At 39.7% G+C, this 144,179-nt stretch overlaps 4 protein-coding genes across 8 annotated transcripts; all 4 read right to left on the bottom strand.

Moving 5' to 3' along the window:
* Window positions 1-12,381: 12,381 nt before the first annotated feature.
* On the bottom strand, window positions 12,382-21,818 carry LOC137269789 (E3 ubiquitin-protein ligase TRIM45-like). Of its 2 annotated transcripts, none has more exons than XM_067803627.1 (6): window positions 21,750-21,818; window positions 19,002-20,044; window positions 18,445-18,503; window positions 18,195-18,243; window positions 17,057-17,116; window positions 12,382-13,087 (listed from the first exon to the last, which is right to left on the bottom strand). In XM_067803627.1, the coding sequence occupies exons 2-6, from the start codon at window positions 20,041-20,043 to the stop codon at window positions 12,411-12,413; spliced, it is 1,887 nt and encodes a 628-aa protein (XP_067659728.1). In that variant the 5' UTR covers window position 20,044; window positions 21,750-21,818; the 3' UTR covers window positions 12,382-12,410. The 2 variants fall into 2 exon arrangements, with proteins under 2 accessions (XP_067659728.1, XP_067659729.1); XM_067803628.1 differs by lacking the exon at window positions 21,750-21,818 and adding an exon at window positions 20,506-20,619.
* Window positions 21,819-36,931: 15,113 nt separating this feature from the next.
* Window positions 36,932-80,658, bottom strand: LOC137269786 (E3 ubiquitin-protein ligase TRIM33-like). 4 transcript variants are annotated; one of them, XM_067803622.1, is made up of 6 exons: window positions 80,617-80,638; window positions 72,880-73,922; window positions 72,468-72,526; window positions 72,212-72,260; window positions 70,718-70,777; window positions 36,932-37,643 (listed from the first exon to the last, which is right to left on the bottom strand). In XM_067803622.1, exons 2-6 carry the CDS (start codon window positions 73,919-73,921, stop codon window positions 36,961-36,963), a joined length of 1,893 nt encoding a protein of 630 aa, XP_067659723.1. In that variant the 5' UTR covers window position 73,922; window positions 80,617-80,638; the 3' UTR covers window positions 36,932-36,960. The 4 variants fall into 4 exon arrangements, with proteins under 4 accessions (XP_067659723.1, XP_067659725.1, XP_067659724.1 ...); XM_067803624.1 differs by having other exon boundaries at window positions 73,123-73,922; window positions 80,617-80,627; XM_067803623.1 differs by lacking the exon at window positions 80,617-80,638 and adding an exon at window positions 80,234-80,255.
* A 10,465-nt stretch (window positions 80,659-91,123) lies between these two features.
* Window positions 91,124-102,913, bottom strand: LOC137269792 (E3 ubiquitin-protein ligase TRIM33-like). The gene is made up of 6 exons (XM_067803631.1): window positions 102,872-102,913; window positions 98,889-99,928; window positions 98,293-98,351; window positions 98,052-98,100; window positions 96,333-96,392; window positions 91,124-91,947 (listed from the first exon to the last, which is right to left on the bottom strand). The coding sequence occupies exons 2-6, from the start codon at window positions 99,925-99,927 to the stop codon at window positions 91,508-91,510; spliced, it is 1,647 nt and encodes a 548-aa protein (XP_067659732.1). The 5' UTR covers window position 99,928; window positions 102,872-102,913; the 3' UTR covers window positions 91,124-91,507.
* Window positions 102,914-108,073: 5,160 nt separating this feature from the next.
* LOC137269794 (E3 ubiquitin-protein ligase TRIM33-like) lies at window positions 108,074-115,135 on the bottom strand. The gene is made up of 4 exons (XM_067803632.1): window positions 115,101-115,135; window positions 112,998-114,046; window positions 112,818-112,882; window positions 108,074-108,735 (listed from the first exon to the last, which is right to left on the bottom strand). Exons 2-4 carry the CDS (start codon window positions 114,043-114,045, stop codon window positions 108,682-108,684), a joined length of 1,167 nt encoding a protein of 388 aa, XP_067659733.1. The 5' UTR covers window position 114,046; window positions 115,101-115,135; the 3' UTR covers window positions 108,074-108,681.
* Between the last annotated feature and the right edge of the window lie 29,044 nt (window positions 115,136-144,179).

Here is a 144,179-nt window from a genome sequence, read left to right as displayed (position 1 = left end):
CACATCAGAAGTGTTGTGAGTGCAGGAATGACAAAGGGTATAAAATCTGTGTCCTGTCATTGTCGACAGCAAATCGTAGAAATACAATGTGTGGGCCTGAGTAAGTCATTGCCCATCAAATTTATTCGAAATACATAAGATTTTCTACCCAGTACCTTCAGTGTGATATTCGTGGCAGGTTTAAAACAACACCTTGGCCAGATCGGGTTTATTTTACTTTAGTTTCACAACTTAACAGACGAGAACTTATTCCTGGCAATAGTGAGTTCATACGTACATTTGCAGGAAAAAACTTCTTTTGGCAGACCTCCAGAATGCAAGACCGCCTGTGAAGGGTGTGGTCCTAATGACTTAAATACCATAGGCACACTTTGGGGTGGGTCAGGAAAGGACAGGGATGGGCGTGCTGTATATCAAGTGAGATGGCATACTGGCACTGAGTTGTGTGGACCCAAGTAGACGAGAGCGTGTGGCACGGCACGTCCCACGCATGCCCAGATTGGCAGCAATAGCCAGTATAAGTAAACGTAGCCTCAGTGTATTTCGTTACACTCCACCACTGAATCTAACAAAACCTAGTAGAAGGTCGCGTCAGGTAACCTTTGAGCGACCCATGACCATCCAATCAAAAGCAAAAGAGAGAGGGTTAAATGGACTGAACCAATCAGACAACGGCTACTGTTTAGGAATCGGAGGTACTTTCAAAATATTTAGGTCACCGACACAGATCTCTCCAAAAACAAAGATCCGCATATAACAGAGTTATTTGACCTGCAGGATATACGCTTTGGAGTTTCTGTTGACATGGTTAACATTGGCTAATATTTCCGCAAGATGACATCCTTGAATATTGTCAAAAACAGTATTTTAGCGACTGTTTAGTCACCCTTGTCATAGTTGTGACTAACACAGTGTGCCATTCGTAACTACTCGCCTCTTTCCGTAACCTGCTTTCCGGAATGACCCGAGTAGTTACGATTGACAGTGTGCATCACCAAGAAGCGAGCGTACGCTATTCGGAATCGTTCGGGTCCGAAACTTTCCGAGATAAAAAGTTTAAAATGTATGTGCGAATGTCCCCTTTTGCCATTTGGTAAGCTGTGGTCTGATTTGTCAATCTCAAAGGTTTCCTGACGCGACCTCCCATAAGGTTTTGTTAGACTCAGTAGAGGAGTGTAACGAAATGTACTGAGGGCAAATTTACTTGCAATATCAAGGTCAACACTTCATGTATATCTCCCGCTGGACTCACATATACATCATAATTTTGTATTCAGATACCGAAACAGTTGTATGCATACGCTTCAGTACATTCATCGCGCAAACCATTTAAGTGCCTGGTGATGCCATACCGTGACAAGAGCGATATACACATGAATAGGGAATTCATTAAAAGCTATTACAGTGACACACATTTGCAGACATTAACTCAGTAAGGACATGTTGTCATAAAACGATGCAACTCTAAACAACGAAACCATATAAGTTTTTTGAAAACTATTACATCGGTTCATTTTGATATATATTGCCAGCAATGGACATAAAAACAATTTGTATGTTTGAATCGCTTATCCTGGGTTCCATGAATCATATCGCGGTTGTGTATTGCGCGCAAACACATGCCACAATAAGTCGTTCACAGTGGTCACTCGTATGCTTCCAAAACAGATACACACTAGCAACACAGCAGGTATACAGGTCATGAGGCTAGGAAACATATATGAAGTAATCAGTTAATTCAAGTTCATCACTATCTGCTTATCGCGTTTGTCTACGTATGCAAGCAGATAATCAGGAAACATATATGAAGTCATCAGTTAATTCAAGTTCATCACTATCTGCTTATCGCGTTTGTCTACGTATCAAGCAGATAATCAGGAAATATATATGAAGTCATCAGTTAATTCAAGTTCATCACTATGTGCTTATCGCGTTTGTCTACGTATGCAAGCAGATAATCAGGAAACATATATGAAGTAATCAGTTAATTCAAGTTCATCACTATGTGCTTATCGCGTTTGTCTACGTATGCAAGCAGATAATCAGGAAACATATATGAAGTCATCAGTTAATTCAAGTTCATCACTATCTGCTTATCGCGTTTGTCTACGTATGCAAGCAGATAATCAGGACAGTACGTGTACTGTTGAGACAGACTTGAGTTGTTTATGCACTGGACATCCAATAAAGAGACACAGCACGACCATCTCTATGCGCGACCATCTCTTAGTGCGTTCTTTGTTAACTGGCCCCACGCCTATAACAGTATCCTCCCAAAACGCAGACCCGTTATAAACCAACACTTGTTCTGGATGGTAGGCTGTACCCTTGATTAAGAAGGCATGTTGACCGATGCACCTCGGGAACCATGAGTGTACCTTACAGGAATTAGGAATTGGGATTTTTGTTCTCATAAATAAGACAAAAAATGATATAAAGAACACACATAAATTTTGAACATTTTGATAGATAGAATGTGCCATTATAGCTTATATGTATATGAACATAATGTAGACGTGCAAAGAAAACGGGTAATTTAATTTTCGTCAAACAAGACAATCTTTTATCAAGGATAATAGTCAGAATTCATAAAGAAAATAAATTTATCAAGATGGGGATTATTGCAAAAATAAATATGGGATACGTTTTCTTAATCATTTAGTGCTCTGCATGATAAAATAATATGAAATTCGTCACATATAGCATTGAGTTTACAGATTGTACATAGTCTTTATTCTGTGTTTATTTTACACCATCTGCCGGTTTCGATCGGTAATCTGTGTCTGCATGTTCGCAGTTGTGGTATCCAGACACGTTGTTTCAATGGGAGGCGGATTACATAAGTTTGGAGTATTCTAATATAAGGAGTAATATTTAACTATTGATGAATTTTGAAGGTCAGCATTCCATGACTGCGTAATCTGGAAGTGTGCATTTGATAGAGTCTTTCAGCCAGAATGCGGATGGAAAGCTTTGAGACTCTCATATATAAGATCACGTAACATTTTGAGGTATACTTTTCACTACATTTAAAAGATCAAATTGAATTGTACAAAATCTACTCTCAGATCTCTCTATCACCTAGTAGATATCTTCTGATCTCCCAAGGAAGACATTATAGGATGATAAATACATGACAGGTTAAAGTTGTTGTGTTTAATGCTCGACATGCAGCCATACGCCTTGTCAAAACTATTTGAGTAAGTCATGCTGAACTTTAAATCGTTAAATTTGCAGAATCTGTTCTTCTCCGAGTCGACATTTTAGGTACGGTCGAGAGAGCGAGATATTGGCTACTCACCTTAGAAGTTGTTATGCAAGATGTTTATGGTTTATAAGATGTAAATCCGTTTCAGTGACGAAAACCCCGGTTTTTTAATATTTAGTGGTGTCTGTGTTAATACGGTCACTTATGCTGAAAGCGTGCACATACATGTTCATTTGCGGGTCATTTGATACGGAATGAATGAGTTGGATATAACGCCTTGTTTAGCTTTGGCAATTTTCTCTCAATATCAAGGCGACTGGTGGCACTTAAAATGAATGTGCCTAAGTAGGGAGTCGAACCTGGTTCTTCAGGGTGACGAGTGAACGACAAAACCACAAGGCTATCCCAACCCCCCATTTCGTGTGGAACTGCTAATGGTGTGTTGGGCTTCCTCTGCTCAGGAATAAACCCAACTGTTACTCTTGCATAAACATGTGTTTATCAAAGTCAGACTGTAGAGACAGGTGCATGCACAAATTGTTGACATTATATTTGTGTGTTTGTAGACAATAGAATTTTCCACAGAATTCTGCCGCACAACTTTCGGTTTTGTCATAACACGAGGGTTCCGGTGGAGAAAACGATCGTAGCACTAAGATCATCGTAATGGTAACAGAGGCTTAAAGGTCACATGCAACGTAAAACATAACTTTGTAGATTCTGGTACCTTTCGGTATGCACTTACCGAAATAAATCATAAAAAATGTCAATTCAACCAATAAAGTTGAAAAAAAACGCGATGAAAAAAAGCCCGCGAAATCGGAGTTCAAACGTTTCACTAAATTACCCCCAGCGCTGGGTGAAAAACTGGTTTCAACAGCTGTGCTGCGCTGCGTCCATAACGCATGCGCAGTGAATGGGTTCGCGGAGCTTGAAACCGTATGCATGCCCAGAGTCTGAGGTCGTGAGCAGTAGTCTAATCTTGGTTGTGTTCACAAACAAGTAAATAATCTACTTAAGTAAAAAAGCTTGTTGATTGTGGTAAGCAGTCTCTGTCACAGAGAAAGCTCAGTGTCTGGTTTCTTGACACCTGTATGTCTGCCTGCCTGTCTGCTACAGAAAACATGCAGTACACAGCTTCAATCATTGACCACGTGCAATTTGAACTGAACTCCTATCAGACTATACAACATAAAGAAAATAAATTGATTTATGACTCGTGCACCCGAGTCCCGTCTCTGACACATTATGTAATTAGGCAGGTGTGATACACATGGCATGTTCTTATGTCCGTGGGTTGCAAACATTCATTTTTTTTCGGATGAGTGGATCTAACGGAGACTGGTGCAAACTCTGGTCAGTTTCAAGTCATGCTTTGTACTTGGGCGAATGACACATTCCAGCCACGCAGTAGTTTACCATCTCTACTGACATGATTTTTGTTTGGATGGAACGCAGATTCAGAGAGCATGCATTTTCGAAACCTAACATCTCTATATACATTCTTCCTGGAAAACAACTTCTTTAATGTATATGATTTTGTTCGACAACAGTATATGAATCCATACTGAAATGACGCATCAAGTACACAAAAAGAAGTTGTTATCCATAAAGAATCTTACTTTCTTGTGAATCGCCATATTTCTAAAATGCCCATCAGACAGATCATCTTTCTGTACACACAATGAAACCTAGCATATCAGCAAATGAACCAGCCAATCGGAAGAAGGCGTTACACTTGAGTGCAGATCCACCCGCTACGACTGGGTTCGGTCTCCCGCGGGCTTCGTTTCGGGGGAAGTAAGCCGAAGTACAAAATATTGCACTTTTGAATCGCGATTGTACGCTTATAATTTTGTTTATTTGTTTTTTAAAAGCAGCAATGTATATTATATGTCATGAATGAGTGATAAAAGTGTTTTAATTATGTTTGGTGTTTTGGTTGCGTGTGACCGTTAAGCTTACGGTAGCCTCAGTACTATGGTCGTTTCATCCAACACGGTCCAGATCTCCCAGTACAGACCAGTTTTCTGATTCCAGAATCATGATATCACAATTACAGTTATGGTGGTCAATCTGGAAACTAATTGTGGAGACCAGCCTCGCTCATATTATGCATGCTCCCCTCAACTTACTGCATCCATAATGGTTAATCGACTTCTCAGTATAGATCAAAGGTGGAGATCTTCACAGATGATAACAAACATACTGTCGGTGTCGCAAGGATTTCCTGGTTTGGCTAAGGCGTTGTTTACGGTGTTCAACATCCACGGCGAAACGAAGGCAGCATGTATGACGCCCGAGAACTGATTGATGGATAAACATTCCTCTACTACACTCGTTAACCAGTGTTTTGCATTTGAACCCTACATAAGAGAAAGACGCAGGCATGCACTCAGACATCACACACACGCATGGTGTACCTTGTGACTCAGCACTCGGTACCGCGGTCTGCCCACGCTTCCAAATGTTGGTAAACACCACGAATTCGGCCAATGACCATGCTGGCTTTAGGAATCAAAGACAGAAGACGTGAATGAGAAGATGCCTTTACCACCTAGAAAAAGGTAAGTTACATCCGCCATACCTTGAAGGTCCGTCCACACTGACTGACATGCAGCCTTTCAGTGTGTATTGTTTATGGTATGTTGAAATTGGTCTTCGTACCAGAAAAAGGTTGGCAGTTGATGAATTTTCGTGTGGAATTGCATAATACATGCAATGTGTATTGATAGGAGCATAAATCTGCAGCAAACCGAATATTTCAACGACAGGGTTTTGCTTGTATAACATAATGCATTTACTTATAGCAGAGTAGAAAGAATGAAGTTCTCTGATTCAGTTACTTAGGGAAGAAATCGCACAGAAACAATTAATTGCCTCCCCATCGACTTCTGCACGGTCATAATATGTGAGTGCTCCCCGAAGACTTCAGAAAGGGTGAGGTAACTAGGTGGAGAAGGGAGCTTCGTAATCTAAAAGGGCATGCTGTTGTTTACTATTTTTTATATGTATAGAAGTGATTACAGATTACAGTTAAACAGATGATATATATATAATATATATATATGTGTGTGTTGTTAACAGTGTATTTTGTCATCAAATGTATATATATGTATACATGCTTCCATTTTGTTACAAATGTTGTTCCAGATTCGTCTTTTACCTATTTCTTATTTTACTTCAAATTCTAATTTTAGAATATTATTTCAAGACATTGATCTCTTTTGCCTTCAGTTTCACAAAAAAGGAACAATAATTATACGTGTATTTCAGGTTTAGCATAAATGGTACAACATCAGCAACACCTTTTGCTGCCACAACTGGTTCCTCTTCCTTGTCCTGTTCCTGGTTCTGGACTCTGAACACATTATGGCTGATTTTGGGGTTCTATCTTTACATTATATTTATTGCCCATCGTTAGTTGACAGTATATTTTGTCATTAAATAATGGTGTTATAGCATTACAATATTTCGTTTAAGGTTCAGTTAAGTTCATAATAGTATATGTCCATAATAAGTGGTTGTCAGAAATGTCATATCTAATACAAGCAAAATTGAGGGAACTGCAATGTGTGAATGTTTTATAGGTCAGGTGTACTCTGAAAACTTCTAGAACAAAAGTACGTTTTACCAAGTGTGATACAGAACTGACACCGAGGCAGTAAGTCGGACATGGAGGGTGGTGGACTATATCTTTTATCACGTATCACAGCACTCTTTTCCAGAACATGGAACAACGTACAGCGGTGAATTTCCTTTCTTAAATTTCAAGACTTGTTTTCAGCCACGAGATCACGTTGCAGTCCCTTTAAACAGGACAGACACCCTTTAAACCGGACATAGACGATCGATGAGTTAGATTTTACACCATATCAGCCATATCAAAGAGGAGAATGCTCTGAATAGACTTTAGAGGCAATGGAATATGAAGTTAACAGGCTTAACAGGTTGATACTTTTATCACTGTCAGCCATATCAAAGAGGAGAATGCTCTGAATAGACTTTAGAGACAATGGAATATGAAGTTAACAGGCTTAACAGGTTGATACTTTTATCACTGTCAGCCATATCAAAGAGGAGAATGCTCTGAATAGCCTTTAGAGACAATGGAATATGAAGTTAACAGGCTTAACAGGTTGATACTTTTATCACTGTCAGCCATATCAAAGAGGAGAATGCTCTGAATAGACTTTAGAGGCAATGGAATATGAAGTTAACAGGCTTAACAGGTTGATACTTTTATCACCGTCAGCCATATCAAAGAGGAGAATGCTCTGAATAGACTTTAGAGACAATGGAATATGAGGTTAACAGGCTTAACAGGTTGATACTTTTATCACTGTCAGCCATATCAAAGAGGAGAATGCTCTGAATAGACTTTAGAGGCAATGGAATATGAAGTTAACAGGCTTAACAGGTTGATACTTTTAAAAGAGGAAAATGCTCTGAATAGACTTTAGAGACAATGGAATATGAAGTTAACAGGCTTAACAGGTTGATACTTTTATCACTGTCAGCCATATCAAAGAGGAGAATGCTCTGAATAGACTTTAGAGACAATGGAATATGAAGTTAACAGGCTTAACAGGTTGATACTTTTTTACACTTATGTTTATGTGACTGAGTGAGTATGGTTTTATGCCGAATTTGTTTCAGCAACGCAATGGCGGGTGACACCAGAACTAAACTTCACACATTGTTTACTCCCCGCTCATTATGTTTATGTAACAGTTGTAAAGGGAAACTATTCAAGGGGTCGGTCCCCATTTCCTATCAACAACCACCCGTGAAGTTCCGTGTAGAATAAGCCTTCAGCAACCCATGCTTGCCAGAAACGGCGACTCTGCCTGTCATAAGAAGCGACTAACGGTATCGGATGGTCAGGCTCGCTGACTTGGTTGACACATATCATCGGTTCCCATTTGCGCAGATCGATGTTCATGTTGTTGATCACTGGATTGTCTGGTCCAGACTCGGTTATTTACATGCCACCGCCGTATAGCTGGAATACTGCTGAGTGCGGCGTAAAATTAAACTCACTCACTTATTCTTAACTACAACAGAAATTAGAGATTGTGAGTCAAGGTTAGCTAGTGTCTCAGTGTGTTTTGTCACTTGTCAAGCCAAAACGTAATTTCCAGACAGTTACGCAACATGGGCACTTCCGTTACGTGAACTTACAGAATGAAAGTATGCAAGCCTGGAGATTTCACAGTTATTGAGGAAGGGTTCAAGAGTTGTCTCCCTTGACATACTTAATGGTTACAAAAGTAGTCTCGGGAAACCGAACTTGGGTTGTCGTGGCAATCCTGACCTGGAATTGCATATGAAGTGTTTATTAAGTGGATATGCCGTGGGAGAACAACTGATATTCAGTGCCGAAGTATTATTGAAATATTGCTGACAATGTATGTAACAATCGCATCCCATATGACAAAGCATCCTTGAGTTTTCAACACAACTGCGGTACAGGTACCACAAGTACACATTGCACTGCATGTTAGACAACTAACACGTGTTATTGGTATATACAACATTACTAGTTCGCATTACGGTGTATGCAACAACATGGACTGCACTGTCATATTGTGAAATTACGGGTGAATTTCGGGTCATTTTGTGTGACAACAATCAATATACTTATATCACTTCATGAAATTTCACCGATATGTGGTGGACAGGGGTTCGTGAGGTGTGGCTGTTCTGGACACACAAGTATCAAACAATCACGTGTAAATACTTCTAATCCAATCTGATGTGTAACGGTCGCGACCACAATACCAATAACTGTCACTGGCAATAAGTGATGTTGAAATTGGGATCCACTTTTGCAGATTGAGTTATTCAGTGAAATTTCATGAAATGACTGAAGTATATTGATCGTTGGTTGAAGAAATGAAACGAAATGGGTGACCCTCTTAGCTATTTCACAAAACATCTGAAACTTGTGTCATTCGAAATGTGCTGTCATAAAGCATACACAATCAGTCAAAACAATAACTTTATCCAGAGTTCACATGTTTGCATAACATAGATTAATTAACTGCCAAAAAACGACTTGATCAGTATTGCCAATTTACATAGAGGTCTCCCTGTTACGGAGGTTGCAATTTGACATGCAGTTCACAAATTAAGCATAAACATGAAATAATACCATTAATGTCAATGGAATAATTCAGAAAAAGGCGATATAGCGATGTAATTCTGCAACAACATCATTTTTTCACAATTTCAATAACAGCTTTGCACCACAAAATAACATATAAATTTACTGGTCCCTTTTAGAGTCTTATACTTATTAAACTTGTTTCTGACACTCATAGCAAAGAGTAGTGAAACAAACAGTTTGGTTTGGTTTTCTAGTCAGCCTTGCCTAAACAAAAATTAAAGCTCCCCAAAACAGCTTCTCGTTTATTTTTAAATGCCCATTTCCGTGTATATCCTGAAAACATGTTTAAACATCAATTGCCTGCATTTTTGTAATCACGGTAATGATATTTGTACATATTAAAATGAACTAATTGAATATGGCGTCTTGTATAAAGAGTACAATATACTTGTGTGTGTACCTACATAAGTAACCTGGGATAAAGATTGATAGAATTCAACTTCAGTAACCCATATATGTCGTAAGAGGCGACTAACGATATCGGATGGTCAGGGTCCCGGACACAGTTGTAGCATGTTATGGTATTGCAGTTGTGTAATCGATGCTCATGCTGTTGATCACTGGATTGTCTGGTCCAGATTTGATCATTTACGGACTACAGCTTTTTATCTGAAATACTGCTGAGTGCGGCATGAAAGATCAAGCCAAACAATTAATCTACATGACAGGAGACGTGTGGAAACAGGTTCGGCCACAGCTTCCCGCACAGTTATTTCCCCTTGACCGCAGTGATAGTTTCGTTATCTACCAAATACCAGGGCTACATTTCAAAACATCTCTTACAACATTTTTCTTACGGAGACTAAAAGCATGCTGCATGATGACTGTAATTGTTACCTGATTCGAGTATGCTTGCACTTTAGGCTTGTATTTGTATGTTCAGAAGCACAATAAACACGTTGGGACGTCTAGATGATTGACAGTTAGTGCAATTAACATTTGAAAACAAATATTTGAAACCCGATTGAAATAGGACTCGCATTACTTTAGTTTCTCCACCGACATGAAACCGACGTCCAATAATAAATTAGTGTCGGAATCAATGTTATATTAAATTCAATCGTGATCACATCACTATTAACAGGGAGAATGTATACAGCTTGTAGATTATTCCTGCTAATAGTAAATTGATAAATTGCACGTGATTACATACAGGGTGTTTTCATCAAGATAGGCCACGTTCACGAGTCGACTGTTTCATGAGTGACTGATCAGATGTATGGTAATGTGATGTAATTTCGTTTTTTTCAACCAAACTTTTTCCAACTCGTCAATCAATCCATAACAATGGAGCTGAAACACAGTAATGTGTTCACTGGTGAATGTCACCTCATTCAGATTCATGCTCGACAAAGTTTGTACAGCCTGCTTCAAATACATCTCTCATATACAAAACAATATTTGAGAGGTGCTGGTATTGTTCACGCATAGCTAGTACATGATGATACTTTACTTTGTTCGAACCTGTAAATATGTCTGTGATACTCTGATGTTAGTAATGATGCTATAATGAGTGAGTGAATATGGTTTAAGCCGCTTTTAGAATTATTCCAGCAATATCACGGCGGGGGATACCAGAAAAGGGCTTCACATATTGTACCCACGAGGTTGATCGAAACAGTATCCTCGACGTGACGGGCGACCGCCTTCTCCACTAAGCTACCTGACCGCCCTTAACACACAACTTACGACTGGATCTAGTTATGGCTGTATGTGTACATACGGACAGAAAAATAACGAGTGCTACAATTATAACCCAAAGTAAAACAACTTTGAGTTATATCATGAATACATCCGTTAATGTTCTTTCTTCAGATATACACAGTTTTTTTATGACGGAATATTTCCATTGAAGAGATATGATATACTGTTTAAATGCATCCCTAAATCACAAAGAGATATCAAATCAGATTCAGTAAGCAAATTGGCTGTTTGGCTCATGAGTGATAACGGTTAGACACTGTTTGGAGATAGAAAGTGTAAAGAGAATGGGGTTTAGCCAAAATGAGTTTAGCTTTTACGCTTCACTCAACAATGTATTCCATCTAGATGGCGGTGGTCTGTAAATAATAGAATCCAGACAACCCAGACATCAACAACATGAGCATCGAGAGAGGAGACGTGCGAAAACAGGTTCGGTCACAGCATACTGCACAGAGTTACTTCCCTTTGACCGCCACCCGTGCAACTCTCCCACAACCAAGTCGGAGAAATATGATGATTTTTAACCACTGGTGTCGCTGATATAACTCTTTATACTTGTACTTGTTTTAAGTAGTTAGTGCATATGTTCGTCACTGCAGAATAAATAATACCCTTAAACACGCAGAAACTGCTGTCATTTTGTCTTTAGTCATTACCGTGTCTGTGTAGTGTTACAGCATACATTTAAAATATGCCATTTCCTCTTCACTAAACTAAAAATTGTTCAAGTGTAGATGTCAAACACTTCTTACTGACAATAAAACCCAGCTAATTAGAGAAACAAAAGAAGTTGATTGTGTTTCGGAATATGCGTCTCACCACATACACGAGGATATTCTATGTCCGCTTCAATCACTTTCACAACATCTCTTCACTGACATCAAATGTGACGTGTGTGAATTCACAACTACAATAATTTCATCACAACTGTTCATGTGGGGATTTAAAACATTTACATTACAGAGTAGAAACCAAATATGGTTATAAATTCATGATCTGAAACAACTTTTGATGAACTTGTGCATTCAGTTACTTGTTGTGCTAATTCCCAGACATGTATGAAATGTGTGATAAACTGGTCAACTACTGCAGAATAATAATCATAACAATAGTCATGTGTGGATGCAAAATGTTTGTAATATCCCACAGAATCCACTCAAGTAGAAAAACAGCACATTTAGCTGACTTCGTTACATTCTTGTTCACAACAAACAACACATAGACAGACAACTAATACGTCCGCCTCAATCACTACAATTACATTTGACAGTTTAAATAAATAAGTCACACTTACATGTTTACACAATGTCATGTTTATTGTATTGTCTAATTCAAGGCGTCATAGATAAGTGACCTCTTGGTGTCAGTCATGGTGATATCTACCCCACTTATCACCTTCATGTTGACTGTGTAGTATTCTGTCCACCCAGCACCAAACATGGGAAGAAGAGACTCCCTCCACTCAACATCCACCTTGGCTAAAACAACCTCTCTGTCCAGGTCGATGAAGGCGAGTCTCCCCCTCCCCACATCCAGCACAACGCCATAGTGGAGGGTGGCCTGTGTGCCGGGTGTGTTAGACATTGTGTTACTGTAACACTTCCCCCTCTCCCCATCCTGCCACACACTGGTACAGAGACTCCCCCGGTGTGTGTCACATCTCCATACACGGACACACCAGGAGCGGCGCTGTTGACAAACATACCTCTCACTGTCCACCTGACTCTCCTCCACCACACCCACCTCCAGGACAGGCCACCCTCTACGCACCACACCCACCCTAGAGTGTGTCTCCCAGTACTGTGGGGTGTGTGGGGCAGGGGTGACAGTAGAGGGGGATGGAGGAAGGAGGATGGAGGTGCAGGCACATGTACCCCAATATTTCCGTAACCTGCCGCTGTGTCTGTGTTGTGTGGCGGGCAGCGAGTTGACCAGCTCACCGTCTGTAGTTACGTGGCACATGTCTGTGTTGGCTCGAGCAGCGTCCAGTTGTAGTTGAGGACCTGGAAATATACATTTTGTTTACAGTTTAACAAATTTCCCGACTTCAGACAACAAATGAGACATTTTATTGTCAACCTCGTTTCCATGTTTACAAAAGAGCGCACTGAATATCGGCTGCCATTTTCGTCAGTGTGTGAATTGTGTCATAACTGTGATATAAATAGATATTATAACGCTGTGAAAATATGTGTATGGGTATTCTAAATGTTTTTCATACAATTTCACACTGACTGACAATGAAATAAACACTCCATAAAACATTTTGTACGGAATTGTTAGTTGAGCTGGTTTCCTGTCTGAAGTCAGAAATAGACATTTGCCGCCTGAAAACACATTTGTATAAACTTCATATCAGGATAAAACTATCATTGTTTGTATTCTAAACTCTTCTTATACGATTTAGTAAACAATGAGACTGACAAAGTAGTTGTTTGATGATATTTTTACATCTGAGTGTTCAACAGACCCAGTATTAACAGGTAACTTCTACGTCCGCTTCAATCACTGACCACAGTCTGAACACACTCGCTGGGCGGGACACAGGTTGTCGCGTTATGTGTATTGACTGTGACAGGTATTCTCTCATATTTGTTTTTACAACACTGTTCTCAAACTTGTCATTTTCATGTATAATTAACTGTTACAGATTCACCAAGAACTAAAACATGAACACGTGCTTTGTAAACAAATTATGACTTTGGTAATTTGTGAATATTCATCTTTAACGATGTCGCATGAATCATCTTTCCTTCACAGGAAGTATCTGAAATCAGGGATCGTCTACAGTCTTCTATTCTCCGTGCTGAAAAGCATTCAAACAATCTTAATATGTGTTTACCAATTTGAATGAATGTGCAGTTAAACATGTAAAACCTGTAATTTTCGAACAACGATCAAACACTTCCAGTACTGTTACGCACATCATTTTCGCATCTTAGTGTCAAAACTTGAGGCTTTCATGTTCCACATTTCATTAACATTAACCAAAATACCACTGAAATTTGACAAGAGTATGATGAACAATTATGATTAGAAGCTAAGAATTTGTTCAAATTGTTAAAGAAAAGTTAGCCAATTTTCTGTGTCTCGTCGATGGGAAAAAAGCGCTTTAAACTAAAGAGTGCCAGTTAAGTTAGCAATCGTGTAGAGAATAGTTATGGAGTATCAAGGGTCAGATAGACCCTCCGTTTCCTTGTGACATGGTCCTCCAATCGTCGGTGAGCAAAAATCACGGCTTGTGTTTCTGTTTATTGTAGTTCTCTTTTACTACCAGTTGATGTAATATCTCTGTTTATGTTTATTCTTCTTGATTAAACTCAACAAACCGAGGACCAGTTTCAACTGAATATATGTTTGACCAGTTCATTGTTGTTGCTTCATTGCCCCACTCAGCAATCTTCCAGCAACATGGCGGCGGTCTGTACATAATTGAATCTGGGCCAGACAATCCGGTGATCAACATCATGAGCACCATCCAAGTCTGCGAACCTTACCAACCTAAACCATTACTGTCGCCTTTTGTGACAAGCGTGTGCTACTAAAGGTCGATTTTAACAATGATCATATTTAGGCTTTTCGAGCCTACAAACGTTTATACGTCCTCAACCGTTTTGAACGTGAAGTGAGGGCGCCATGTAAGCCGACTTTTATCAACCTGTAGACGGTGAAATCATTAATTATTACTTCAGATATTGTCATCGACCACAACGCTAACTTTCAAACCCACTTTAGAACATGAGGAGAAACCTTTTATATTTTGAAAATGCAATACAGTGGTTATTGACTATCTTACACCTGCAGAATTCACCACCAAAGACATCTCTCATCTCTCACAGCACCTGACAATAAGGAACCCCATTTCTTATACAACATGTGCTTATGCGATTAGCAGAAGAGCTGCTATGTCTCGGTACAAAGGTTATTTTATAGAAATCCACCTTTAAGGAGGGTTGTTCTCAAATAAACAAAGTATGTGACATGCCTTGAATTCATGTTCACTCGGTCTGCGAAAAGAGAAACAGTCTAAGTTAATCCTGTCTGGTAAATAAGATATTTGAATAATGATAAACATCTCTTTGAATAATTTGATATTAATAATCGATGTTATGGGCAACTCTCATTTCAAATGCCAAATGCCTACTGATTACAAGCTATGCAAGTATAGCATTATATTTTTTTGGTAATTGTTTAAAAACGACAGCCGACAAGTAATGACGTATACGATTTATGGCACATGGTGTAGCTTTCAGCCCTTACAATATCTCCTTTAAACACGTCATTCGATCTCAGATACACCATAATTGATGAAAACACACAAGATCTTCTTTACTTAGTTGGGTGGTGGGGTAGTGTATAGGTTAAAGGTTTGGCTCGTTACGCTGAAGACCAGTGTTTGATTCCCCACATGGGTACAATGTGTGAAGCCCAATTCTGGTGTTCCCCGCTGTTATGTTGCTTGAATATTGCTACAAGCTGTGTAAAAACATACTAACCCACTCGCTCTCTACACAGTATATTGAAGTCGAAATAGATCGACAGTTGTGAATGTAAACATGCGTCTGTGTTTCTGTCATCTGAATCAATATGCACTGACGATATGTTGGATTTTGGGGGGAAGGCCACTTTACGTGTAAACGAGAAATCCAGTTAAGCTTCTCAAGTATAACGTTGTAGAAATTTTTGTACTTACCACATATTCAACTTCAACATTTATCCATGATCAAACCACCCAATAGTGATTGCTCGCTCCTATGTTATATAAATGACCTCAGGAAATATGAAGTGTGATCAACGATTTATAAGTGTCATTGTTGAAAAATCGAAAGTAGATGCCAAGGTTTTCAGTGTCAAAAGCGTTCCTATATTTGATGTCTAATAATCAGTGAAAACAGAGTATAGCTAGTACCATGTTCGAGAAATGAAGATAGATCGACAAACCCAAGCACAGCGTCGTTTCCTTAAATCATGGTGTGTATGTCTGTAAACCCAGTACCATTTCAGTGTTTATAAAGCTAAGAACACCACAACACACCGTGCCTTGTGTTCACGCAGCGATATTATTGCAAGATTGCTAGAGGCAGCCTTATTATACAATACAATTCCCTTTCTTAATCGCCTGTTGAAAGGAATGACCTTCACACTAAAGTAGGGCATGTATGCATTCAGGATATTCAGTAGCAACGAGTACATCATCGTGTGCAGCGGCCCAGTATAGCCTCCCTTGTAGACCGCGCCCACTACAGCATCCCGTGTAGAGCATCCCGTGTAAAGCACCCCGTGTACAGCATCCCGGGTGTAGAATCCTGTGTACAGCATGCTGTCTATAGCATTTGGTGTACAGCCAGCTCTGGGCAGGACGACCACTACAGCACCCCGTGTACATCGTCCTGCGTACACTATCCCATGTACACGATCCTGCGTACAACATCCTGTGTACAGCACGCCGACTGCAGCATCCTATGCACAGCATCTAGGGTAGTGCAATCTGTATACAGCATCCTGTGTACAGTACTACCACTACAGTTGGTGTTTAAACAGCAGTCAGTGACCAATCATTTTCATGAATAATTATTGTCCGTTGGTTTGGTGTGTAAGGGTGCAGTCAGAAATGCGTTCCTTTTGCTCTTCAGTATATACGTGTTTAGTAGCAAAGGAACGAGTGATTGAGTTTAGTTTTACGTCGTAATCAGTAACATGTCAGCTTTATGGCTGTGGTTATAATTACTCTAGGCAGGACCAGACAATTCAGTTATCAACACCATGAGCATCGACCTGTGCAACTAGAGTACGATGACATGTGTCAATGTGAACATTTATGAAGTCGAGGAACTTAAACACCCGATCGCTTCTAACGACAAACATAGGTTACTGAAGACCATTTCTAACCCAGATCTTCACTCATGTCTGTGAAGTGGAGACAACGGCGCTTCATCAGTTTTTTTAGACAGATAGCATCTGATTGTACTTACACCGCAAAGTCACCGGCGTCATCGTCCCTGTTTCACGTCTGTAGGTTTCACACCCAGCATCTGCAACATACATCCTCAATACATTTTGAAAAATGACAGAAAGAAGACGTGTTCAAACTAAATTTGATTTTAAGAATGAAAGTTGGTTAAAAGATCTGGTTACGGCTCTTTTGAACACACCACAACTTCTGCCATCACAAATCTCAATCTATTTGTATTCCGAAATGGCTTTTACTCGCCAAATGCAATACCATTGGCTATTCATTTTAGCTGCCGTCCATTTCTAAATGGTGCCGATGGTATGTAAGATTATAAAATGCATTCTTATCAAAATATCGTGTGGAAGCTATCCATATCATGTTATATTACTGAGTCCTTTTGGTTTGTTCTTTTGAAATATTCACGAACACTACTCCTGTCTCAACATGGCTTCATCAACGGCGAGTGGAATCTTTGTCTGATACAGGGCCTCTTCAAACATGGTACTTGAACACATCCAAATGAGTAAGTGAGTTGCGTCGAGTTTTACCCCGCACTCAGCAATATTTCAGCTATACGGTGGCGGTCTGTAAATACTAAAGACCAGACAATTCAGTGATCAGCGACATGAACATCGATCTGCCCAAGTGGGAACCGATGACACATGTCAACTGGGAACCGATGCCATAACTCATATAGTGGTAGCAGTTAGAGCCTTTGCTGGAGATTAGAGGATTATGGAAACAACTGAGGCCTGAACCCCAAAACATGAGAGGGTCGACCATACCTGGCGAAGTACCTAGCCATCCTCGGCCATGTTTAGGCTGAAGATAATCCATGCTTTACAGTCGGTGATTACAGAGTTTATGTCGTCGAGTAACACGATGATCGAAATGACGAGGATCGTCTCAAGTAGACGACCCCGATCTTCTCGAATCTGTCAAGTACCATTAGACTCGTTTCTCGAAAATCACGGAAACTTTTACTTCCACAAGTGATCTCTGTCTAGAAATGGGAGTCAAATCTTGGGTAACAACAACATTTGTAAGGCGACATCTGGGATGTGTCCAGATGATGCGTTTCTTTTAGCTCTGGTACAGGCCAGACAGATCCCATAACGTTATTTCCTGTTTAAGTGTTTTAAAAAAAATCATCTTACCAAACCGTGGCAGTGATGTTGGAGCGTTGGGAACCTCCAGGAACTCCAGCTTGTAATAAAAAAAGATATACATTAATGTCACAGTTCAAGATTCAAACAATATTTGGTTTGTTTAAAATCTAACATTCGAACATCAATTGTGTGTACAGACAATAATGGCATATTTCGCTGTTGATCGTAAATTGTTAATAATGAACACTAAGGAAGGAACAAGACATATAGGCATGTTCACTCGTTATGAAGTACTCACATGTTGGTATTTGCTGTCAGCAGCAGTTAGATGACTGTCAACTGTCTGTGTTCCATTGTCTGTAAAATATCCAACAAAACTTGCAAATCGAATCGTCAAACTGACTTGTTGTGAACAATCTTCTGGTCGAACATCATCATACCCTCATAAAGTGACACTCGAGTGAAAAATTCATAAAGGGGCCATCAAATATTTCCTCTTGATATATACTATAAACCAAAAACGTATGTGAACACACAAAACTTTAATATTCTTTCGTCTGTCTCCCAAAGCACGAGACTTCTGTTTAGAAGTCTTACTCAAACATGGTGCTGGTGTGTTTCAGCACCCATGAGTTTTATTTCACTTAAAGTCAAGGAATGCTGAATCAGTTGCTTTGCTACATGTTCTAACATGTTGCTTCAAGTGTTAAATGAAGCGATGATAGATAGATAGATAAATAGATAGATAGGTGGGTAGATGCCTACCTACCTGTGTGTGTGCGTGAGAGAGAGAGAGAGAGAGAGAGAGAGAGAGAGAGAGAAAGTGAGAGAGAGAAGGAGTGAGCAAGTAATTACCTGTTTGGTCTGAGCCAGATGCACTGATAGACCCGAATTTCGAAATTTCGGATTTCAATTTATCCAGTCCTCTCGTGTTAAAGGCGGTTGCAATTGTCCTGTGCCTGTGTGGAGGTAGTGATGTAAGGTGCGTCTTCGTTATGTCTTGTATTGAACTCTCCAGTGTTAGATAGTCTGAGTTTGAAGCATATCTGAGTGCTGTCTTGATGTAGTCTGAGGTCCACTTGCATCGTTCACTCTCACCTTCAGAGGTGATTTGCTTGGTACGTAGACTTAACAGTTCCCGCTTCGTCTGATTCTCAAGCTCGATGATCAGTTCCTTCTCTCTTTGATCGAGTTGTGTCCTCAAAGAATGGAAAGAGTGATGGATGACCTCCTTCAGATCACTGCTTGTCTTTTTTGTGTCATTTATGGCTTTGCTGATGCTCTTCAGATATGCTTGGTGGGAAATACGATATGCAGACACGTTCCTCTCGTGTTGTTCTAACCGTCCTTTAGCAGCATCAGCTGCCACGTTTAAATCTGTAACGTTGTGATCAGCATGCTCGCCAAGTAAGCATTTGGAACAGATTAAACTTTTGCAGTTTTCGTCAAAATACTCAAGAGGATGACGAGTGTGTAGTTTACAGACTAATTCAACATACATACTTCCCAAGGATGTATCGGTAAAGGTTTCCACAACATGTCGTCTAGTAGCTTTAAAACTGTTGTGCATATTCTGGCAGTATTCGCAGAGGAACTCTTCACACTCCTGACACCAACACACAGCCTGGTTGCCGTCATCTTCATGTGTACAGAGAAGCTCTGTTGGTCGATGTTTGGCTGTCAGATGGAATATTTCTTTCTGTCTCACCGCATCCTTCTGGAGGGTTGTGTCTGTGAGGCTGACCTCCCTCTGACATGTAGAGCATGATATGACACCACCAGCTGCAGATGTCAGACATATCTCACACACAGCGTGTAGACAGGGCAGTAGGTAGGGGACGGAACCTTTCAATTTAAACCGCTGCTGGCAGACAGAACACTTGGGGAAGGCGTCCATTCTGAAACCAGCTAGAATAGTTGTCCCTATTCCGTCAATTACAGTTCACAAGAATGGCACACACTATCCACTCCCACCCACCACTATATGTACACCATTTGCTACACCCTACCTCCTACACTGTGTGATATCCACTAGCATACACTATCCACCCACCAACCCCTGTTAATCTAAACATATCCTGTCCTACCTGTCACGTGACTTCGTTTACGCCCCCTAAATGCGCGCATAGCGACCATACTGAATACTGCAAATCCATGTCACAGCTACAGATTTCGGGCTATTCCTTGTAAACTACGCTCCAATCTACACCATGTTTAACTGCCACCAGATCTGTTCTTGCGTTTTAAAAATTAAATTACACAGATCGTGCTTAACGTAATACGAGGAATGGTGTCTCATATATATATATAGATAATGATATGATGACCTGTTTGATTGACGACATGACGACACACCTACCTGGAGGTTCGACTTCCTTGTTGTAAATGTCATTTCTGGGGCAGATCTTAATGCGCGAGTTTTATCGTTGTCTAATTGTAGCAGTGTTTGTGGACTTTTATCTTAGAGAGAAGTGCATCAGTCGAGATAACCCAAACAGAGTTGTGATTACACAATGCGTAACAGAGTTACCTTCCTTCAACCGAAATCCTTCTCCACAACTGGTGTGAATTCTGAATGAGTTGCGAAAGAGCATGTTTAATCGACTGTTAGGACATGAGTATAAAACCAACTGACAGAAGCCATATAATTTGGGTGAGATCAGCTATATTTCCTAAGAGGCATCCCAACAATGAAACTGGATCGCAAAACTTTGAAGAGGATGAGCCCAGTCATTACTGATTAAATCCACTTTGTGATATCTACTAGCATACACTATCCACCCTAACCCTAACCCTAAACCGAACCCTACATTATCCACCCCACCTACCCCTGTATGTGCACCATTTATGCTACATCTTAACTCCAATGTCCACTCTGTGAGATTACTAACATATACTATCCACCCTTATCCAAAAATCCAGTGCTACCCACTGGTACACATAATTTTCAGCACCTTTACGCCCATTTTATTAAACCCTAACAATTTTTCATAAACCTTCTGCTATCAATGATTTAAAGTGTTTAAGTCCATCCGTGTCTTTCATGCGTTCCATCTACCACTAAACACTTAAAGTATCGAACGAATCTTCTAATATATATTTGTACTCCACCCATATATACCACACACTGTTACCCCAGTAGCAACTCTCACCTACATATCCTACTGCACAATCACTGGGTGTTTAGGTCATCTTGACACATCTCCAGCTTTGTTAATCTGAAAATACCCTGTCCTACCTGTCGCGTTATTTCGTTTACACCACCTTGAAAGGGACAATACTTCAAATTCTTGCTTCAGGTTATTTCTTGTAAAATACGTTCTAATCAAAACCCTGTTTAATTGTCACAGTCAAAAGATCTGCTTTTGCTGTTTTAGAGTTAATTTACACGGATCGTGCAAAACGCATGAGAAGGAATGACATCTGAGGTAAGAGTGGCAATGATGGGATAACCTGTTTGATTTGACGCTCGGCTGTATAAACTTAAAGTGTGACATAAGTAGATGATGTATCATCTACCATCTATTCTGATTTTGACTGGAACTATATCTATATCAAGACAGTTTTACTGGGATATACTGACACAGGTCAGGACATACCTACCTTGAGGTTCGGCTTCCTTGTTGTACCTGTCACTTCAGTGTCAGATCTTTATGACCGAGTTTCATCGTTATTGAATTGCTGCAATGTTTGCGGACTCTTATCTCAGGGTAAAGTGCATCAGTTACGCAATGCATTGATATGACCCTACAAACTGGGTTATCTAACGGCACAGAAAATCATATTGAGATAGATGTCTACCAGTTTTACTACAGTCTGTTAGCGGGTCCATGTGATTTGGTAAGAAGATCATGTATAATATTTATTCTAACCAAACATACACCATCTCCAAAGAGGTATGAATTTTGTATATATACGTCAATAGAATGCATTCGTTTGATTACTGAATAAATTCGAAACTGTGAGATGAATGTTTTTACTAAAATTTCATATTTAGATACAATGCAGGCAAATATAACTTCAGAAGCTGTGTACATTTGCAGCAACTTTTGACTATAACAGTTTTAAGTTTTCCCCGTTTATAGTAACCATTCTTGTTGTTTGATGATAAATAAAATATGTTTATGAATAAGATACATGAGTATATATCCCTGTGTTGATGTTCCCAGTAAAAATACTACACACACTTTCTCCCATTTTTGAACTTTGGCAAATTTGTCAGTGTGTCAGCTCCTCTCAAGTACGGCCATGTTTCGAATCCTTTACAAATGGCACGACCTGTGGAGTATGTTGCATCTCTCCCTCGCACTGATCGGGCTAGAAAGATAACAGACAGACAGAAATATTTTATTAAAGTGTCACAAGATATATTACAGGTACAACAGGGTGTCAGTTGCTTAAGTGAAACATATCATCCATCCATAACATTGGTTTATGAGACACTGCTGAACAGACCTAAAAGTAGCGTGCAATGCACAATCTGGACGGATTGTGTTAATAGCATACATTTAAAGTACATAGGTAAAATATACATGTCTTAAGAATGCAACTGCCTCCTGAGCGGAACAAGTTGTCAATATTCCCCGAAAAAATTACTGTGATCAGACTAGAAACAAAACTACGACCACCAAGGAAGCTGTCTTTAACTCACTCAGTCTCTGAACCAGCTACGTATAACGCCTCTGTTCGTATATGAATTGTAAATATACACTGACTCAATTTGATTGGATAATGTTGTAACAAGGAGTGCATTGTGTGTCTGAGACAGTGTCTCTTATCTCAGAGAGAAGGGCATCAGTCGAGATAACCCTAACAGAGTTACTTCCCTTCAACCGAAATCTTTCTCCACAACTGGTGATGAATTCTGAGTGAGTTGCGACAGTACATGTTTAAAAGACTGTTAGGGCATGAGTATAAAACCAACTGACAGGAGACATACAGTTTGGATGTGCAGCTATATTTTCTGAGCGACATGAAACCAATACAGCTATATTTTCTGAGCGACATCAGACAAATGTTCTGAATCCAAAATCGCAAAAACAGTTATGGCGGCCAATCTGGCACCTAATCCTGAAGACCAACCTCGCTCATATTATGTGTGCTCCCCTCAACTTACTGCATCCATAATTGTTAATTGACATAACTTTAATTGCTTCGCTTCTTAGTGTAGAGCAAAGGTGGAAACCGACACAGATGATAACAAACATATCGTCGGTGTCGCCAAGATTTCCTGGTTGCCTACGGCGTTGTTTACGGTGTTCAACATCCACGGCGAAAAGAAGGCAGCATGACGTCAGAGAACTGGCTGATGGATAAACATTCCGATACTGCCCTCGTTGGCCAGCGTTTAATCACGTCGGCAACAACATAAGCTATACAAGAGAATGACGTAGGTATGCACTCAGACACCACACACACGTATGGTGCAGCTCGTGAATCAACACTTGGTACCGCGGTCCGCCCATGTTTCCAAATGTTGGTAAACACCACGCATTCGGCCAATGACCATGCTGGCTTTAGGAACAAAAGACAGAAGAAATGAAAAAGAATATGCCTGTTTTCTGCTTGAATAACCTAATGCATTTACTTATACTAGAAAGAGGAGGCTAGCCGATTCAGTTACTTAGGTAACATCCTTGAGTTTTCGAAACAACTGAGGTACAGATACCATTAGTACACATTGCGCTCCAGTATTGGTATTTGTATACACAACATTACTAGTTCGCATTATAGTGTATGCAACAACATTGACTACATTGTCATTTCGTGAAATTAAGGGTGAATTTCGCGTCATTTTGTGTTACAACAATCAATATACTTAAATCACTTCACGAAATTTCATCAATATGTGGTGGACAGGGGTTCGTGAGGTGTGCCTGTTCTGGAACACAAGTATCAAACAAACACGTGTAAATACTTCTAATCCAAACTGATGTTTAACAGTCGCGGCCACATTGCCAATAACTGTCATTGGCAATAAGTGATGTTGAAATTGGGATCCACTTTTTCAGATTGAGTTATTCAGTGAAATTTTTTCATGAAATGACTGAAGTATTTCGAGATACGAGATGGGTGACCCTCTCAGTTATTTCACAAAACATCTGAAATTTATGTCATTCGAAATGTGATTGTATAAAGCGTACACCGTAATCAGTCAAAACAATAACTTTATCCAGATTTCACATGTTTGCATAACACAGATTAATTAACTGCCAAAAATTGACTTGATCAATTTACAGTTTGGTTTTGTTTTCTACTCAGTATTCGTAAACAAAAGTTAGAGCTCCCCCAAAACAGCTTCTTGTTTATTTTTAAATGTCCATTTCCGTGCATACGCTGAAGACATGGTATAGCATCAATTGTCTGCATTTATTTAATCACGGTAATGATATTTGTACATATTAAAATGAACTAATTGAACATGGCTTCTTGTATAAAAAGTACAATATACTTGTGTGTGTACCTACATAGGGAACCTGTGATGAAGAGGGATAGAATTGAACTTCAGTAACCCATACTTGTCGTAAGAGGCGACTAACGATATCGGATGGTCAGGGTCCCAGACACGGTTGAAGCATGGTATCGTATGGCAGTTGTGTAATCGATGCTCATGCTGTTGATCGCTTGATTGTCTGGTCCAGATTTGATTATTTACGGACTACAGCTTTATATCTGAACTACTGCTGAGTGCGGCATGAAAGATCAAGCCAAACAATTAATCTACATGACAGGAGACGTGTGGAAACAGGTTCGGCCACAGCTTCCCGCACAGAGTTATTTCCCCTTGACCGCAGTGATAGTTTCGTTATCTACCAAATACCAGGGCTACATTTCAAAACATCCCTTACAACATTTTTCTTACGGAGACTAAAAGCATGCTGCATGATGACAGTATTTGTTACCTGATTCGAGTATGCCTGCACTTTAGGCTTGTATTTGTATGTTCAGAAGCACAATAAACACATTGAGACGTCTAGATGATTGACAGTTAGTGGAATTAACATTTGAAAAAAAATATTTGAATCCCGATTGAAATATGACTTGTATTACTTTAGTTTCTCTACCGACATGCAACCAACGTCCAATAATAAATTAGTGTCGGAATCAATTTTATATTAAATCCAGTCGTGATCACATCACTATTAACAGGGAGAATGTATACAGCTTGTAGATTATTCCTGCTAATAGTAAATTGCACGTGATTACATACAGGGTGTTTTCATCAACGTAGGCCACGTTCACGAGTCGACTGTTTCATGAGTGACTGGTCACAGATTTATGGTAATGTGTTTAAAGGTCTGTTCATTTCAACAAACTTTTTCCAACTCGTCAATCAATCCACAACGAAGGAGCTGAAACACAGTAATGTGTTCACCGTTCACCTCATTCAGATTTATGCTCGACAAATTTTGTACAGCCTGCTTCAAATACATCTCTCTTTTACAAAACAGTATTTGAGAGGTACTGGTATTGTTCACGCACAGCTAGTACATGATGACACTTTACTTTGTTCTCCCCTGTAAATATTACAAAGAGATATTAAATCAGATTCCGTAAACAAATTGGCTGTTTCGCTCATGATTGATAACGGTTAGACACTGTTTGGCGATAGAAAGTCTAAAGAGAATGGGGTTTAGCCAAAAATGAGTTCAGTTTTTACGCTTCACTCAACAATATATTCCATCTATATGGCGGCGGTCTGTAAGTGATAGAATCCAGACAATCCAGACATCAACAGCATGAGCATCGAGAGAGGAGAAAAGTGCGAAAACACGTTCGGTCACAGGTAGGTAGGTAGGTAAGGTTTTAGGGCGACCTTGGGCCTTAAAAGACCTATATGCGCCCAACACTTAACAAACAGTTACATTCTTGTCCAGTTAAATTACGTCGTACTTATCCGTTTTGACGAGGAAGTCTAATACAGCTCTTTGTATGCAACCATGCATTAAATTATCGCCAAGTATTGCGTTCAGCGTAAAAATAGTTTTGGTTTTATTAAGCACAATGTCTCTAAGAGCCTTGCGTGGGTTTTCATGAGCTGGACATTCAATGAGGTAGTGCTGAACTGTTTCTGGGCAGTGTAGGTTACAGCTTTCACACATAGGAGATGTCTTTATCTAAAATGCTTTTATATGCCTTTAATCCACAGTGTCCTAGCCTGAGGCGAGTTAAAACAACTTCATCTCTGCGGCAACGCCTACGGATTTTAAAATGTTTGTTTACTGCAGGACAAATCGAGTACATGTGTCTACCTGTAGTTTCACTGCCCCATGTATTTTGCCAAGAGGCATTTATTGACGATGAAATGACAAACCAGTAATCTCTTGGAATGGGCTTAATTGATTGAATATCTGGCTGTGGTCTGTTGCAAGCCATCTTAGCAAGTGTGTCGACTACTTCGTTCCCAGCTACACCAACATGTGCAGGGATCCAAACAATATCACAGCTGATGTACATGGAGTTTAGAACAGTATCAAGATACAAGATGTCATATATAATGTCACTGCGTGGACCTTGGATACCTGATTGAATTGCTTGTATAGCTGATAACGAATCAGTAAGAATTATTGCTTCGTGCTCGTTATCTTTTACCCATTTTAAAGCTTGAAGTATAGCTGTCAATTCTGCTGCAAACACAGACAGATGATCAGTCAATCTAAATCTTTTAGATAAACCAAGATCAGGAATATAAAAGGCCCCACCAACATGACCGGTTCTGGGATCTTTTGAAGCATCAGTGTAAATATGAGTAAAATTACTATATTTGTTGTGAATGTAGTCTTGGGTTAGGATTTTAACAACACATGGTGACATTTGTTTGTTTACAAGCTCCGATAAATCATAAGAAATCGAAGGTTGTGTTAAAGTCCATGGAACCGTTTTAGGTAGAGATTGCGCAGCATTCAGCTGAAGATTGTTCAACTCGTACTGTGATGCAAATTGTTGAACGAGTAATCCAAATGGTGGTTTTCCATGATTCCAATCACACATGGCATATTCCACACAAAATATCAGTTGCTGGTTGATACCTAGATGAAGCTTTTAAAGATAAATAGTACTTAAGGGCCACTTTAAGACGATGGTATTGCAAAGGAGGTTCTGAGCATTCCACCTGCAAGGCAGAAACTGGTGTAGTAGGAAAGGCACCAGTGCATATCCGAAGAGCTTTAGCTTGAACACGATCAAGTTTAACCAAATGACATTTTGCAGCATTCATGAAAACTTGACAACCGTATTCTAATCTAGACAAAATGAGTGCTTTGTACAAAAGAAGCAAGGACGATTTATCAGCACCCCACTTTGTGGAAGACACGCTCTTCAGTAAATTGAGAGCTTTAGTGCATTTTGATGAAATGTAATCGATGTGGCTGGACCATGTGAGTTTTTGATCAAAGATTACACCCAAGAATTTAAATTCTGAAACAAATTTTATGTCCCGACCACCAATGTGTAGCTTCAGATTTGGGGGAAGTTTACGTCTTGTGAAGAACATAGCAACTGATTTAGAAGTGGATACCTTGAACCCCCACTTTGAACACCAAAGATCGATAGAATTTAGAGCCAATTGAATAGATTTGTGAACAAACTCAATGTTTCCAAAACGTCTCCAACAAGCACCATCATCTGCAAATTGTGATGCGTCAATATTTAACGGAAGTTCAGAAAAGAAATCATTGATCATGATATTAAAGAGCAAAGGGCTTATAACACTGCCCTGCGGAGTGCCATTTACAATAATTCGCACGTCAGACACGTGTTGCCCAATACGAACTTGTATGGTTCGATCAGTTAGGAAGGACTTTATCCACTGTAGCATACGTCCCTTTACCCCTAACCTTTGCAGTTTAAATAAAAGGCCATTTCTCCATAACATATCATATGCCTTTTCAATGTCTAAAAATACACACAGCATATACTCTTGGTTTCCTAATGCTTTCTGCGCTTCATTTTGTAGTCGAACTAGGTGATCTGTGCATGATCGAGTTTTCCTAAACCCACACTGTAGCCTCGCTAATAATTCATTTGATTCTAAGTAGAAACTCAGACGATTTGTGACCATCCTTTCCATGATTTTACACAAATTAGACGTTAAGGCTATTGGTCTGTATGAAACAGGGCGAGATGGATCTTTACCAGGTTTAGGAACAGGGATAACAACAGCATGTCTCCAGCTCCTGGGTAACTTTCCAGATATCCAGCTTTGATTTATGATATTTAGTATGACTTCTAAAGATGAATCGGGCATATGTTTAAAGTGTTCGTAGCACAATTCATCCGCATCAGGAGATGTATTCTTACCTTTTGATATTGCAGATTTTAATTCTCCCAGGTGAAAGGATAAATCATATTCAGGAAAAGGTTGTAATAAAGAATCTGAAATTTTAGGGATAATCTCATTCTCTAAATATGTGACTTCCTTTTTAAATTGAGTAGAAAAGTTTTCATAGCTGCTAACAGCCTCAAACTGATCTGCTAAAAGATTGGCTTTCTCTTCACGGGAAATAGCACTTTGATCCAAAACAGGAATAGGGGATCTATTGTGGTTCCCACTAATCCTTTTTACTTTGGTCCAAATAGAAGACAAGGAAGTATGCCTGTTTATTGTAGATATATAAGAACGCCAACTGTTGCGTTTTAAAGAGCGTACAAGACGCTGGAATTCAGCCCGTTTTTTGCGAAAGTCTTCTAAATCAACCGGTAAGGATGTCCTGCGAAGTCGGTTATAGGCCTTTTGTCGAGCTTTATCAGCTTTGTCACAATCCTTATTCCACCAATACTGAGTATTTCGAGTATTTGGCTTTCCAGAAGTTTTCCCAATAGCTCTTTCTGAGATTTTAGTCAAAAGAGAAAGTTAGATTGTAATTTGACCTTTCAATGTCATCTGTAAGCAAATCACACGTTATTTCATTTGAACAATGTTCAACAAATTTATGCCAATCTGCAGATTTAAATCTCCATCTAGAAATTCCTAGTCCAAGTGTTCGAAGAGGTTTAAATGATATTTCAGTGAAAACTGGAAAGTGATCACTCCCCAGACTGTCATTTTGATAAACACCCCACTGACATTTGTGTGATAATATAGGCGAGACAAGGGTAAGATCCAATGCTGAGAAAGTAAAGTTACTAGTATTTATACGGGTCATTTCGCCAGAGTTTAGCACTATCAAACCTGTGTCATCCAAAAGATTTTCTACAACTTGACCAGCATGATTTGTATGCCTGCTTCCCCACAGTACATTGTGACTATTAAAATCACCACATATCAAAACTGGTGTAGCTATAGAATTTGTCAGCATTTTATAATCATCTAAAGATGGCGTACCATTGCTGTATATATTAACAATGGTTAGGAATTGCTTCTCTTCTGAGACAATTTCCACAGCATTTGCCTCAAAATTAAGTTAGGCAAGGTATGGCTATTATATGTTAAATCCGATTTAACAAAAATAGCACAACCGCCACGTTTGGGATTTCTAGTCTTAGGGTCATATTCAATGCGGTCTTTTCGCATGCAAACATAGCCATTAATTTTGAACTGACACTCAGGCCAGAGAAAGGTTTCTTGAATGCATAGTACATCCGGTTTGAATTCCAGTTTTCCAAGAAACGCTTTAAGATGAGGACCGTGTGCCACTAAACTCTGTGCATTCCACTGCAGAATAGTTAATAGTAAGATGGCGCTATCCATCATGATTTATCAGTGGAAAAAGAACGGAAGATATCTTGAGATATATCAATGTGGAGATGAGACTTTGCAGCGGACATAATTCGATATATTTGGTCATCACGGTTTGTAGCACCAAAGCTGACTGTGATAACCTCTAGCAGGAATGCAACAAGATTTTCAGTTGAATATTCAACTTGGGATGTGTTGCGATCGCCAGATAGATGTGTAGACTGCGAGTGATCCAACGACCTATCACCATTGATAGAACACTGACAAGAGCATTTATTTGCTCTGTTCGAACCCTGAGTGACCTTCACTGAAGGCAGACTTGTTGCAACTTGCTGAGAAGATGAAACAACTGGCTGTTTATTAGGACGACGTTTGACAACATTTGCAAATGACACAGGCATAGTAGTGTTGTTCTCTTTGACCATTTGTATGGCTTCTTTATAAGAAACTTTGTTCTCAACTTTTACACGTTGGATTTCAACCGCTTCCTTGTATTTACTACAACCTCTATAGGCAGCGCTGTGTTTTCCTCCGCAATTTGAACATTTTAAGGTATCTTTAGATGGGCAGGCATCATAGGCATGATCCCCACTGCAGCGAGCACAAACCTGAACTGTACTTTTACAATTGGTTGATGTATGGCCGAAACGCTGGCATTTATAACACCTGAGGGCTGGTGGGACATATGCTCTTACCTTGAAGGACTGATAGTACATGTATACATGCTCAGGGAGTGTAGTACTTGCAAAAGTTAACAGAAATGATAATGTCTGCTCTTTTTCCTTACCTCTGGTCAAACGTTTAGCATCAGTAACTTTAAAGGATTTCAGCTGCTCAACTATTTCATCTTCAGAAATATCCAGATCGATATTGTAAATGACACCTTTTGTTTCTCGCAGACTTTTGGGGACATAAGCTTTGATCTGTTTACCACAAATTCTCGTTAAAGAGAGAGCCATTTTGGACTGATCAGCCGATCTGCAGTGTAACACAATGTCACCCTTATCCAACCTCTTCAGGCTATGGATATCACCAACATGTTTTTGAATGTCCTTAGCTAGTGCAACGGGACTGACGGATTTCAAACTGACACTAGGGTCGACCGAGGAAAAAATAACAATGGGTTTCAAATTATGTTCATTAAAACTACATTTTGTCTGAACATCGTCATCATGTTTTCGTTTCGGACGTTTAGCCAACATAGCATTATATTTCTCAGCGAATTCAGCATGAGTGGAAGTTTCCTCAAAATCATCAGGAGCCGACCAGTCGGCTGTAAATTCCCCATCAGAATCTGAATTCATTGCTATCACTGTTGTCGACAAGCCTAATCCGCGAAGTAGGGTCTGCACGAGCCAAACGTGCCACACGCACGCACAAAGCCGAGCGTGCTCAGCCAACCGAAACACGAAAGTGAGGTTCACGAGCACAAACTTACAACTAAAGGCAGTTACAAAATATAATTACTAAATTAATTACCAAAGCAAGTTTCACCAACTATGCTTATGGTATAGTACAAAGAACACCCCCAACTAACCACTGTAAATCTCAGCGAGAACAATCTATACAGGACCACTGACTCAGAGAGCGAGATAAACACGTCTGTCCTCGTCAGCAGACCAAGCCAAACTCGTTCGGTCACAGCATACTGCACAGAGTTACTTCCCTTTGACCGCCACCCGTGCAACTGCCCCATAACCAAGTCAGAGAAATATAATCATTTTTAACCTCTGGAGTCGTTTATATAACTCTTTGTACTTGTACTTGTTTTAAGTAGTTAGTGCATGTGTTGCTCACTGCCGAAGAAATAATACCCTGAAACAGGCAGAAACTGCTCTCATTTTTTTTTTAGTCATGACCGTGTCTGTGTAGTGTTACATCATACATTTAAAATATGCCATTTCTGCTTCACTAAACTAAAAATTGTTCAAGTGTAGATTTCAAACACTTCTTACTGGCAACAAAACCCAGCTAATTTGAGAAACAAAAGAAGTTGATTGTGTTTCGGAATATGCGTCTCACCACGTACACGAGGACATTCTATGTCCGCTTCAATCACTTTCACCACATCTCTTCACTGACATCAAATGTGACGTGTGTGGATTCTATGGTGGCTGATTCGGGCCATCGCTTTATCGCCCTGTAAAATCAAGGCGACATTGCGACAAAGCGATAGCACGACACGACATTGCGATACGCCGACACGATATAGCGATATTGCGATACGGCCAGAAAACGAAATAGCGAAAACCTGACACGATATAGCGATAACACGACACGAAATAGCGATATCACGACACGAAATGGCGATATCACGACACAAAATGGCGATAACAAGACACGAAATGGCGATAACTAGACACGAAATGGCGATATCACGACACGAAATGGCGATAAAACTGGGCGACATTGCGATATGGCGATAACGCGAAAAGGCGACATTGCGATATAGAGACACGATATGGCGATACAGCGACATTGCGATAACGCGAAAGGGGACATTGCGATATAGAGACACGATATGGCGATACAGCGATATTGCGATAAAGCGATACAGCGACATTGCGATATAGCGACACAGCGATATAGCGATACAGCGACAATGCGATTTGGCGATACAGCGACATTGCGATATGACGATATTGCTCCCTTTCCATTTGTGAAATGTGGAAAAGTGGATAAATTTATTCACTTTTAGAATCTAATATGTGGAGTATGGGATTAAACATCTGGTTAATAAAAAATAATTTACATGATTAATGTTCATGGGTTTCAGTCTATCTCTACAGACATTTATAGATTAAGAAAGTCTGGGTCTTGTAGTTGTTATTGCATGATGCCTCTGGAAGACGATTTGGAAACAAACAGTTAAAATTATGTGTGGCCATGGTAATGTGCACAAAAGGATGAAGCTGATTTCCCGTTTTCCGAAAGTCTACGTCTTGCCGTGTCAAGTTAATGTTTAGTACAAATGTCATGATTTTTATTAGTTCATAATGCACAAAGTGCAATTTTGAAATATACTAGTATACCTCAATGTGCTAGGCTCGTTCACAGCACATCATCCTGCCGCCGACTGGTACATACTGGATGAAGAACGTGCTTTACGTGTGCATTCTAGTAATATCTCATGTTTATTTATTTATTTATTTATTTATTTATTTATTTATTTATTTATTTATTTATTTATTTATTTATTTATTTATTTATTTATTTATTTATTTATTTAAAATCAGAACCTTATCTTTTACTTGTTAAAGTTAACACTTTCTCGATTTGGTTGTAGCTCAGAAGTTCGTTTTAAAGTACGACAATGATTAATTTGTGGACGTGGCCGATAATACCGCTATATTGCCATACGAGCTTCACAGTACTATATATTGCGGTACACTTTTCGCGAACCGGTTCACCCGATACGATCTGCCATTTTTGTGATGTAGCCAAACTTCTAATAATATTCGTATTTCCTTTATATCATTATACATTAATACACTCCGTATTAGGTCCTCTTATGTTCCTTGTTTAGATAAATGAATCACTTATTGGTATCAAGCAACATACTTTTATTTGCTGATGATACCTCCCTTTACACAATCATACGTAACCCCACCGATTCACCAAGAATATTGAACAGTGATCTTGCTAATCTGTCTGAATGAAGAAATGAATTGCAGGTGTCGTTTAGTCCCCCTAAACCAGTGACTACGTTATTCACTGAAAGGCAATACCTAGAGCGAAAACAGATCTAATGATGGATGACTATCATAAACATTTAGGGCTACGATTTCAAAGCAATGGTATATAGAATATGCAAATCGAATATCAAGTAAAGAAACTAGTCCTACAATATATTGCTTTTGGAGGCTTAAATATGAACTAATAAACTAAACAGAAAGACTTTATATATCATTCCTCCTTCCTGTCTTTGAATACTGTGACTTCATTTGGGACAACTGATCCCAAGACCAAGGATCAGTACTAGAAAGATTACACCTTGATGCTCATCGTACCTTAAGTGAGGCCATCATGGGTATCAGTCATTAAACAAATGACGAAGAAACATGTATGCCATCTCTCTTTCAAAGGAGAAAGAATCATAAATTGTTTATTTTTTATAAGATGGTACATGTTTAACGCCAGAGTACTTAACAAGATAAGCTCCACAAGAAGTGGGCAAAAATACTCACTATTTCCTTCATAATGCCAAAGATACTCAAGACAGCCAGAACAAAAACAACTGGACGAGTTTAACACTATAACACTCACTTCTTCCATTAGTCATACAAGGCTACAATAATCTGGACGAATATGTAAATCGGCAAAGTTATTGTCTAAATTTAAATTATATCTTACTTATTACACTCTCATTTTCAGAGCTATAAATACTTTAATTATTGCCAAATTATCCAACTTTTTCCAAATTATCATGTCCAAACTGAGACTGGGTGTAGTGTTTTAAACTTACACCATTTCGAAAGACATATAAAACAAAACAGTTCATACCAATGTGGCTTTTTAACAGAAGATACCCCGTACTTCATTTTTTGCCCTGTATTTCGTCACATCAGACATAATATAACCAGTACTTCTACCGCAATAGATTCTCTGTTGAAGAAATAATCTGTGGCAAAGATAACGTATCCAATATTCATGCAGAATTACTTCTTACATCCATTTATCATTTCATAATTCAACTCCAAACGTATGGCTAAATAACACATAAACTCCTTTTCTTGGTTTTGAAAATTGCCTCATTGAATTATACATCCTTTTACAGTCTCTTAATCGTGTTTAATTCGTTTAAGCTGTTGTCTCCTGGGAGAGGCATCAATACAGGCCTTGTTCGATCTGTTTGCCATTCCTTTTTGTGGGTTCTCTGTTGTCTTTCTGATGTCTTTTCTTTTTTTTGAATAAATACTGTTTAAACCGCATATTTTTAGTTTCGAAAATGTTTATTGGTCATGTGATTGTACTAGCATGAATTTTAAACCATGTGAATTAAAGAAAATAGATTGTTGGGGCACTTGTTGTGGGGATAAACAAACCGAAATGGTGGACCCTGCTGCAGACGCTTTTTCTCGAGTTCCAAACATTAGAGCAAAGCATTCAGAAACATGTTCATTTGATCTCTCCTACAATCACACCTGATTCCTAACTGGCTAGTGGCATTGTTTCAAAAGAAATGAAACAGTAATTTCATGACCTTAAACCATGTGTTCCACTTTCACAATGTATTGCAATACATATTGCAGTACGCCAAAGTATATCACAAAACATCGGTATACGATCATTTTGGTAACACCCAACCCTGCTAATGTCTATTAGGGAAAATCGGTAAATATCTCAAACATTTCTACATTTAGTGTAATATTTTTTGTCCTTATGTATGGAACAATGAGTCGACGTTGTTCCATTATTCTTTAGTTAGTGGTAATATGACGCCGCAGTTACACAGATGGTAAGACATAAGAGGTACGTTTTAAATAGTAATAACCACCCCACCATTCAAATACATGGTCAGAAAGCAAGCAAACAAACAAACAAACATGTTTTTATCTGTTTGTTTCCAAATCGTTTACCAGAGGGATCATGCTATAACAACTACAAGACCTACACTTTCTTAATCTATAAATATCTGTAGAGATAGATTGAAACCCATGTGCATTAATCATATACATTGTATTTTGTTAACTAGATGTTTCACCCCAAAAACATTTACATCCCTGTACATGTACCTTTCCAGTAAAATTCTATTGCTCTAGCCTCAACAAACCTAAACTAAAGTCAATTCCATCCAATTTTGTATCAAATTGTTTAATCTAATCATGTGTAATATTGTATCTCGGACTGTTCAATTGGGCTGTCTCCTCAAACGCTGAAGGTCATCAGTGGGTCCACAATACTGTATTCGGCGTCAAATATATTTTGCTTTAAATTCTTTAAATTCTGAGAGTGACTTACTATACTTACTGAAATTAATTCAGTGTACAATGTAATATTTTCTTATTTATAGATACAAGAATAAAAAGTCTTCTACAACTTTTCTTTATGATCATTTCGTAAAGAAGAAAAAAAAGGCATGGTATGATGCCAAGTCCGTTCTGGTGAAATCCTATAGAGTACAAAATTAGCATGACCATGGCCTGCACAAGTATCACAGTTTGAAATATGTCATCACTCATCGTGCTTTTGGATGAGCTATAGCTATTTCTGTAAACTGGATGGTTTTACAAATGCGTTTATCTCACATACTACACCTATCAGATTCTGAAACTGAATCATTGGAAAGGAAGCAATATCGCAATATCGCAATGTCGCTGTATCGCTATGTCGCAATGTCGCTGTATCGCCATATCGTGTCTCTATATCGCAATTTCGCCTTTTCGCGTTATCGTCATATCGCAATGTCGCCCAGTTTTATCGCCATTTCGTGTCGTGATATCGCCATTTCGTGTCGTGATATCGCCATTTCGTGTCGTGATATCGCCATTTCGTGTCTTGTTATCGCCATTTCGTGTCGTGATATCGCCATTTCGTGTCGTGTTATCGCTATATCGTGTCGGGGCTTCGCTATTTCGTTTTCTGGCCGTATCGCAATATCGCTATATCGTGTCGGCGTATCGCAATGTCGTGTCGTGCTATCGCTTTGTCGCAATGTCGCCTTGATTTTACAGGGCGATAAAGCGATGGCCCGAATCAGCCACCATAGGATTCACAACTACAATAATTTTATCACAACTGTTCATGTGGGGATTTAAAACATTTACATTACAGAGTAGAAACCAAATATGGTCATAAATTCATGATTTGAAACAACTTTTGATGAATTTGTGCATTCAGTTATTTGTTGTGCTAAGTCCCAGACATGTATGAAATGTGAGATAAACTGGTCAACTACTGCAGAATAATAATCATAACAATAGTCATGTGGGGATGCAAAATGTTTGTAACATCCCATAGATTCGAGTCAAGTAGAAAAACCACACATTTAGCCGACCTCGTTACATTCTTGTACACAACAAACAACACATAGACAGACAACTTATACGTCCGCCTCAATCACTACAATTACATTTGACAGTTGAAATACATAAGTCACACTTACATGTTTACACAATGTCATGTTTATTTTATTGTCTAATTCAAGGCGTCATAGATAAGTGACTTCTTGGTGTCAGTCATAGTGATATCTGCTCCACTTATCACCTTCATGTTGACTGTGTTGCGACCTGGCCGCCCAACACCAAACACGGGAAGAAGAGACTCCCTCCACTCAACATCCACCTTGGCTAAAACAACCTCTCTGTCCAGTTCAATGAAGGCGAGTCTCCCCCTCCCCACATCCAGCACAACGCCATAGTGGAGGGTGGCCTGTGTACCGGGTGTGTCAGACATTGTGTTACTGTAACACTTCCCCTTCTCCCTCTGCTGACACACCCTGGTACAGAGACTCTCCAGGTGTGTGTCACAGCTCCATACACTGACACACCAGGAGCGGCGCTGTCGACAAACAAACACCTCACTGTCCACCTGACTCTCCTCCACCACACCCACCTCCAGGACAAGACATCTCCACCCTTCGTTCACCACACCCACCCTAGACTGTGTCTCCCAGTACTGTGGGTTGTGTGGGGCAGGGGTGACAGTAGAGGGGGATGGAGGAAGGAGGATGGGGGTGGAGGCACATGTACCCCGATATTCCCGTAACCTGCCGCTGTGTCTGTGTTGTGAGGCGGGCGGCGAGTTGACCAGCTCACCGTCTGTAGTTACGTGGCACCAGTCTGTGTTGGCTCGAGCAGCGTCCAGTTGTAGTTGAGGACCTGGAAATATACATTTTGTTTTACAGTTTAACAAACTTTTAGAGTTCAGACAACAAATTAGACATTTATTGTCAACCTCGTTTCAATGTTTACAAAACAGTGCACTGAATATCGGCTGCCATTTTCTTCTATGTGTGAATTGGGTCATAACTGTGATATAAATAGATATTATAACGGTGTGAAAATATATGTATGGGTATTCTAAATGTTTTTCATACAATTTTACACTGACTGACAATGAAATAAACTCTCCGTAAAACATTTTCTCAGAAATTGTTAGTTCAACTGGTTTGCTGTCTGCAGTCAGAAATAGACATTTGCCGTCTGAAAACACATTTGTATAAACTTCATATCATGATAAAACTATCATTGTTTGTATTCTAAACTCTTCTTATACGATTTAGTAAACAATAAGAATGACAAAGTAGTTGTTTGGCGATATTTGTACATCCGAGTGTTCAACAGACCCAGTATTAACAGGTAAGTTCTACGTCCGCTTCAATCACTGACCACAGTCTGAACACACTCGCTGGGCGGGACACAGGTTGTCACGTTATATGTATCGACTGTAACATGTATTCTCTCATGTTTGTTTTTATAACACTGTTCTCAGACTTGTCATTTTCAGATATGATTAACTCTTTAGTTACAGTTTCACCATGAAATAAAACATGAACGTGTACTTTGATACAAGTTTTGACTTTGGTAGTGAGTAAACATTCATCTTTAACGGTGTCACATGAATCGTCTTTCCTTCACAGAAAGTATCTGAAATCATTAATCGTAAACAGTCTTCTATTCTCTGAAAAGCAGACAAACACGTTTACTCATTTCAGTGAATATTCAATTCAACATGTAAAACCTATAATTTTCGAATAACAATCAAGCACTTCCAAGTACTGTCACCTTTCAGTAATCTGTATTATCTGCCTCCTTGCTGAGCTACATATTTTCGCATCTTATTATTATAATTGTAGGCTTTCATCTTACACATTTCACTGATATTAAACCAAATGATACAGTTGGAATTTGATAAGTTTATGATGAACAGTTAACATTATAGCTGAGAATTTAATCCTATTGTTAAAAATAATTTGGCAAATTTTTGTGTCGGGTCGTTGGTAAAAGTGGAACCTTGAACTAAACAGAGCCAGTTAAGTTAGGAATCGTGTAGAGAATAGACAGTGAGTATCGACGGTCAGATAGACCCTCCGTTTGCTTGTGACTTGATCCTCCAGTTGTCTGTGAGCAAAATCCCGGCTTGTGTTTCTGTTTATTGTAGTTCTCTTTTACTACCAGTTGATGTAATATCTCCGTTTATTGTTTTTGATTAAACTCAACAAGAAGAGGATTAGTTTCAACTGAATATATGTTTGACTGGTTCCTTGTTGTTTAATGCCGCAATCATCAATTTTTCAGTAACATGGCGGCGGTCTGTACATAAGCAAGACTGGACCAGACTATCCGGTGATCAACATCATGAGCACAATCTAAGTCAGGGAACCTGACCACCCTGTAGAATTAGTCAGTCGCCTTGTTACGACAAACGTGTGCTGCTAAAGATCGATTTTATCCCGGATCGTCATGGGCATAGTAACATATGACATATTTGGCTTTTCTACCCTACGAACGTTTATACGTCCTCAAACGTGTTTGGACGTGAAGTGATGGCGCCGTGTGAGCCGATTTCTATCAGTAGACGGGGACACCATTAAGCATTACTCCACATGTTGACATCGATAACAACAATGACGTTCAATTCCACTTTGAAACACGTGGAGAAACCTTTTATGTCTTGAAAATACAATACCGTGGTAATTAACTACATTACACCACAGACAAAGAATTCAACACCAAAAACGTCATCTCTCATAGCACCAAACAATAGGGTATAAAAGAGTAAGGTATTTGATACCACTGATCGATGTTATAAGCAGCTCTCATTGTAAATGATAAATGCCATCTGATTACAAGCTGAGAGGATAGCTTTGGATTTTTTCGGTAATTGTTTAAAAAACGACAGCCGACAACTAATAACGTATATGATAAATAGGACGGCTCGTAAGTCATATGAAATATGGTTTAGCTTTCAACCCTCCTTTAACCACGCCACTCGATCTGAGATACACCTTTATTCATGAAAGCACACAATATCTTTTCTACTTAGTGGTGCGGTTGGGTAGCCTAGAGATTACAATGTTGATGCGTTATGGTGAAGACCAGTGTTTGATTCCACACATGGGTACAAGGTGTGAAACCCAATTCTGGTGTTCCCCGTTGTTATGTTGCTTGAATAGTGCTACAAGCTGTGTCAAAGATAACTAACTCACTCACTCTCTACACAGCAAATTAAAGTTGAAATAGATCGGCAGTTGTGAATGTAAATAAGCTTCTGTGTATATGTTGGATTGTTGGGGGAAGGCCATTTTGCTTAGGGGTGTAAGTGAGATATGCAGCTAAGCTTCTCAGGTATGAAGATATAGATCCTTTTGCACTTACCATATATTCAACTCCAACATTTATCAATGATCAAACCATCCATCGTGAGTACTCGTTCCAGTGTCGTATAAATGACCCCAGGAAATATGAAGTGTGATCAACGATCTAAAAGAGTCATTGTTGAAAAATCGAAAGCAGACGCCAAAGTTTTCAATGGTCTTCTATCGAAAGCGTTGCTTTACTTGATGTCTAATAATCAGTGATAAGAGAATATACCTAGTACCATGTTCAAGAAATGCAGATAAATCTACAACCCAGCACAACGTCGTTTCTTTAAATCATGGAGTGTATGTCTGTAAACCCAGTATTTTTAAAGTTAAGAATACCACAACCCACTGAGCCTTGTGTTCTCCCAGCGATATCATTGCAAGATTGCTAGAGGCAGCGTAAAATACATTTCACGGGTACATCATCGCGTGTACAGCGCGCCCAGTACAGCATCCTGTGTAGAGCATTCCGTGTAGAGAATCCTGTGTAGAGTATCCTGTGTACACCATCCTGTACAAGGCACACTGTGTGCAGAATCCCGTGTACATCATCCTGTGTAGGGCATCCTGTCTATAGCATCCCCTGTGTAGCCTGCTATTGGCAGGAAGCCTACTATAGCATCCTGTGTACAGCATCCAGTGTAGGGCATCCAGTGTACAGCATACTGTGTACAATATTCTGTGTACACCATCCTGTGTTCAGCAAGCTGACAACAGCAACCTATGTACAGCACCCAGTGTAGGGCATCCAGTGTACAGTATTCTGTGTACAGCATCCCGAGTACAGCACGAACACTACCATTGGTGTTAAAACGGTAGTCAGTGACCAATCATTTTCATGAATGGTCGGTTGGTTTGTTGTTTAACGGTTCAGTCAGAAATATTCCAACAGAGATGGGTTTCTTTTGCGCTTCAGTGTGTAATTTACACTAGCAAACGAGTGAGTAAATGAGTCTAGTTGTATGCCCACGGTTATAATTACTCGAGGCAGAGCCAGACAATTCAGTGATCAACATCATGAACACCGACCTATGCAACTAGGGTAAGATAACCGCGGAGCTTAAACACCCGATTTCGCTAGTCGCCTCTTACAACAAGCAAGGGTTACTGAAGACCAATTCGAACCCAGATCTTCACGCATATATATATAAGTGGCGACAACGGCACGTTTCATCAGTTGTTGAAGACAGTTAGCATGTGATTGTACTTACACCGCAGAGTCACCAGCGTCATCGTCCCTGTTTCACGTCTGTAGGTTTCAGACCCAGCATCTGCAACATACATCCTCGCTACATGTGGAAGAATCACAGAAACTACTGAGTAAGTGAGTTTAGTTTTACGCCGCACTCAGCAATATTCCAGCTATATGGCGGTGGTCTGTAAATAATCGAGTCTGGACCAGACAATAGAGTGAACACGAGCATCGATCTGAGCAATTGGAAACCGATGACACGTGTCAACCAAGTCAGCGAGCCTGACCATCCGATCCCGTTAGTCGCCTCTTACGACAAGCATAGTAGCCTTTTATGAAGGCCTATTCAACCCCGGGACCTTCACGGGTCCACGAAAAAGAGACGTACTAAAACTAAATTTGATTTTAAGAATGAAAGTAGGGTACGACTCTATTGAGCACACCATAACATCTATCAACACAAATCTCAGTCTATTTAGTGGCTTTTTTACTGGCCAACTGCAATTCGACTTGCTAGTCATTTCAGCTGCTGTCCATTTCTAAATGGTGCTGATGATGTATAAGATTATTAAATGCATTCTTATCAAAATATTAGTGAAAGCTACACATATCATATTATATGACTGAGTCCTTTTGCTTTGTCCTTTTGAAATATTCATGAACACTACTGTTTCAACATTGCTTCATCTACCTCGAGTGAAATCTGTGTCTAACCTGGATCCTCCTGAAACATATTACTTGAACAGATCCAAGTTGATGAAGCAACAATAATTCGCTCTGATATTCAGTGTAAAGAATAGAACGAAGTTATTATCCATAGAACGTGTCATGTATTCCTGTTCGTCCAACTTCTAAATGCCTTTAAAAAAATAACAAACTGTTTCCATCCAATTGTTGTACTGGTAACAGTGAACTCCAGAACCATGTGTAGACTTTTATCTACTTTTGCTATTAGCCTTTGAAGCACAACCAAAGTATACAGACACCGTGTCGAATGGGTGAGGTTTTTACAGTGTTCCCAGAAATTATTGAGAAAATCTTTGTTTTTTTTCTAATGATGCTAAGATTGGAAAAAGGGCTTTCACTATGCACTAAGCATACTAAATAAGGGAGACAACTCTTGAAGGCTTAGAAGGCAGCTCATTACGTCAAGAGTTATCTCCCTTGTCTGAGCAGACGGCTTCCTGTGTTGACATGGCAGAATTTACAGCAAGAGAGAAAAGAAAGCTCATTCTAGATGATTTTGAAAGGGGTGAGGCTGATGCTAAAGTGTTAGCTTGTAGACATGGTATTCCTCTGTCTACAGTATACAGAACTTTGAAGAATATTCAAACAGGAACCGGGATAGAGCACAAAGCAGGGGCAGGTCGGCCTAGGAAATTCAGTGTTGTGGATCGCCGAAGACTTGGGCAGATTGTGAGTAGGGGCAAATTGAAAAGTGTTGAGAACATCAGAAATGAAATGATTAGCAGAGGAAGTCCTCAGGTATGCAATGAAACAGTTAGGCAGGAATTACAGAGACTTAATTCGGTGAAAAAACGTGGAATTCCCTCGCCGTTGATGAAAGATGCACAAAAGGAAAAACGTTTAAACTGGTCTCGGGCTCATGGAAATCAAGATTGGGATAATGTTTTCTTTTCGTATGAAAGTTCTGTTTGGCTTTTCCCTAATTGTGTGAAATTTTGGACCAAAGACACTGTCAAACCTATCTACCAGTGATCAAAACATAGCCCGAAGCTGGGGTGGCATATCGGCTCGCGGAGTGACGCCATTGTGTGTTTTCACGGGAAACTTGACAGAAGAAAGATACGTTGACATTCTAAATGGTCACCTTCTTCCGACAGCACAAACATTGTATGAAGATGATTGGATTTTCCAGCATGATAATGACCCAAAACACACTGCGCGCTACACAAAACAGTGGTTGTCGGGCGAAAATGTTCAAGTTTTAGACTGGCCCAGTTACAGCCCAGACCTAAACCGAATTGAGAATGTGTGGGGAGTCATGAAGGACAGAATAAACCAAAAGGGACTGAGAAATATTGAAGATATGAAGGCCGAGGTGGTCCAATATTGGGATACCCTGTCACACGATTACCTACAAACTTTGATGGGTAGTGTGCCTAGGCGTATTCAGGCATGCATTGCTGAGCGAGGAGGTCTAACAAAGTACTAGAACAAGACTGAGACTTGATGATGTTTTAACATGTTTATGTAAGTAAAACGCCAGAAGTTAATAAACGTAATGAGTTACATGACGCAACATGATTCTCAATAATTTCTGGGAATACTATAAGTGCGATAAAATTGCCCTTAATTCTGAAGTTTCTAGTAGAGAATAGTCTTTGTCTTATAAGCATTAATTATCTAACAATGTTAATGAAGCAACATTAGAACAAAATGAAGTTGTCTGTTGAGTCTAAATCGGTTGGCTTCCAGATGGATGTCTGGAAGATGAGGAAAGTGGTCACTGGCCTCCATTACACGGATGAATAACCACAGAGCCATAGAAATGCTGAATAGAAGCACTTTCCATTAGAAATCTCAATGACGAGTCACAAATGTGCCTTGAATAACCAAACTCATGTAGTGGTAGCAGTTAGAGCCTGTGCTGGAGATTAGAGGATTATAGAGACAACTGAGTCCTATGATCCGAAAACATGAGAGGTTCGACCATACCTGGCGAAATACCTTACAATCCTCAGACAATTTAAGGCTTGAGATACTCTAGGCTTTACAATCGGTGATTATAGGCTTTATCACCTGAAGTGGACGATCGCGTTCTTCTCGAACCTGTCAAGTATCATTAAGTTTGTTTCGCGAAAATCATTGAACCTTTTACTTCCACGACAAGTGATTTCTGTCAAAAAATTGGAGTCAAATCTTTGATAAAAACAACAATCGTTGTCATTTCGACATATGGGATGTGTCCAGATGATGTGTTTCTTTTAGGGCTGATACAGGTCAGACAGTTCTCGTAACGTTGTTTCCTATTTCAGTGTTTTACTTACCAAAACGTGGCAGTGTTGTTGGATCGTTAGGAACCTCCAAGAACTCCAGCTTGTAAGAAAAGGATATACATTAATGTCGCAAAATTGAAAGAGCAGTAGGTTTGTTTAAAATCTAACATTCAAACATCAGTTTTGTGTACAGACAATAATAGCATATTTCGCTGTTGATCGCAAATTGTTAATATTGAATACCAAGGAAGAAACGAGACACATAGGCATGTTCAGTCATTACGAAGTACTTACATGCTCGTGTTTGCTGTCAGCATCTGTTAGATGACTGAAATCTGTCTGTGTTCCTTCGTCTATAAAATAACCAAAGCTGTTACAAATCAAATCGTCTACGCCTAACTGAATTGTTGTAGAAAAGTCTTCAGACTGAACATGATCATATCACCATAAAGTGACACTCGACTAAAGAATTCACAAAAAGGTCATCACATTTTCACTCTTAATCTATACTATAAACTAAAAGGTATGGGAACACCCTAAGCTTTGATAACACGAAGCTTTTACTCAAAAATGGTGCTTTTTTGACAAATTATTATTTCACTTAAACTCAAAGAATACCGAATCAGAGAGAGAGAGAGAGAGAGAGAGAGAGAGAGAGAGAGAGAGTGTGTGTGTGTGTGTGTGGGTGGGTGGGTGTGTAAGTAGGTACCTGTTTGATCTGAGCCATATGATGTACTGATACACCCGAATTTGGAAATATCGGATTTCAATTTATCCAGTCCTCTCGTGTTGAAGGCGCTTGCAGTTGTCCTGAGCCTGTGTGGAGGTAGTGATGCAAGGTGTGTCTTCGTTTTGTCTTGTATTGCACTGTCCAGTGGTAGATAATCTGAGTTTGAAGCATATCTAAGTACTGTCTTGATGTAGTCTGAGGTCAACTTGCATCGTTCACTTTCACCTTCAGAGGTAACTTGCACTGTATGCAGGCTTAACAGTTCCCGCTTTGTCTGGTTCTCAAGCTCGATGATCAGCTCCTTCTCTCTTTGATCGAGTTTTGTCCGTAAGGAATGGAAAGAGTGGTGGATGGCCTTCTTCAGATCACTGCTCGTCTTCTTTGTGTCATTCATAGCTTTGCTGATGTTCTTCAGATATGCTTGGTGGGAAATACGATATGCAGACACGTTCTTCTCATGTTCTTCTATTCGTCCTTTAGCAGCATCAGCAGCCTCATTTAAATCTGCAACATCATGATCAGCATGCTCGCCAAGCCTGCATTTGGCACAGATTAAACTGTTGCAGCTTTTATCAAAATATTCCAGAGGATAACGATTGTGTAGTTTACAAACTGACTCAACATACATACTTCCCAGTGTTGTATCCGTAAATGTTTCCACAACATGTCGTCTAGTAGCTTTAAAACGATTGTGGAAGTGATTCCATTCGCCCAGGCACAACATTTATCAAGAGAAGTGTTACGGAAGAGTTTTGACGATTGATTTAAACTCGCAGTGTCTAAATCATCAAATTACATTTTGGTATCGTTTCTTATACCTGTTAGTTTATACTAAATGCATCGCTTAGGAGGACAATGCGTTATGCATATCTGTTTTGCCTTTTTGCAACAATAAACCGATGATAAATATTTCATAGAGTCGGTTTTTTGACCGTTGAGATCACCATTCCATTATAGCCTTGATTACACTGACATTTTGAGAGTGAGTGAGTGAGTTTAGTTAGTTGCCTGTTACGACAAGCATTGTGGTCTTTTATGGCAAGCATGGGTTACTGAAGGCCTATTGTATCCCGGATCTTCACGGGTCTGACATTTTGGAGTTGCCAAGGGTATTGCTACAGTATACATATGTGCATCACCTTTATGTATCTCTTCTGGTTACTCAACACGTACACCTAACACCTTCTGCTTTTTCCAAATACAAACCACATTCACCATCTCAATATCCCACACCGTAGCATCGTTTTGACTGCGTTTAGAGATTGCCTACGATATATATATATTTCGAAACATGATTTCGTAGGAAATAGTCATCTAGTTTTCAAAGGTATAATATCGATATAAAATCTCTTCTGAAATCTGAATTATATGTTATTGTAATCCGAGAGAAATGAGCAGTAAGAGCAACGTATAAATTTCGAACACTAGTTCATAACTCATTACTATGCCTCATTCAGAACTTGTGTGTAAAAACTTTCATGTAGTAAAAGATGAATGCCATGTTTTCTATAGAAAAGCACCCGTGAAGGTCCCGGGGTAGAATAGGCCTTCAGCAACCCATGCTTGCCATAGAAGGCGACTCAGCTTGTCGTAAGAGGCGACTAACGGCATCGGGTAGTCAGGCTCGCTGACTTGGTTGACACCAACTTGGTCATCGGTTCCCAACTGCGCAGATCGATGCTCATGTTGTTGATCACTGGATTGTCTGGTCCAGACTCGATTATTTACAGACCGCCGCCATATAGCTGGAATACTGAGTGCGGCGTAAAACGAAACTCACTCACTCACTCACTATAGAAAAGAAATACCTCATTACAGAAATAATGGTAGAATTGTGTTCTAAAATTTAGTTAGCAACTTTGATATTAAGAAAGTACTTTATTCAAAATGAGATCAAGACCGACACTGGATATGTGACTTATATGTAAATACACCATGTCCGACAATTGTCCCTCTGGCCACATGGTATTATATCTAGTAGCATTCACTATCCACGTCCAGTCACCCAATTTGGACACTACACACCTAAAGCCCTAATCTTCTGCAGTGTCTAATATCTACTAGCATACGCTATCCACTCCCTGTCACCCCATACTGTACACTATACACCTAAAGCCCTATCCCCTGCAGTGCCTAATGTCTACTAGCACACACTGTCCACTTCCACTCACCTCAGTCTGTACACCATATACCTCAACCGATATCACCTACAGTGTCTAATACCTACAAGCATACAATATCCTATTCCAGTCACCCCAGACTATACACCCTACACCTCAACCCCTATCCCCTGCAGTGCCTAATGTCTACAAGCATACGCTATCCACTTCCAGTCACCACTGTCGGTACATCATACACCTCAACCCTTATCTCCTGCAGTGTCTAATAGCATTGACTATTCTTGTATGAAGACCATTACACTACATGTTATCACCAATCTCCAAGTTGTGAGATCTTCTAACATCTACGATCCACCCTCACCCAGAAACCCAGTACCTCCCACCAGTATACACAATTTCCTACACCATTACGCCCATTTCTAACCTAACCTCTCATAACTTCTCATAAACCTTCTACTATCAGTGATTTGAACCAATCAAGTTCACTCGTGTCTTTCACGCGTTCCATCTACCTCTAAACATTTTTCGTATGCAACGAGTCCTTGTAACATATATTAGTACTCCATCCGTATATATCACTCATCTTGTATATGTCAACTCCGACCTGCATACCCTACCGCCGGTTGTTCAGGTCATCGTGACATGTCTCCAGCTTTGTTTATCTAAAAGTACCCTGTCCTACATGTCATGTTGCTTTGTTAACGCCCCCTTGAAAGCATTCATGACGAAGATACTTTAACTTCTTGTTTCAGGTTATTTCTTGTAAAATACGTTCCAAACAAACACCCTGTTTAATTGCCACAGAGTCAAAAGATCGGATTTTGCTTTTTAAGAGTTATATTACACGGATCGTACAAAACGCATCAGAAGGGATGACGTCTGAGGTAAGAGTGGCAAAGATAGCATAGCTTGTTTGATTTGACGCTCGGCTGTATAAGCTTAAAGTGTGACATAAGTAGATAATGTGTCATCTACCGTCTACGTATTCTTCTGACTTTGACTGGAACTTTATCTATATCAAGACAGTTTGACTGGGATATGTTGAGACAGGACAGGATACACCTACCTGGAGGCTCGGATTCCTTATTGCACATGTCATTTCCGGGTCAGATCTTTATGCGCGAGTTTCATCGTTATCGGAATGTAGATTACACAATGCATTGATATGGCCGTACAAACTGGGTTATTTGACGATACTGCAAACTATGTTGAGATAGATGTCTGCCAGATTTACTATAGTCTCTTAGCGGGCCCATGTGATTTGGTGAGAAAGTCAGATATAATATCGATTCTAACCAAACATCTCCTGTCTCCACAGAGGCATGTATTTTGTAACTATACGTCAATAGAATGCATTAATTTGATTACTAAATATAGTCATAACAGTGAGATGAATGTTTTTTCCCTAATATTTGCAAATTTGCTGGTGAGTCAACTCCTGGCAAGTACAGCCATGTTTCGATTCCTTAAAGAATTGCACGACCTATACAGTACGTTGCATCTCTCCCTCGCCGTGATCAGGTTAGAAAACATTGATACGATCACCCAGGCAGCTGTCTTTCACTCACTCAGTCTCTCACTACTTAAATATAACGCCTCTGTTCGTACATAAATTGTAAGAAAACATTCACTAAGTTTGACTGGATAATATTTTAACAAGGAGTGCATTGTTGGTCTTATTTCGTTTGTGCATCAGTCGAAATAACCCTAACAGAGTCAACTCCCTTCGACCGGAATCTTTCCCCACAACTGGTGTGAATTCGGAGTGAGTAACGACTGAGCATGTTTATTGACAGTTAGGACTGGAGTATAAAACCAACTGACAGGAGACATATAATTTGGGTGAGATCAGCCATATTTCCTAAGCCATCCCAACAATGAAAGTACATTATGGAGCTTTGAAGAGCATGAGGTCACAGTCTTTACTGACTACATCGCGGACTTTGAGCGCTGGAGATTATTTGCTTCACTCTAAGCAGTCTAAGGTATGTCCTAGAAGCTCTGCTTTACAGAGAAGGTATATTCTAAACGAAAAAATATGTTTCATTATAATCATTCAATATCTTTTATTTCTCGTCCAGTGTGCATATGAGTGTGAATAAGTCAGAGGTGAGGAGCCATGCGCTATCAACACAAAGTTAACCAAGACACCCATGACGATCCGTGTGAGAATTGGTGTCCATTAAACCATGCATTTTAGAGGCGAGGAATGGGATCAGGTTATTAGGCTTGTCAACATTGTTGACACGACACATATCGTTGTTTCCCGATTGTCTAGAACTATGTTCATGCTGTTGGTCGCTGGATTTTCTTGTCCAGTCGCGATTATTTACAGTACTCCACCGTATAGCTGGAATATTAATGAGTGCGGTGTAAAACTACTGCTAGACGCATATTAGATGATCCTGCGCACTAAACGCATTTGTGACAAGAGAGGCGGTACAACGAATTGGGCGAGTACACTTGGCTGCTACAGGTAGCTTGACGATTATGCACGTGCCATACATGCTAACTGTGACATGAAATCAACACCGCTACTGATTAACACCTGCCTCGCTACAGTGTAACACCATTCTCGCTACTGTTTTACACCTATCTCAATAATGTTAAACATATTTCAGTTGTAGTAACAAATGTCCACGTTATGAAAACATGTGCAAATAGTTAATTCTCAGACAAGGGAGATAGCAAACAATGTTTTCATGTATATGGACAAGAAGTGTTGGCAACTTGAGGGTGAAGTCGTAATAAATGGGATTCAACCTCCGTCTGGCACCGGACCTCGGCTTATTGTGGTTCATGCAAGGGGTGAAAACGGTTTTGTTCCAAATACTTTGCTTGTTTTTTATTCCAAACTAAAATCAGCAGACTATCATGACGAGATGAACTTTGATAATTTTTCCAAATGGCTCCAGGAAAAGTTGATCCCAAACCTTCCACTGCACTCTGTCATCGTTATGGATAATGCACCATATCATAGCAAGCAAGTGGAGAAATGTCCGACAACCACCAACAGAAAAGATGACAAAAGCGTGGCTACAAAGGCACAATATCTCATTTGCTGAGAAAATACTTAAAGCCGAACTATTGTTTCTTGCAAAATCCCCGTCTACAGAGTAGACACGATGTTGAAGCAGCATGGTCATGATGTACTACGTCTCCCTCCATACCACTAAACCCGATTGCGTTAATTTGGGCAAATGTGAAAAATTATGTCGCTTCACAAAACTAGCAGTTCACAAAAAGTTCCTTAAGAGTTGCCATAAATGAAAGCATGTCTGCAATCGGTGCAAAAGAATGGTTGGAATGTTGTAAACATGTTAAAACAACTGATGATGGTTACTGGCAATGCGAAATCGCAGTCGATAGGGAAATTGACAGACTAGTGATTGACTTAGGACTTCAAGTGATTCAGACACCGAGACTGATTCAGAGAGTGATAACTGAAGCATAAATCAGTAAGTCAGCCTAATTTTCCAGCATTGTTGTGTCTTGTATAATAATTGACACATACTATATCAGGTTTTTACTGTGCCCATACTTTGCCATAAAAAAGAGTAATCTTTGTTGAGTCTGTATTTTATATTTTTTTAGTCACTGATAAATCTACTGAGTCTGGTACTGAGTAATCCCCAAACCGACAAATTTGTGTACAAAGATATTTCTCACTGACTTATCCATGTCAAAAGGTATTTTCAGTTTTCTGTACACAATTTTGGTGACCATAATAAAATATGACAGAAATTTTGGAAATATTGTTTGAATATTAACCATTCCTCTGGAACCGGTTATATAAATTTCCAAGACACGTATTCCCGGTCGATCACCAGCGGAATTATGGACGAAAATCAACCCGTACAGAGAAATAGGAACAAAATTATGGGATAAAAATATTTCCCCCTTGCTACTCTGATTTAGTCACCACCATTCAGTAATAGATAAGTTTTAACATGTTAAAAAGTTAAATGATACACAATTAACTATATGTAGTTATTATCTATTTAATATTTAGCAGACGAAAAGTCAACTTTACATATTAAAACAACACCGCATATTCCTTCGAATGATAAGACTGCAATTTCAGGCATATATGGTGGCTGATTCGGGCCATCGCTTTATCACCCTGTAAAATCAAGGCGACATTGTGACAAAGCGATAGCACGACACGACATTGCGATACGCCGACACGATATAGCGATATTGCGATACGGCCAGAAAACGAAATAGCGAAAACACGACACGATATAGCGATAACACGACACGAAATAGCGATATCACGACACGAAATGGCGATATCACGACACGAAATGGCGATATCACGACACGAAATGGCGATATCACGACACGAAATGGCGATATCACGACACGAAATGGCGATAAAACTGGGCGACATTGCGATATGGCGATAACGCGATATTGCGACATAGCGATACAGCGACATTGCGATATTGCGATATTGCTTCCTTTCCATTTATGAAATATGGAAAAGCGGGTAAGCTGATTCAGTTTTAGAATCTGATAGGTGGAGTATGTGAGATAAACGCATTTGTAAAACCATCCAGTTTACAGAAATAGCTATAGCTCATCCAAAAGCACGATGAGTGATGACATATTTCAAACTGTGATAGTTGTGCAGGCCATGGTCATGCTAACTTTGTAGGCTATAGGATTTCACCAGAACGGATTTACCATCATACTGTGCCTTTTTTTCTTCTTTACGAAATGATAATATGATCTTAAAGAAAAGTTGTAGAAGACTTTTTATTCTTGTATCTATATATAAGAAAATATTACATTGTACACTGAATTAATTTCAGTAAGTATAGTAAGTCACTCTCAGAATTTAAAGAATTTAAAGCAAAATATATTTGACGCCGAATACAGTATTGTGGACCCACTGATGACCTTCAGCGTTTGAGGAGACAGCCCAATTAAACAGTCCGAGATACAATATTACACATGATTAGATTAAACAATTTGATACAACATTGGGTGGAATTGACTTTATTTTAGGTTTGTTGAGGCTAGAGCAATAGAATTTTACAGGAAAGGTACATGTGCGGGGATGTAAATGTTTTGGGGGTGAAACATCTAGTTAATAAAATACAATGTATATGATTAATGCACATGGGTTTCAATCTATCTCTACAGATATTTATAGATTAAGAAAGTGTAGGTCTTGTAGTTGTTATAGCATGATCCCTCTGGTAAACGATTTGAAAACAGATAAAAACATGTATGTTTATTTGTTTGTTTGTTTGCTTTCTGACCATGTCAATGTTGTATTTAAATGGTGGGGTGGTTAATACTATTACAACGTCGACACATTGTTCCATACATAAGGACAAAAAATATTACACTAAATGTAGAAATGTTTGAGATATTTACCGATTTTTTTCTAAATAGTCATTAGCAGGGTTGGGTGTTACCAAAATGTTCGTATTGCGATGTTTTGTGATATACGTTAACGTACTGCAATATGTATTGCAATACATTATGAAAGTGGAACACATGGTTTAAGGTCATGAAATTACTGTTTCATTTCTTTTGAAACAATGCCACTAGCCAGTTAGGAATCAGGTGTGATTGTAGGAGAGATCAAATGAACATGTATCTGAATGCTTTGCTCTAATGTTTGGAACTCGAGAAAAAGCGTCTGCAGCGGGGTCAACCATTTCGGTTTGTTTATCCCCACAACAACTGCCCTACCACTCTATTTTCTTTAATTCACATGGTTTAAAATTCATGCTAGTACAATCACATGACCAATAAACATTTTCGAAACTAAAAATATGCGGTTTAAACAGTATTTATTCAAAAAAAAAAAGAGAAAAGACATCAGAAAGACAACAGAGAACCCACAAAAAGGAATGGCAAACAGATCGAACAAGGCCTGTATTGATGCCTCTCCCAAGAGAAAACAGCTTAAACGAATTAAACACGATTAAGAGATTGTAAAAGGATGTATAATTCAATGAGGCAATTTTCAAAACCAAGAAAAGGAGTTTATGTGTTATTTAGCCATACGTTTGGAGTTGAATTATGAAATGATAAATGGATGTAAGAAGTAATTCTGCATGAATATTGGATACGTTATCTTTGCCACAGATTATTTCTTCAACAGAGAATCTATTGCGGTAGAAGTGCTGGTTATATTATGTCTGATATGACGAAATACAGGGCAAAAAGTGAAGTACGGGGTATCTTCTGTTAAAAAGCCACATTGGTATGAACTGTTTTCTTTTTATGTCTTTCGAAATGGTATAAGTTTAAAACACTACACCCAGTCTCAGTTTGGCCATGATAATTTGGAAAAAGCGCGTGGCAATAATTAAAGTATTTACAGCTCTGAAAATGAGAGTGTAATAAGTAAGATATAATTTAAATTTAGACAATAACTCTGCCGATTTACATATTCGTCCAGATTATTGTAGCCTTGTATGACTAATGGAAGAAGAGAGTGTTATAGTGTTAAACTCGTCTAGTTGTTTTTGTTCTGGCTGTCTTGAGTATCTTTGGCATTATGAAGGAAATAGTGAGTATTTTTGCCCACTTCTTGTGGAGCTTATCTTGTTAAGTACTCTGGCGTTAAACATGTACCATCTTATAAAAAATGAACAATTTATGATTCTTTCTCCTTTGAAAGAGAGATGGCATACATGTTTCTTCGTCATTTGTTTAATGACTGATGACCCATGATGGCCTCGCTTAAGGTACGATGAGCATCAAGGTGTAATCTGTCTGGATCAGTACCCAAGTACTGATCCTTGTTCTTGGGATCAGTTGTCCCAAATGAAGTCACAGTATTCAAATACAGGAAGGAGGAATGATATATACAGTCTTTCTGTTTAGTTTATTAGTTCACATTTAAGATTCCAAAAGCAATATATTATAGGTCTAGATTCTTTACTTGATATTCGATTTGCATATTCTATATACCATTGCTTTGAAATCGTAGCCCTAAATGTTTATGATAGTCATCCATCATTAAATCTGTTTTCGCTCGAGGTATTGCCTTTCAGTGAATAACGTAGGCACTGGTTTGGGGGTATTAAACGACACCTGCAATTCATTTTTTCATTCAGACAGATTAGCAAGATCACTGTTCAACATTCTTGGTGCATCGGTGGGGTTACGTATGATTATGGAAAGGGAGGTATCATCAGCAAATAAAAGTATGTTGCTTGATACCAATAAGTGATTCATTTATCTAAACAAGGAACATAAGAGGACCCAATACGGAGTGTATTAATATATAATGATATAGAGGAAATACGAATATCATTAGTAGTTTGGCTACATCACAAAAATGGCAGATCGTATCGGGTGAACCGGTTTGCGAAATATAGTACTGTGAAGCTCGGATGGCAATATAACGGTTAAGCGGTATTATCGGCCACGTCCACAAATTTATCATTGTCGTACTTTAAAACGAACTTCTAAGCTACAACCAAATCGAGAAAGTGTTAACTTTAACAAGTAAAAGATAAGGTTCTAATTTTAAATAAATAAATAAATAAATAAATAAATAAATAAATAAATAAATAAATAAATAAATAAATAAATAAATAAATAAATAAATAAACAAACATGAGATGTTACTAGAATGCGCACGTAAAGCACGTTCTTCATCCAGTATATACAAGTCGGCGGCAGGATGATGTGCTCTGAACGAGCCTAGCACATTGAGGTATACTAGTATATTTCAAAATTGCACTTTGTGCATTATGAACTGATAAAAATCATGACATTAGTACTAAACATTAACTTGACACGGCAAGACGTAGACTTTCGGAAAACGGGAAATCAGCTTCATTAATCCTTTTGTGCACATTACCATGGCCACACATGATTTTAACTGTTTGTTTCCAAATCGTCTTCCAGAGGCATCATGCAATAACAACTACAAGACCCAGACTTTCTTAATCTAAAAATATCTGTAGAGATAGACTGAAACCCATGAACATTAATCATGTAAATTATTTTTTATTAGCCAGATGTTTAATCCCATACTTCACATATTAGATTCTAAAAGTGAATAAACTTATCCACTTTTCCACATTTCACAAATGTATGGTGGCTGATTCGGGCCATCGCTTTATCGCCCTGGAAAATCAAGGCGACATTGCGACAAAGCGATAGCATGACACGACATTGCGATACGCCGACACGATATAGCGATATTGCGATACGGCCAGAAAACGAAATAGCGAAAACCCGACACGATATAGCGATAACACGACACGAAATAGCGATATCACGACACGAAATGGCGATAACAAGACGCGAAATGGCGATAACTAGACACGAAATGGCGATATCACGACACGAAATGGCGATATCACGACACGAAATGGCGATATCCCGACATGAAATGGCGATAAAACTGGGCGACATTGCGATATGGCGATAACGCGAAAAGGCGACATTGCGATATAGAGACACGATATGGCGATACAGCGATATTGCGACATAGCGATACAGCGACATTGCGATATTGCTTCCTTTCCATTTATGAAATATGGAAAAGCGGGTAAGCTGATTCTGTTTTAGAATCTGATAGGTGGAGTATGTGAGATAAACGCATTTGTAAACCCATCCAGTTTACAGAAATAGCTATAGCTCATCCAAAAGCACGATGAGTGATGACATATTTCAAACTGTGATAGTTGTGCAGGCCATGGTCATGCTAACTTTGTAGGCTATAGGATTTCACCAGAACGGATTTGCCATCATACTGTGCCTTTTTTTTCTTCTTTACGAAATGATAATATGATCATAAAGAAAAGTTGTAGAAGACTTTTTATTCTTGTATCTATATATAAGAAAATATTACATTGTACACTGAATTAATTTCAGTAAGTATAGTAAGTCACTCTCAGAATTTAAAGAATTTAAAGCAAAATATATTTGACGCCGAATACAGTATTGTGGACCCACTGATGACCTTCAGCGTTTGAGGAGACAGCCCAATTAAACAGTCCGAGATACAATATTACACATGATTAGATTAAACAATTTGATACAAAATTGGGTGGAATTGACTTTATTTTAGGTTTGTTGAGGCTAGAGCAATAGAATTTTACAGGAAAGGTACATGTGCGGGGATGTAAATGTTTTGGGGGTGAAACATCTAGTTAATAAAATACAATGTATATGATTAATGCACATGGGTTTCAATCTATCTCTACAGATATTTATAGATTAAGAAAGTGTAGGTCTTGTAGTTGTTATAGCATGATCCCTCTGGTAAACGATTTGAAAGCAGATAAAAACATGTATGTTTATTTGTTTGTTTGTTTGCTTTCTGACCATGTCAATGTTGTATTTGAATGGTGGGGTGGTTAATACTATTACAACGTCGACACATTGTTCCGTACAAAAGGACAAAAAATATTACAGTAAATGTAGAAATGTTTGAGATATTTACCGATTTTTTTCTAAATAGTCATTAGCAGGGTTGGGTGTTACCAAAATGTTCGTATTGCGATGTTTTGTGATATACGTTAACGTACTGCAATATGTATTGCAGTACATTGTGAAAGTGGAATACATGGTTTAAGGCCATGAAATTACTGTTTAATTTCTTTTGAAACAATGCCACTAGCCAGTTAGGAATCAGGTGTGATTGTAGGAGAGATCAAATGAACATGTTTCTGAATGATTTGCTCTAATGTTTGGAACTCGAGAAAAAGCGTCTGCAGCGGGGTCAACCATTTCGGTTTGTTTATCCCCACAACAAGTGCCCTACCAATCTATTTTCTTTAATTCACATGGTTTAAAATTCATGCTAGTACAATCACATGACCAATAAACATTTTCGAAACTAAAAATATGCGGTTTAAACAGTATTTATTCAAAAAAAAAAAGAGAAAAGACATCAGAAAGACAACAGAGAACCCACAAAAAGGAATGGCAAACAGATCGAACAAGGCCTGTATTGATGCCTCTCCCAAGAGAAAACAGCTTAAACGAATTAAACACGATTAAGAGATTGTAAAAGGATGTATAATTCAATGAGGCAATTTTCAAAACCAAGAAAAGGAGTTTATGTGTTATTTAGCCATACGTTTGGAGTTGAATTATGAAATGATAAATGGATGTAAGAAGTAATTCTGCATGAATATTGGATACGTTATCTTTGCCACAGATTATTTCTTCAACAGAGAATCTATTGCGGTAGAAGTACTGGTTATATTATGTCTGATATGACGAAATACAGGGCAAAAAGTGAAGTACGGGGTATCTTCTGTTAAAAAGCCACATTGGTATGAACTGTTTTCTTTTTATGTCTTTCGAAATGGTATAAGTTTAAAACACTACACCCAGTCTCAGTTTGGACATGATAATTTGGAAAAAGCGCGTGGCAATAATTAAAGTGTTTATAGCTCTGAAAATGAGAGTGTAATAAGTAAGATATAATTTAAATTTAGACAATAACTCTGCCGATTTACATATTCGTCCAGATTATTGTAGCCTTGTATGACTAATGGAAGAAGAGAGTGTAATACTGTTAAACTCGTCTAGTTGTTTTTGTTCTGGCTGTCTTGAGTATCTTTGGCATTATGAAGGCAATAGTGAGTATTTTTGCCCACTTCTTGTGGAGCTTATCTTGTTAAGTACTCTGGCGTTAAACATGTACCATCTTATAAAAAATAAACCATTTATGATTCTTTCTCCTTTGAAAGAGAGATGGCATACATGTTTCTTTCGTCATTTGTTTAATGACTGATGACCCATGATGGCCTCGCTTAAGGTACGATGAGCATCAAGGTGTAATCTTTCTAGTACTGATCCTTGTTCTTGGGATCAGTTGTCCCAAATGAAGTCACAGTATTCAAATACAGGAAGGAGGAATGATATATACAGTCTTTCTGTTTAGTTTATTAGTTCACATTTAAAATTCCAAAAGCAATATATTATAGGACTAGTTTCTTTACTTGATATTCGATTTGCATATTCTATATACCATTGCTTTGAAATCGTAGCCCTAAATGTTTATGATAGTCATCCATCATTAAATCTGTTTTCGCTCGAGGTATTGCCTTTCAGTGAATAACGTTGTCACTGGTTTGGGGGGACTAAACGACACCTGCAATTCATTTTTTCATTCAGACAGATTAGCAAGATCACTGTTCAACATTCTTGGTGCATCGGTGGGGTTACGTATGATTATGTAAAGGGAGGTATCATCAGCAAATGAAAGTATGTTGCTTGATACCAATAAGTGATTCATTTATCTAAACAAGGAACATAAGAGGACCCAATACGGAGTGTATTAATATATAATGATATAGAGGAAATACGAATATTATTAGTAGTTTGGCTACATCACAAAAATGGCAGATCGTATCGGGTGAACCGGTTTGCGAAATATAGTACTGTGAAGCTCGTATGGCAATATAACGGTTAAGCGGTATTATCGGCCACGTCCACAAATTTATCATTGTCGTACTTTAAAACGAACTTCTAAGGTACAACCAAATCGAGAAAGTGTTAACTTTAACAAGTAAAAGATAAGGTTATAAATAAATAAATAAATAAATAAATAAATAAATAAATAAATAAATAAATAAATAAATAAATAAATAAATAAATAAATAAATAAATAAATAAATAAATAAACAAACATGAGATGCTACTAGAATGCGCACGTAAAGCACGTTCTTCATCCAGTATATACCAGTCGGCGGCAGGATGATGTGCTCTGAACGAGCCTAGCACATTGAGGTATACTAGTATATTTCAAAATTGCACTTTGTGCATTATGAACTGATAAAAATCATGACATTAGTACTAAACATTAACTTGACACGGCAAGACGTAGACTTTCGGAAAACGGGAAATCAGCTTCATTAATCCTTTTGTGCACATTACCATGGCCACACATGAGTTTAACTGTTTGTTTCCAAATCGTCTTCCAGAGGCATCATGCAATAACAACTACAAGACCCAGACTTTCTTAATCTAAAAATATCTGTAGAGATAGACTGAAACCCATGAACATTAATCATGTAAATTATTTTTTATTAGCCAGATGTTTAATCCCATACTTCACATATTAGATTCTAAAAGTGAATAAACTTATCCACTTTTGCACATTTCACAAATGGAAAGGGAGCAATATCGTCATATCGCAATGTCGCTGTATCGCTATAACGCTGTGTCGCTATATCGCACTGTCGCTGTATCGCTTTATCGCAATATCGCTGTATCGCCATATCGTGTCTCTATATCACAATGTCGCCTTTTCGCTTTATCGCCATATCGCAATGTCGCCCAGTTTTATTGCCATTTCGTGTCGTGATATCGCCATTTCGTGTCGTGATATCGCCATTTCGTGTCTAGTTATCGCCATTTCGTGTCTAGTTATCGCCATTTCGTGTCGCCGTATCGCCATTTCGTGTCATGTTATCGCTATTTCGTGTCGTGTTTTCGCTATTTCGTTTTCTGGCCTTATCGCAATATCGCTATATCGTGTTGCCGTATCGCAATGTCGTGTCGTGCTATCGCTTTGTCGCGATGTCGCCTTGATTTTGCCGGGCGATAAAGCGATGGCCCGAATCAGCCACCATACAAATGGAAAGGGAGCAATATCGTCATATCGCAATGTCGCTGTATCGCAATGTCGCTGTATCGCTTTATCGCAATATCGCTGTATCGCCATATCGTGTCTCTATATCGCAATGTCGCCTTTTCGCGTTATCGCAATGTCGCTGTATCGCCATATCGTGTGTCTGTATCGCAATGTCGCCCACTTTTATCGCCATTTCGTGTCGTGATATCGCCATTTCGTGTCGTGATATCGCCATTTCGTGTCTTGTTATTGCCATTTCGTGTCTAGTTATCGCCATTTTGTGTCGCCGTATCGCCATTTTGTGTCGTGTTATCGCTATATCGTGTCGTGTTTTCGCTATTTCGTTTTCTGGCTGTATCGCAATATCGCTATATCGTGTCGGCGTATCGCAATGTCGTGTCGTGCTATTGCTTTGTCGCGATGTCGCCTTGATTTTGCCGGGCGATAAAGCGATGGCCCGAATCAGCCACCATAGGCATAAGATACTGATATTCCCTGCTAGCCTTTAGTTAAGACGAAGACAAATAGATGATTGGGGCATTGACAAGCATTTTAGATATTCAACAATTTTGTTAAGAAAACCCCCCAGGAAAATGTCATTTACTTCGTGAAATGGATCGATGGTTCTAAACATATTTGCTCAGTATATTGAGTTGATTCAATTCGTTGGGATTGTACCTGTTCCCAAATCGAGTGTGCTATAACAATTCATGCGTGAAAAGCACGGGGAAAATGAACTTCTCGATATTTATCAGACAACCTATCTCCCTCTTATTTCAAGTGGATCGTTCTGTGGGGCGTTCCCAAGTATGCAAATTAGGGTCATTTGTCAGGTCGTAGATCATCTTATATGTGTTTACCTGAACATTTATTCACTGGCTCCTATCTACAACAGAAATTAGAGATTAACTTAAGCTATTGTCTTCGTCCGTTTTGTCACTGTTGATGCAAAAATTTCGAGATAGTTACACAATATGTACACACACCCTTACCTGAACTTATGGAATGAAAGTATGTATCCCTGGAGAGGATACAGTTATTGAGGAAGGGTTCAAGAGTTGTCTCCCTTATACTCTAGCTCAAGCTACGACTTCAAATGACGACATGACTATTATCTAGAACTTTCATTAACATTTGACACATATCAATAGCCTGTGTACGAAACTGTCTAATACATTAGCATATTAAGATTGCCAACTCTCTGTGACAACCAAATACAATCAAAACCATATCTAAAACCTCAAAAGATGTGTAATATATACACGAAAGGCTAGATGCTATGTTTAATGCTCGACATAAGTCTTGTCAACACTAATTGAGTAAGTCATTGTAAACTTCATTAAATTTGCAGACTGTGTTCTTCTCCGAGTCTTTTTGTACGGTCGAGAGATCGAGATGTTTGGCTACTGTCCTTACATGCTGTTATACAAGACTTATGCCTTATAAAATGTAGGTACGTTTCGGTGATTAAAAGCCCGTATTTTTCAAGATTTAGTGCTGTCTGTGTTAACATTGTCGCTTATCCTGAGTGTGTGCACATACATGTTCATTTGGGGGTCATTTGGTGAGGAGTGAATGAGGTGGATGTTACGCCGCGTTTAGCTTTGGCAATTGTCTAGCAATGTCACGGCGACTGAGGACACTCGTTTCCTGGTTTGGCTACGCCGTTGTTTACGGCGTTCAACATCAGGTCGAAGCGAAGGCGAGCATGTATGACACCCGAGAACTGGCTGATGAAACTACTGCACTCGTTAACCAGTGTTTTGCATTTGAACACCTACATAAGAGAAAGACGCAGGCATGCACACTCAGACATCACACATACGCATGGTGTACCTTGTGACTCAGCACTCGCAACCGCGGTCCACCCACGCTTCCAAATGTTGGTAAACACCACGAATTCGACCAATGACCATGCTGGCTTTAGGACACTGAGATAGAAGAAGTGAATGAGAATATGTCTTTACCACTTACAGAAGGTCAATTACATCTGTCTTGAAGGTCCGTCTACACTGATTGACATGCAGCCCTTCAGTGTGTATTGTTTATGGTATGTTGAAATTGGTCTTCTTTTAAAATATATTGGCAGCTGATGATTTTTTGTGTGAAACTGCATAATGCATGAGATTTGTTTTGAGAGGGGACATAAATCTGTAAAAGCCAAATATTTCAACGACTGGACTCTGCTTGTATAACCTATTTACTTATAGTAGAAAGACGGAAGTTATCCGATTCAGTTACTTAGGGAACAATTAAACGCCTCATTACGCTCATACTCTGTGACTGTTCCTCGAAGGGTTCAGGAAGGGTAAGGTAACTTGGTGCAAAAAGGGAACTTCTTAATCTGAAAGGGTATGTTGTTGGTATCATTAAAAAATGGAATACATGTAAATTTTCTATTCATCTATTACCTATTTCTAATTCTAATTCAAATGTTACTTTTAAAATAATATTTCAAGACATTGATCTGTTTTCTCTTCAGTTTCACAAAAACAGGAACAGTAAATGCACATGCATAATTATAGGGTTTAGCCTAAAAGGTGCAAAATCACCTAGGAGGCAGCAAGAAATGTATGATCCCCAGGGAGTTGAGACTGAAAATACCATACTATGGACATCCAATGATCAAATGAAACTAACTGGATATCGGCGCTATACAAATATCTAGCCGTGTCGTATATCCGCAACACTTTTTGTTACCACTACTAGTTTCTATTCCTGATTCTGGACACTATGATCAGTTCTGTATGTCACTTGCTTGAAAAAAATCCGCGGTGTCTATATTTAAATTGACTGCTTTAGGTAAAGCAAAAGTTGACTGCTTTAGGTAAAGCAAAAGTGTAACATTCAAAAGTCTTCTGCGAAATCGAATCACTCCTGCAACAATTTGTCAATCTCATGCTCCTGACTGAAGGACTGATTTCGATTTGGTGCAGTAGAAAAAAACTAAAATAGGGACTTAATTGAAAATGGTGGCGTTAATGGATGTGTTTGTTCACCATTAAAAGCAATTATTCAGCTTGACGAAAGAAGACATGTTTTACCACTGCACGGATGAATTTTATCAAAAATTCTCCGTACTAACAGAAGGTTTTGTGAAGCCAACATACAGTAGCAGGTTGCAGACGATCTGCAGAAAATATTATAGAGTGCACAATGGAACATATCGCCAACGTAATGACTTTCTACGCTTAATCAGGATAATGAAGTAAGTAATGTTGATTTTGGGGATATATCTGTTTTGTGTATTTATTGTCCATCGTTAGTTGACAGTGTATTTTCTCATTAAACAAAATGTTATGTGTTACAATATGTTACAATATGTTACAAAGTTACAATATTTCGTTTAAGGTTCAGTTAAGTTCATAATAGTGTATGTCCATAATAAGTGGTTGTCATTCTATCCAATTCATGCAAGATTGAAGGAACTGCTATGAGTGAATGTTTTTTAGGTCATGTGTACTCTGGAAACTTCCAGAACAACTGTAGGTTTACCAAGCATGATACAGAACTGACACCGAGGCAGTAAGTCGGACATGGATGGAGGTGGACCGAGGGTGGACTATATCTTTTATCGCGTATCACAACACTCTTTTTTAGACCATGGAACTGCAGCGGTCAATTTCCTTTTTTAAATTTCAAGAGTAGTTAGCAGCCACGAGGCCACGTTACAGTCCCTTTAAAGCGGACAGACCCCCTTTAAACCGGACAGACGCCATCGATGATTTACCCTTTGCTTGCCATGAACGGCGACTCTGCCTGCCGTAAGAGACGACAGAAGGTTTGTATCGGTATCAGGTGGTCTGGCTCGCTGACTTGGTTGACATATGTCATCAGTTTCCAATTGCACAGATCTATTCTCATGCTGTTGATCACTGTATTGTCTGGTCCAGACTCAGTTCCTTACAGGTCACCGCCATATAGCTGGAATATTGCTGAGTGCAGCGTTAAACTAAACTCAGGAATGGTTGAAGAGTTGTCTCCCTTGACATACTTAGTGGTTGCCAAAAGTAGTCTCGGGGAAACGGACTTGAGCTGCCGTGGCAACCCTGACGTGGAGTTCAATATTGAAGTGTTTATTAAGTGGGTATGTCGTGGGAGAACAACTGATATTCAGTGCCGAGGTATTACTTAAATATTGCTGACAATGTATATAACACTTGCATGTCGTAGGGGAAATTATCCTTGAGTTTTCAACACCACTGGTGTACAGGTATCACTAGTACACATGGCGCTGCATGTTAGACAATTAACACACGTTATTGGTATATACAACATTACTAGTTCGCATTACGATATATGCAACAACATTGACTGCATTGTCATTTCGTGAAATTACGGGTGAATTTCGCGTCACTTTGTGTGACAACAATCATTTTATGAAATTTCATCGATATGTGGTGCCCAGGGATTTGTCAGGTATGACTGTTCGGGACTCAGCAAGTGTAACACCAACGCGTGTAAATACTTCTAATCCAAACAGTTGCTGACAAAATAGTTTTTAACTGTCATTGACAATGAGTGATGTTGAAATTGTGATCCACTTTAGCAGATTGAGTTATTCAGTGAAATGTCATGAAATGACTGAAGTATATTGATTGTTGGTTCAAGAAATGAAACGAAATGGGTGACCCTCTTAGTCATTTCACAATATGTCTGAAATTTGTAGTCATTTCACGAAATGACTAATCTGACAGTAACAATGCAAGATTACTAGTAAGCATTACTGTGTATACATCACCACTACTACACCTCGCACTGATGGCAACACTTTAAAGTAAGCATTGTGGAATAGTCGAAGCAATACCGTGAATACAACTCCGCCAGTCCACATTGTAGGGTACATAACTAACACCCACGTGATATGTACATGATACATTCAACGGCAAAGAGTAATCTTTCCATATAGTATATCCCTTCATCTCCACGCTTGATATCGTTATCATAAGGAGTAAGACCGTTACTCACTTGGATGTGTTCAAGTAAAATGTTTTAGGAGGACCTGTATCCAGGTCAAACAAAGCTATCTTTCGAGGTAGATGAGGCAATGTTGAGACAGGAGAAGTATTCATGAATATTGCAGAAGGACATCACAGCTGAACTCAATTCAACGTTTCAAAACAACTTTTATATTCTTACGGGGAGTAAAACCATGCTACATGATGACTATATTTGTTACCTGAGCACAATACCCGACATGTACTTTAGGCTTATATTTGTATGTTCAGAAGTACAATAAACACGCTGGGACGGTTCCACATGATTGGCAGTTCGTGCAGTTAACATTTGAAAAAGAAATACTTGAAACCCGAACGAAATGAGACTTACATCATATTAGTTTCTCTACCAATATGAAACCGATGCCCAACGATTAAATGAGTGTTGTAATCAGTGGTACTTCAAATCCAATCGTGATGTATATACAAATTGTAGATTAACCCTGCTAATAATATATCGATAAATTGCACGTGATTACATACAGGATGCTTACATTCACCACATTCACGAGTCGACTGTTTGAGTGACTGCTCACATGTATATATTAATGTGTTTTAAGTTTTATTTTTTTTCAACAAACTGTTTCAACTCGTAAACCTATTCAGAATAATGGAGAGATTCACGCTCGAGCAGTTTTGCACAGTCAGATTCATAACACATATCTCATTTACGAAACAGTATTTGAGAGGTGCTGGTACTGTTCACGCACATCTAGTACATGATGACACTTTACTTTGCTCGCCCCTGTAAATATGTCTGTGATACTCTGATGTTAGTAATGATATCATTATCATGCAAACTAATGAGTGAGTGAGTATGATTTTACGCCGCTTTTAGAATTATTCCAGCAATATCACGGCGGGGGATACCAGAAATGGGCTTCACATACAGTACCCATAAGTGGAATCGAAGTAGGATCCTCGACGTGACGAGCGAACGCCTTCACCACTAAGCTACCTGACCGCCCTTGCCACACAAGTGACAGCAGCGTCTAGTTTTGACTGTTTGTGTACATATGGACAGAAACATAACGAGTGTTAAAATCATAGATCTATGTATTACAACTTTGAGTTATATCATAAATACATCAGTTAATGTTTTTTCTTCAGACACATACAGATTTTTTTATGACGGAATGTTTCCATTGAAGAGATATGGTATACTGCAAAGTACATCCATAAATCAGAAAGAGAATTCCATCAGATTCCGTATACATGATTGCAGTTTGGCTCATGAGTGACAACGGTTAGAGACTGTTTGGAAAGTCAAAATAGAATGCCGTTTAGCCAAATGTTAGATATGTGTCTGTCTTGAGAGACACAATAATAGTTCAATGAACGTCGAGAGTTACCGAACGGTATTTACTGAAAATTTTCCTCTCATATTATGCAGGAGTGCTAGGACGGACACAGGGTTAATGACTCAAAACAATGAGTTGAAACACGTGACCAAAATCAGACGGAAGACAGTCCACGCCACATAGTCGCCCTACACTTATGTATGCTCTTGTCTTCTGTGAACAGTGTATTTGCTGCACTTGGAAGACTAAATATATCTAAATTCTGCCATTAATGCTACACTTACCCCAAACGTTTTCCAGGTGACTTACTGACAATACAACCCATTTAAGTAGAGAAACCAAAGATTCTGTGAACTTGATTGTGTTTCGGAATATGCGTCTCACCACGTACACGAAGAAATTCTGTCGGTTCAATCACTTTCACCACATGTCTTCACCGATATCAAATGTGACGTGTGTGGATTCACAACGACAATAGTTTCATCACAACTGTTCACGTGGGCATTTAAAACATTTACATTACAGAGTAGAAACCAAATATGATAATAAATTCATGATTTGAAACTTTTGATGAATCTGTGGATTCAGTTTTTTGTTGTGTAATTTCTCAGATGTGTATGAAATGTGTAATAAACTGGTCAACTACTGCAGAATAATAATCATAACAATAGTCATGTGGGGATGCAAAATGTTTGTAACATCCTACAGAATCCAGTCAAGTAGAAAAACAACACATTTAGCTGACCTCGTTACATTCTAGTCCACATCAAACAACACATGAACAGACAACTTATACGTCCGCCTCAATCACTACAGTTACATTTGACAGTTTAAATAAATAAGTCACACTTACATGTTTACACAATGTCATGTTTATCTTATTGTCTAATTCAAGGCATCATAGATAAGTGACTTCTTGGTGTCAGTCATGGAGATATCTGCCCCACTTATCACCTTCATGTTGACTGTAGCAACCTGGCCACCCAACACCAAACATGGGAAGAAGAGACTCCCTCCACTCAACATCCACCTTGGCTAAAACAACCTCTCTATTTAGGTCAATGAAGGCGAGTCTCCCCCTCCCCACATCCAGCACAACGCCATAGTGGAGGGTGGCCTGTGTGCCGGGTGTGTCAGACATTGTAACACTTCCCCCTCTCCACCTGCTGACACACCCTGGTACAGAGACTCCCCCAGTGTGTGTCACAGCTCCATACACTGACACACCAGGAGCGGCGCTGTAGACAAACATACCTCTCACTGTCCACCTGACTCTCCTCCACCACACCCACCTCCAGGACAGGCCACTCCAACCCTCCACCCACCACACCCACCCTAGACTGTGTCTCCCAGTACTGTGGGTTGTGTGGGGCAGGGGTGACAGTAGAGGGGGATGGAGGAAGGGGGATGGAGGTGGAGGCACATGTACCCTGATATTTCCGTAACCTGCGGCTGTGTCTGTGTTGTGTGGCGGACGGCGAGTTGACCAGCTGACCGTCAGTAGTTACGTGGTACATGTCTGTGTTGGCTCGAGCAGCGTTTAGTTGTAGTTGAGGACCTGGAAATATACATTTTGATTACACTTTAACAATTTTTTAGAGTTCAGACAACAAATTAGACATTTTATCATCAACCTCGTTTCAAGGTTTACAAAACAGTGCACTGAATATTGGCTGCCATTTTCGTCTGTGTGTGAATTGTGTCATAACTGTGATGTAAATAGATATTATAATGCTGTGAAAATATATGTATGGATATTCTAAATGTTTTTCATACAATTTTACATTGACTGACAATGAAATAAACACTCTGTAAAACATTTTGTCAGAAATTGTTAGTTGCGCTGGTTAGTTGTCTGTAGTCAGAAATAGACACTTGAGGACTGAAAAAACATTTGTATAAACTTTATATCATGATAAAACTATCATTGTTTGTATTCTAAACTCTTCTTATACGATTTCGTAAACAATAAGAATGACAAAGTAGTTGTTTGACGATATTTTTACATCCGAGTGTCCAACAGACCCAGTATTAACAGGTAACTTCTACGTCCGCTTCAATCACTGACCACAGTCTGAACACACTCGCTGGGCGGGACACAGGTTGTCGCGTTATATGTATCGACTGTAACATGTATTCTCTCATATTTGTTTTTATAACACTGTTCTCAGCCTTGTCATTTTCATATATGATTAACTCTTTAGTTACAGTTTCAGCAAGAAATAAAACATGAACGTGTACTTTCATACAAGTTTTGACTTTGGTAGTGAGTAAACATTCATCTTTATCGGTGCCACATGAATCGTCTTTCCTTCACAGAAAGTATCTGAAATCAGGAATCGTCTACAGTCTTCTATTCTCTGAAAAGCAGACAAACACGTTTACTCATTTCAGTGAATATTCAATTCAACATGTAAAACCTATAATTTTCGAATAACAATCAAGCACTTCCAAGTACTGTCACCTTTCAGTAAACTGTATTATCTGCCTCCTTGCTGAGCTACATATTCTCGCATCTTATTATTATAATTGTAGGCTTTCATCTTACACATTTCACTGATATTAAACCAAACGATACAGTTGGAATTTGATAAGTTTATGATGAACAATTAACATTACAGATGCGAATTTATTCCTATTGTTAAAAATAATTTGGCAAATTGTCTGTGTCGGGCCGTTGGTAAAAGTAGAACCCCTTTGAACTAAACAGAGCCAGTTAAGTTAGGAATCGTGTAGAGAATAGACAGTGAGTCAGATAGACCCTCCGTTTGCTTGTGACATGATCCTACAGTTGTCTGTGAGCAAAATCCCGGCTTGTGTTTCTGTTTATTCTACTTCTCTTTTACTACCAGTTGATGTAATATCTCCGTTTATTGTTTTTGATTAAACTCAACAAGAAGAGGATTAGTTTGAACTGAGTGTATGGTTGACCAGTTCATTGTTGTTTAATGCCGCACTCATCAATCTTCCACTAACATGGCGGCGGTCTGTACATAATCGAGACTGGACCAGAGAATCCGGTGATCAACGTCATGAGCACAATCCAAGTCAGGGAACTCACCTTTTAGTGACAAGCATGCGCTACTAAAGATCGATTTTAACACGGGTCGTCATGGGCACAATAGCATATGACATGTTTGGCTTTTCTACCCTACGAACGTTTATACGTCCTCAAACGCTTTTGGACGTGAAGTGATGGCGCCGTGTGAGCCGATTTCTATCTGTAGACGGGGACACCATTAATCATTACTCCAAATGTTGACATCGATAACAACAATGACGTTCAATTCCACTTTGAAACACGCGGAGAAACCTTTTATGTCCTGAAAGTGCAACACATTGCTAATTAACTACATTACACCACCGACAAAGAATTCAACACCAAAGGCCATAGCACCAAACAATAGGAGCCCCATTTTTTTATCATCCTGTCTAGTGAATACCATATTTGATTCCACTGATCGGTGTTATGAGCAACTCTCATTGTGAATGCCAAATGTGATAAGATTACAAGCTATGCAAGAATAGCGTTATATTTTTTCGGTAATTGTTTATAAACGACAGCCGGCAACTAATGACGTATACGATAAATAAAACACACCATATCGTGTCTACTTAATGTAGCGTAGGGGTAGTCTAGAGATTACAATGTTGGTTCGTTACGCTGAGGACCCGTGTTTGATTCCTCACATGGGTACAACGTGTGAAACCCAATTCTGGTGTTTCCTGTTGTTATGTTGCTTGAATAGTGCTACAATCTGTGTAAAAGCTTACTAACTCACTCACTCTCTACACAGCATATTAAAGTGGAAATAGATCGGCAGTTGTGGATGTAAACATGCGTCTGTGTTTCTGTCATCTGAATCACGAATACACTGACAATATGTTGGAGTGTTGGGTGAGGAACATTTTGCGTGAGGGTGTTAAAGAGAAATCCAGCTAAGCTTCTCAAGTATAAAGATGAAGACCCTTTTGCACTTATCACATAGTCAACTCATTATCAATGATCAAACCACCCAACCGTGAATACTCGTTCCTATGTAGTATAAATGATCTCAGCACAGCATCCCGTGTAGACTATAATGTGTAGGGCATCCTGTGTATAGGATCCTGAGTACAACATTCGGTGTACAGCATCCTGTGTATAGCATCTTGTGTATAGCATCCTGTATAGAGCATTCTGTATATACGATCCTGTGTACAACATCCTGTGTACAGTATTCCGTATATAGCATCCCGTGTACAGCACGGACACTGCAGTTGGTGTTTAAACGGTAGTCAGTGACCAATCATTTCATGAATGGTCGGTTGGTTTGTTGTTTAACGGTGCAAACGGGTAAATATTCCAACAGAGACGCGTTTCATTCGCTCTTCAGTATATAATTTACAGTAGCAAAGGAATGAGTGAATGAGTCTAGTTTTACATCGTAATCAGTAATATTTCAGCTGTATGGCCGCGATTATAATTATTCGAGGCAGGACCTCACAATTCAGTGATCAACATCATGAGCACCGACCTGTGCAACTAGGGTAAGATGATATGTTTCAACCAAGTCGAGGAGCTTAAACATCCGATCTCGCTAGTTCCCTCTTACGACAAGCTTGGCTTACTGAAGACCAGTTCTAACCCAGAACTTTATGCATATCTGCGAAGAGGTGACAACGGCGCTTCATCAATTGTTTAAGAGAGTTAGCATCTGATTGTACTTACACCGTAGAGTCATCGACGTCATCGTCCCTGTTTCACGTCTGTAGGTTTCACACCGAGCACCTGCAACATACATACAAGCAACTTGTCGACGAATCACAGAAAGAAGACGTGCTAAACCTAAATTTGATTTTAAGAGTAAAAGTTATGATTAGTTTAAAGATCTGGGTACGGCTCTTTTGAACACACCATAACATCTATTAACACAAATCTCAATCTATTTAGTTTCCGAAGTGGCTTTCACAGGCCAACTGCAGTTCAAATTGCTATTCATTTCAGTTCAGCAGGTGTCCATTTCTAAATGGTGCTGATGATGTTTAATATGATTAAATGCAATCTTATCAAAATATCGTGTCTCTTCATTTCTTGATCTACCTCGAGTGGAATCTTTGTCTGACCTGGATCCTCCTGAAACAAGTTACTAAATGTCATGTCATAAATTGGCTGCTGAAGGACACTGTTCTACCCTGGACTTTCGCGGGTCAGAACACATCCAAGCTGATGAAGGAACAAGAAATTTCGTGTAAAGAATAAAAAGAAGTTGTTATCCATAGAACGTGTCATGTATTCCTGTTCGTCCAACTTCTAAATGCCTTTCAAAAACTAACAAACTGTCGTCATCCAATTCTTGTACTGGCAACACAGTGAACTCCAGAAGAATGTGTAGACTTTTATCTACCAAGCCCAATTTTGTCATTATCCTTTTAAGCAGAACCAAAGTATACACACACAGTGTCGAGTGGGTGAGGTTTTTCAGTGCGATAAAAGTGCCCTTAATTCTGAAAGTTTCTAGTAGAGAATAATCTTGGACTTATGAACATTGATAATCTAACCATGTTAGTGACTCAACATGTGAACGAACTGAAGTTGTCTGTTGTCGACTGACGGGTCTGTATGAGTTTAAATATGTTTGTTTCCAGATGGATGTTTGGGTGATGATGAAACTGGTCACAGGGTCCGACGACTCGGATGAATAACAACAGGGCCTTAGAAATGCTGAATAGAGGCACTTTCCGTTAGTTATCTGAATGATGAGTCATAAATGATGTGTCTTGAATAACCAAACTCATGTAGCGGTAGCTGCTAGAGCCTGTGCTGGGGATTAGAGGATTATAGAGACAGCTGAGCCCTGTGATCCCAAAACATGAGTAGGATCGACGAGGAAATACCATGGCAACCGCAGCCATGATTAGGCTGGAGATACTCTAGGCTTTACAATCGGTGATTATAGGCTTTATCGCCTCAAGGAGACGATCGCGATCTTCTCGAACCTGTCAAGTATCATTAAGCTCGTTTCGCGAGAATCGTGGAAGCTTTTGCTTCCACAACAAGTGATCTCTGTCTGAAAATGGGAGTGAAATCTTTGGTAAAAACAACAATCGTTTTCATGGCGACATCTAGTATGTGTCCAGGTGATGTGTTTCTTTTAGCGCTGACACAGATCAGACTGTTCCAATAACGTTATTTCCCATTTCACTGTTTTAAGAATTATCTTACCAAACCGTGGCAGTGTTGTTGGATCGTCGGGAACCTCCAGAAACTCCAGCTTGTAATAAAAGGGATAAACAATTAATGTCGCAATTCAAAATTGAAACACCAGTAGGTTTGTTTAATTATAAAATCTAACCCTCAAACATACGTTTTGTGTACAAACAATATTGACATATTTCTCGCTTGATCGTAAATAGTTAACAATAAATATTAAGGAAAGAACGAGACATATGCGCATGTTCACTCATTATGCAGTACTTACATGCTCGTTTTTGCTAACAGGATCAACTAGATGACTGCCACCTGCCTGTGTTCCTTTGTCTGTAAAATAACTCCAAACCATCACAAATCAAATCGTCTACGCCAAACTGAATTGCGAAAAAGTCTTCTGATCTAATATCATCATACCACCATGCAGGGACACTCGAATCACTATTCATAAAGAGGCCATCAAATATTCACTTTTGATGTATACTAAAACCAGACAGGTATGGGGACACCTTCAACGTTGATAATCAGCACGAGACCGTTCTCCTTGGGCGGTTTACTCATCTGTCTGTCTGTCTGTCTGTCTGTCTGTCTGTCTGTCTGTCTGTCTGTCTATCTATCTATCTATATGTGTTTGTGTGTGTCTGTGTGAGAGTGAGGGGGGCAGAAAAAGAGCAAGTAAGTACCTGTTTGATATGAGCAAGATGCTCGAATAGACCCGAATTCAGAAATTTCGGATTTCAATTTGTCCAATCCTCTCGTGTTCAAGGCAGTTGCACATGACCTGTATGTGTCTGGTGGTAGTGATGTGAGGTACGTCTTCGCTGATTCTTGTATTGAACTCTCCAGTGTCAGAAAGTCCCAGTTCGAAGCATACCTGAGTATTTTCTTGATGTACTCTGATGCCCACTTGCATCGCTCACTCTCACCTTCAGAGGTACCTTGCTTGGTGTTGAGATTTGACAGTTCCTGCTTCGTCTTATTCTCAAGCTCGATGATCAGTTCCTTTTCTCTTTGATCGAGTTGTGTCCTCAGAGAATGGAAAGTGTAGTGGATGGCCTCCTTCAGATCACTGCTCGTCTTCTTTGTGTCATTTATGGCTTTGCTGATGCTCGTCAGATATGCTTGGTGGGAAATACGATATGCAGACACGTTCCTCTGATGTTCTTGTACCCGTCCTTTAGCAGCATCAGCAGCCACATTTAAATCTGTAACGTTGTGATCAGCATGTTCGCCAAGCCTGCATTTGGCACAGATTAAAACGTTGCAGTTTTTGTCAAAATACTCAAGAGGATAACGATCATGTAGTTTACAAACTGATTCAGCATACATACTTCCCGGTGTTGTATCTGTGAATGTTTCAACAACATGTCGTCTGGTAGCTTTAAAACTGTTGTGCATGTTCTGACAGTATTCGCAGAGAAGCTCTTCACACTCCTGACACCAACACACAGCCTGGTTGCCATCATCTTCATGTGTACAGAGAAGCTCTGTGGGTCGATGTTTGGCTGTCAGATGGAATATTTCCTTCTGTCTCACTCCATCCCTCTGCAGACTTGTGTCTGTGAGGTTGACCTCCCTCTGACATGTAGAGCATGATATGACACCACCAGCTGCAGATGTCACACATGTCTCACATACAGCATGTAGACAGGGCAGTAGGTAGGGAGCGGGACCCTTCAGGGTAAACTGCTGCTGGCAGACAGAACACTTGGGGAAGGGGTCCATGCTGAAACCAGATAGAATGGCTGTCTTTATTCTATCGATTACACTTCACAAGAATGGCACGCACTGTCCACTCCCACCCACCTCTATGTATACACCATTCGCTACACCCCATATCCACTAGCATATACTATCCATCCCAAGCCACCCATGTATGGACGTCATTTGCTACACATTAACGTTATGTCCGACGCTGTATGTTACCTACTAGCATATCCCATCCACCCAACCCATCCCCCTATGTCCACAATTTAATCCATCTTAAGCCTTATCTCCCAGACTATCTGATCCCTACTAGCACACACTTTCCACCCCAAACCACAGCTGTATCTCCACCATTCACTACACCTTAATCCCAATCTCCGACACTGTGGGCTATCTACTGCCATACAGTATCCACCCGCCACCCACCCATGTATGTACACCAGTTGATACTCATTAATGCTATCTCCGACGTTGTGCTATATCTACAATCATACAGTATCCGTCCTACCCATCTCTGTATGTACACCAGTTACTACACCTTAACTCCTATATCCTAAACTCTGTGTTATCTACTACCATACACTATCCCTCCCCACCCATCTCTATATGTACACAATTTACTGCACCTTAAAAGAGGGATCTCCTACACTTTGTGATATCTGCTAGAATACACTATCTATTCCCACCTTTCCCTTCATGTACAATACTAGCAACATCTTACCCAATATCTCCACTTTGTGATATCTACTAACATACACTCTCCATCCGCACCCACGTGCATGTACACTATTTACTACATCTTTACCACTCTCTCCACTTTGTGATATTTACTAGCACATACTATCTACTCCACCCTCCCCTGTGTGTTCACTATTTACTACATCTTTATCGGTATCTCCACTTTTTGATATTTCCTAGCACATACTATCTACTCCACCCTCCCCTGTGTGTTCACTATTTACTACGTCTTTATCGGTATCTCCATTTTGTGATATTTCCTAGCACATACTATCTACTCCACCCTCCCCTGTGTGTTCACTATTTACTACATCTTTATCGGTATCTCCACTTTGTGATATTTACTAGCACATACTATCTACTCCACCCTCCCCTGTGTGTTCACTATTTACTACATCTTTATCGGTATCTCCACTTTGTGATATCTAGTAGCACATACTATCTACGCCACTATCCCCTGTGTGTTCACTATTTACTACATCTTTATCGGTATCTCCACTTTGTGATATCTAGTAGCACATACTATCTACGCCACTATCCCCTGTGTGTTCACTATTTACTACATCTTTATCGGTATCTCCACTTTGTGATATCTAGTAGCACATACTATCTACGCCACTATCCCCTGTGTGTTCACTATTTACTACATCTTTATCGGTATCTCCACTTTGTGATATTTCCTAGCACATACTATCTACTCCACCCTCCCCTGTGTGTTCACTATTTACTACATCTTTATCGGTATCTCCACTTTGTGATATCTAGTAGCACATACTATCTACGCCACTATCCCCTGTGTGTTCACTATGTACTACATCTTTACCGCTCTCTCCACTTTGTGATATTTCCTAGCACATACTATCTACTCCACCCTCCCCTGTGTGTTCACTATTTACTACATCTTTATCGGTATCTCCACTTTGTGATATCTAGTAGCACATACTATCTACGCCACTATCCCCTGTGTGTTCACTATTTACTACATCTTTATCGGTATCTCCACTTTGTGATATCTAGTAGCACATACTATCTACGCCACTATCCCCTGTGTGTTCACTATTTACTACATCTTTATCGGTATCTCCACTTTGTGATATCTAGTAGCACATACTATCTACGCCACTATCCCCTGTGTGTTCACTATTTACTACATCTTTATCGGTATCTCCACTTTGTGATATTTCCTAGCACATACTATCTACGCCACTATCCCCTGTGTGTTCACTATTTACTACATCTTTATCGGTATCTCCACTTTGTGATATCTAGTAGCACATACTATCTACGCCACTATCCCCTGTGTGTTCACTATTTACTACATCTTTATCGGTATCTCCACTTTGTGATATCTAGTAGCACATACTATCTACGCCACTATCCCCTGTGTGTTCACTATTTACTACATCTTTATCGGTATCTCCACTTTGTGATATCTAGTAGCACATACTATCTACGCCACTATCCCCTGTGTGTTCACTATTTACTACATCTTCATCGGTATCTCCACTTTGTGATATCTAGTAGCACATACTATCTACGCCACTATCCCCTGTGTGTTCACTATTTACTACATCTTTATCGGTATCTCCACTTTGTGATATCTAGTAGCACATACTATCTACGCCACTATCCCCTGTGTGTTCACTATTTACTACATCTTTATCGGTATCTCCACTTTGTGATATCTAGTAGCACATACTATCTACGCCACTATCCCCTGTGTGTTCACTATTTACTACATCTTTATCGGTATCTCCACTTTGTGATATCTAGTAGCACATACTATCTACGCCACTATCCCCTGTGTGTTCACTATTTACTACATCTTTATCGGTATCTCCACTTTGTGATATCTAGTAGCACATACTATCTACTCCACCCTCCCCTGTGTGTTCACTATTTACTACATCTTTACCGCTATCTCCACTTTGTGATATTTACTAGCACATACTATCTACTCCACCCTCCCCTGTGTGTTCACTATTTACTACGTCTTTATCGGTATCTCCATTTTGTGATATTTACTAGCACATACTATCTACTCCACCCTCCCCTGTGTGTTCACTATTTACTACGTCTTTACCGCTATCTCCACTTTGTGATATTTACTAGCACATACTATCTACTCCACCCTCCCCTGTGTGTTCACTATTTACTACATCTTTACCACTCTCTCCACTTTGTGATATTTACTAGCACATACTATCTACTCCACCCTGCCCTGTGTGTTCACTATGTACTACATCTTTACCGCTGTCTCCACTTTGTGATATTTACTAGCACATACTATCTACTCCACCCTGCCCTGTGTGTTCACTATGTACTACATCTTTACCACTCTCTCCACTTTGTGATATTTACTAGCACATACTATCTACTCCACCCTGCCCTGTGTGTTCACTATGTACTACATCTTTACCGCTGTCTCCACTTTGTGATATTTACTAGCACATACTATCTACTCCACCCTGCCCTGTGTGTTCACTATGTACTACATCTTTACCACTCTCTCCACTTTGTGATATTTACTAGCACATGCTATCTACTCCACCCTCCCCTGTGTGTTCACTATTTACTACGTCTTTACCACTCTCTCCACTTTGTGATATTTCCTAGCACATACTATCTACTCCACCCTCCCCTGTGTGTTCACTATTTACTACATCTTTACCGCTATCTCCACTTTGTGATATTTACTAGCACATACTATCTACTCCACCCTCCCCTGTGTGTTCACTATTTACTACATCTTTATCGGTATCTCCACTTTGTGATATCTAGTAGCACATACTATCTACGCCACTATCCCCTGTGTGTTCACTATTTACTACATCTTAACCCTTTCTCCAGTTTGCGGTATCTAGTAGCATACACTATCCACATACACTACACACTATCCATTATTCACCATAACCATTTCTCATAACCTTATTCAATATTTTATTACAATCAAATCCATCCATGTCATCCACGCGTACCATCTGTCAATAAGTACTTATCGTATCAAACGAATCTTCCAATATACTCTAGTACTTCACCCGTATACCCCACACACATTGTGCTGTCATCCCAGTGGCAACTCCGACCTACGTACCCTACTGCACAATCACAGGGTGTTTATGTTATCGTGACATGCATTGTTAATCTAAAAATACCCTCTTGCGTTGCTTCGTTTACCTCCTCCCCACAAACATCCAAAGCGACCATACAAAATACTTCAAATCCGTGTCAGACCTATAGGTTTCAGGTTATTCCTTATAAAATACGCTCCAATATACACTATGTTTAACTGCATCAAAGTGAAACAGATCTGGTCTTTAAAAGTTAGTGAGTGAGTGAGTTTAGTTTTACGCCGCACTCAGCAATATTACAGCTGTATGGCGGCGGTCTGTAAATAATCGAGTCTGGACCAGACAATCCAGTGATCAACAACATGAGCATCGATCTGCGCAATGGGGAACCGATGACACGCGTCAACCAAGTCAGCGAGCCTGACCACCCGATCCCGTTAGTCGCCTCTTACGACAAGCTGAGTCGGCTTTTATGGCAAGCATGGGTTGCTGAAGGCCTATTCTACCCCGGGACCTTCACAGGTCCTTTAAAAGTTAAATTACACAGATCGTGCATAAGGTAACACGAGAAATGGCGTCTAATATAGGATAGACAATGACAGGACTGCCTGTTTGATTGACACTGGGCTGTATAAGCTTAAAGTGTGACAAAGGTAGATACTTTAACATCTACCATCTGTGTGTTTCTCTTATTTTAACTGTATCTATATCAGGAGAATTTTACTTGGATATTTTGAAACATGACGACACACCTACCTGGAAGTTCGACTTCCTTGTTGTACATGTCACTGCCGGGTCAGATCTTAATGAACGATATTTATCGTATTCGAATTGTTGTATGTTACCTAGTGCATTGGCAATGGCCGTGCAAACTGTATCGTTTATGATATTGAATGGCATGTTAATATAAATGTCTGCTAGTTTTACTAGTCTTGTGCGGGGCCCATGTGACGTGGTAGGAGAGTGCTGTACAGCTAATATATATATATATATATATATATATATATATATATATATATATATATATATATATATATATATATATATATATATATATATATATATATATACGTGTTATACATATATATATATACGTTAACACAAATCATTAATTTGATTTTTAATAAACGGAAACCTGTGACATGAATGTTTTTACTAAGATTTATTTGCATATAATGCCGGATAATATGAATTCAAAAGCTTTGTACATTTGCAATACCCTTTCGCTTTAGTAGTTTCACATTTTGTACGTTTGAAGTAAACATTCTTCTTGTTTGATGGTAAACAGGATCTGTATGTGAATAGCATACGCGCATATAAGTCTATATCCAACACGCACTTTCTCCCATCTTTCAACTCTGGTCTTCACTTCCTCGCGAATACGACCATACTTCGATTTCTTTTAAAATTATACAACACATGCAGTACATCGCCTCTCCACCTCGCCGTGGTCAGGGTAGGAAACACGTGTCTCCCACTCATTAATCTCTCACCAGGTAAATGAAACGGTTCTGTTCGCGTATAAATTGTAAATAAACATTTCAACAATTTTGTAAAAAGATTTGATTCTGTTTTAACAATTGGTGCGTTTTTATCTGAGACACTGTCTGTGTACAAATATCTCAGACTGAGAGAATTGCAAGAATCTAACTAACCCTCAAAGAGTTATCTTATAAACCATTGATACGACATCTTAATCCTTATCTCGAGTTTGTAATATCTACTGGCATACACCCCCACGCCCCCTTCTCTCAACCACTACAATACACTGTCCATTCTCACCCCTACCCCCACCCCACACAGTGTATGTACACCATTTATACCACATCTTAATCCCAATCTGCACTTTTTAATATCTACTAGCATACACTATCCGCAATCACAACCCCTGTATGTACACCATTCCTACCACATCTTACCCTCATTCTCTACTTTGTGAGATCTACTAACATATACTGTCCACTCTCGTCCACAAAACTAGCCATAAAAGGTGACTATGCTTGTCGTAAGAGGCGACTAACGGGATCGGGTGGTCAGACTAGCTGACTTGGTTGACACATGTCATCGGTTCCCCATTGCGCAGATCGATGCTCATGTTGTTGATCACTGGATTGTCTGGTCCAGACTCGATTATTTACAGACCGTCGCCATATAGCTGGAATATTGCTAAGTGCGACGTAAAACTAAACTCACTCACTCACTCACAAAACTAGCGCTACCCACCAGTACTCACAATTTGCTACACCTTTACGCCCACTGCATTCTCCATAACCATACACACCTCCTGCTATCACTGTTTTAAGATTTTAACTCTGCCTGTGTCTTTCACGCGTTCCAACTACCACTAAACACTTAAAGTATCAAACGAATCTTCTAGTATATACTAGCTCTCCACCCGTATATACCACACACCTTGTGCTGTCAGCCTAGTTGCAACTCCGGCCTACATACAAAATCGCCGGATGTTTAGGTCATCGTGACATGTCTCTGGCTTTGTTAATCTAAAAATACCCTGTTCTACCTGTCGCGTTTCTTCGCTTACGCCGACTTGAAAGCATTCGTGGATATGATACTTCAAATTCTTGTGTCGGGTTATTTCTTGTAAAATACGCTCCAATCAACACCCTGATTATTTGCCACAGAGTCAAAAGATCTGCTTTTGCTGTTTAAGAGCTATATTACAAGGATTGCGCTAAATGCATTAGGAGGAATGACGTCACAGGTAAGATTAGCAAGGATAGGATAAGCTGTTTATTTTGACGCTCGGCTGTATAAGCTTAAAGTGTGACAAAAGTAGGTAATTTATCATCTACCATCTACATATGTTTCTAATTTTGATTGGAACCATATCTGTATCAAAACAGTTTTACTGGGATATGTTGAGACAGGACAGGATACACCTACCTTGAGGTTCGGCTTCCTTGTTGTACATGTCACTTCCGGGTCAGATCTTTATGCGCTAGTTTCATCGTTATTGAATTGTAGCAGGTTACCCAGTGCATTGATATGGCCGTACAAACTGGGTTATTTGACAACACTGAAAAATATATTGAGATAGATATCTACCAGTTTTACTACAGTCTCGTAGTGGGTCCATGTGATTTGGTAAGAAAGTCATATATAATATCTGCTCTAACCAAACATCTCCACAGAGTTATGCATTTTGTAACTATACGTCAGTAGAATGCATTAATGTGATGACTAAATAAATTCAAACCTCTTACATGAATGCCTTTCCTAAAATTTCATATTTACATTCAATGCCGGCAAATATAACTTCAAAAGCTTTGTACAATAACTTTTGACTTTAATAGTTTCAAGTTTTTCCGTTTATATATAAGTAACATATCTTGTTGTTTGATAACAAATAATATATGTATATGAATAAGATACATTCGTACATATCCCTGTTTCTTTATTCTCAGTAAAAGTTCTACACACAATTTCTCCCAGTTTTTAACTCTGGGAAATATGGCAGCGTGTCAGCTCCTCTCAAGTACAACCATGTTTCGATTCCTTAAAGAATTGCACGACCTATATCTATGCAGTACGTTGCATCTCTCCCTCGCCGTGATCCGGTTAGGAAACTTTAATACAATCACCCAGGCAGCTGTCTTTCACTCAATCAATCTCTCTCCAGCTAAATACAAGGCTTTGTTCGCATATAAATTGTAAGTAAACACTGACTCACTTTGATTGGAGAATGTTCTAACAAGGAATGCACAACCCTCACAGAGTTACTTCCCTTCAACCGAACTCTTTCTCCACACGTGGTGTGAATTTTGTGTTAGTTGCCGACAGAACATGTTTAATCGACAGTTAGGGCATGAGTCAGGCCGCGTTAGTCCGGGCCCCGATAATCCGATTCCCTCGATATCCGAACAGTAGCTAGCTGTAACCAATCCTGTTGACTAAATAAACTCATTACCCGTTGATTCATTAATCCGATGCTTCAGTCTCCGTACGCGGACGTTAATCAGCGGTAACAGATTAGCTAGGTACACATGGTTTTGCTTCATTAATCCTGCGGTACATCAAAAAGTTCGGATAAAAACCTTACCTCGTGAGCGCCTGTGATTAGCGCTGGTCTTCATTGGCTGACTTCAATGATGATTGTCAAGTGAGGTGACACTTCTAAATTGAGCATGTCATTAGTTTGTGATTTTAATCAGTTAATAGGCTTCACTTTTATTTAGTTTGAGTAATACTAGTATCTGTCATGTTTCCCGGCTGAGAAAATACCGATCGAGTCAAAATGAGATCAGCTGCACTTGACGCCTATCAGTCACAATGGCAAGTCCCGCCCCTAAGCGCAAACGATGTGAAATTACTGCCGCACGAAAAGGTGAAATTTGTAGATACAAAGAGAAAAATCCTAAAGCCAGTTTTGATCTGATTAGCAAACACTTTGGTCAAGAATTCGGACACCCAATCGGCAAGAGCACAATTTTGGACATTTGGCATAATAAGTAGAAATGGCTAAACATTGCAGAAGGTTCAGCTTCTTTAACTAGGGCAAGAAATGCTAAACATCAAACATTAGAGGAGGCTCTGTATGCTTGGACAAATGAAATGACCAGTAAGAAGGCCTCGGTCAGTGATGATATCCTGTTAGAAAAGGCTAAGGAATTTGGAAACAAAATGGACATTCATGATTTTGGCTATTCACGCGGGTGGCTTTACCGCTTCAAATCACGTTATTCAATTTCGAAACATGTTTATGGCCACAAGTGCCGACAACGACCCAGAAGATGCTGACGATGAGCACGAACCGACACCTCCCCTACTGTCAGCCAAATGAGAGCCTAAATGGACTCTATGATAAATTATTTCGAGTGTGTTGGAGATGAAAAGAACTTGGAGACAATGGTCAGCATGCGTGTGTCTTTTATTGGAGATTTCTTCCAATGCAAGTGAGTGTCTGAGTTTTGGTATGTGTAACACTATGAATAATCTATCCAGACATTGCACTGATTGATTGTTAATATTCAAGTTGTTATATCTACAAACTGTAATAAAGTCATTTGATACATGTACACGTTCGTATGTTCTTGTCTCAGTATGTCAAAGGGAAGTAACTCTGCTGAAGTGGCGTTTGTTTCAGTAGTCCGCACGCTTCACTATCCGAACATTTTTAATGAAAAACAGAAATGTCCGGACTAACGCGGTAATTTGGATCACATCAGCTATACTTCCTAAGAGTCATCCCAACAATGAAAGTGCATTACAAAGTTTTGAAGAGGATGAGCTCACAGTCTTTACTGACTACATCGCGGACTTTGTGTGCTGGAGATTATCTGCTTTATTCTGCAACAGGAATCAGTGTAAGAATCCTAGAATTCTACTTTACTTAGAAGGTGTATACTAAAACCAAAAAAGTATGTTTCATTATAATCATCGATATGTTGATAGACTGTGTACTCTAGTCTTCAGCTACAGACCAACTCGAGCGGGTGGTCAGAGTCGCTGATTTGGTTGGCACTAGTCATCGTATCCCAGTTGTGTGGTTCGAAGCTCATAACGTTGATAATCAGATTGCCCGGTCCGGACTCGATTATTTACAGACCTTCGACATATAGCTGCAATATTGCTGAGTGTGGCGTAAAACCAAACTCACTAACTCATTAGTACGTACTACAGACTGTTGTGTACACAAAACCACTAACATGCACTGCAGTTTATATAACATTACTAGTGCGCATTACGGTGTATGCAACACTCTTAGGACCGTTGTAGGGTATATAACTAACTCACGTTGTAGGTTATATAACTATCTCACGTTGTAGGGTATATAACTATCTCACGCTGTAGGGTATATAACTATCTCACGTTGCAGGGTATATAACTATCTCACGTTGTAGGGTATATAACTATCTCACGTTGTAGGGTATATAACTAACTCACGTTGTAGGGTATATAACTATCTCACGTTGCAGGGTATACAACTATCTCACGTTGTAAGGTATATAACTAACTCACATTGTAGGGTATATAACTAACTCACGTTGTAGGGTATATAACTATCTCACGTTATAGGGTATATAACAAACTCCGGCATGACACGTACATGAAACAACGTAGGGTATATGTCTTTCCACCTTCAATACATCTTCATCTCCACATATGATGGTGTTATTCTGTGTATTAAGGGTGTTGTAGTGTGCTGCGTGTCGCACTTAGTTTAAACATACGTTGGAAAATTAACTACGTAAACATGAATATATCTTTTACGAGGATAAAAGTACAGTTTCATCTCCTTAGAAAACTTTGGCACTCACATGTATGTGGATACACGACCTATTTACTACAATACAAGAGACGCATCTTCAGGTAGAGTGGTACTGTGTCAGAAGATGTAGTGGTCGGGTGAGGTTTGATGTGTTTGACAACGGCGTCAGATCTGCATGGGAACGTCGCATGCATTGTAAGAAAGACGTTTGATGTCTGTATTGTACCGCTTGTCTATGAAGTCTCGCATGTGGCATTTATAACTTTATTCAGTAGGAAGGCCACAGGCCCATGTACAATGTACGATACAACATAAGACGACTGATGTGCACAATACTATTAACAAATGCAATTTTTGTATACATTTACAATAATAGTGTGTTGCGTCGCATCAAAGCTTCTTTAATATATTTTGCATACATATATAAATAGTTGCTGTTTTCACATTGCAGAGGGCGGGTAAGAGAGTTGGAATCTATACAGACAAAACATTTATATTTATATCGTGTTCGTAAATTATTGTATTGTGGGCAAATAAGCATGAAATGAACCACAAAATGGACAAAATCTTAATTCTCTTGGGATATTATTCCTTCTGCCTGTATTCTTTGTAATGTTTAATTCACCTAATCTTAAAAGTGATAAATATCTTCTTAAATCTCTATCATATAAAATTGACAAATATGATTCCATGTTAATCACACTTTTTAAACATGAATAGAACTCTAAATTAGAATGCTCATTTAACATAGAAAATATACACTGAATGTTACAATCTTTGACTCTTTGTTTAACAAATAAGTCAGTGCTAACAATATTCTGAAAATTCCATAAATGAACATCAATTTCTCAGATGGATGCTCATGCTATTGATCATTGCATTGTCTGGTACAGACAATTGTTTACCATATAACTGGAATACTACTGAGTGCGGCCTAAAACTAAACTAACTCACTCACCCAAATTTTCCCCTGTTCTCATTTGTTGCATTCCCGATACACCACAAATGGGCGGCAACCTTTTATGTCTTTTATTTCTCGTCCAGCACGCATGTGCGATGAACGAATGTGAAAAGTCAGCGGAGAGGAGCCACGCGCTTTCAACACGAAGTCATCAAAGGGACCCATGAAGATTCGGGGTGGGAATTGGTGTCCAGTAAACCGAACAGTTTTAGAGGCGACTAATGGGATCGGGTGATGAGGTTTGCCGATTTTGTTGACACATATCATTGTTTCCCGATTGCCTAGAGCCATGATCATGCTTTTGATCACTGGATTGTCTGGTCCAGATTCGATTATTTACAGTCCGCCGCCTTACAGCTGGATTAAAATTAATGAGTGCGCCATAAAACTAAACTCACTCACTGCTATCTACAACTGAAATTGCAGATTGCGCGTCAAGATAAGCTATTGTCTCCGTCTGTTTTAAGAGAGTAAGATTTGTTTTGTCACTTTTTATGCAAAAACGTAATCTTTAGACGCTTGTGCAAAATTGACAATCCCGTTACGTGGAATGAAACTATGCATCCCTGGAGGGTTTACAGTTATCGAGGAAGGGTTCAAGAGTTGTCTCCCTTGTACTCTTGATCACGCTACGACTTAAATTGACTACATGAATAAGACCTAAAACTTTCATTGATAGTTGAAACAACTGATCGATAGTCTGTATAGGAAACGTCTCATACATTAGCATGTTAACATTGCCAACTTTCTGTCATAACCAAATACAACCAAGGCCATATCTAAATAGACAGGTGCCAATTCGAGATGTCATATGTCACTCTTTGAAATTGTGATGAAATATCACCTCAAAACGTGTGTAACATATACATGAAAGGTTATGTTTAATGCTCGATATATGCCTTGTCAACACTGTTTGAGTACATCATTCTAAGCTGACATCTGGCCAGGTTTGCCTTCATTAAATTTGCAGAATCTGTTCTTCACCGAGTCATTTTTGGTACGGTGGAGAGGTCGAGACATTTGGCTACTGTCCTTACATGCTGTTATGCAAGACTTTAATGGTTTATAATGGTACGACCGTTTCGGTGATTAAAATCCCGTATTTTTCAATATTTAGTGGTGTCTGTGTTAACACCGTCGCTTATGCTGAAGGTGTGGACATACATGTTCATTTGGGGGTCATTTGATGTCGAGTGAGTGAGTGAGGTGGAATTTCATGCCGCGTTTAGCTTTGACAATTTTCTAGCAATATCTGTGAGTGTCTGAGGACACTTAAAATGAACATTACGCAATGTGCTCAAGTAGGGAATCGAACCTGGTTCTTCAGGGTGACGAGTGAACGACAAGACCACAAGGCTATCCCAACGCCCCAGTTCTTTGTTGAACTGCTATTGGTGTGTTCCGCTTCCTCTGCTCAGGAATAAACCCAACTGTTACTCTTCCAGGGTTCCGTTGGATGAAACGATCGTAGCGCTAAAATTATCGTAACGATAAAGAGGCTTAAGCTTACGGTAGCCCCAGCACTGTGGTCGTTTCATGTAACAGGGCCCAGCTAGATCCCTCAGTGCAGACCAGTTTTCTGATTCCAGAATCCCAATTACAGTTATGGTGGCAAATCTGGCACCTAATAGTGAAGACCAACCTCGCTCATATTATGTGTGCTCCTCTCAAGTTACTGCATCCATGATTGTTAATGGACATAACTTTAATTACATCGCTTCTCAGTGTAGAGCAAAGGTGGAGACCGTCACAGATGATAACAAACATATCGTCGGTGTCGCAAAGATTTCCTGGTTTGGCTACGGCGTTGTTTACGGTGTTCAACATCCACGGCGAAAAGACGGCAGCATGACGCCCGAGAACTGGTTGATGGATAGACATTCCGATACTGCCCTCGTTGGCCAGCGTTTAATGACGTCGCAAACTATATAAGCTATATACGAGAATGACGTAGGTATGCACTCAGACACCACACACACGCATGGTGGAGCTCGTGAATCAACACTCGGTACCGCGGCCCGCCCACGTTTCCAAATGTTGATAAACACCACGAATTCGGCCAATGACCATGCTGGCTTTAGGAACCAAAGATAGAAAAAATGAAAAAGAATGTGCCTTTAAGTAACACTTAAGTAATCGCACGGAAACAAGCTGGAGGCGCTATGTGTGAATGTGTTTTAGGTCAAGTGTAGTTTGGAAACTTCTAGAACAACAGTTGGTTTACCAAGCGTGATACAGAACTGACACCGAGGCAGTAAGTCGGACATGGAGGGTAGTGGACAGAAGGTTGGCTATATCTTTTATCACGTATCACAGCACTCTTTTTCAGAACATGGAACAACGTACAGCGGTGAATTTGCTTTTTCAATTTTCAGGAGTTGTTAACAGGGACGAGGCCACGTTGCAGTCCCTTTAAACCAGACAGATCGATGAGTTAGGTTTTACACGGTATCAGCCATATCAAAGAGGAGAATGCTCTGAATAGACTTTAGAGGCAATGGAGTATGAAGTTAGGCTTAACAGGTTGATACTTTTATCACTGTACACTCATGTTTATGTTGACTGACTGAATATGGTTTTACGCCACCTTTGTTTCAGCAACACCACAGAGGGGTACGCCAGAAATAAGCTTCACACATTGTGAGGAGTGAACACATCAACCAACCCGCTCATTATGTTTCTGTAACAGTTGTAGAAGGAAAATATTCGAGGGGTCGGTCCCCATTTCCTATCAACAACCAACCGTGAAGGTCCGGACAGAATAGGCCTTCAGCAACCCATGCTTGCCATAAACGGCGACTCTGCCTGTCATTAGAGGCGACTAACGGTATCGGGTGGTCATTCTCGCTGACTTGGTTGACACATATCATCGGTTCCCAATTGCGCAGATCGATGCTCATGCTGTTGATCACTGGATTGTCTGGTCCAGACTCGATTATTTACAGGCCACCGTCACATAGCTGGAATACTGCTGTGTGCAGCGTAAAACTAAATTCACTCACTTTTTCTTAACTACAACACAAATTAGAGATTGTGAGTCAAGGTAAGCTATTGTCTCAGTGTGTTTTGTCACTTGTCAAGCCAAAACGTAATTTCCAGACAGTTACGCAACATGGTCACTTCCGTTACGTGAACTTACAGAATGAAAGTATGCAAGCCTGGAGATTTCACAGTTATTGAAGAAGGGTTCAAGAGTTGTCTCCCTTGACATACTTAATGGTTACAAAAGTAGTCACGGGAAAACGAACTTGGGTTGGCGTGGCAATCTTGATCTGGAGTTGAATATGAAGTGTTTATTAAGTGGATATGCCGTGGGAGATATAAACTAATATTCAGTGTCGAAGTATTACTGAAATATTGCTGACAATGTATATAACACTCGCACCACATATGACAAATCATCCTTGTGTTTTCAAAACAACTGTGGTACAGGTACCACAAGTACACATGGCGCTGCGTGTTAGACAACTAACACACGTTATTGGTATATACAAGAGCACTAGTTTGCATTACGGTGTATGCAACATCATGATTGACTGCATTGTTTTTTTTTGTTAAATTACGGGTGAATTTCGCGTCATATTGTGTTAAAACAATCAATATACTCAAATCACTTCATGAAATTTTATCGATATGTGGTGGACAGGGGTTCGTGACATGTGGCTGTTCTGGACACACAAGTAACAAACACGTGCAAATACTTCTATTCCAAACTGATGTGTAACAGTCCCGACCACAATACCAATAACTGTCATTGGCAATAATTGATGTTGAAGTTGTGGTCCAGCCTTGCAGATTAAGTTATTCAGTGAAATTTCATTAAATGACCGAAGCATATTGATTGTTGGTTCAAGAAATGAAACGAAATGGGTGACCCTCTTAGTTATTTCACAAAACATCTGAAATTTGTGTCATTCGAAATGCGATGGTGTAAAGTATACACCATAATCAGTCAAAACAATACCTTTATCCAGATTTCACCTGTTTACATAACACAGATTAATTAACTGCCAAAAAAATGACTTGATCAGTATTCCCAAATTTACATAGGTGTCTCCCTGTTATGGAGGTTATAATTTGACATGCGGTTCACAAATACAGCATAAACATGAAACAATACCATTAATATCAATGGAATAATGAAACACGTTTGACCCTAGCTTCCCGCACAGAGTAACTTCCCTTTGACCGCAGTGATAGTTTCGTTATCAACCAAATACCAGGGAGACGTTTGAAAACAACTCTTACAACATTTTCTTAAGGAGACTAAAAGCATGCTGCATGATGGCTGTATTTGTTACCTAAGCAGAGTATCGAGACTCGACCTGCACTTTAGGCTTGTATTTGTATGTTCAGAAGCACAATGAACACGATGGGACGTCGAGATGATTTGAGGGATAGTGCAGTTCAGATTTGTAAACAAATATTTGAAACCTGACTGAAATATGACTTGAAACCGACGTCCTATAATACATTAGCGTCGGAATCAATGTTATATTAAATCCAATCGTGATCATATCACTACTAACAGTGAGACTATATACAAATTGTAGATTATCCCTGTTAATGATAAATTGATAAATTCCACGTGATTACATACAGGATGTTTTCATAAACGTACACCACATTCACGTGTCGACTGTTTCATAAGTGACTGGTCACAGATTTATGGTAATGTGATTTAAGTTCGTATTTTTAATAACTTTTTCCAACTCGTGAACCTATCTATGACAACGGAGCTGAAATAGAGTAATGCGTTCACCTGTGAATGACGCCTCATGACACTTTACTTTGTTCTTCCCTGTAAATATGTTTGTAATGGGGTTACTCTCACACAAACTAATGAGTGAGTGAGTATGGTTTTAAGCCTCTTTTAGAATTATTCCAGGAATATCACGACGGGGGACACCAGAAATGGGCTTCACATATTGTACCCATGAGGGTAATCGAAACAGTATCCTCGACGTGTCGGGCGAACGCCTTAACCACTAAGCTACCCAATTGCCCTTACCACACAACTGACGACTGGGTCTAGTTTTGACTGTATGTGTACACATGGACAGAAAATAACGAGTGCTAAAATTATAACCAAAGTAAAACAACTTTGAGTTATATCATGAATACATCCGTTAATGTTCTTTTCTTCAGACACATACAGTTTTTTTATGACGGAAGGTTTCGATTGAAAAGATATGATATACTATTTAAATGCATCCATAAATCACAAAAAGAATTCCATCAGATTCCGTATACAGATTTGCAGTTAGACTCATGAGTGATAACAGTTAGACACTGTTTGGAGATAGAAGGTCTAAAGAGAATGGGGATTAGCCAAAATTTTAGTTAGCTTTACTCTGCACTCAGCAATATTCCAGCTATATGGCAGCGGTCTGTAAATAATAGAATCTCGATCAGACAATACAGACATCAACAGCATGAGCATCGAGAGAGGGGAAGTGTGACAAGAAGTTCAGTAACAGCATCCCGCACAGAGTTGTTTCCCTTTGAACCCCCGCCCGTGCAGCTAAACCACAATCAAGTCGGAGAAATATAATGTTTAACCTCTGATGTCACTGATATAACTTTTTATCCTTGTTCTTGTTTTATGTATCTAGTGTGTGTGTTGCTCATTGTAGAATAAATAATGCCATTAGACATGCACAAACTGCAGTCACCTTTTCCGTAGTCATTAGCGAGTCTGTGTACTGTTACAGCATACATTTAAAATATGCCATTTCCGCTTCTCTAAACTAAAAATTGATCAAGTGTAGATTTCAAACACTTCTTACTGACAATAAAATCCAGTTAATTAAAGAAACAAAAGATTCTGTGATTTTGATTGTGTTTCGGAATATGCGTCTCACCACATACACGAGGACATTCTATGTCCGCTTCAATCACTTTCACCACATCTCGTCACTGACATCAAATGTGACGTGTGTGGATTCACAACTACAATAATTTCATCACAACTGTTCATGATGGGATTTAAAACATTTACATTACAGAGTAGAAACCAAATATGGTAATAGATTCATGATTTGAAGCAACTTTTGATGAATTTGTGGATTCAGTTATTTGTTGTGCCATTTACCAGACATGTATGAAATGTATGATAAACTGGTCAACTACTGCAGAATAATAATCATAACAATAGTCATGTGGGGAGGCAAAATGTTTGTAACATCCCACAGAATCCAGTCAAGTAGAAAAACAACACATTTAGCTGACCTCGTTACATTCTTGTACACAACAAACAACACATGGACAGACAACTTATACGTCCGCCTCAATGACTACAATTACATTTGACAGTTTAAATATATATGTCACACTTACATGTTTACACAATGTCATGTTTATTTTATTGTCTAATTCAAGGCGTCATAGATAAGTGACTTCTTGGTGTCAGTCATGGTGATATCTGCTCCACTTATCACCTTCATGTTGACTGTGTAGCGATCTTTAGGCCCAGCACCAAACACGGGAAGAAGAGACTCCCTCCACTCAACATCCACCTTGGCTAAAACAACCTCTCTGTCCAGGTCGATGAATGCGAGTCTCCCCCTCCCCACATCAAGCACAACGCCATAGTGGAGGGTGGCCTATGTGCCGGGTGTGTCAGACATTGTGTTACTGTAACACTTCCCCTTCTCCCCCTGCTGCCACACACTGGTACAGAGACTCCCCCGGTGTGTGGAACAGCTCCATACACTGACACACCAGCAGCGGCGCTGTTGACAAACATACATCTTACTGTCCACCTGACTCTCCTCCACCACACCCACCTCCAGGACAAGCCACCACCCTCTACTCACCACACCTACCCTAGAGTATGTCTCCCAGTACTCTGGTGTGTGGGGAGGGCAGGGGTGACAGTAGAGGGGGATGGAGGAAGGAGGATGGAGGTGGAGGCACATGTACCCCCGTAACCTGCCGCTGTGTCTGTGTTGTGTGGCGGGCCGCGAGTTGACCAGCTGACCGTCTGTAGTTACGTGGCCCATGTCTGTGTTGGTTCGAGCAGCGTCCAGTTGTAGTTGAGAACCTGGAAATATACATTTTGTTTACAGTTTAACAAATTTCCCGACTTCAGAAAACAAATTAGACATTTTATTGTCAACCTCGTTTCAAGGTTTACAAAACAGCGCACTGAACATCGGCTGCCATTTTCGTCTGTGTGTGAATTGTGTCATAACTGTGATATAAATAGATATTATAACGCTGTGAAAATATGTGTATGGGTATTCTAAATGTTTTTCATACAATTTTGCACTGACTGACAATGAAATAAACTCTCCCTAAAACATTTTGTTAGTTGAGCTGGTTAGTTGTCTGTAGTCAGAAATAGACACTTGCCGACTGAAAACACATTTGTATAAACTTCATATCAGGATAAAACTATCATTGTTTGTATTCTAAACTCTTCGTATACGATTTAGTATACAATAAGACTGACAAAGTAGTTGTTTGACGATATTTTTACATCTGAGTGTTCGACAGACCCAGTATTAACAGGTAACTTCTACGTCCGCTTCAATCACTGACCACAGCCTGAACACACTCGCTTGGCGGGACACAGGTTGTCGCGTTATGTGTATTGACTGTGACAGGTATTCTCTCATATTTGTTTTTATAACACTGTTCTCAAACTTGTCATTTTCAGATATGATTAACTCTTTAGTTACAGTTTCAGCAAGAAATAAAACATGAACGTGTACTTTGAAACAAGTTTTGCCTTTGGTAGTGAGTAAACATTCATCTTTAACGATGTGGCTTGAATCATCTTTCCTTCACAGAAAGTATCTGTAATCAAGGATAGTCTACAGTCTTCTATTCTCTGAAGAGCAGACAAACACGTTTACTCATTTCAGTGAATATTCAATTCAACATGTAAAACCTATAATTTTCGAATAACAATCAAGCACTTCCAAGTACTGTCACCTTTCAGTAAACTGTAGTATCTGCCTCCTTGCTGAGCTACATGTTTTCACATATTATTATTATAATTGTAGGCTTTCATCTTACACATTTCACTGATATTAAACTAAATGATACAGTTGGAATTTGATAAGCTTATGATGAACAATTAACATTTTAGCTGAGAATTTATTCCTATTGTTAAAAATAATTTGGCAAATTTTCTGTGTCAGGCCGTTGGTAAAAGTGGAACCCCTTTGAACTAAACAGAGCCAGTTAAGTTAGGAATCGTGTAGAGAATAGACAGTGAGCATCGTGGGTCAGATAGACCCTCCGTTTGCTTGTGACATGATCATCCAGTTGTCTGTGGGCAAAATCCCGGCTTGTGTTTCTGTTTATTGTAGTTCTCTTTTACTACCAGTTGATGTAATATCTCCGTTTATTGTTTTTTGATGAAACTCAACAAGAAGAGGATTAGTTTCAACTGAATATATGTTTGACTGGTTCATTGTTGTTTAATGCCGCAATCATCAATCTTCCAGCAACATGGCGATGGTCTGTACATAATCAAGACTGGACCAGAGAATTCGGTGGTCAACATCATGAGCACAATCCTAGTCAGGGAACCCGACCACCCGGCACCATTAGTCAGTCGTCTTTTTACGACAAGCGTGCGCTACTAAAGATCGATTTTAACACGGGTCGTCATGGGCATAGTAGCATATGACATGTTTGGCTTTTCTACCCTACGAACGGTTATACGTCCTCAAACGCTTTTGGACGTGAAGTGATGGCGCCGTGTGAGCCGATTTCTATCTATAGACGGGGACACCATTAAGCATTACTCCAGATGTTGACATCGACAACAACAATGACGTTCAATTCCACTTTGAAACACGTGGAGAAACCTTTTATGTCCTGAAAGTGCAACACAGTGCTAATTAACTACATTACACCACCGACAAAGAATTCAACGCCAAAGCAGTCATCTCTCATAGCACCAAACAATAGGAGCCCCATTCTTTTTAATCCTATCTAGTGAATACTATGTTTGATACCACTGATCGATGTTATGAGAAACTCTCATTGTAAATGCCAAATGTCATCTGATTAGCTATGCATGGATAGCGTTATGTTTTTTCGGTAATTGTTTAGAAACGACAGCCGACAACTAATGACGTGTACGATAAATAGGACGGATCGTAAGTCATATGAAATATGTGTTAGCTTTCAACCCTTAAAATATCTCCTTTAACCACGCCATTCGATCTGAGATATACCTTAATTCATGAAAGCACACAATATCTTTTCTACTTCGTGGGGCGGTGGGGTAGCCTAGAGATTAAAATGTTCGTTCTTTATGGTGAAGACCCGTGTTTGATTCCTCACATGGATACAACGTGTGAAACCCAATTCTGGTGTCTCCCGTTGTTATGTTGCTTGAATATTGCTACAAGGTAAGTCAAGGCATACTAACTCTCTCACTCTCTACACAGCATATTAAAGTCGAAATAGATCGGCAGTTGTGAAAGTAAAAACACACAGTATCTTTTCTACTTTGTGGGGCGGTGGTATAGTGTAGAGGTTAAAGCGATGGCTCGTTACGCTGAAGATCCGGGATCGATTCCCAGCATGGGTGCAATGTGTGAAGCCCAATTGTGGTGTTCACCGCTGTTATGTTGCTTGAATATTGCTACAAGTTGTGTAATGACATATTAAGTCACTCACTCTCTCCACAGTACATTAAAGTCGAAGTAGATCGGCAGTTGTGAAAGTAAACATGCGTCTGTGTTTCTGTCATCTGAATCACGAATACACTGACAATATGTTGGATTGATGGGGGAAGGCCATTTTGCTTAGGAGTGTAAGTGAGAAATCCAGCTAAGCTTCTCAAGTATAAAGATGAAGACCCTTTTGCACTTACCATATATTCAACTCCAACATTTATCAATGATCAAACCATCCAATCATAAATACTCGTTCCTATGTAGTAGAAATGACCTCAGGAAATATGAAGTGTGATCAACGATCTAAAAGAGTCATTGTTGAAAAATCGAAAGCAGATGCCTTAGTTTTCAATGGTCTTTTATCAGAAGCGTTGCTTTACTTGATGTCTGATAATCAGTGATAACAGAATATACCTAGTACCATATTCAAGAAATGCATATAAGTCTACAACCCAGCACGGCGTCGTTTCTTTAAATCATATAGGGTATGTCTGTAGACCCAGTGCCATTCCAGTATTTATGAAGCTAAGAATACCACAACCCAACGAGCCTTGTGCTCTCACCGCGATATTATTGCAAGATTGCTAGAATCAGCGTAAAATACAATTCACTTTCTCAAACGGTGTTGAAAGGAATGACCGTCACACCACAGTAGGACATGTGTGTATTCAGGGAATTCAGTAGCAGCGGGTACATCATCACGTGTACAGCGCGCCCAGTACAGCATCCTGTGTAGAGCATCCATGTAGAACATCTTGTGTAGAACATCCTGTGTAGAGCATCCTGTGTAGAGTATCCTGTGTAGAATATCCTCTGTACAGCAATCCGTGTACACCATCCTGCGTATTGCATCCTGTGTATAGCATCCTGTGTACAGCACCCTGTACATAGAATCCTGTGTACAGCATCCTGTATAGGGCATACTGTGTACAGAATCCCTGTCTATGGCGTCCCGTGTGCAGCCTGCTGTTGGCAGGACGCCTACTACAGCATCCCGTGTACAGCATCCCGTGCACAGCATTCTGTGTACAGCATCCTAAGTACAGCATCCTATGTACAGGATCCTGTGTACAGCATCCTAAGTACAGCATCCTATGTACAGCAATCAGTGTAGGGCATCCTGTGTACAACATCCCGCATACAGCGTCCTGTGTACAGCATCCCATGTACAACACCCTAAGTCCAGCACCCTATGTTCAGCATCCCGTGTACAGCATCCCATATACAGCATCCTATGTTCAGCCAGCTGACTACGGCATCCTATGTACAGCAATCAGTGTAGGGCATCCTGTGTACAGCATCTTGTATACTGTATATTTGTACAGCATCCCGTCTACAGCACGAACACTACAGTTGGTGTTTAAACGGCAGTCATTGACCAATCATTTTTTATGAATGGTCGGTTGGTTTGTTGTTTAACGGTGCACTCAGAAATATTCCAACACAGATGCGTTTCTTTTGCTTTCAGTATATAATTTACAGTAGCAAAGGTTTAAATGAATGAGTCTAGTTTTACACTGTAATCAGTAACATTTCAGTTGTGTGGACACGGTTATAATTACTCGAGGCAGGGCCAATCAATTCAGTGATCAACCGACCCATGCAACTAGGGTAAGATGAAATATTTCCACCGAGGAGCTTAAACACCCGGTCTCGCTAGTTGCCTCTTATGACAAACTTGGGTTACTGAAGACCAATTCTAAGCCAGAACTTCACGCATATATGTGAAGTGGTGACAACGGCGCTTCATTAATAGTTTAGACAGTTAGCATCTGATTGTACTTACACCGCAGAGTCACCGGCGTCATCGTCCCTGTTTCACGTCTGTAGGTTTCACACCCAGCATCTGCAACATGCACCCTCGATACACATGGAAGAATCACAGAAAGAATTCAGTGAGTGAGTTTAGTTTTACGCCGAACTCAGCACCATTCCAGCTATATGGCAGCGGTCTGTAAATAATCGAATGTGGACCAGACAATCCAGAGATCATGAGCATCGATCTGAGCAATTGGGAACCGATGACGAGTGTCAATCAAGCTTGACCACCCATCCCGTTAGTCGCCTCTTACGACAAGCACAGTAGCCTTTTATGGCAAGCATGGGTTGCTGAAGGCCTATTCTACCCCGGGAACTTCACGGGTCCACAGAAAAGACACGTACTAAAACTAAATTTGATTTTAAGAATGAAAGTTGATTTCGGCTCTATTGAGCACACTATAACATCTATCAACACAAATCTCAGTCTATTTATTTTCCGAAGTGGCTTTTACTGGCCAACTGCAATTCTACTTGCTAGTCATTTCAGCTGCCGTCCATTTCCAAATGGTGCAGATGATGTATAAGATTATTAACTGCATTCTTATCAAAATATAGGTGAAAGCTATACATATCATATTATATGACTGCGTCCTTTTGCTTTGTACTTTTGAAATATTCATGAAAACTACTCCTGTCTCAACATTGCTTCATCTACCTCGAGTGAAATCTTTGTCTAACCTGGATCCTCCTGAAACATATTGCTTGAACACATCCAGCCTGATGAAGCAACAACAATTCGCCCTGAAATTTCGTGTAAAGAATAAAACGAAGTTGTTATCTATAGAACGGGTCATGTATTCCTGTTCGTCCAACTTCTAAATGCCTTTCAAAAAAATAACAAACTGTCTCCATCCAATCGTTGTACTGATAACACAGTAAGCTCCAGAACCATGAGTAGACTTTTATCTACCAGACCTACATTTGTCATTAGCCTTTGAAGCACTACCAAAGTATGCAGACACCGTGTCGAATGGGTGAGGTTTTTAAGTGCGATAAATTGCCCTTAATTCTGAAGTTTCTAGTAAAGAATAGTCTTTGACTTATAAGCATTAATTATCTAACGATGTTAATGAAGCAACATTAGAACAAAATGAAGTTGTCTGTTGAGTCTAAATAGGTTGGCTTCCAGATGGATGTCTGGAAGATGAGGAAACTGGTCACTGGCCTCGATGACAGGGACGAATAACCACAGAGCCATAGAAATGATGAATAGAAGCAGTTCCCATCAGTAACCTGAATGATGAGTCACAAATGTGTCTTGAATAACTAAACTCATGTAGTGGTAGCAGTTAGAGCCTGTGCTGGAGATTAGAGGATTATAGAGACAACTGAGTCCTGTGATCCCAAAACATGAGAGGGTCGACCATAGCTGGCGAAATACCTTACAATCCTCAGACAATTTAAGGCTGAAGATACTCTAGGCTTTACAATCGGTGATTATAGGCTTCATCACCAGAAGTAGACGATCGTGATCTTCTCGAACCTGTCAAGTTTCATTAAGCTCGTTTCGCGAAAATCATGGAAACTTTTACTTCCACAACAAGTGATTTCTGTCTAAAAATGGAAGACAACAATCGTTGTCATTTCGACATCTGGGATGTGTCAAGGTGATGTGTTTCTTTTAGCGCTGGTACAGGTCAGACAGTTCTCGTAATGTTGTTTCCTATTTCAGTGTTTAACTTACCAAAACGTGGCATTGCTGTTGGATTGTTAGGAACCTCCAAGAACTCCAGCTTGTAAGAAAAGGATATGCATTAATGTCGCAATTCAAAATTGAAAGAGCAGTAGGTTTGTTTAAAATTCAAACATCAGTTTTGTGTACAGACAATAATAGCATATGTCGCTGTTGATCGCAACTTGTTAATATTGATTACTAAGGAAGAAACGAGACACATAGGCATGTTCAGTCATTACGAAGTACTTACATGCTCGTGTTTGCTGTCAGCATCTGTTAGATGACTGCCGTCTGTCTGTGTTCCATTGTCTATAAAATAACCAACAACTGTTACAAATCAAATTGTCTACGCCTAACTGAATTGTTGTAGAAAAGTCTTGGGACTGAACATGATCATATCACCATAAAGTGACACTCGACTGAAGAATTCACAAAAAGGTCATCACATTTTCACTTTTGATCTATACTATAACCCAAAAAGGTATGGGAACACCCTAAGTTTTGATAACACGAAGCTTTTACTCAAAAATGATGCTTTTTTGACGACAATGTATTATTTCACCTAAACTCGACGAATACCGAATCAGTTGCTTCTCTACATGTTCTAACATGCTCTTTGAAATGCTCATGAAACACACAAAAAAGGTTCATTTTTACATTTGAGAATAAATGAACCCACCACATTTAAGTTTATTAATGACTATTACCTTTTGTATTACCGTGTGTGCTTGAGTTAGAGAGTGAGAAGGACATATATATATATATATAGAGAGAGAGAGAGAGAGCGAGAGAGAGAGAATGAGAAAGACAGAGAGAGAGTGTGTGTGCGTGTGTGTAAGTAGGTACCTGTTTGATCTGTGCCATATGCACTGATACACCCGAATTCCGAAATTTCGGATTTCAGCATATCCAGCCCTCTCGTGTTGAAAGTGGCTCCATGTGTCCTGAGCCTGTGTGGAGGTAGTGATGCAAGGTGCGTCTTCGTTGTGTCTTGTATTGAACTCTCCAGTGTTAGATAGTCTGAGTTTGAAGCATATCTAAGTACTGTCTTGATGTAGTCTGAGGTCCACTTGCATCGTTCACTTTCACCTTCAGAGGTAACTTGCTTGGTGTGCAGACTTAACAGTTCCCGCTTCGTCTGATTCTCAAGCTCGATGATCAGCTCCTTTTCTCTTTGGTCGAGTTTTGTCCGTAAGGAATGGAAAGTATGACGGATGGTCTCCTTCAGATCACTGCCTGTCTTCTTTGTGTCATTTATGGCTTTGTTGATACTCTCCAGGTATGCTTGGTGGGAAATACGATATGCAGACACGTTCTTCTCAAGTTCTTCTATCCGTCCTTTAGCAGCATCAGCAGCCTCATTTAAATCCGCAACATCATGATCAGCATGCTCGCCAAGTCTGCATTTGGCACAGATTAAACTGTTGCAGCTTTTATCAAAATATTCCAGAGGATAACGATTGTGTAGTTTACAAATTGATTCAAGATACATACTTCCCAGTGTTGTATCCGTAAATGTTTCCACAACATGTCGTCTGGTAGCTTTGAAACGATTGTGCAAGTTCTGACAGTATTCGCAGAGGAACTCTTCACACTCCTGACACCAACACACAGCCTGGTTGCCGTCATCGTTTGTACAGAGGAGGTCGGTGCGACGATGTTTAACTGTCAGATGGAATATTTCCTTCTGTCTCACTGCATCCTTCTGGAGTGTTGTGTCTGTGAGTTTGACCTCCCTCTGACATGTAGAGCATGATATGACACCACCAGCGGCAGATGTCACACATGTCTCACACACGGAGTGAAGACAGGGCAGTAGGTATGGGGCGGGGCCTTTCAGGGTAAACTTCTGCTGACAGACAGAACATTTGGAGAAGGCGTCCATTCTGAAACAAATATTATAGTTGTCTCTGTTCCATCGATTGCACCTCTCAGAAAGGGCATACTGATTCCAGGAAAATGCATACGCTCAACCGGAGTATTGATTAAACCAGCATTTAAATTAAATATTCATAGTCACCCTAACTGCTGTTACTGACTCATTTGGGCAATCAATCCTTTTTTCTCCAGTCACAGTCAACAAACCACCCAAGTATATTAAAAACAACTTACAACATCAATGACACACATGTTCTAATTTTACTTTAAAAAAAGAAAACAGACACACAAACAAACACGTTCTCCACGACGTCTGCATTCCTGAACAGCTGGAACCTGCTTACGTCTGAGAACATCACTCTCTGCCACTGTTTCTTTTACTACTGGCAAACTTTACGTGCTCACCAAAGACCTAGATGTCGATGTTGAAGCGTCAACTGTACATCACATAACATCTGCAGGCACAGATACCGTCTTGTCTGAGTCGTGAAGCTGATATTTGTAAACTAATGGGATGTTCTGTCTCTGCTGACCCGTGAAGATCTGGTGTAGAATAGGCCGTCAGCAAACCCATGATTACCATAGAAAGGTGACTATGCTTGTCGTAAGAAGTGACTAACGGGATTGGGTGGTCAGGCCCGCTGGCTTGGTTGACACATGTCATCGGTTTCCAGTTGCGCAGCTCGATGCTCATGCTGCTGATCACTGTATGGTCCAAAAGTCGACTATTTACAAACCGCTGCCATATAGCTGACCATTTGATCTCGTTAGTTGCCTTAGTTGCTGAAGGCCTATTTTACCGGACCTTCACGTGTTTGACATTTTGGAGTTGCCAAGGGTATTGCTACAGTATACATAAGTGCATCGCCTTTATGTATCTCTTCTGGTTACTCAACACGTACTCTTAACACCTTCTGCCTTCTCCAAATATAAACTTCATTCACCATCTCAATATCCCACACCATAGCATTTTTTTGACTGCATTTAGAGTTCGGCTAAGATATATTTATTTCGAAAAATGATTTCGCAAGTCTAGTTTTCAAAGGCATACTGTTGATATAAAATCTCTTCTGAAATCCGAATTATATGTTGCTGTAATCCGAGAGAAATGAGCAGTCAGCGCAATGTATAAATTTCGAACACCAGTTCACAACTCAAGTGTCAACATTACTTGTAATAGGGTATTGTTCAATATGCCTTATACGGAATTTGTGTGTAAAAACTAATACCTTTATTTAGTAGAAGATGAATACCATGTTTTCTATAGAAAAGAATTACCTCATTACAGAAATAATGGTAGAATTGTGTTCTAAATTTCATTTAGCTTATTTGAATTTAAGGTAGTACGTTAGGTAAGCTTATATTTCGATACGTTATTCAAAATAAGATCAAAAGGCCGACACTGGATATGTGACCTAAATATACTTTATCCAACAACTGTCCTACAGGCCATATGATATGACATCTACTAGCATACACTGTCACCCCAGTCTGTATGCTATACACCTCTACCCCTATCACCTACAGTGTTTAATATCCACTAACACCCGCTATCCTTTTCCAGTCACCCCAGTCTGTACACTTTACACCTCAACCATAACCTCCTGTAGTGTCTATCATCTACTACCGTACACTGTTCGATCGGGTGGTCAGGCTCGTTGACTTGGTTGACACATGTATCGGTTCCCAATTGCGCATATCGATGCTCGTGTTGTTGATGACTGGATTGTCTGGTCCAGACTCGATTATCTTCTGACCGCCGCCAAATAGCTTGACCACTGCTGAGTGCGGCGTAAAACTAAACCGTACACTGTTTGCACCAACCCTCCCCTGAATTTACACCATTTACTACACCTTAACATCTATCCCCTACACACTGGTATATCTACCGGCATACACCATCCACCCTTATCCACCCTTGCATGTACACCACTTATACTACACCTTAACCTCATTCTCCACTCTGTGATATCTACTAGCATGCACTATCCACCCCCACTTACCCCTGTATGTTAATTCCCCTTCCCCACGAGTTAATAGTCCCCCGGACAACAGCCGCGCCCCCTCCAATCATAACAAAACACACAAACTAAATGTTCTGATGTTATTTATATTTATAGCACTATATAACACCACAACACATCATCTTAAGAATCAATACGTGTATCAATTCATTTAAAAGGACAGATAAATATACACCATTTATACCACATTTTAAACCCAATCTTCACGTTGTGATATACTATTCACTCTCACCCACACACCCAATGCTACCCACCAGTACACATAATTTGCTACACCGTAACGCCAATTTTATTCACCCGAAACATCTCCATAAACCTTCTGCTACCAGTGATTTAAGTCCACCCGTGTTTTTCATCTACCACTACCACTAAACACTTATTGTATCAAAGGAATCTGTTAATATATACTATTACTCCACCCGTATATACCATACACCTTGTGCTGTCACCCCTGCAACTCCGACCTACATATCCTACCGCACAATCGCCGGGTGTTTAGGTCATTGTGACATGTCTCCATCTTTGTTAATCTAAAAATACCCTATCCTACCCACCCTGTCGTTTACGCTGCCTTGAAAGCATTCATGGTGACGATACTTCAAATTAAGGGTTCAGGTTTATCTTCTGAACTACGCTCCAATCAACACCATGTTTAACTGCCACAGAGTCAAAAGATCTGTTTTTGCTGTTTCTGTGTTAAATTACACGGATTGTGCAAAACGCATTAGAATGAATGACGTCTGAGGCAAGAGTGGCAATGTTAGGATAACCTCTTTGATTTGACTCCCGACTGTAGAAGCTTAACGTGTGACATAAGTAGAAAATGAATCATCTACTATCTACGTCTTTTTCCGACTTTGACTGGAACTATATCTATATCAAGACAATTTTACTGGGTTATATTGAGACAGGACAGGACACACTTACCTGGAAGTTCGACTTCCCTGTTGTACATGTCACTTCCGGGTCAGATCGTTATGCGCGAGTTTTATAGCTATCGAATTATAGCAGGTTATCCAATACATTGATATGGCCGTACAAACTGGTTTATTTGACGACACTGCCAATTATATTGAGATAAATGTCTACCATTTTAACTAGTGTCTCGTGGTGGGTCCACATGATTTGGTAAGAAAGTCATGCTTAATATCTGTTTTAACTAAACATCTCCACAGACGTATGCATTTTGTAACTATGCATCAATAGAGTGCATGAATTTGATTACTGAATAAATCTAAAAAAACTGTGAAATGAATGTTTTTCCTAAAATTTCATCTGTACATATAATGCAAGCAAAAATATCTTCAAAAGCTTTGTACATCTGCAATAATAATAATAACTTTAATAGTTTAAAATTTTCTTGTTGTTTGATGATAAATAAGATATGTATATGAATAAGATAAATCAGTATATGTCCCTGTGTTGATATTGTCAGGAAAAGTACTACACACACTTTCTCCCATTTTTAACTTTGGCAAATTTGTCAGCATGTCAGCTCCTCACAAGTACGGCCAATGTTTCGATTCCTTTAAAAATGGCACGACCTGTGCAGTACGTTGCAACTTTCCCTCACCCTGATCAGGTTAGAAAACATTAATACGATCACTCTGTATTTCACTCACTCAATCTCGCTCCAGCTAAATATAACACCTATGTTCGTATATGAATTGTAAGTAAACACTGACTCAGTTTGATTGGATAATGTCCTAACAAGGAATGCATTGTTTGTTTCACACAGTGTGTACGGGCTAATCTCTAAGAGAGAAGTTCATCAGTCGAGATAACCCTCACAAAGTTATTTTCCTGCGACGGAAATCTTTCTCCACCTGTGGTGTGAATTTTGTGTGAGTTGCCAACAGAGCATGTTTAATCGACATTTAGGGCATGAGTATAACATAACTGACAGGAGACATATAACTTGGGTGAAATCAGCCATATTTCTTAAGAGATATCCCAACAATGAAGGTGGATCACAAAGCTTTGAAGATGATGAGGTCACAGTCATTACTGAGTTATATACCCTACAACGTGAGATAGTTATATACCCTACAACGTGAGATAGTTATATACCCTACAACGTGAGTTAGTTATATACCCTACAACGTGAGATAGTTATATATCCTACAACGTGAGTTAGTTATATACCCTACAACGTGAGATAGTTATATGCTCTGTAACTTCATGTGTTATTTCATGCTACAGACAAACCCATACATGACAAAGTGTGCTGCTGGTTGATAAATCTGGTTGATGGACGTGATGAGGATGCACTGAAACCGTATCATGGACGAAGGTGCACTTGGTGAGACCACAGTCAACAGCAATAGGATCACTATCATAAACCAAGTGTTATGTTCCATTCACCAAGTATACATCTACATAGAAATGGGCTTCATTGTGTTTCATGTATATCTTAAATGTCGACGCCACAGAACGATCGATCTCGATTTTCCACTGAAACAAATGACATTGCGCGTATACAGCAAAACACTGTCAAAAAGTGTTCGTATGGGACCACTGGTAGTAAGTGATGGCGACAGGTAGAGACCCGTGTCACAACTGATCTCTAACAATCCAGGCTTGTCGTAAGACGCGACCAACCGGATAGTTTGATCAGGACCCCTGACTTGGTTCATGTGCTAACTGTGCAAGATAATGACAGTTCCCTGACCTCATGTTATAATTATTTCAGTGATAAAGGGTGTCCATTTTGGCATCACTTGCCGGTAAATACAACTACCGGAACGTTTGGTAAGTGCTGTTTTCATTCTTTTGCAAACAAATATGACCTTCCCTCTTGTTGTATACTGAGCGAGGTTTCGTCAGACGGAAACGGAACAAAGTGACGATGATAGAAAAACATGATTATCAGACTGAAAATAGAAATGAAATGCTCCTATCCTCAGCCTGTAGAATACGTTTCCACATTTGTGTTGATACAAATCATTGTTAACATTTGCGGCCAGCTGCTTTTCTCTGAGTTGGAATCCGATTCCATTTTGAAACAGTATGATAATGTTCCTGAAGGGGCGTGACACGTCTCAGAAGACGGAGCTCGGCGAAAGGTATGTCGCTGTAGGGAGATTCCACGTCACATTGATAACAGCTGAGTCCCTTTAATGATGTCACATGGTGGAGCAGGCGAATCACAGACAGTTATAACCTAAGCTCTCTGGACATGTGATCAGGTTGTACTTTAAGAGTTGTTGTGATTGTCAAACTGACTAATCACTGACCTTAAGACGTAATATAACTATGCACACATTCCAGATAAAAATCAACTTCTTTACGTACCGTGCGTAAGAGACAAAGCTTTTGCAACGAATAATTTAACCTGACACAGTGCAATAACGGTTATTGTGTCTGAGTGTCTGAGATAGTTATTACAGTATATTACAAACAAACATCCCATGTATTAAGTTTTCCATTTGTCACTGAATATAATTTGTCACTGAGAACCAAATGTTCCTCTGTTCTCATTTGTTACATTGCCGATACACCACCAATGGGTGGCAACCATTAACGCGCGCTGTGAGTCTTTTATCTCTCGCCCAGCATGCATGTGGGATGAACGAGTGTGAATAAGTCAGTGGGGTGTAGCCACGCGCGATCAACACGAAGTCATATCCAAAGGGACGCATGAAAATCTGGGTGAGAATTGGTGTCCAGTATGCCATGCAGTTGTAGAGGCGACTAATGGGATCAGGTGATGCGGCTTGCCGATTTTGTTGACACATGTTATCGTATCCGGAATGTCTAACGCTATGTTCATGCTGTTGATCACTGGATTGTCTGGTTCAGACTTGATTATTGACAATCCACCGCCATATAGCTGGCTTTAAGCAACGAAACAACCAACCGTATGCAAAAGCATGCGGCCTTATGTCTTTGTAATAGAGATGGCGTGATGCATTTTAAACGTCCTGTCCTACAGAATCTTCCCTGACGTACAAACAACATCCTACAAATATCTCGTGATAGACTCGTCAAGTCAAGCCATGCAGAAAATGGTCCTTGCATTCCTATGTTTAGAACCAGTGCAGGTTGGGATTATCTGCAGCAATTCATTCTTGTCATAAGAGGTGACTAACGGGATCCGCTGTGATCAGGCTCCGTGACGTGTGAACACATTCCTTCTTATGCTAGTTGCGCAGATGGATATTCGGGCTGTTGATCACTGGGTTGTCTGGTCCAGACTCGATTATTTACAGAACACTGCCACATAGCTGGAATATTAAAGAGAGCGACGTAAAACTAAACTCACTCACCCATTCCTACTATCAAATGAGAAACAAAGTTTCTATGCTTGCCATAAAAGGCGACAGTGGATCAGGTGGTCATGCTCGCTGACTGCTTTGACACATGTCATCAGTTCCCAAGCATGATACAGAACTAACACCGAGGCAGTAAGTCGGAGATGGAGTGTGGTGGACCGAAGGTGGACTATATCTTTAATCACGTATCACAACACTCTTTTTCAGATCATGGATCAACAGCGGTAAATTTCCATGGCCGAGAACTGTGATTACACAATGCCATTTAGAAAGAGGTCCAATGTAACGTATGTCATATTAATTTTGGAATTGCACTTTCCTAGTAAAGTACAAATTCTGGTACTGTTTTGTTTTTGCTGCCGATTAGGTGCCTGACTCTGTGGGTACGTGTACAACCTACTGTTACTGAGGTGAGAATGTTTATATACTTCAGATTTAATCAGATTTAATAAGCCACTTCAATATTTGTTAAATTAAAGAAGCATATGTGTTTTGGTGAAGCACAATAAACATGTGTTTACCTCGAGCTTTTATTATCAGATACTGTGAAGTGAACACATTCGTGCCTGATGAAAAACTTACATGGAAATTAAATGCTTCATTCTAAATGTGATTGTATGAAGCACACATAATGTTTGAATAACACAGGTAGTCAGGTAGTATCCATATGACTTGATCAGTAATGCCAAATTTACATTGACTTCTCCCTGTTACGGAGGTTATAATTTAACTTGCAGTTCACAAATAAAGTATAAACATGAAATGATACCATTAATATCAATGTAATAATTCAGAAAAGGGCGTTAGCACTGTACTTCTAACACCTACAATGTAATATATGTTTTACAATTAATGTTTTAATGTTATACGATTTGAAATTAAAGAAATATTAAAATTTAAACGTAGCATCCATATGCATCATCCAAGAAAAAAATCAACAGCAGCAATGTACCACACCGTGTTGAAATAAACAAATGTACTGGCGACATTGCACTTTCAGTGCCTTGAACTTATCAAGCTTCTTATTGGCATGATCACAAACAACAGTGAAACAGTGTTTTTGTTATCTTGTCAGCCTTGCCGAAACAAAAGTTAAAGCTCCCCCAAACAGCTTCTTGTTTATTTTTAAATGTCCATCACCTTGTATATGCTGAAGCCATGGTTAGTGGAATGACTGTAGTGATATTTGTTCATAATTAAAGGAACTAATCAAATATGGAGAAATCTACTATTTCCTTGTGTTTGTACCTACATAAGAAAAATGAGACGAAGAGGGTTTGAAATGAACTTCATCAACCTATACTTGTGGTAAGAGGCGACTAAAGGTATCAGGCTCCTTGACTTGGTTGAAGCATGTTATCGAATACGAGTTGTGTAGATCGATGCTCATGCTGTTGATCACCGGATTGTCTGGTCAAGATTCGATTATTTACAGACCGCCTCAGATCTCAAATACCCCTGAGTGCGGCATGAAAGGTCAAACCAAACAATTGATCTACACGACATTTTAGAATTGGACTTATAACATAAAATATTGTAACATATTCATGATTTGAAATAACTTTTGATGAATTTGTGGAGTCAATTAACCTTGTTGAGACATTTCCCAGACATGTATGAAATGTGTGTTAAACGGGTCAACTACTGGAGAATAATAATCATAACAATAGTCATATGTGGATGCAAAATGTTTGTAACATCCGACAGAATCCAGTCAAGTAGAAAAAGAACACATTTAGCTGACCTCGTTACATTCTTGTACACAACAAACAACACATAGACAGACAATTTATACGTCCGCCTCAATCCCTACAATTACATTTGACAGTTTAAATAAATAAATCACACTCACATGTTTACACAATGTCATGTTTATTTTATTGTCTAATTCAAGGCGTGATAGACAATTGACTTCTTGGTGTCAGTCATGGTGATGTCTGCCCCACATATCATCTTTATGTTGACTGTGTAGTGATCTGGCCGGCCAGCAGCAAACACGGGAAGATGAGACTCCCTCCACTCAACATCTACCTGGATAAAATAACCTCTCTGTCCAGGTCGATGAAGGCGAGTCTCCCCCTCCCCACATCCAGCACAACGCCATAGTGGAGGGTGGCCTGTGTGCCGAGTGTGTCAGACATTGTGTTACTGTAACACTTCCCCTTCTCCCCCTGCTGCCACACCCTAGTACAGAGACCCCCCTCCCCCCAGTATGTCACATCTTTCTACACTGACACACCTGGAGCGGCGTTGCAGATAAACATACCTCTCGCTATCCACACACCACACCCACCCTAGACTGTGTCTCCCAGTACTGTGGGGTATGTGGGGCAGGGGTGACAGTAGAGGAGGATGAAGGAAGGGAGATGGAGGTGGAGGCACATGTACTCCGATATTCCTGTAGCCTGCCGCTGTGTCTGTGTTATGTGGCGGGCCGCGAGTTGACCAGCTGACCGTCTGTAGTTACGAGGCACCAGTCAGTGTTGGCTCGAGCAGCGTCCAGTTGTAGTTGAGGACCTGGAAATATACCTTTTGTTTACAGTTTAACAAATTTCACGACTTCAAAAAACAAATTAGACATTTTATTATGAACGTCGTTTCAATGTTCACAAAACAGTGCACTGAACATCGGTTGACATTTTCGTCAGTGTGTGAATTTGTGTCATAATTGTCATACGAATAGATATTATAATGCTGTGAAAATGTGTATATGGGTATTCTAAATGTTTTCCATTCAATTTTACACTGACTGACAATGAAATAAACACTCCATGAAACATTTTGTCAAAAATTGTTAGTTGAGCTGGTTTGCTGTCTGTAGTCAGAAATAGACACTTGCCGCCTGAAAACACATTTGTATAAACTTTTATCAGGAGAAAACTATCATTGTTTGTATTCTAAACTCTTCTTATATGATTTAGCAAGCAATAAGACTGACAAAGTAGTTGTTTGACGATATTTTTACATCAGTATCAACAGATAACTTAATTCTACCTACCTACTTCTTCAAAGCTAAGACTTTGTTCTTAATTTTAAAGATAATTTAGCAAGGTTTCTGTGTCGGGCCGTTGGTAAAAGTGGAACCACTTTTGAACTAAACAGAGCCAGTAAACTTATAATCCGTGTAGAAAATAGACTGTATCGAGGGTCAGAGAGATCCTCCGTTTGCTTGTAGCATGATCGTTTGCATGATCCTCCAGTCGTCTGTGAGCAAAATCACGGTTTGTGTTTCTGTTTAATTGTAGGTCTCATTTACTACCAGATGATGTAATACCTCTGTTTCTTGTTCTTAATAAAAGTCAGCAAGATGTGGGTGAGTTTCAACTGAATATGCTTGACTGGTTCATTGTTGTTTAATGCCGCACTCAGCAATCTTCCAGCAACACGGCAGTGGTCTGTACATAATCGAGTTTGGACCAGAGAATCCAGTGATCAACATCATGAGCATCATCCTAGTCCGGGAACCTGACCACCCTATACCACTAGTCCATCGCCTTTGTACGACAAGCATGTGCTGCTAAAGACTGAATTGAACTCGGATCTTCATATGAACGTATGGCATGCTTCGGCTTTTCTAGCAAACACGCTTACACGTCCTCAACCGTTTTGGATGTGAAGTGAGGGCTCCATGTGAGACGATTTTATCAACATGTAGACGAGGACATCATTGATTAATAGTCAAGATGTTGTCCCCACAACAATAACGTTCAAACCCACTTTGAAACATGAGGACAAACCTTTTATATATTGAAAATGCGATACAGTGCTTATTGACTATCTTACACCACACCAAAGACGTCATCTCTCATAGCATCAGACAGTAAGGAACCCAATTTTTTATGCAACATTTGTGTATGCGATTAAGGGAAGAGCTGTTATCTCCCTGAAAACGGTTATTTTATAGAAATTCACGATTGGGGAGGGTTGCACTCAAATTAATTAAAACATGCCACACGCATGCGATATGCCTTGACTTCAAGTTCACTCTGCCTCAAAAGAGGAACAGTCTAAGTTAATCCTGTCTGGTGAATAGGACCTTTGAATAATAATTTTAGTACCAGTGATCGATGTTATGAGTATAGCTTTCAGTTTACATGCTAAATGCCATCTGATTACAAGCTATACAAGTATTGTGTTATGCATTTTTCGTTAATTGTTTAAAAACGACAGTCGACAAGTAATGACTTATTCGATAAGTAGGCCGGTTCGTAAGTCGTGGTGTAGCATAATCCCTGAAAATATATGTCAATCGATCTGAGAGACACCTTTATTCATGAAAACACACAATATCTTCTCTACTTAGTGGGGCGGTGGGGTAGTGTAGAGGTTAAAGCATTGGCTCGTTATGTTGAAGATCCAGGATTGATTCCCAACATGGGAAGAATGTGCGAAGCCCAATTCTGGTGTTCCCTGCTGTTATGTTGCTTGAATATTGCTACAAGCTGTGCAAAAACTCACTCACTCACATGTATCTGTGTTTGTGTCATCTGAATCACCATGCACTGACGATATGTTGGATTGTTGGGGGGAATGTCATTTTGCGTAAGGGTGTAAACGCGAAATTCGGCTAAGCTTCTCAAGTATAAATTTGTAGACCATTTTGCACCTACCTTATATTTAATGCAAACTATCAAAACTATTTGTTGATAAACCCCAACATATGTATCAATTATCAAACCATCCAACCCTGAATACCCGTTCCTATATCGTATAAATGACATCAGGAAATATGAACTGTGATCAACAGTCTCAAAGAATCTTTGTTAAAAAATCGAAAGCAGGTACTACACATTTCAATGGTCTGGTATCAAAAGTTTACCTTTACTTGCGGCCTAATAATCAGTCATAACTGAACATATCTCGGACCAAGTTCAAGAAAGGAAGATAGATTTACAAATCCTGCACATTCCTCTTCATGAGTGGTCAGGTGGTTTGTTGTTTAATGATGCACCTCAAAGTATTCCAGCTAAACAGTGATGCGTTTCTCTTGCTCTACAGTATGTAATGGCACAGTAGCATAGGATAGAGTAAGTGAGTTTAGTTTTACGCCCTACTGAGCAACATTTCAGCTGTATGGAGCCAGTTATAAGTAATCGAGGCAGGACCAGACAATTCAGTGATCAACATCATGAGCATCGACCAATCCAACTGGAGTACGATGACATATGCCAACCAATTCGGAGAGCTTGATCTCGCTAGTCGCCTCTTACGACAAACATAGGTTACTGAAGACCAGTTCTAAGTCAGATCTTCACGCATATCTGTGAAGTGCGGAAAACTTCATCACTTGCTTTAGACAGTTAGCATCTGATTGAAATTACACCGCAGATTCACCGGCTTCATCTTTCCTGTTTCACGTCTGTATGTTTCACACACACCGTCTGCAACATGCATCCTCGCAACGTGTCGAAGAATCACAGAAAGAAGACGTGCTAAAACTAAATTTGATTTTAACAGTGAATGTTTGTTCAAAGATCTGGGTACGACTCTTTTGAAAACACCATAACATCTATCAACACAAATCTCAATCTATTTTAATTTCCGAAGTGTTTTTTACTGCTCAACTGCAGTTCAACTTGCTATTCATTTCATGAAGGAACAAGGATTAGCTTTGAAACTTCGTGTAAGAATAAAAAAGAAGTTGTTGTTCATAGAACGTGTAATGTATTCCTGTTCGTCCAATTTCTAAATGCCTTTCAAAAAACTAACAAACTATCGCCATCCAATTGTTGTGCTGGTAACACAGTCAGCTATAGAACCACGAGTAGCCTTTGGTATCTACCAGGCCTGTTTTTGTCACTGGCCCTTGAACCACAACTGAAGTATGCAGACACAGTGTCGAAGGGGTTAGTTTTTTTCAACGCGATAAAATTGCCCTTACTTCTGAAGTTACTAGTAGAGAATGGTCTTTGACTGATGAACATTGATGATCTAACCAGATTAATGAAGCAACGTTTGAACGGAATGAAGTTGTCTTTTGAGGATTGGTGGGTCTGTATGAGCCTGAATATGTTTATATCTGGATGATGAAACCGAAAATACGGATGAATACAAACAGAACCTGAGAGCCTCTCCGGGTTGTAGCAAAAGGATATACATTGTTACGAGAGTGTATTTTCTGTAAATTGTATTTCTTATTAAGTGATATTTATGATGGGTCACAATTTGTACCATAAGTGTTCAGTGCTATTTGTATTTTAGCGGCAGTACATTAAGGTAGTTCTCTAGAGTTCATTCTCTTTGTGAATGTTTTGACAGAGGTAAACACGAGGCCGAGGAATTTCTAAGTTGACGGCGACGGTCGAATTGTGCTCGAATATTCAAGAATCAGTGACTGTGTATGCATAGGCTAATTGCTGTGTTGACACACTGGTACACACGGATTATCTGGAGTACACTAAACTACCTGCCTCTTTGTCAGTACTTGACCTGCATAACTGCTGCCTAACGCTCAGTATAATTGTTTCTCACTCTTAAACCAGGACTTTGGTGAGTTAATAATATATTTGTGACCCATTACTTTATATTTGACTTTATATTTTGAATACTAAGAAAGGAACGAGACATACAGGCATGTTTGTTCATTATAAAGTACTTACCCCCTCTTGTTTGCTCTCAGCATCAGTTAGATGACTACCACTACCATCTGTCTGTGTTCCGTTGTCTGTAAAATAACAAATAACCATTACATATCTATCTGTCTGTCTGTCTGTCTGTCTGTCTGTCTGTCTATCTATGTGCGTGTATATGTGTTTGAGAGAGAGAGTGCAAGTAAGTACCTTGATCTGAGCCATTTGCACTGATAGACCCGAATTCCGAAATGTCGGATTTCAGTTTATCCAATCCACTCGTGTTGAAAGTAGTTGCAGGTGCGTCGTACGAGTCTGTTGGTAGTGATGTGAGGTACATCTCCGTTGCGTCTTGTATTGAACTCTCCAGTGTCAGAAAGTCCCAGTTTGAAGCATAGCTGAGTGCTGTCTCGATGTAGTTTGAGGTACACTTGTATCGTTCACTTTCATCGTGAGAGGTGACTTGCTCGCTGTGTAGATTTGACAGTTCATGCTTCGTCTGATTCTCCAGATTCTCCAGATCGATGGTCAGCTCTCTCTCTCTTTGATCTAGTTGTGTCCGTAGTGAATGGAAAGTGTGGCGAATGGCCTGCTTCAGATCACTGCTTGTCTTCTTTGTGTCATTTATGGCTTTGCTGATTCTCTCCAGGTATGCTTGGTGGGAAATGCGATATGCAGACACGTTCTTCTCATGTTCTTCTATCCGCCCTTTAGCAGCATCAACAGCCACATTTAAATCTGCAACGTCGTGATCAGCATGCTCTCCAAGCTTGCATTCAGCACAGAGTAAACTGTTGCAGTTTTTGTCAAAATACTCAAGAGGATAACGATTGTGAAGCTTACAGACTGATTCAGCATACATACTTCCCAGTGTTGTATCCGTCAAGGTTACCACAACATGTCGTCTAGTAGCTTTAAAGCGATTGTGCATGTTCTGGCAGTATTCGCAGAGGAGCTCTTCACACTCCTGACACCAAGACAAAGCCTGGTTGCCGTCATCTTCATGTGTACAGAGAAGCTCTGTGGGTCGATGTTTGGCTGTCAGATGGCATATTTCCTTCTGTCTCACTACATCCTTCTGGAGACTTGTGTCTGTGAGGTTGACCTCCCTCTGACATGTAGAGCATGATATGACACCACCAGCTGCCGATGTCACACATGTCTCACACACAGCATGAAGGCAGGGCAGTAGGTAGGGAGCGGAACCTTTAAAGGTAAACTGCTGCTGACAGACAGAGCACTTTGGGAAGGCGTCCATTCTGAAACACATAAAATATTTGTCTGCAGTCCATCGATTACACTTCACAAGAATGGCACCCCACCCTGTGTGATATCCACTAGCTTACACTATCCACCCCACTCATCTATGTATGTACGCCATTTAATACACACTACGGATATCTGCTAGCATATACTATCCATCCCCACCCGTATCCCCCAGCCCCAGTATGTACACTTCTTACCGCCAATCTCCACGTTTTGATGTCCACTGGCATACACTATCATTTACCACCCTAGTATGTGGGCAGCACAATGTGTGTGGGGTTTACAGGTGGAGTACTAGTGTTTACTGGAAGAGCCGTTTGATACGATAAGTGTTTAGTGACAGATTGTACTCGTGGATGATATGGGTGGATTTAATTATTATGAATGATTGATAGCAGAATATCTAGTAGCATACACTGTCCCCAGTGTACTACACCCGTGTACCTATTTTATTAATCCTAACCGTTTCTCATGAACCTTCTGCTATCAATCATTTATGATAATCAAATTCACCAATATCACTTAATACATCGCATCAAACGAATCTTCCAGCATACACTAGTACTCCACCCGTATACCCCACACACAGTGTTCTGTCTTCCCAGTCACAACTCCGACCTGCGTACTCCACTGCACAATCACAGGGTGTTTAGGTTACCGTGACATGCAATGTTGATCAAAAAATACCCTGTCCTACCTGTCGCGTGGCTTCGTTTACGCCCCCTAAAAGCCCCCTTAGGTTATTCCTTTTAAATTACGCTCCAATCTCTACTCTATGTTTAACTGCCACAAAGTCCAATAGATCTCATCTGGCGTTTTAAAAGTTAAATTACACAGATTTTGCAACATGTACTACGAGGAATGGCGTCTCATGTGGAATAGACAATGATAGGATTACCTGTTTGATTGACGCTCGGCTATATAAGCTTTAATTGTGACCTAAGTAGATCACTTATCATCTACAATCTACGTATTTCTCTTACTTTGACTGGAACTACATCACGAGAGGTTTAACCGGGATGTTTTGAGACATGACGACGCACCCACCTGGAGGTTCGACTTCCTTGTTGAATATGTATGTCACTTCCGGGTCACATCTTAATGCGCACATTATCGCAATTCAGTTGTTGTATGTTACCTATGTGTGCTGACCATGGCCGTACAAACTGGATCTTTTATGATATTGCATGCTATGTTAATATAAATGTCTGCCAGTTTTACTACAGTCTCGCGGCGGGACCATGTGATGTTGTAAGAGAGTCCTGTACGCATAATATATATTCGATCCAAAACTCTCCACCGAGGTATGCATTCAATAACTATATATATTAATACAATGCATTAATTTGATTTTTAATAAATTGAAACCTGTAAGGTTAATGTTTTTACTACGATTGAATATTTGCACACAATGCCGCATTAATTAGATAACCTTTCACTTTATATCCTTCACATAACCTTTCACATTTTATCCTTTTGAAGTTAACATTCTTCTTGTTTGACAGTAAATAGGATCTGTATATGAATACCATATGTGCATATAAGTCTATTTACTACACGCACTTTCTCCTATTTCTAAACTCTGGCTTACAGCTCCTCGCGAATACGACCGTGCATTGATTTCTTTAAAAATGATACAACATAAGCAGTACATTGCCTCTCTACCTCGCCGTGGTCAGGTTAGGAAACATGTTTCTCAAACTCATTCAGTATCTTACCAGGTAAATATAACGCTTCTATTCGCGTATGAATTGTAAATAACATTGGAACAATTCTGTGAATTGATTGCATTGTGTTTTAACAAGGACTGCATTTTAGTCTGAGACACTATCTGCGTATTTTTTATCTCAGACTAAGAGAATTGCAAATGTCGAGATAACCCTCACAGAGTTACCTCCCTTCGACTGAAATCTTTCTCGATAACTGATGTCAATTTTGTGTGTGTTGCCGACAGAGCATGCATAATCGACTGTTAGAGAATGGATATAAAACCAAGTGACGGAATATAATATGGGTGAGATCAGCCATCTCAGTAGGTGCTCATGATTGTTTTCACCGGATAGCCTGGTTCAGACTCCTGTATTTTCAGAGTGTCGTCATGAAGTTGGAAGATTGCTGAGCGCGACCTTAAAACAACAGACGCAGTCACTCTCACACACACTCACACAAACACGCACTCACACAACACACACACGAACACACACTCTCTCTCAAACACACTACACAAACAAACAAAAGAGCAAAATCAAAATATAAACAAACAAACAAAAATCAAACATACATACAGACCATATATGTGAGATCTCCTGGTTAGACCCATAAACATCTAGGATCGAATCGATCTTAAGGAACAGATACTCCTCATTTTCATGTAGCTGAAAAATAACGGCTTTCAACAACAAACGTGGAAAAGAGCCCCAAACAAATCACGAGTTTCAACCTGATATTGCTAAAAACGATGTTAAGGCTTGACATGTTTTCCTCATAACAAGTTATCAATATCCCGCTAAGAAGTGATAATGAAAATAACTGCATCGATATTCAGAATCCTGTCCTCTAAACACCAGTTAAGAAGTATCAACGAATATTTTGGCATAAGAACATGCAGAAATTTCCTGTATCGAAAGGGATAAATACATTCACACATTCGACACTCCATCCCTGCCTTCATCCATCCGCCCATAACAGATACATACGTACATACATGCGTGTACGCATGCATGAATGCACACACACACAGAAAGAGAGAGAGAGAGAGAGAGAGAGAGAGAGGGGGGCATAGAAGGAAAATCAACTGCCTACGTCACGTCACAGATGACCTGATGTACTGCCGTGTTTATGCTATTTGTGAACACCTGGGGTCAGTAAAGATTCCAGCGATTCATTTATACGGTCACATTTTACTCCAAGAGTGGCGATGATTGTATATTGTTAGATACATACGTACACACTTACATACATGCGTGTACACACACACAGAAAGAGAGAGAGAGAGAGAGAGAGAGAGAGAGAGAGAGACAGAGGCATAGAAGGAAAATAAACGGCCTACGTCACGTCACAGATGATCTGTTGTACTGCCGTGTTTGTGCCAATGTTTTTATCCTATTTGCGAGCATCTGGGGTCATTAAAGATTCCAGCGATTCATTTACACGGTCACATTTTACTCCACTGCGAGATTCCAACCACCAGCTGTGATACCCGTCCTGACACACCTTTTGAAACTAACCCTCCTTTGTGTTTCTTGTTATAGTGATAGTGTGGCTCCTTGTTTACTACATCCTTAATAGTTTCAGTAGTAAAGTTAGTACCTCACTCTTTGGTGTCCTTGTTCTTTGATCCACCGTGTGTTTATGATGTCATTGTCTGTGTAACTAAAACATATGGGCTCAACTGTGTCTGGAAAAGCTGGGGTCTTCCCGGTACAACCAGCTGTGTCTGAGTGTATTTTGTTTGTTTGAAGTTACACACAACAATCAGCAATGCCTCGACTATATGGCGTCGGTCTGTTGGTAACTACGTCTCAATCAAACAAATACGTGACCAACATCATGAGCATCAATCTACGCAACGGGATACGATGACATGTGTCAGCCAAGTCAACTGATCCGGTTAGTTGCTTCTCACGAGATGCCGATTGGTTTCGTCCCACTAAGTAGAATTCTGGAAACACTGGAGTGAGCTTGGGGTGCATTACCATTAGTTGAACGAAGGCCATTTTCTTTTTTTAGTGCACCAAATACTGTCAATTAAAGATGTATATTCTACTATGTGCATAATTCAATTTTGACTTTTGCGTACTTACTTTATCAATATCACTATAGTCATAATTCATATTGCAAATCAGTGGTATCATGAATAACCCAGATGTGTTCTGAACACAGGATTGAAGAAACTGCCAATCATTTGTGTCATGAATAATCCAGATGTATTCTAACACAGGGTTGAAGACACTGCCAATCAGTGGTATCATGAATAACCCAGATGTGTGTTCTGAACACAGGGTTGAAGACACTGCTAGTTATTTGTATCGTGAATAACCCAGATGTGTTCTGAACACAGAAGTGAAGACTCTGCTAATTAGTGGTATCATGAATAACCCAGATGTGTTCTGAACACAGAAGTGAAGACATTGATAATCACAACGAACTTGTTCACAGAATTGCCACTGTAGCACTACCACATTACCTTTACCAGTTAATCAGTCACTTTGAAATTCAAATCCAAATCTTCAACAGGAATGTTTTAGTGATTTGTTTGAGTTAAGAAATATATGAGTCTTGTTATGTTTAATTGGCACTTTGGACATGCCAGTGATATGACAAATGATTTTAGCAACTAAGTCACCGTGGTTGGTCGACATGTGCTGGTTATTACCTGCACTGACCTGCAGGACCTTCATACTGACCTTGCGACCTCTAGTCATTTCACCTGTCATTCCCCATTTCATGACTTCGGCATATTCTTAGGCATATTCTCCGACATGGCTGAAATATTGCCGATGTGACGTTAAATCTCAACTCATTCACTCACTACCTTGCGGTTTACTACTGTGTCCTATCATGTTGATATCAATTTGTGCTGCAGTAAGTGACTGTCCAGTGTTTACTCTTTGTTACCTTGCTGTTTACCACCGTGTCTTGTCATGCTGAAATCAGTCTGTGATGCAGTAAGTGGCTGTACAGTGTTTACTCTTTGTTACCTTGTGGTTTACCACTGTGTCTTGTCATGCTGATTTCAGACTGTGCAGCAGTGAGTGTCTGTACAACGTATACTCTTTGTTACCTTGTGGTTTACCAGTGGGTCCTGTCATGTTGATATCAGTCTGTGATGCAGTAAGTGTCTGCACAGTGTTTACTCTTTGTTTTCTTGTGATTTACTACTGTGTCCTGTCATACTGATATCAGCTTGTGATTCAGTAAGTGTCTGTACAGTGTTTACTCTATGTTACCTTGTGGTTTACCACAGTGTTCTGTCATGTTGATATCAGTCTGTGCTGAAGTGAGAGGCTGTACTGTGTATGTCGTTGTTTCCCACTGTGTCCTATCATGTTGATATCAGACTGTGCTGAAGTGAGAGGCTGTACTGTGTATGTCGTTGTTTCCCACTGTGTCCTGTCATGCTGATATCAGACTGTGCTGAAGTGAGAGGCTGTACTGTGTATGTCGTTGTTTCCCACTGTGTCCTGTCATGTTGATATCAGTCTGTGCTGAAGTGAGAGGCTGCACTGTGTATGTCGTTGTTTCCCACTGTGTCCTGTCATGCTGATATCAGTCTGTGCTGAAGTGAGAGGCTGTACTGTGTATGTCGTTGTTTCCCACTGTGTCCTGTCATGTTGATATCAGTCTGTGCTGAAGTGAGAGGCTGTACTGTGTATGTCGTTGTTTCCCACTGTGTCCTGTCATGTTGATATCAGTCTGTGCTGATGTGAGAGGCTGTACTGTGTATGTCGTTGTTTCCCACTGTGTCCTGTCATGTTGATATCAGTCTGTGCTGATGTGAGAGGCTGTACTGTGTATGTCGTTGTTTCCCACTGTGTCCTGTCATGTTGATATCAGTCTGTGCTGAAGTGAGAGGCTGTACTGTGTATGTCGTTGTTTCCCACTGTGTCCTGTCATGCTGATATCAGACTGAGCTCCAGTGAGTGGCAGTGGTTAGTATTGACAATTATGATTTCACAATGCTAATACCTCTGTCACAATGGTATTGGACCTTGCTAGACTCACCGAAAGCTGAGTCATCACACTGTAGACGGTGATTTATGCTAGAAAGTAATAAGCAGAATACTAACGGTGAAAAACATTTTATATAGCTGAAAAACATAAGTATCAAACTCTTTATCTCTAGGGGAAGGTCATATAGTTTGGATATATAATTATGCTAACTGACTAGAAAAGTAGATGGCATCATGATATAACAGAACATAGATTTATGAAGATCGTTTTAACAAGAAGGATACAACTGTAACACGATTTAGATCATTGCAAACTGAAGTGCATCCCTGCAACATGCAGTAGATCACTCACTTAAAGTGCATCATTAAGAAAGTAGACTGCTGAAGTAAGTAACTGTAACATGAAGAAGATTTCTGTAAATAGAAAGTTAAAGATAAACATGACTGCCTCAAAGAAGACTCATGTAAGATGATGCAAACCACTATAGTATAAAGCAGATTACAGCAACTTGAAGCAGATCACTTTTGCATGACGAACATCACTGTACCATGAAGATCACTGCAAAATGAAGCAGATCATGCAAACTAATAGTAGATAGCTGAAACGTGAAGATCACTGTAAGAAGAAGCAGATCACTTGTTGTGACATAATGTTCTGAATTCGGGTCAGTTCTTGTTTTACATGGTCCCGGTTTTGTCATGTTTCGTATGTTTTTGCTAATTCAGTTTTTTATTGTAACTCAGCCGATGTAGAGACATTGTTGAGAAATAGTAGAAGATTAAACTGTACAAACGAAGTATTTCAGGGGTTAACTTTATGTTTTCGACATGGGTCAATCAAAAACATAATATCACTGTAGCATACAGTGCATCACTGTAGATCTCTGTAACAACAAGTTGCTTGCTGTGACAAGATGTAGATCACTGTAACAAGATGTAGATCACTGTAACATGTAGTAGATTACTGTAATATGAAGTAGATCAGTAGATTGCTATAAAGACAAAATTGGCCACTGTAACCCATGTACACCAAAGTGGCACAATGACAGTTATGGTACCATGACTGACAACCCAGTCTATCATCATATAGGGCCTAGTAACTTTCATCTATGCATCTATCCTTTTAAACAGGTTATTTTCACATGGATGACAAAATGCTGAGAGGACTTGACAGTTGTTTGAAAGTTTGGTTAATCTTTGTTTACTTTTTAGTAAAACATGAGAAGACTCTTTTGTACCAGACATCAGGTATTCCAGCTCATGGCTTATACACTCAGGGGCAAAAGAAACGACACCAAACTTATAAAAGTCATAAATGGTGTTTCGGACGTTTGAAATTATGGCTAAGGACATTCACCCGAATGCAACAAACCTGGCGCAGTGAAACAAGGATGCAAAACAAGAAGCCAGAAAAATGAACTTATTCACAATAGTTTAGTGCACGTGCACGCATGATACACCTACTATATTCGGTATAAAAGCACATGAAAATGTTTGTCCACATCTACATTTTGAGATTACATTTGCGACCATGCCGAGATTATCGACAGTAGAGAGATGGTCCAGCTTGACCGTACCCACACTCACGTCGCAAGGATCTTCGGTTGTACCCGACTTACAATAACTAGGCTAATGACCCGTTACAGACAGACAGGCAGGACACAGGACAGGCCGAAGAATGGCAGACCTCGGGTCATGAACCCAGCTGAAGATCACTACCTGAAGATCAGCACACTGCATTTGCGCAATTCTCATTGTGACGTCATAAGCAGCGACTGCCCTGGGTCATCGTATCAGCCGGAGGAATGTGTCCAGGAGACTTCATGAGCATGGTATCCGAGCCTACAGATCCTAAATTGGTGTAGCACTGAGGCGTCAACATCGCCATCAACGTGTGAGATGGGCACGTGCCGTTCATGGTTGGGAGCGCAGACAATGGGATAGAGTCTTATTTACAGACGAGAGCAGATACCTCCTGAACAGACGTGACAGCAGGCAACGAGTGCATCGACGCAGGGGAGAGCGGACGGCACGCGTTGCTATGTGCAGGAGGTTGAGCCGTTTGAAGGAGGAGGCGTTATGGCGTGGAGGGAATATGTATATGACAGAATGACGTGTAGTTCCACTTTATTATCAGGAAACATTATGTAAACTCTCAAGAGACGAGAGCTGCATAATTTAATGTGGTACTGTTAAACTAGGAAATTACTTTTGACATAAATGTGCTAAATTAAAATGAGTATTTCGGACAAACTAGAATAGACTAATTGATTTTTCATTAATTGCTCATTGGGCATTTTACAGGTAAGATAATCTTCAGTTTTAACATGGGCAGTTCTTATTTGGAAGCAATTATTATCGTTACTTCAGGATTATCATTCTTTTGTGTTTTTTTCTTCCCGTTTATGAAAGGGTTCTAATGATACACATCAGTGGGTCTCTTGTCAGTTTTACTTACAACAACTCAGGCAGTTTAGAATTCATATTTATATGTTGCAATACATTCCTGCTTTGCAGTTATATGATGATGTACATGTGGCAGGTATGAAGTCATGTAAGATTTCGTTCATTTGAAGTTGTCATTGTCTATAGTTTTAAATCAAGTAGTATTCTTTTTAAGTGTTAGACTATGGTTATTTTTAGATCTTGCCTAGTCCATTGCAGGTATAAGGGGTGTCAAGAGATTGTGTCATCGCTTGTGTTGTGCCCTTTGATTTTGTTTGACCCTTGTGTCGATTGGTTCTTTTAAAAACACAAAATACTACTTGCATGTCAGCCATTACACGTCACTTCAGTTCGACCGCATTTCAGAGCAACAGGCACAACAATATCTCAGATCTAAGGTAGGAACAATGTTTCAAGTATTGTATATATGTGTTGCACCAAATAACAATGTTATTAGTATCAGTTATATGTTCTTGATGGTAATAAAATTAGTTAAAGTACATTGGTGCAATTGTAAATATTATGCACAGGCATTTCTTGTAAGTAGACTACCATGCAGTATTATTTACAAATAAGGCCAGTGCTTATAGATGTGTTGAAATGTACGTTTGTGTATTTGTTGATATTGCACCGAATCATTTATGCATCGGTTATTCTGTATGCCGTAGTTCAGTGACTTAACTGAAAGTGCACTAAAGTTGTAAATTCCATTGAATGGCCATGCAAATGATGAATTCACATAGTCTGTGTAGATCCCCCACGTATATTCATGTTATTATTCTCACACTCTAGCCGGTCGTGTATTTTGTATATATACATATTTAGAATATTGAGACTTTGGTTTGCTTGTCCTTGTAGCAGCCGTCTATTCATCTTGGGAGACGTGGCTTTCCTACACCCCAGTGTCACGCACAGGGTATGAATAATATTATTGTGTCATATGTATGAAGTATCTATGTTCATCACATAGCTGATAGATTTGGGCTAATGTGCTTAACCAGTTCACTACATCTGTGTGTACGTTGGTACGTTGGTATTTGAAACGTGTTTATAGTGCCGAGGAGTTATCGTTCTTGGCGATTAAGTCATCGTGTTAATGGCAATATAACTATTACCGCATTACTGAATGTGCGTCTGTTCGTAGTGTTTTCATATTAGATTTATCTCTTATATGTTAGAAATGATATTCGAGATAGAATGATTGTATATAATTATTTATATTTATATGTTTATCCTGAATTTGGTACTTATTCTCCAAACATGTGTTTCAGGGTGTCTGTCAATAAAGATATAGATCCCACAACCCGTAATCAGTGTCTGGTCGTCACTATAGCCATTCACATCCCGGTTACATACATACATGCAAGTTTCACCTGTCAAAGAACCATTGTCAATCACAACTTTATGCACTGATATTTTGTTTGTATATTTGATTTTCCTGATCAAATAGCATTGATAAACCTGTTCGTATGCTGCTTACAGAAGTAGCATCTGGCCTCTCATTCAAATATGCTGGTGCCATTTTAACAACATCTTCATTTATCCCTTCTACTGACGCAAGTTCTTTATATTATAGACTTCGTTTTGTTTTCAGCGTCCCCAATATCTGAATATGCCTCAATCAAGTCAACCGTGATACTGCTTTAAGATGAAGTGAACTTACCTTGTCAATTACATCTCTAACCTCCCGACGGGAAGGAACATCAACCTGTTCTATCAAATTATACAGCTTGTTTTTACATTTTGTAAAAGCAGTTTTAGCTGCTGCTTTTTGTTTCTTTAGTTTGATGATATTGTCACCAACTACTATTTTAGGAACCTTTTCCTCATCCACTGAAGTTTTTTGCTTCACTGCTTTCTCCGAAATGATGTAAAATCAACCTAACCAAACCTTTGACAGAACTAACCAGCAACTAACCTTACCTGCATCTAGCCTAACCACCAGCAACTTACCTTACCTACATCTAACCTAACCACCAAACATCCTATCCCGCAACTAACCTAAAACAACCACGCTCTGCCACCATTTTGTTTTGCAGTGGAATTTACAGAACAAAACAAAATTCCATTTATCCAACATCAAATTTTATTTCTCCACAATTGTCTGTCTACAATAAACTAACGAGTGTAAGACACCGCACACTGGCAATATCCCACTGAGGTCCGATTATGACCATCTCATCTAATTTCTAACATCAACCGTTCAACATCCAACACACAGGCGTCATATAATCAATGTCATAACTCTCCTAACCTAACCCTAATACTCTTTTGTAGAATCACGAACTGTTCTGAATTTCAGATACATGCATGGAAATCTCGTGCAGACATCCTTTCCGCGAAGCGTAGTGCGTTTACGAGAACAACATACTGTCCAAGAACAAAACATCCACTAACTAAACATGTCCGAATACGCATCCCACGAACCGTTCTTCAGTCCAAGCAGTGACCCGGGTTTGAATCCGCACCTGGATACAATGTGTGACGCCCATTTCTGGTGTTCCCTGATATTGCTGGAATATTGATAAAATGCCGAATTGATTCGATATTGTTTCCATTCAGATGACACTTTAATTTTGTGCAACCACTACACAGAGTCAATATGTTGGATGGAAATGCTGGGAGAATACATCAACAGAAAGTGTTCAGTTGTGGAAACCATGGAGAACGTTATTCAACTAGGACATGGTACTGTGCTGATGTCTTAATAATAAAACGCAACATGTCATGATGTCAAAATAGTAAAACACAATATGTGCTGACACCATAGAAGCAAATCATAATGTCCTGATGTCATAATAGTAAAACACGATGACTTATGTCATTATAGTAAAACTCAATATTTGCTGATGTCAAAATCCTTAACTGCAACATGCGATGATGCCATAATAGCAAAATGCAATGTGCCCTGTCATAATAAACACATGCAACATGTGATTATATCATGATGGTAAAACATAATCTGGTGATGTCATCATAGCAAAACACAACAAGTGCTTGTAATATATTCTCCACACAAAACAAATTGAGCTTGGTCCATACTTTAATTCCAGCTTCGTGACCATTACAAGATGGCGATACCACATGAGAGAGAGACATTCCCAAAGATAATCCCTCCTAAGATCAAAACTCTAAAACGAAATATAATCATTTTACAATGCTGATTGCATTATTGTAAAATCCAAAGTGACTTGATGTTATAATATTAAAACACAACATGTAATGACACCATTATTGCTAAAACCAACATGTGCTGATGTTCTTGAGTGAGTGAGTGAGTTAATATTTAACGTCACATCGGCAGTATTGCAGCCATATTGTGATGTTCTTGAAGTGAAACACAACAATAATTGTTGATGTCACTGAAATGAAACGCATGTGCTGGTGTCATTATAGTGAAGCAGGCCACAGGCTGATGTTATTGTAGTAAAACACAACATGTGATGATGTCAATACCGTTTATTGATTCTGACAGATACAGTCTTACCTAGCATAACATACAACCATTTGTGTCAAGGTTCCATATCACCCATAATAGAGTATAATTAGTCAGCAGTATAATATCAAAGTTACATGACACAATTATGATGGTATAAGAGCCATAGCTACTGGACAGTCAGCATTAAAGCAAATTATCACTGCTATAGGATATCAGTCTTGAAATGTGTGTTTCACAAGAGACCTTAATTCATTATGGTGAGAAGCAACCGAATCATACTCTAAATTATACAATATATCAAATATTATAATTATTTGTAAATGATTTACATGTATGCTTTGAAATTGTATCAGAAATAAATCTGTTATATATAAATACTTTGGACTACTATATTTTCTTATACTACCCTCACTCATTCTCAGTGTACAATTCTTGAATACGTGATTGTAATATATTAAAATCACAAGATTATGAGAACTATGACACACAATTCATTGCCATCAGATAGGTCACATCAGTAGGTTGTTGCTTACATAGTATTGTCACAGTTGCATTATGTCTATTGTCATAGCAACAGGCTATCACCACTGGTCACCAGCTGACACACAATACACACTTTGCTTTGAATAATCACATGTTAAACCCTGGGCACATGCAATCAGCATATATGGACAACTCCCTCATTTTCTGATCAATTTCAACATTGCAATACTCCATTCTCCGCACTGTATATCACAGTGATTACAAATGTCTAACAGAGCTGTCCAAGCAGCCACATGACATGATGAATGATAAAACATGTAGAACAGAAAATACCAACGAGAAAATAATGTATACAATAATATTCAAGCCTTCCCTCTCACACAGTAATGCACTTTTTGTGTATACGTTTTAATTTGAAGAGTGAAATATGTAATATCACATTTGATATCAGCAGCACTGTTACATAAGTATATGTGCACTATGACAATGTTGTCAGTACTGGAAATAAACACCATAAATAAAAAGATGCACAATAGCACGATCATATCCAGTCAGTAAACTGACACATCTATACATCACAGGAGATATGTGGTTATTATGATAATTGTGATTATCATTCACTAGACATGGAATCAGAAACAAACAAGCTGTATGACCATGGTGTTGAAATATAAAAATACAGATATGAACAAGTTTTGTCTTGGCAATATGACATTCAGTTCTTGTAACGATGGCATCAAATATTTGTTTATACATTTCCCTGACCGACATTCCAGTCTGAAAATATACATTGCATAATCTACTGAAGATACGGTGGTTCCAAACATTCATCTGACAAAATTCTTAACAGTAACAATATAATTTAATCATAAGTTAGATTTCTTAGCTTTTGCTGGTATTAATTTGTTGGTTTTCATTAGAAGTCATTTCAAACTGGAGAGAGCTTTCAGTTTCTAAAACTCCTCCCCCCACTGACTGTAACCCCGAGAGCTGTGTAGTGTGCTGCTTCAGTAGGATTCTTCTTTCGGAACTTGCTCCAGTTCTTGCTGAGTGTCCACAATATGCACATGAAAGGATTCCCTAGCACATCCACACCGGACAGCTTCACGTGGATGATATACATTCCAGTCTCCGTGGGGTCACAGCGACAGAGAATTGTTCTATCCTTTTGGCTATCTCTGTACATTTCCACTTGGAATGCCCCTGGAATATGACAAAACATATAGTAGGTAGTTGTCTCTCCTTTTATAGAAAAACATAAGGTTTTTCAGCGAACATTTTCGTCCTGTTTGAAGCATAACAGTAGCATGTGGTAAGCAGTTGTCTTCCTTTACAGAAAACTTTAAACGTGTGTTAAACGACTCTGTCTCGTTTAATCACTTATTTGGAGTCTGGAGGGTTGATCACATGTTCAAACTTCAATTCTTCAAATTCTGATTAAAGGAATGATGCTGATGAGGAAAATGTCAAGTTAATAACACTCAGGGGCCAGTATATGTCCAATGTACTCAATGATGCAGTCGGGTCTTTAATAAAGCATTTATTTCATCCTCAATACATAAAGCCAAACATTTGTCTCCAGAGAGCATTTTGTTTTTGCTCGGTTCATATAACATGTCAAGAGAGATTGAAATAACAGAAGGGTTTGTGCATGTGTTGTCTCAATAATTCAAAAATGTAAACATAAACCTTTGATATCATCTCATGAAAAGGATCTCTGCTATTCTTCAGTCCCAATTATGACCGAAAATGTACAGTCCATAGCTCTGAAGAATTTCAAAGAATATTATAAGATGTTCACTGCCTACGAGGGCGACATGGGTTGATTTACCATTATGTTTGTTCATGTTCCCTTAGTTAAGTCGCTGTGGTCTAGATCTAATTTCCCTTCTTAATATCCACAGGGAACACATTTGAACATTTTGTCAAAACTTTATTTATCGTAATGTGACGCAAATCGTTTCGTAGCCATCACCAGATTTTGCAGAAGACACAAGAAAAAACAGATTTAGAGCTACCTAATTTCCATCAATTTGCATTCGCAAAATATTGGTAATTCCCATGCATCATTCTTCTCAAATGCTATTCAGGATAAAGAAGAACTACCACAAAGTACCGAATGAGATACCATTAGGAGTGGGGTACATTGAAATGTACCTTGCTTGTAAGTGGAGTACACTGAAAATAATAGACGTGGGCTAAGCCAGTCAGAAAATGATATTTATATTAGGGGTAAGATATAGAATTAGATATGGAGTGTGGTGAGACAGTGTCCATACCTTTGGGCCCTCTGATACTGACCATGAGCTGACCAGCACCGCGGGTCTCCACAATAAAGCGAGACTGGAAGCATTCTAGGATACCGTGCTCAACGCTGGGACTGCTCACACGTACTTTGCTGGCATCTGGCTGAGCCTGTCGGCTTAATGGCAGTCCAACATCGTCCATTCCTTCTTGGTCAACTTTTGTCCATGCATGCAGTGCCTTCATAGCAGTCGTCACTGCCTCTGGGGCACTTCACACTCCATTTCTGCCAACAGGATGATGTTGCCGACGGGTCCTGACAGTAAAGATAATGAAGAGTTTAGTGTTTGAAGCAGTTGATGTTAATATATACATATATATACCTGCCTTTATCAGCCTCTGTCGGCTTGGTGGCAGTCGTCCATTGTTCCTTCCTCCTTCGTCCACTTCTCTCCATGCAGTGTCTTCGTGGCAGTCGTCACTGCCTCTGGGGCACCTCACAGTCCATTTCTGCCCCCAGGATGATGATGTCCACAGTCCTGAGAGTTAACATAATGAAGAGTTTAGTGTTTGAAGTAGTTGATGTTAACAGATATATACCTACCTTTATTGGCCTCTGTCGGCTTGTTGGTAGTCGCCCATCGTTCCTTCCTTCTTTGTCCACTTCTGTCCATGCAGTGTCTTCGTGGCAGTCGTCACTGCCTCTGGGGGACTTCACGGTCCATTTCTTCTCCCAGGATGTTGATGTCCACATTCCTGAGAGCAAAGATAATGGAGAGTTTAGTATTTGAAGTTGTTAATGTAAATACATATACATACCTGCCTTTATGGGTCTCTGTCGGCTTGGTGTCAGTTGTGCACCATTTCTCCCTTCTTCGTCCACTTCTGTCCATGCAGTGTCTTCGTGGGACTCGTTAGTGCATCTGGGGGACTTTACGGTCAATTTCTGCTCCCAGGATGATGATGTCCACAGTCCTGAGACTAAAGATAATGAAGAGTTTAATGTTTCAAGTAGTTTATGTTAATATATACATATATATACCTGCATTTATCGGTCTCTGTCGGATTGGTGGCAGTCGTCCATTGTTCCTTCCTCCTTCGTCCACTTCTGTCCATGCAGTCGTCACTGCCTCAGGGGGACTTCACAGTCCATTTTTAACAGATATATGCTTTTCTTTATGGGCCTCTGTCAGCTTGCTGGCAGTCGTCCATCCTTCCTTCATTCCTTGTCCAGTTCTGTGCATACAGTGTCCTCCTCGCAGTCATCACTGCCTCTGGGGGACTTCACGGTCCATTTCTGCCAACAGGATGATGATGTCCACAGTCCTGAGAGTAAAGATAATGCCGTGTTTAGTGTTTGAAGTAGTTGATGTTAATATAAACATATATATACTTGCCTTTATGGGCCTCAGTCTGCTTTATGGGCTTGGTGGCAGTCGTACATCGTCCCTCCCTTCTTGGTCTACTTCTGTCAGTCGTCACTGCCTCTGGGGCACTTCACACTTGATTTCTGCCGCCAGAATGATTTTGTCGACGGTCCTGAGAGTAAAGATAACAAAGAGTTTAGTGTCTGAAGTAGTTGATGCTAATAGATATATACTTGCCTTTATGAGCCTCTATCGGCTTGATGGCAGTTGTGCTTCGTCTCTTCCTTCTTGGTCCACTTCTGTTTATGCCGTGTCTTCGTGGCAGTCGTCACTGCCTCTGGGAAGCTTCACAATCCATTTCTGCCCCCAGGATGATGATGTCCACAGTCCTGATAGTAAAGATAAAGAAGAGTTTAGCGTCTGAAGTACTTGATGTTAATAGATATATACTTACCTTTATGGATATGTGTCGGGTGAGTGAGTGAATGAGTTTAAAATTTAATGTCACATCGGCAATATTTCAGCCATATCGTGACGGGAACGGAACATTAAAATGGAATATATGAGTATTATAACAATCAGTCGACGAAGGAAAACAACTAGAACATCACAGAAATGAATGTAAAACTAGTAGCTATGCCTAAAACAATTTATCTATAGAGGACAATACAATATAAAACCGGGCTATAGATTGCCAACAACTGAAGGTAGATCACCATACTAAGGACCATGGGGACTTACAGTACTTTTGCTACCTGCATGGACCCTAGCTGGACTTACATCATCCCCTCAGCCATCAGCAATTTCGGAAATCTAGCCATACAATAAAAATACACTTATACTACCATTAAAAACGTGGAAATTTAGAATTTACTTTGTATGTTTGTGGACTTACATACCCTCTCAGGAGGACAATAATTTTACAATACTTCAACCCCCTTTGAGGGTACAGCCACCAACAATTCAAGTTACTAATTCAAACTACCAGTCATTAAAATACATCTATTTACAGAAACATATTATTCAAAATTCAACCAAAAAATTAATTTCTTTTTAAAAACCTATAATTAAATGAGAATTAACGCTGGTAAAAAGATCCTTAATTGTTTTAACTGTAAAATACTTATCCCTTGTGATGGAGAATTCAACACAGTCAAGCAGGATATGCTTGACTGTAACTCTCTCATCACAAGGGATACAAAATGGAGGATCTTCACCTTTTAACAGGTACGCATGAGTGTATCTAGTGTGGCCAACACGACATCGTCGCAAAATAACCTCTTCAAATCTGGACTGACAACCCAAGTGGGTATAACCAATGTAAGGTTTTGTCTCATGTAATTTATTGATACCCACTTGGGTGTCCCACTTCTTTTGCATGAGATCACGGATATAAGATCTAATGGTGGCTTTGTAATCACTATAAGGAATAAGAAGTGGTGTCACAGATTTGTTGAGTGCTGCTTTAGCAGCAAGGTCAGCCAGTGTGTTACCAGAAATGCCTACATGGCTGGGTAACCAACAAAAGACGATGTCGTATTGGCCAGAAGCAAGATCATTATACAATTCAATAATTTCTATTAAAAGTGGATGTTTGCAAGAAATATTTTTAATAGCCTGAAGGCAAGAAAGAGAATCGGAATAGATTATATATTGTTTACGTTTCGGGTGTCTTTGAATATATTTGACGGCTGTTAATATGGCGTTAGATTCAGCTGTAAAAATAGAACTATTATCTGGTAATCTAGAAGATATTGTTCTGGATTCAATGACAGTGGCACAAGCCACTGCGCCACCGTCCTTGGACCTATTTGTAAATAAAGGTTTGTAATGGTATATTTAGGCTTTAATTGATGATATTCTTGTTTATATTGTAAGTCATTTGTTTCTGATTTTTTAAAAAATGTTAATGTTAGGTCAACTTGTGGCCTAGCCAACTGCCAAGGAGGAGAAGAAAGAAGACGGGAAGGCGATATACTTTCCAGCTCAATCCCAGCAGAAGAAATAAATGGTTTAATTCTGTGCCCAAGAGGTGGAACAAGAGAAGACTTTTTGTTATACAAATCCTCATAAAGGGGATTGAACACACAGTTATAGGCAGGGTTAGATTCATCAGAATATAATTTAGTAGTGTAATGTAAAGACAATTTTATACGACGTTGAGTAAGAGATGGTTCATCGGCCTCAACGTAGAGACTATCAATAGGTGAAGTTCTGAAAGACCCAAGGCAAAGTCTTAAGCCTTGATGGTGGACAGAATCAAGAAGTTTAAGGTTGCTGTTGCAGGCTCCACCATATACGATGGAACCATAATCGAGTTTCGAACGTATGAGTGATCGATACAGGTGTAAGAGGGTTGCTTGATCCCCTCCCCACTTTGAGTTGGAAACAACTTTCAACAAGTCAAGAGCCTTCAAGCATTTAGTTTTAAGGGACTTGATATGAGGCAGAAATGTTAAATGGGAGTCAAAGATTAGGCCCAAAATCTTGGCTTCCTTTACAACTTTGATGGGAGTGCCATCTAGAGATAGTTCAGGATCCTTATGTGCTTTATATTTTCTGCAAAAATGTATACAGTTAGTTTTGGATTTAGAAAATTTAAAGCCGTTTTCAAGACACCATTTATTTATTTTGTTTAAACACAACTGCAGTTGTCGTTCAATAGTATGCATATTTTTCCCACGACAAGAAATATTAAAATCATCTACAAATAACGATCCATCAATTGAATCGTTTAAAACTTTTGATAAACGATTTATCTTGATGCTAAAATGTGTGACAGACAGAATACTGCCTTGTGGAACACCCTGATCCTGATTGTAATGATCAGACAGGGTAGAACCCACTCGAACTTGAAACTGTCTGTTATTTAAAAAGTTGGCAATGAATTGAGGCAAACGACCTCGCAAGCCGAAGTCATGTAAATCTCTTAAAATACCATATTTCCAGGTTGTGTCATATGCCTTCTCAAGATCAAAAAAGATAGACACAGCATGTTGATTATTAATCAGTGCATTTTTAACAAATGATTCCAGTCGCACTAAGTGATCGACAGTACTTCTGTTTTTACGGAAACCACACTGTATATCAGTTATAAGGTTATTTGTTTCCAAGTACCAAACAAGTCGATTATTTATCATGCGTTCCATGGTCTTGCAAACACAGCTAGTTAACGAAATCGGACGATAATTGGATGGATCGGTATGATCACGTCCAGGTTTAGGTATGGGTACTACTATGGCGTCACGCCATGATGAAGGAAAGTTACCCGATGTCCAAATATCATCAAACATATTTAGGAGAGTTTCTAGGCAGGATTCTGGTAAGTGCTTCAGGAGTTGATAATGTATGTTATCAGCTCCTGTAGCAGTATCATGAGCTTGATCAAGAGCAGTATGGAGCTCATGAATAGAAAAAGTTTCATTATAATCTTCCCCATTATCTGAGTTGAAATTAATAGTTTTCTTTTCTTGTTGTTTTTGATACTGCTGGAATTTAGGTAAATAATTAGAAGAGGAAGAGTGTTTAGCAAGGGTTTCACCCAGTTTATTTGCGATATCTGATTTATCGGTAAGTACTTGATCTCCATGTTTAAGATGATTGACAGTAGATTTAGTACCTTTACCTTTAATTTTCTGGACCATATTCCATACCTTGGACATGGGTGTCCGAGAATTTATTTTAGATACATAATTTTGCCAAGATTGGCGTTTGTTCTGTTTAAAAGTACGCCGTGCTTTAGCATTTAAAATTTTAAATTTATTCAAATTATGCACCATAGGATGGCGACGGAAATAATGTTCTGCTTTTTTCCTTGCCTTCCTAGCTTGTTTGCATTCATCGTTGAACCATGGTTTTCTTATGTGTGGAACTGCAGAGGACTTTGGTATACACTCATCAGCTATGGAGTTCAATTCATCAGAAAAAACATTTAATAGCATCAGGAACGTCAGTAAAACGTTCAGGTTTAAGCTTTTCAGCACACAGTGTTTCATATAAAGTCCAGTTAGCCTTTTCAAAATTCCGTCTTGATGATGGAGGAACATCGGATGGAGTTACAGCTTTTAATAGAGTAGGAAAATGGTCACTTCCACAGAGGTCATCATGGACTGACCATTCGAATTCATTAAGTAGTTCTGAATTTGTGAGTGACAGGTCAAGAGCAGAATAGGTCCCTGTCCCAGGGTGTAAATACGTATTGGAGCCATCATTATAAATACATAAATCGTTGTCAGAACAAAAGTCCTCCAACAACTTAACTTTAGCGTTTATATTTACACTACCCCAGAGAGGGTTGTGCCCATTTAAATCTCCCATTATAATACAGGGCTTCGGGAGTTGGTCATAGAGAGCTTGCAGATCAGTTTTGGCAAACGTCGAAGACGGCGAAATATACAGCGAGCATAGCGTAAACGCTACATGTAAAGTAATTCTCACAGCAACAGCCTGCATATTAGTATTAAGTGATACAGGGCTTTGAATAACGTTTTGTCTGACTAGAACGGATGACCCGCCAGTGGCTCTATCACCCGGAGGTGAAAAAGAATGATATGCATTAAAATGACGAAGGTCAAATGTATCTGTTTGTTTTAAATATGTCTCTTGGAGACATATCGCTGAAGGTGTAAACTCTTGGACTAATAGCTGTAATTCATGTAAATTAGTCCTCAATCCTCTACAGTTCCACTGTACAATATTACTGGAATAAACTATCTTTTGGTGGGATTTATTGGGGATCTACCCCGCACTCTTTTGGAGGGCGACAAGCTATGTGCCCTAGAGTGAGTGAGTGAGTTAATGTTTAACGTCACATCGGCAATATCTCAGCCATATCGTGACGAGAACATTTAAATTAAATATATGCATATGGAAAAATCTGTCAACGGAGGACAGTAAAACAACTAGCATATCACAATTTTAAGTAAAACTAGTATGGAAAGTTAAAACTAATAGCACTATTTAGACAATACATAATAAAAACAGACTATAGATCGCCAACAACTGAAGGTAGATCACCACACTAGGGACCATGGGGACTTACAGTACCTTTGCTACCTGCATGGACCCTAGTTGGATTTACATCATCCCCTCAGCTGCTGGCGATTGTACGAAAGGTTAGCCAAAATTAAAACAACATGAATACTACGATTAAAAACCTGGCAGACTTAAATTTACTGTGAATTTTTGTGGACTTACGTACCCTCTCAGGAGGACAATAATTTTACAATACTTCAACCCCCTTTGAGGGTACAGCCACCAACAATTCAAGTTACTAATTCAAACTACCAATCATTAAGATACATCTATTTACAGAAACATACTATTCAAAATTCACCCAAAAAATCAATTTCTTTTAAAAAACCTATAATTAAATGAGAATTAACGTTGGTAAAAAGATCCTTCATTGTTTTAACTGTAAAATATTTATCCCTTGTGATGGAGAATTCAACACAGTCAAGCAGAATATGCTTGACCGTGACTCTCTCATCACAAGGGATGCAAAATGGAGGATCCTCACCTTTCAACAGGTATGCATGAGTATATCCAGTGTGGCCAATACGACATCGTCGTAGTATGACCTCTTCAAATCTGGATTGACAACCCAAGTGGGTATAACCAATGTAAGGTTTTATCTCATGTAATTTATTTATACCCACTTGGGTGTCCCACTTCTTTTGCATCAGATCACGGACATAAGATCTAATGGTGGCTTTGTAATCACTGTAGGGAATAAGAAGCGGTGTCACAGATTTGTTGAGTGCTGCCTTGGCAGCAAGATCGGCCATTGTGTTCCCTGAAATGCCTACATGGCTGGGTAACCAACAGAAGACGATGTCGTATTGGCCAGTAGCAAGATTATTATACAATTCAATAATGTCAATTAAAAGTGGATGTTTACATGATAAATTTTTAATCGCCTGGAGACAAGAAAGAGAGTCTGAATGGATTATATATTGTTTACGTTTCGGGTGTCTTTGAATATATTTGAGAGCTGTTAATATGGCGTTAGCTTCAGCTGTAAAAATAGAACTACTAACTGGTAATCGAGAAGATATTGTTCTGGATCCAATGACAGTGGCACAAGCCACAGCGCCACCATCCTTGGACCCATCTGTAAATAAGGATTTATAATTGCTATATTTATGTTTTAATTGATTATATTTTTGCTTATATTGTAATTCATTAGTCTCTGATTTTTTAAATGTGGTCAATGTTAGGTCTACTTGAGGCCTGACCAACTGCCAGGGAGAAGAAGAAAGAAGACGGGAGGGAGCTATGTTTTCCAGCTCAATCCCAGCAGCAGAAACAAAAGGTGTAATTCTATGTCCCAGAGGCGGGACAAGAGAAGACTTTTTGTTGTATAAATCCTCATAAAGGGGATTGAAAACACAGTTATATGCAGGGTTAGAATGATTAGAGTATAATTTAGTAATGTATTGTAAAGCTAACTTTATACGGCGCTGCTCAAGAGAAGGTTCATCAGCCTCAACATAGAGACTGTCAATAGGTGAAGTTCTAAAAGATCCAAGACAAAGTCTCAGACCTTGATGATGGACAGGATCAAGAAGTTTAAGATTGCTTTTGCAGGCTCCCCCGTAAACGATTGAGCCATAATCAAGTTTAGAACGAACTAGTGATCGATAGAGATGGAGAAGGGTAGCTTGATCCCCTCCCCATTTTGAATTTGAAACAACTTTCAACAAGTCAAGTGCTTTCGGGCATTTAGTTTTAAGTGATTTAATATGTGGTAAAATAGTTAAATGTGAATCAAAGATTAGACCCAAGAACTTGGCTTCCTTCACAACTTTAATGGGCGTCCCATCTAGAGACAGTTCAGGATCTTTATGGGGTTTATATCTACGACAAAAATGTATGCAGTTAGTTTTCGATTTAGAAAATTTGAAGCCGTTTTCAAGACACCATTTATTTATTTTGTTTAAACAAAGCTGCAGTTGCCGTTCAATGGTATGCATATTTTTCCCACGACAAGAAATATTAAAATCATCTACAAATAACGATCCATCAATTGAATCGTTTAAAACTTTTGATAAACGATTTATCTTGATGCTAAAAAGTGTGACAGACAGAATACTGCCTTGTGGAACACCCTGATCCTGATTGTAATGATCAGACAGGGTAGAACCCACTCGAACTTGAAACTGTCTGTTATTTAAAAAGTTGGCAATAAATTGAGGCAAACGACCTCGCAAGCCGAAGTCATGTAAATCTCTTAAAATACCATATTTCCAGGTTGTGTCATATGCCTTCTCAAGATCAAAAAAGATAGACACAGCATGTTGATTATTAATCAGTGCATTTTTAACAAATGATTCCAGTCGCACTAAGTGATCGACAGTACTTCTGTTTTTACGGAAACCACACTGTATATCAGTTATAAGGTTATTTGTTTCCAAGTACCAAACAAGTCGATTATTTATCATGCGTTCCATGGTCTTGCAAACACAGCTAGTTAACGAAATCGGACGATAATTGGATGGATCGGTATGATCACGTCCAGGTTTAGGTATGGGTACTACTATGGCGTCACGCCATGATGAAGGAAAGTTACCCGATGTCCAAATATCATCAAACATATTTAGGAGAGTTTCTAGGCAGGATTCTGGTAAGTGCTTCAGGAGTTGATAATGTATGTTATCAGCTCCTGTAGCAGTATCATGAGCTTGATCAAGAGCAGTATGGAGCTCATGAATAGAAAAAGTTTCATTATAATCTTCCCCATTATCTGAGTTGAAATTAATAGTTTTCTTTTCTTGTTGTTTTTGATACTGCTGGAATTTAGGTAAATAATTAGAAGAGGAAGAGTGTTTAGCAAGGGTTTCACCCAGTTTATTTGCGATATCTGATTTATCGGTAAGTACTTGATCTCCATGTTTAAGATGATTGACAGTAGATTTAGTACCTTTACCTTTAATTTTCTGGACCATATTCCATACCTTGGACATGGGTGTCCGAGAATTTATTTTAGATACATAATTTTGCCAAGATTGGCGTTTGTTCTGTTTAAAAGTACGCCGTGCTTTAGCATTTAAAATTTTAAATTTATTCAAATTATGCACCATAGGATGGCGACGGAAATAATGTTCTGCTTTTTTCCTTGCCTTCCTAGCTTGTTTGCATTCATCGTTGAACCATGGTTTTCTTATGTGTGGAACTGCAGAGGACTTTGGTATACACTCATCAGCTATGGAGTTCAATTCATCAGAAAAACATTTAATAGCATCAGGAACGTCAGTAAAACGTTCAGGTTTAAGTTTTTCAGCACACAGTGTTTCATATAATGTCCAGTTAGCCTTTTCAAAATTCCGTCTTGATGATGGAGGAACATCGGATGGAGTTACAGCTTTTAATAGAGTAGGAAAATGGTCACTTCCACAGAGGTCATCATGGACTGACCATTCGAATTCATTAAGTAGTTCTGAATTTGTGAGTGACAGGTCAAGAGCAGAATAGGTCCCTGTCCCAGGGTGTAAATACGTATTGGAGCCATCATTATAAATACATAAATCGTTGTCAGAACAAAAGTCCTCCAACAACTTAACTTTAGCGTTTATATTTACACTACCCCAGAGAGGGTTGTGCCCATTTAAATCTCCCATTATAATACAGGGCTTCGGGAGTTGGTCATAGAGAGCTTGCAGATCAGTTTTGGCAAACGTCGAAGACGGCGAAATATACAGCGAGCATAGCGTAAACGCTACATGTAAAGTAATTCTCACAGCAACAGCCTGCATATTAGTATTAAGTGATACAGGGCTTTGAATAACGTTTTGTCTGACGAGAACGGATGGCCCGCCAGTGGCTCTATCACCCGGAGGTGAAAAAGAATGATATGCATTAAAATGACGAAGGTCAAATGTATCTGTTTGTTTTAAATATGTCTCTTGGAGACATATCGCTGAAGGTGTAAACTCTTGGACTAATAGCTGTAATTCATGTAAATTAGTACTCAATCCTCTGCAGTTCCACTGTACAATATTACTGGAATAAACTATCTTTTGGGGGGATTTATTGGGGATCTACCCCGCACTCTTTTGGAGGGCGACAAGCTATGTGCCCTAGAATGGACGTTTTCAGAAACGTCCATGTCTTCAAGAGACCCATATTTATTAAGCAATTGAATTTTATTTTGTGACCCTTTAGGAGCTCTGCCACTTTGTTGTTTTGAAGCATCAGGCTTAGGCTTAGATTTACCTTTAGCAGTTTGTTGTCTATCGGCTGAAGATTGAGACTTTGAGCGTGACTGCGAAGATGATTTATGATCAGAAGAAGACTTTGAAGTTCCAGGAAGTGATTCCTCAGTCTGGGATGACATAGCTGGGTATAGAAGTTGTGGAGAGTCGCTGTTGACCCAAGTCAAGGTAGTTTGGCAGCTTGTAGATGATTTTGTTATTTTAGGGCTACGCACAGATGCGTTTGCTACTGTAGCATAACTTTCTGTAAGGTCAGATCTCTTCACCAGTTTTTTTGCTTCAGAAAAAGAGATATTTTGTGTATACTTTATTCTGTTTATTTCCATTTGCTCTCTCCAGATTGGACACTGTTTCGATGAAGATGAATGGTCGCCTGAGCAGTTGGTGCATTTTTTAAAATCACTGTCACAATCTTCTGTTGTGTGTGTCTTCTCACCACAGTGAGCACACACAACAGACAATGTACAGGTAGATACACCGTGTCCATATTTCTGTGGATGTATGTCTCAACTTGGATGTTACAGTAACCTGCCTTCACTGACCTGGGAGCATTTGGAGAAGAAAAGGAAAACAGATAGGTATTTGTTTTTTGGATTGTTTCATTACTTTTCCGTGTTGAAAAACGCTTTACATAAAGCACACCCTGATCTTTCATTTCGGATGCTATGTCAAGTTCTGACATATCAGCAAGCAACCGATCACGATCTCTGACAATACCTTTACTTGTGTTCAGGGTCTTGTGAGCAGAGACCGTGACCGGAATGCCCACAAAAGAATCAATACCCATCAGATTGGTTGCTTGCTGCTTTTTCCCACACTCAACGAGCAGGGCACCCGAACGTAAGCGTCTAAGATTCTTCACATCTCCAGCGATACCTTGAATACCCTTAGATACTGCAAAAGGGTTCAGTTTTAATGGTGTCTTGTCAGGAGTTTCAATTACAAGGAAACGTGGCCAGTACTCAATCGATAAAGACGGTCTACGGTCAGTATCAACAGGATCAATTTCAAGTTGACGTTTTGATTTCTTGGGGGGGATTTCATAAGCCATGGGTAATGTAAAGTGGTTCATCATCCGAGCTCCCCACCCACCATGGAGTATCACAAAGGACAATGCTAAAGCAAGCGGACCTCCAGCTTGCAACACCAAGGATACTCGGATGATATACTCGAGTAGAATAATCATAAAGTAATTACTCTACCAGAATGGCCCATGAGCCACCGCCTTCTGGGCATACGACTCTAGGCAAATTACAAAACAACATAATTCAAAATCAAAGATGTTTCAGAAGCCAATAAATCCAAGACCAAAATTTCAATTTCAAATCATATTTGTGCAATGATATATTTATAATCTATGCACAGGGCTTGGCATGACCAGCCGATTGGTTGAACCGGGCCCATTCAACCTCCCGTCTAGGTGAAGTAAGGGTCGAAGGGGTGTGTTGAGCAAAGGGAACGCAGTCACAGGTCCCCAGTGCCCTCAACCCCCAGACTCCCTTCCTCCACCAACACAGGGCCGCAACCCACGGCAAACGGGTTGGTGGACCAAATATCCCCCCGGGTCCACTACGGGGATGTCGGCGAGCTCTTGGCGTTACCTAGCACCCACCACGAGGAGGTGGCTCGCCACGGGTGCCTGAGAGTAAAGATAATGAAGAGTTTAGTGTTTGAAATGGTTGATGTTAATAGATATATACTTGCGTTTATGGGCCTCTGTCGACTTGGTGGCAGTCGCCCATCGTCCCTCTTTCCTTGGTCCACTTCTGTCCATGCATGGAGTGCTTTCGTAGCAGTCGTCACTGCCTCTGGGGCACTTCACACGCCATTTGTGCCCCCAGGATGATGTTGTCGATGGGTCCTGATACTAAAGATAATGAAGAGTTTAGCGTCTGAAGTATTTAATGTTAATAGATATATACTTACCTTTATGGATATGTGTCGGCTTGGTGGCAGTCACCCATCGTCCCTCCCTCCTTGGTTCACGTTCTCTCCATGCAGTGCCTTCATGGCTGTCGTCACTGCCTGTGGGAGGCTTCACGGTCCATTTGTGCCAACAGGATGATGTCCACAGTCCTGAGAGTAAACATAATGAAGAGTTTAGCGTCTGAAGTAGCTGATGTTAATATATATAGATACGTGCCTTTAGGGGCCTCTTTCGGCTTGGTGGCAGTTTTCCATCGTTCCTTCCTACTTCGTCCACTTCTGTTTATGCAGTGTCTTTGTGGCAGTCGTCACTGCTACTGGGGGACTTCACGGTCTATTTCTGCCCCCAGGTTGATGATGTCCACAGTCCTGAGAGTAAAGATAATGAAGAGTTTAGTGTTTGAAATGGTTGATGTTAACAGATATATACTTGCCTTTATGGGCCTCTTTCGGAGTGGTGGCAGTCGTCCTTCGTCCATCTCTTCTTGGTCCACTTCTGTCCATGCATGCAGTGCCTTCATGGCAGTCGTCACTGCCTGTGGGAGGCTTCACGGTCCATTTCTGCCAACAGGATGATGTCCACAGTCCTGAGAGTAAACATAATGAAGTGTTTAGCGTCTGAATTACTTGATGTTAATAGATACATACTTACCTTTATGGATATGTGTCGGCTTGCTGGCAGTCGCCCATCGTCCCTCGGTTCTTGGTTCACGTTCTCTCCATGCAGTGCCTTCGTGGCAGTCATCACTGCCTGTGGGAGGCTTCAAGGTCCATTTCTGCCAACAGAATGATGTCCACAGTCCTGAGAGTAAACAAAATGAAGTGTTTAGCGGCTGAATTACTTGATGTTAAGAGGTATATACTTACCTTTATGGATATGTGTCGGCTTGGTGGCAGTCGCCCATAGTCCCTCGGTTCTTGGTTCACGTTCTCTCCATGCAGTGCCTTCATGGCAGTCGTCACTGCCTCTGGGAGGCTTCACGGGCCATTTCTGCCAACAGGATGATGATGTCCACAGTCCTGAGAGTAAAGATAATGCGGTGTTTAGTGTTTGAAGTAGTTTATGTTAATATAAACATATATATACTTGCCTGTATGGGTCTCTGTCGGCTTGGTGGCAGTTTTCCATCGTCCCTTCCTACTTCGTCCATTTCTGTTTATGCAGTGTCTTTGTGGCAGCCGTCACTGCCTCTGGGATGCTTCACAATCCATTTCTGCCCCAAGGATGATGATGTCCACAGTCCTGAGAGTAAAGATAATGAACAGTTTAGTGTTTGAAATGGTTGATGTTAATAGATATATACTTGCCTTTATGGGCCTCTGTCGACTTGGTGGCAGTCGCCCATCGTCCCTCTTTCCTTGGTTCACTTCTGTCCATGCATGGAGTGCTTTCGTAGCAGTCGTCACTGCCTGTGGGAGGCTTCACAATCCATTTCTGCCAACAGGATGATGCCCACAGTCCTGAGAGTAAACATAATGAAGTGTTTAGCGTCTGAATTATTTGATGTTAAGAGATAAATACTTACCTTTATGGATATGTGTCGGCTTGCTGGCAGTCGCCCATCGTCTCTCGGTTCTTTGTTCACGATCTCTCCATGCAGTGCCTTCCTGACAGTCGTCACTTACTCTGGGGGACTTCACGGGCCATTTCTGCCCCCAGGTTGATGATGTCCACAGTCCTGAGAGTAAAGATAATGAAGAGTTTAGCGTCTGAAGTACTTGATGTTAATAGATATATGCTTACCTTTATGGATATGTGTCGGCATGCTGGCAGTTGCCCTTCGTCCCTCCCTCCTTGGTTCATGTTCTCTCCATGCAGTGCCTTCGTGGCAGTCGTCACTGCCTGTGGGAGGCTTCACGGTCCATTTCTGCCAACAGAATGATGATGTCCACAGTCCTGAGAGTTAAGAAAAAGTGGTGTTTAGTGTTTGAAGTAGTTGATGATAATATAAACATATATGTATTTGCCTGTATATGCCTCTGTCGGCTTGGTGGCAGTTGTCCATCGTCCATTCCTACTTCGTCCACTTCTGTTTATGTAGTGTCTTTGTGGCAGACGTCACTGCCTGTGGGAGGCTTCACGATCCATTTCTGCCCCAAGGATGATGATGTCCACAGTCCTGAGAGTAAAGGTAATGAAGAGTTTAGTGTTTAAAATGGTTGATGTTAGTAGACATATACTTGCCTTTATGGGCCTCTGTCGACTTGGTGGCAGTCGCCCATCGTCCCTCTTTCCTTGGTCCACTTCTGTCCATGCATGCAGTGCTTTTGTGGCAGTCGTCACTGCCTCTGGGGCACTTCACACGCCATTTCTGCTCCCAGGATGATGTTGTCGACGGGTCCTGATAGTAAAGATAATGAAGAGTTTAGCGTCTGAAGTATTTAATGTTAATAGATATATACTTACCTTTATGGATATGTGTCGGCTTGGTGGCAGTTGCCCATAGTGCCTCGGTCCTTGGTTCACGTTCTCTCCATGCAGTGCCTTCATGGCAGTCGTCACTGCCTGTGGGAGGCTTCACGGTCTATTTCTGCCAACAGGATGATGATGTCCACAGTCTTGAGAGTAAAGATAATGCGGTGTTTACTGTTTGAAGTAGTTTTTGTTAATATATACATATATATATACATATCTGACTTTATGGGCCTCTGTCGGCTTGGTGGCAGTTGTCCATCGTTCCTTCCTACTTCGTCCACTTCTGTTTATGGAGTGTCTTCGGTGCAGTCGTCACTGCCTCTGGGGGACTTCACGGTCCATTTCTGCCCCCAGGTTGATGATGTCCACAGTCCTGAGAGTAAAGATAATGAAGAGTTTAGTGTTTGAAATGGTTGATGTTAACAGATATATACTTGCCTTTATGGGCCTCTTTCGGCTTGGTGGCAGTCGTCCTTCGTCCATCCCTTCTTGGTCCACTTCTGTCCATGCATGCAGTGCCTTCGTAGCAGTCGTCACTGCCTCTGGGGCAAATCACACTCCATTTCTGCCCCCAGTATGATGTTGTTGATGGGTCCTGATACTAAAGATAATGAAGAGTTTAGCATCTGAAGTATTTAATGTTAATAGATATATACTTACCTTTATGGATATGTGTCGGCTTGGTGGCAGTCGCCCATCGTCCCTCCCTCCTTGGTTCATGTTCTCTCCATGCAGTGCCTTCATGGCTGTCGTCACTGCCTGTGGGAGGCTTCACGGTCCATTTCTGCCAACAGGATGATGTCCACATTCCTGAGAGTAAACATAATGAAGAGTTTAGCGTCTGAAGTAGCTGATGTTAATATATATAGATACCGACCTTTAGGGGCCTCTTTCGGCTTGGTGGCAGTTTTCCATCGTTCCT

Source organism: Haliotis asinina, unplaced genomic scaffold (genome assembly GCF_037392515.1).
Source record: "Haliotis asinina isolate JCU_RB_2024 unplaced genomic scaffold, JCU_Hal_asi_v2 scaffold_17, whole genome shotgun sequence".
Taxonomy (NCBI): domain Eukaryota; kingdom Metazoa; phylum Mollusca; class Gastropoda; order Lepetellida; family Haliotidae; genus Haliotis; species Haliotis asinina.
The sequence above is the reverse complement of the archived record's forward strand: the minus strand, read 5'-3'. Positions and strand labels throughout refer to the sequence as shown.

Excerpts from the sequence above, each read along its gene's own strand:
- LOC137269794 (XM_067803632.1), bottom strand. The coding sequence starts at position 114,045 with ATGGACGCCTTCCCAAAGTGCTCTGTCTGTCAGCAGCAGTTTACCTTT. Across the intron at positions 112,883-112,997 it reads TGCAAATGGCTCAGATCAAG|ACAACGGAACACAGACAGAT; the intron begins GTACTTACTTGC and ends GTTATTTTACAG. Across the intron at positions 108,736-112,817 it reads CTGAGAGCAAACAAGAGGGG|GTCCTCAACTACAACTGGAC; the intron begins GTAAGTACTTTA and ends GTATATTTCCAG.
- LOC137269792 (XM_067803631.1), bottom strand. The coding sequence starts at position 99,927 with ATGGACGCCTTCTCCAAATGTTCTGTCTGTCAGCAGAAGTTTACCCTG. Across the intron at positions 98,101-98,292 it reads CTGACAGCAAACACGAGCAT|CTGGAGTTCTTGGAGGTTCC; the intron begins GTAAGTACTTCG and ends TTTTCTTACAAG. Across the intron at positions 91,948-96,332 it reads GACGCCGGTGACTCTGCGGT|GTTCTCAACTACAACTGGAC; the intron begins GTAAGTACAATC and ends GTATATTTCCAG.
- LOC137269789 (XM_067803627.1), bottom strand. The coding sequence starts at position 20,043 with ATGGACGCCTTCCCCAAGTGTTCTGTCTGCCAGCAGCGGTTTAAATTG. Across the intron at positions 17,117-18,194 it reads AACATCACTGCCACGGTTTG|ATGCTGGGTGTGAAACCTAC; the intron begins GTAAGATGATTT and ends TGTATGTTGCAG. Across the intron at positions 13,088-17,056 it reads GACGCCGGTGACTTTGCGGT|GTCCTCAACTACAACTGGAC; the intron begins GTAAGTACAATC and ends GTATATTTCCAG.
- LOC137269786 (XM_067803622.1), bottom strand. The coding sequence starts at position 73,921 with ATGGACCCCTTCCCCAAGTGTTCTGTCTGCCAGCAGCAGTTTACCCTG. Across the intron at positions 72,527-72,879 it reads ATCTTGCTCATATCAAACAG|ACAAAGGAACACAGGCAGGT; the intron begins GTACTTACTTGC and ends GTTATTTTACAG. Across the intron at positions 72,261-72,467 it reads CTGTTAGCAAAAACGAGCAT|CTGGAGTTTCTGGAGGTTCC; the intron begins GTAAGTACTGCA and ends TTTTATTACAAG.